Raw genomic sequence first — 144,179 nt, forward strand, 5'->3', positions numbered from 1 at the left:
ATATTTAGATTTTTTACACTCTCAGATTCCAGATTTTCAAATAGTTGTATCTCGACCAAATATTGTCATATCAAACAAACCATACATCAATGGAAAGCTTATTTATTCCGCTTTCAGATGATGTATAAATATTAACTTTAAAAAAATTACCCTTATGCCTGGTTTTGTGGTCCAGGGTCAAATACAGATTTGAGGAGGCTTATATTTAATATTTATAAAATATAAAAAATCTTACTGACCCCATATTTTGGATCTATTATGAAGCTTTTTATTTTTATTCAGCTCTTATCATTTTAATTGTTGTAAAACACAACAGAAATGGTGATCTTGTGATTTGCTTGCTAAATTTAATGCAGTGTTTTATTTAATATATAAGTGACTTTTTGCATTTCTGTGTGAGAAGTGTTTTAAATGCAGATGTAAATTCAAACCATCATAGCATCCGGATATGAAATGCATGTTAATTCCAGGTTAAAGGTGGGCCATAAAGACTTGACAGCTGGGTATTTTAACTTTTAACTCTTTTAACCTAGAATGCCCTAGAAACCATATAGCAACGCTCTGGCAAACACCTTAGCATCAAGTGCCAGCTTTTATAGGGTAGGCATCACGTTTTTTTCTCTCCAATAAAATATGTAAATCTAGTTCATTTATTCACAGTTGATTATGTACTATAATTAGCATTGCACCCAGCAAAAAATGTCCCATTAAACATTGCGTCCCAGCAAGTAAAAAAAAAAAAAAAACAGGAAGGAACACGGTTCCTAAAAATGATTCCATCCATCTGTTCGCTCTCCTCTTTTATACTGTGATATATTTTATCCCTGCCTATTTACTTTATGTCCATACATTTCAAGAATAAAGAGTTCACATGACTCTCAAATGAGATTTGCTCATTAGGAGTTACAGCAGACTAGTGCCCCCAGGACTAAAACTGCTCATTTAGTTTCATCTCTATCATTTCTCTCTCTCTGTCCTTTAATTGCTGTCTCTTCCAAGGTCTTCTCTCTGTGTCTGCTCCCCTGACTCTAATTGTACGGATATTTCTGGCTACGGATTAGCACCGAGTCTGTGGTAGCCTTGGCTGCTAGATTCCAAATGATTAAATAATTACCAGAATCGTGTCTGTCTTTTATGGAAGCTTGTTTCCACAATGGGATAAAAAAGGTAGTTTTTATCTCCCATGTTTATATCTCTCAATTCTAACTCAGATATAAACTCAGAATTGTGATATAAACTCTTTTTTAAGAATTTTTTAGATAAAAAAAAACGATTTTTAAAAGATTTTAAGAAGAGCTTGAATTTCAAAATATACACTCGCAATTTTAAAAAAAGTCTGAATTGGAAGATATAACCTTGCAACTGAAAGAAAAATAGTCAGAATTTCGATAAAAAAAATAAAAAAATTGTTATTATTATTATTTACAGTTTTAAGTCTTATATATATATATTAAAAAAAAGTTGTTAAAACGTTGCAATGACATTTATTTATTTATTTATTTATTTCTGCGACAGTCTTCCATAGTCTGTTGATGCAGATCCAGTACTCAGATCTATTTTATAGACTTATCTGAAGTAGATAGTTGGAGTAACTTATGTAAGCATTTTGCAGGAAAGGTTGTTTTCTATATTCATGCATTTTCAAAATGTGTATAACTCCTGATACTTTAAAACCCAGCAGCTAAAGAAAAGTCTACATCCTGCCAGTACTGTTTGTTCCCTCCACGTCTTTGGAGTCATCTCTACACTCCTTGAACTAATATGCTTAAAAGTACAGCCACTTCTGAAGCGATGGATCCTTCACAGACCATTGCGCATCAAGAGTGCCAGGTTAGCTTTAATAAATCCTGTGTACATAAAATACAATATTTTTCTGCTTTTTTATTTTTTTATCTTTTCACCCTTCTAAATAAAGCACAGTGCGATGACCCAATGTTCAAGTATTTTAACACTTAAGCAGTACTTGAAAATACATGAATGTCATTGTGTTAGATAACGCATATCTGCAAACAAATGATGCTAGAATTTCACTGAGCCATTTTTGCAATGACTTACGTGATGTCAAGGCGATTTTATCACTTTTATGTGCCACAAGCATTTAAAAAACAGGAAGTTTTCCAGTCTTCCAGAGGTGTAAAATGATTCATTTTATTTTATTTTATTTTAGTTCTATCAAATCAATGTGTTACTTTAATATATTAATTAAATATTTAATTTAATGCAATTATTTTTTTAACACATATAATGATCTTTATATTTTGTAATACAAAATGTTTTTTTTTTTGGTGGTTTGTACATCTAATTTTACATCTGTCCTTTAATACATGATAGAAAACTGTTTTAGGAATCAACATATCTTTATAATGCAATGCTTAATATTTTTTCCTCACACTTTCTCATTTGGGAGTCCCTGGCATCAAAAAGTTTGAAAACCCTACTAATGTACTTACTAACATAGCTAAATAAGATATCTTTTTGGTCCTTCCTTACATTGTGTGTTTAATAATTTAAAGTGCTATTTTAAGGTTTGTGTATTAGTTTCTTCATTACATTGTGTGTTTTAAGGAAGTTATTTGTAAACTATATTTAGGAAGAGATTTGGTTACAATAGCTTCCTAAATTGCTTCTCTGTTCTAAGAGTGAAAATGTTCAGATATTTTATTCTACCCTGCCATAAACAAAAGGAAATGCTGACTCCATTGAGTGCTATTAATTGCCTTCCTATTCGTTCTGCTGATCTCCCGAAGATTAGATTGTAGCACTTTGTCAGATGGCCGTGTTGTTAATTATCATTCCATTGCAATTTCGGTGAAGGAAATTATATTTCTGAGAGATTCACCTGAAATACAATAAGAGCTCTGGGCATATTGTGCATTAGAAGTGAAACGTATTAACCTGTTTAGGCCTGTTTAGACACGCTACGGCAGTTGATTTTTTAAGAAAAAAAAATCTATAATTTTTAAAGAAGATTATTATAAAGATGATTGAGATGTTGATGTTTTTACACATGAAGTGCAGCCTCAAACACTAAACAGCTGTCTTGTAGCATTTTTTTTCTTCTTCAGGTTGGAAACCACAGGACATCACTCAGCCCAGTTATTTCCAAAACACCTCTGACATGTTTGGAAAGTGTTTAGAGATCATGAACTTACAAGTGCATGAACTCTTTGTGTGTTTTACCCCCAGTTGGTTCAGAGCCACCAGGGAAATTACGAGAAACACACCTGCTGAGAACCTCAGCTGAAGATGAAACTGACTCAGATACAGTACTTGTATCTAAGGTAGGTTTTTCAGAGTGTCTTATATGCTGTTGGCCTGTTTCTCCCACAGAGCTTCATATGGCTTGGAATATATAGTGCACAAGTGGTATGGACTACTTCTGTGGTGCTTTTTATTTTTACAGACATTTTTCAGCTTGACAGCCACACTGATGGTTCAGCCCGGTCTCATGAAAATGCGTATAAATAGCACGCCAAAATAAAAATGAAAACTCGTGGTATTGATACGAAAAAATTGACTTTGGTGTATATATGACACGCGTGATTTTGCATGCATATAATATGCAGTTTTCGCATGCATATGATATAAAATTTGTTGGAGTGCATGATACGCATCTACCCCACAACCCTAACCCTACCCATCGCGTAGCATATACACGCTAAAAAGTCAATTTTTGCGTATCAATAACACGAGTTTTCATTTCTATTTGGCGCACTATTTATACGCACATTCATGAGATCGGGTAGGATGGTTCCATGAAGAACCTTTAACATCCATGGAAACTTTCCACACACAAAAATAAAGTTTCTTTTTGGTTCCCCAAAGAACCTTTCAGTGAACCATTTTTTCTTAGTGTAAAGAACATTTTAAACATCTAAAGAACTGCTCTCCACCTTTTTCTAGAATGGAAATATTCAGGGAAGTTAAGGTTCTTCATGAAACCATAGATACCAATAAAGAACCTTTACACCCTTCAAAATAAGGGTTCTTTATTTTCATTGATTCCATGAAGAACCTTTAACACAGAACCTTTCTATTGCACAAAAGGTTCTTTAGATTGTTAAAATGTTCTTAAATGATATTCTTTTAAGAACTGTTCAATGGAAAGTTCTTTGGGGAATCAATCTATACTTTTGGAACCTTTATAATTTGGTCACTATGAACTTCGATGCTCCTTATGTGTAGAAGAAAGAAGGTCATACAGGTTTGAAACTGCGTGAGGGTTCTTGATTTTTGTAGTAATTTAATCAGAAAGTTTTAGATCACCTCATTGTTCCTGAAACTCGTTTCATTCATCCCTATTTCTCACTTTTTTTCCACCATCAATCTTTTTTCTCTCTCTCTCTCTCTCTGTTCTAAGTAAGCTAAATGTTTCAGCAGCTACCGTCTCTGTGGCAGGTTAAATTAGGCAGAAATGATCACTCGTGGGAGCTGAGGGGATGCGGCAGGATGTGTAAAGCAGACGGAGGAAGAATCCCAGTACCTGGAAACACATACCCGGTTCTCTAGAAAGACAGCTGACGTAGGTATTAATTGTAGTACTAAAAACACCTCCATTATATAGTGTTTGTGTTTGGCTGTGTGCCGCAGATTAATGTCTTGCAGTCAAGTGAACCATGCCGTGCATTGATTAGTTCCCAGAGAACATGTTTCCAGCCTGCAGGCCTCCAGTTAAATGCTGATCATTAAAGCTACTACAAAGGTTAGAACCATTAGCAGGGCCACATGCAATATTGCACAAGTCTCTGAGTGGACTAATCAGTTACTGGTTTAATCAGGTTTTCTTTTCTAATGCATTGAGTAAGTCACTAGATATTTCGGATGTTCAGACGTAGAAGGTGTCATTGAGTGCAAAATGCTTGTTGTGTTTGAACTTGAAGGGAATCAGTGAGTGGAGTCTGTAGTTTATGCATGTTTATGGGAATTCACTGAATGAATTCACTGCAGAATGAAGATAGAATTATAGTAAATAATAGAGAAAATATTAATCCCAGCTAACAAAAATAGATCTTTTGGTAATGTTCCCTTTAAGCTAGATTGTTTTAGTACAAAGACACCATAAAATCCGAGTATTTAATTCAGGAAACAGCATGACTTTATAATACATTGCTTAATATTTTTTTTTCACACTTTCTCACTAGGGAAGCCCTGGCATCAAAAAGTTTGAAAACCCTACTAATGTACTTACTAACATAACTAAATAAGTAATATAAAGTGCTATTTTATGCTTTAGATATCTTTTTGCTCCTTCCTTACATTGTGTGTTTTAAGAAAGTTATTTGTAAACTCGTTTTCGTCCTTATTTTTGGAAGAGAGTAGCTTCTCTGTTCAAAGAGTGAAAATATTCAGAAATGTTATTCTACCCTCTATTCAGAAATGCTGACTCCACTGAGTGCTATTAATTGCATTATTAATGTTCCCATTATAAGCTATAAAACATTGTATCTGAATGTTGTCTGATTGTTCAAAATGTCCAGTTTTAAAAAAAAAATTCGCCTGCATAATGCGAATTGTAAGAGAACGTTACATTTTATAATTTTGCGTAAATTATTTATAAATGATGTATTTGTGATTTTTAATTTAATGACATTTTGAGAACATTTAGTAAAATTCAGATAACTTATTACACAAATAACAGAGCGTTCTACGTTCTACGTTTCTGGAAAGAAGTTTGAGGGAACCTTGCCAGTTAGCCAAATCCGGAGAACACTCCCTGTTGGCTGGGATTAGATTTATTATGCAACGTGATCATGGATAAAGGTATATTTTAATTAATACATTTAAAATAATAACTGAATCTATGAAGCCGGTATGACTAAAATGTGAAGTATATGAATGAAAACACCATGGTGCATTTTCAGGTTCAAATCGGAAAGTTTACGTACATTTTATTGTGTGCATGACCAACACTCACGACCGATTTGTGCGTATTTTATGAGGTGTCTAATTCGTACCAAATTGCACGACCTCACTTGTACGATTTTGTACGTTTTCTGTGAGGGGTAGGTTTGGGGGCGGGGTTAGGGGGGTCATTCGTACGAATTTGCCACCTTATAAAATGCGTACAATTTTTTACAAAATGTACGAATTCATATGAGCCAGGTCGTACGAATTTGTATGAATTGGCCACCTCGTAAAGTATGCGAATTGCCATGAGATCAGGTTGCCGTTTCAAAAATTTTAACTTATCAAGAGTGACATTAAATTAACTACATATTTTTACTTTTTGTAATTTCTGTTATTTAATAGAACCTTCTGAGCGAGATACGATATTTCTGTCTGGCGCAAGCTGGATGCAGTACTTCCATTTGTGAATTATTCTGTGTTTTATCGCAAATCTTTTAAGCGAACAACTCGTAGACGAAAACTGAGTTTAAAGCATTTAATTGTCTTTGTTGTAATTCGCAGGATGTTTAAACCCATTTTCTGGCGTCTCAGTAGATTTTTAATCACTCAAATTAATTTTATAGACTTGTTTTGGACGTAAATGAGGAGTGTTTTTCGAATCGTTTTAACAAATGATTCAGTGAGAGAATTGTGGCATAAAAAAAATTACTGAGAAAATTCACTTGTCGCCACCTACTGGTGAAATAAAGGAACCTGCTAAAAGGGTCAGTGAACAAATGTTTTTGCTGAAATGATTCAGAAGAATTCAATCCTGTGAATTCATTTTATCCTGTTTTGTCAAAAAAAAAAAAAGTCTGAACATTTGGCTCTCCAAATAATGAGTACATTATAACTTCTGGAAAATAACTTCATTATTAGTCTGGAAATTAAAGATATCAATTTGTTTGAACTCCATTGTTGGATACAGTATTCCATACAGTAATCTCTTTATTGTACTGCATATTTTGGAAAAAGTAGAAGGTCATGCGGTTCATTCTATTCAAACAAAAAAGAGTTTTTGGTAAGATTTGTACAGAAGTAAGCTATTTTGACAGCCTGTATGTTATGTTTGTGTATGGAGTCTATAGGTTATGCTGTCTGTTGATAGCATGTGTGGGTGTTTGCTGTTTCTGTCTTAGCGATATTGTGATATTTCAGAAAAGTCAGTAAGCCGTGGAGAGGAGAATGTACCCCACGAGCAAGTCAATATTCTGAGAAATGGAGCTAATTTCTTCCTGCAGTTCGAATCACTTTAGCACAGTCCGACTAATGAGGATAATGAGCTCTCACTGCAGTTGTGGCTCCTAGATAGGCTGCATTCATGCACATCTGCCTGGAGACACTCAATAAGACATTATGAATCAATGTTTTCGAAAATCTCATATATAATGTTATTTAAAAGAACACAAAGTGCTTTAATTAAAAGGACTTTGTAATTATGGCAACATTTACAGCCTATTTAAATCTATCACTTTACAAAATGGAAGGCTTTCATAAAAATACCCTGGAAATGATTTTTCAACATCTTTAAAAGCTTATTGTGTTAATTACTTTATTCAGAATTATTAGTTTTGAGTGTGTGTGTGTGAATATTTTTATATTTTTATGTATTTATTTGAGAAAATGCTTTATTCATATTTGATACATTATAAAACTTTTAAAAAGTCTAGTTAGTTTTTTTTGCTGTAATCTGTTTGTTTTAGAGTTTTCTAGTTTCTGTGTATTGTTTTGTGTGTGTGTGTGTGTGTGTGTGTGTGTGTGTGTGCAAATGTATTTGATACAATTTATTTGAGCAAATGTTGTTTTAAATTTTTTTATACATTCTCATATAAAATAGTTTTTAATTTTTAATTTAGTTTTTATTTCTGTTTGTTTTTATTTAGTTCAGTTATAGTTAGTTTTTACGTTTTAATCTGTTTTAGCTTTGTTTCAGTTTTCGGTATATTTCGTTTTTTTGTGTGTGCGTGAATATTTTTAAACAAATATTTTCAAGTTTTTTTTTTTTACATTTTATACTTTCTGAATTTATAATTATTTATACTTTCTGAGTTTTTATTTCCATTTTATTTGTCAATTTGTTTTTGTATTTAAAAATTAGTGTTAAAAAGTTTAGTTCAGAGTTTATTTTTTTAATTAATTTCCTTTTTTTGGTAAATATTTTTGTTGGAATTTTTTGGGAAAATGTTTTCTACTTATATTTTATACATTCTCATATAAAATATTTTATAGTTTTGAGTCAATTTTTTTATGTGCATTTTATTTGTCAATTGTCTTTTTAGTTTTTATTTAAGTAAACAAAATATATATTTTTTAGTTTTTTTAGAGACAGTGATGTTTGGACTTGGAATGATCCGTAATGAATCAACCACAAAAGAATGAAAATGAGGATGCATGATGATGGTACAGGTAGATGAACACAAAAATGCTCAGGGGAAATATGTTCAAATGAGTTTATTGATCAATGAAATGGATCTTCAACAGATACATCACAAATACAGGGCTACAGACAGAATGAAAAAAGTATAAACATATTTTTCAGACTTCGTTTGTTTCCTTCATTTGGAATCGTTTAACATAATCAGGATGGCAAGACGATACACATGACAATGAGGATGATTGAGATTAGCACAGATGCTAATGAGTTGGAGGAACTGAGGCGTTAGTCTGGAGAATAAATGATACCATGTTGCAAAGCAAACAGAAAACCACATCTTTGCTAAAGTTACAGAAACTGTAAACATGAATCAGGGTCTAGCACCAACATGTAGCCGATGGGCGGCACGACCTTTGACACCTGACTTAGCTGAAGCTTAAGGCCTTCACAGAACACACAGGAAATATACGCGAGCCTTTAACACACTATACTACCAATCCATGCACCATCACGACTAGTGCTACATGAGCGCGAATACAATACTCCTGCATCGACCATCAAATCAAGTGTAAACCCATAATGTCTAAAATAATAACAGCACCAAAAGATTACAGGATGGCGCTCACCAGTGTAAGTCCAGTTAGCACCACAAGTTCTGCCGGCTCGACAGAAAACGTTCAGAGAGAGACCAGACTCACTGTTCAAACACAACGACAGATTAGCTTCTTAGTGAATTAACACACGCATCGCACGCTCCTCTGTTTATGATCAACTAGTCAGATAGACATCCAAAAATTAGTTCAAATAGTAGATTTTCTTTATTCTTTTTTTATGCTTAAATATTTTTGTTGCAGTTTAAAGGGGATGAATTTAGAGACACAACTTCACAGTGAACGTTTTAGATTTTCAGCATAAAACACTCTCTCTGAGGAATTGTATTTAGTTGCATTTATTCCACCACTGATTCCATTGAAAGACAAATTAACCACTTTTAAGAAGATTATAGTCAGATGAATATATTATTTTAATAATTTTATAAAAAAAAAAAATATATTATTTTTATAGTTTATGTACACTACCATTTAAAAGTGTGGGGTTTGTTTTATTTATTTATTATTTATGAGATATTAGTTTATATCTCATAATCTGGAATTTGTTTCTAGCAATTTTGAGAAAAAAGTCTAAATTGTGATGTAACTCTAATTCCAATTTTTCTCTCAATTTTGAGTTTAAATCTCACAATTCTGACTTTTTTTCTCAGAATCTTAAGTTCACATTTCACAATTCGTTTTTTTGTTTTTGTTTTTTTTGCGCCACACTAAAAAAATTTTAAAAATGTAATTGCGACTTTTTATCTCACAATTCAGACTTTTCAGAGAAAGTCAGAATTACACGCTAAAAAGTTGCAGTTACCTTTATATATATATTTTTTTCGGTGGCAGAAACTGCCTTCCATATTAATTTGATCAAAAGTGACAGTAAAGACAATGTCACAACGGTTTTCTTTTTCACATAGATGTTCTTTTGAACTTCCTTTTCGCTGAAGAATTCAGAAATAAATCTCATGTTTTCAGCAACTGTTTTAAGCATTGGTAATAAGAAATGTTTCTTGAGCAGCAGCAAATCACCATATCAGAAAGATTTCTGAAGGATCATGTGACACTGAAGACTGGAGTAATGATACTGAAAACTTAGCTTTGCATCACAGGAATAAATTACATTTTAATATATATTTAAATAGAAAACAGTTATTTTAAAATGTAGTTAAATGTATAAATGGAGCCTTGGTGAGCAGAAGAAACATCACAAAAAAGTCTTACCAACCCAAGACTTTAGAATAGTAGTGTACATGCAAAATCAGATAATTTTGGCCTTACATTTGATCTTAACTAGTTGACTAGTCATTCAGACGACCCACCGAGTACTTGAATTTGAAAATATGTAGTTTCGCACATCCCTCTTATCAACATTGCCAGTCGGTTTAGAGTGATTAACATTTAAAAAACAGTCACAGACAGTAATTCGCATCATTTACCGCTTTAATCTCTCATCTCAGCCGTTATGCTTGCAGTAACCATGGCCGCAGTCATTTTGCTGAGCTAGATTTGAATTGGAACCTAGATGACAGTTGGATGCCTGACCTGACCTCATCCGCCATGCCAGCGCTCTGACGGCCAATCAGAATATGCAGGGGCCGCAGCTGTCTCTGTTTACTTTTGGACTTGGCGCGTTCTAAATGCCTCTGCCCACCGCCGTCTCATATTTTATGCTCTGATTCTTATCATACTAGCTAAATATAACCACAGGATACACACCACCTTTATGATACTCGATGTTCTGGATTATTTAATGATTGCCGTTTCCTCTCAGCTGTTCAAAGCTGACTTTTGTTTGATCGGCTGGGATTCTGGGAAACGTTCAGATGCACTCATGCGAATGCGCACATACACACATATACACAGTGAGAAAGAGAGAGGATAGAACACTTACAAAATGTACTGTACAGGGTACATCAGAGGGAAATACTATGGTAGGCTTTTGAGATATACCATGGTACTGGAACTCATATGACTTTGTATTTACATGATATTTCCAAGAATATGGTACGTGTCCTTAATACACTGGTACAGAATACCATTGTATTGCCATGATAAAAAAGTCAAAAATACTATGATAATACCATGGTATGTGTTAAAAATACCATAGTAGTACCACGGTTAAATGATACCATGTATAAAATATCATGGAAATAATGGTAAATTGTGTAAAATAGGATGGTAGTGCTATGGTACATTTTCAGTTTACCAGTACCATGGTAAAATGTCCAAAATACCAAAGTAGTATCGTGGTATCGTGATCAAATGTCATGGTAATATGTCAAAAATGCCACAGTAGATTCCATAGTACCATGGTGCCATGTTCAAAATACCATAGTAGTATCATGGTACTTACTATGTTCAAATGTCACGGCAAAATGTCCAAAATACCATATTACCCCAGTTCCATGTTCAGAACACCATGGTAGTACCATGGTAAAATGTCAAAAATACCATTGTAAATAACATAATAGTATCATGGTACCATGTTCAAATACCATTGTAGTACTATGATAAAATGTCCAAAATACCATGGTACATTTTTTTGTAAGTGAAAGAAAGGCAGAAAAGGACTGTGGCAGTACCATGGTAATACCATAGTGTTTTGATATTTTGTGTGGTACTAAATGATTACCGTACTAAAATACTATGGTATTACCATGGTATTTGTGTTAGTTGAAAGAGTAGATGTTTATATTTTCCCAGACTGAATATGTATGTATAGTATGTGAACAAAGCGCTAAAAGGCATTTTAATCATATACTGATTAATTTATTAAGTCTGTCAGGACGGTTCGTCCCAAACCGAGTCATGAAGTACATGAATTTGAAGAATGTCCCATTTTTTTTCCTTTTTTTCTTAAAACAATGAAAAAGGAAAGAAAAAAGAAAAATCTAGCATCAATACAGACACACATTCAAACACTGCTTGCCAGAAACACGCATATGGTTTCCTTTAGATCACGTACGTTTTTTTTTTTTTTCCGCATCTAAAGGAAACGTGCCGGATGACAGCTTAGCACTTTAAGTACCACTTTAAAGTTGAGGTTGAGATAATTTGATTTCAAATGTACCAAAAAAAAAAGAAAAACAAACATAAAAAATGCTAATGCAAGCAAATAACTGTATGTTCAAACATCTGTTCGATGCAAAGGACCGATCTAGAGTCAGACTGCAAGACATGAACTGAACCGAAAGTTCTGACTCCGTAAAAAAAAAAAATCAGATCCTTTCGCAGAAATGTCAGATCACAAGCAATGGTGAAACATTACATGATATATCCTTTATTTTCTTCTTGGTTGATAATAAAGACACAGGACTGGATGTGAAGGCTTGCATACACTTTGAATCAAGCGCTGTCCTGAGTTGCTCTGGTGGTTCTGGTTCAAACGTCAAGGTTCTCGGATCCCATCCAGACCTAAAAACAAGGCAGTCCGAAGGAGATGACATGCTCTGTCTCGAACAGCAACCTTTCGGAAAAAGGGAAGAAACAAATTCTCAAATCTCTGTCCGTGTAAACACGACAAAACGAGTGAGCGTTAAGCACGATAAACGGTTTAAGCACTTCTTTTGCGTTGCAATTCTACCGTCGGACGGAAAAAATGCGATAAAGTATTTGTCGTTGCAGTGGCTTGGTCTTCCCTCTGTTTTGACTGATATGTTAGGCAGAGGTTAAGGAGTCCCGCCCCGTTCCAGTGCGGCCCCTGGCAAAAATGAGGTCTCAAATCGATCTCAAAGGGAGCAAAGCAATGCACTGCTGTTCCGACAGGACAAACGAAGCGGTGCTTATAAACAAACGAATAAACGAAAACAAAAGCAACAACAGAATCCATATTTAAGGCTATTAAAAATATTGCAGAATATTTTGGCCCCTGTTTTTGAGACAGACTGCCACAACAGTCAAAACTTCCCCCACTACATATCACTGCAAAATATTTAGAGCAGGGAGGGAAAAATAATAATAATAATAATAATAATAATAATAATAAAAAATTAAAAAGAAGAAAAAAGATCCTCTTTGGAGTCTTTATTTGGTTTGGGGTGCTTTAAAGGGAATCGTAAATAATTCTGTTTGAAAATAAATAGATCGGAGTCAAGCGAAAATTCGGAAAGTAAAAAAACTGCGACTCCAGCGACATTTTCGTTAATTTTTTCATGTTTTCAGCGTGCACTTGTAAAACCTAAAGGTATAGCGATCAGCGATTTCCACGTCGAACAGTGGCACTGGACTGCGCAATGCACCATGGGATCCTTGCAATCCCGCAAGCCTCCCGCAAGACCTACAGCGGGTGCACCGGGGCTAATGGGACAAGATAAGGGAGTTTTGGAGGGAAATGCACCCCTCGTCTCCTAGAGGGGGGAGTCAAAGCAAAGGCCCTCGCTGTTCTCCATGAGCGAGACGCAGGTCGAGAGCCAAAGTCCGCAAGTTTAGGGTGTTTACGCCACCGTGTCTTGTGGCCGTGTGACTCACACCCACTCCTGCATGGAGCGTTTGCAGTACAGTATGTGTCGGGGCGTCCCCTTCCTCTTGAACTGAAAGACGGTGTAGATCAACACCAGCAGGCAGAGAGCCAGGACGCAGGGAATAACGATGGCGATGGCTTTGACCGTGCTGGCTTCGTTGTCCAGTTTGATCACCACGTCCTCGTCCTCCGTCGGCTGCATGTCAGGGTCGATGGGCCTGAGGTCGCATCCCATGAAGTCTTTGAGGATTGAGCGAGGGTAGCCGGGCTCCACCCGCAGCCTGTGGTTGTTGAACTTCCAGTACTCTTTGTCCTTGTAGAAGTAAGTGAAACCTGCAAAGCATGGACACGGGAGACATTTGTAAGTTGTTTTTATATTTATATTGGATATTTAATTGTGCATGTGCGTTTCCACCTATATTTACATTTCTGATTTCTTTTGCGGTCATCTAACAGTGACCTCAAAGTGAATATCGATTTTTCATTCTGTACATTATAATATAGTAATGCCTAAATTCACTTATAGCATTTAAATTGATTCAGGGTTATTAACTACAATTAAAACCATAAATTAAACTTTTGTTAATTGAAATGTCTGAAATATAATCATTTTAAAAAAGTAAAACATAATTTATATCAGCTACAGTTTAGCTATCAAGGCAACATTTTTTCACATATTAAAGTAACTAAAATTAAAACTAAAATAAAAATATAAAACTATACAGACATATTTTCAAAGCTAATAAAAATGAAAAAGCACAATCACACAATTACTAAAACTAACTAAAATTAAAACGAGAACAGAAAATATAAAAACAAATATTAATTAAAATATTAAAAATATATTATAAAATAAAAAAATGTATTATAACCTTTTATTTAAAAATATCCCAATTATATTTTATAATTATAATTTTATGAAATATAAAATACATAAATATTTGTTTTTTTATGTAAAATCTAAAAATATATATTTTTCATATTTAGTATATATGTATATACTAAATATATGTAAAAATGTATTTAAAATGTGTTTTTTTTTTCAATTACCAAAAAAATTCAATTACCAATTTGTTTATTTATTTTTTTGTAGTTCAAAGTGTCATCAGACCTGTCATCTATTTTTGGGTTGCTCAGGCCAACTGGCATTGACATTGAGCCATGGTGCACATGTGGGTGATGCAAGTTCCAATCTGAGATTAATCCTGATCTCACATCTCACTGCTAATTTCCTGTCACTCCACTAAATCTGTTGAACAAAGATTCTAAATCCTGGAAATAAAAATGTTCCAGACTGGAAGAGGGGCTCAGTGTGATCTAAAAAGTGTGATTTGAAAGGCTTAACATAAGACCACGGGTTATTGTAACATTGATACTTGCAGGACTAGAGCGCAGGAAAAAAAATATGCTATCCTTTCCCATCTCCCCATGATCGGCTGGCCATGATGACACATAATTAGGGTCAATTTTCTCAACTCTGTCTCACCCAGAGAGGCCTTTTGGGTAACGTGCAGAGACAGGGCTGAAAGAAAGCCCACAATCACTTTCAAAGTGTGGTTAGCCAAACAATTTCCCTGGAATATCAATCCACCCTTCACGCTCAGATGAGCGCCTGCGTCCACGGGCAAACCTGGCAGCGATCTGGGTACAGATGGCATGTGCGTGGCTGTCGACCTGCGTGCCTGCAGCTACGGACTGAACTCATGCAAGACGTCCCCACCCCGAGAGCTCCTGCCAGAGACGTTCACACTCGTCCCGAAACACACAACCTTTCAGAACTGTGCTCTTGAGCAGAATGAAAATAGGCCAGTGTAAACGAGAATGACACTGCTTCTTAATGCACAGAAAAGATTTGGGGTCAAATGCAAGATAATTTTAGGCGCTGCATGGTCTGTTTGTAATTTAAATTAGTTCACTAATGAGTCTTTATTTAAGTTTTGTATATGTTTAGAATCTTTATTGTTTTGTCCCTTTTTCTGAAGTGCTTTTTATGTTGGATCTGAATTGGGTTCCAAATTCCTTCTCTGCCATTGTTGCCTTTTTTATTCAGAATGTGGTAGAGAAACAGGAAATTATGGGAAGATGGTGAGGACATGAGGTTTGGAAATGTTGCAAGCGGGATACAAACTCATGTCGCCTGCATGAGCACCACAGCACTAACAACTAGCTGAAAAAATCCTACTGAAAATATCAAGTTATGATCTTATTAAGAAGTTAGTTGTCTTAAAATGAATGTTTTGCTACCATAAAAGTAGTCTTTGTGACTTATATGTGACTGACAATATTTCAAGTTTTTATATGCATTCAATTTGAAAGCCAAGGCAAAAGGGACGTTAACTATCGGTGTGTTCCTCACACAAAGCTACTGTATGATTTCAAAAGACTTGGAATATGGTACATGGGTCATATAGATCATTTTTGCAGAAATTTTGTCATTTTTGCAGTTCAAAAGCATCCCGGATAGAAGAAAGAAACTCTTATGGATTTGAAACGACATGAGTGTGAGTAGATAATTAAAATTTTGATTACATTTTCAAGTATAAGGCATAAAAGCCTTGTTATAATGGCCAACAACTTAAACTAGATTGGATGATTGCATAATAATAAAAAATGACAATAAATTATATTAAAAATATTACAGTACAGTATTTGTCAGTTTACGTTAAAAATAATTTATATTCTGAATGAACAATGGAAAGATTTATATAAGAAAATGTAAAAAAAATTATTAGAATAAAATTACCGTTAGCTTTGTCCACAAATGCTCCTTGTGGAGAATCTGGAACACCCTTCCATACAGTGATGGACTTGGGATAACCAGGATCTATCATCTTCAAGTCTTCATTATATCTCCAATACCTGCATATAGATAAATAGAGAAAGTTAAAACACACACATGGCCGAGTGCACATACACACACACACACACACACACACACACGCGCATTCTTTGCATATACCTATCTCCTTTGAAGAAGTAGGTCTTGGCCACGTCCTCCCACCAGACGGCTGTCTCTATAGTCTGCGCCGGCATGCCGTTTCCAAACATTGAGATGTCCTGCGGGTAGCCAGGCTGTAGCATTGTGTCCTTGAACACCCAGAACTGCTTGCCTTGAAAAAGCACAAGAACAAAGGAGAAATCAGGAGATTACAGTATTCAGCCCAGGGTAGATTTTGAGAACGGTCATTCAGCTCAGTCAAAGAAGAAAAATGTAAATCATGGTTTCTATAAATTCTTTATGACTTGCCGATTTGTTCAAGTGTGGCTCCACATACCGCTGAGAGGTTTGCTGATTTTGGACAATTTATTGATTATATATTGTGATGATTTGAATGTGATTTTTCGGCTATTACATTCCCTGAAGTCTGTGTTGGCATAGTGATTTGATTGATTGATTGATTGATTGATTGATTGATTGATTGATTGAAAACTTTATTAATCCCGATAGGGAAACTGGTTTGCCACCAACCATACAGCCAACAAACACAATACACAACTTACAGACAGATAAATAATTCTGCATTAGGAGACTAATAAAACCTGATTAGGAGACACAATTGAAGAAGGATTACATTTCACAGTTCTTTCTGTGACTTCTGAGTAAAAGAGTGTTGACAAAAATGCTTTAATATTGTGTTGGTGTTAATTTAGTGAATAATGGTGAGGAAAATATGCCTTGATTGATTGTACTGTATTTTGTTGCATACTTTAAAGTGAAGTGACACACTGCCAAGTATGGTGACCCATACTCGTAATTCGTGCTCTGCATTTAACCCATCCAACGTGCACACACACAGCAGTGAACACACACACACCGTGAACACACACCCGGAGCAGTGGGCAACCATTTATGTTGCGGCGCCCGGGGAGCAGTTGGGAGTTCGGTACCTTGCTCAAGGGCACCTCAGTCGTGGTATTGAGGGTGGAGAGAGCGCTGGACATTCACTCACCCCACCTACAATCCCTGCCGGCCCGAGACTCGAACCCGCAACCTTTGGATTACGAGTCTGGCTCTCTAACCATTAGGCCACAACTCCCCCCCTTTATGAATCATAATGGCTGTTTGGTTGAAATATTTTAATCCATTTAACAGCAAATACATAAATACATGAAGATTATAAAATAAAACAAAGATTTAAAAAATCCATTGAGAGCATTACAGTAAACATTTATTTATTTATTTTTATTTATTTATTTATTTATTTCTAAAATTAAATGCACTATTAGCTTAATACATAAATACTTTATATTATAATATATAATACTTATATTAAAATAATAAAAATAATGATTATAAAAATACAAATATATATAAATTATTTTATAATATAAAATAATAATTAGAAATAATCATATAAATTATTATAAATGTTATAAATAAAATACATTTATACATATTACAGTAAATAGTCTTACAGCAAATACATGTATATATATTTTATTTAAAGTATTTACTTGTAAATACATAATAAAATATTAAAATATTATAAAATATTTTTTAAATGATATATATATATATAACAAATAATTTATTTATTTTTTATTTCTTTAATTTTAAATGAATAGCAGCAGACAAATTGTGTATCAATATAGTTTTAAATTTTATTATTATTATTATATTTGCAATGCAGTAATGATTACTAAATATTATAATTAATTAATGTCCTTAATGGACAATGGACATATACAGTAAAGAAAAAAATACAATAAAATAAATATATATATGATATATAAATATATCATAAAATATAATATATATAGCCCTACTTCCACCGTATGCACATTTATCCAATGGAAAAACTAACCATAATCACATTTCCTGTTTCTACCAGTGAAATTTGCCTCAAATCACTGATAATCTGACACTGAGGTTATTGATACGGAATCCCCAATATTTACATCATTTCCAGATAAATGTCTGTTTCAGCAAAACCAAACATTCAATTTCACAGTTCAGGCACTTCCTGTTTGCCTTTAATTACCGTGAGAAGGCCTTTGGCCCGCGTGTCTGCCACTGTTACTCAGACCTGACATGTTAATGCCTTCACTTTAAAATGTCAGTGTACTTTAGGAGAGCAGGGGTGCAGCGGGCCGGGTTAAGGGCTGTCGTGGTTTGTTTGGAGTCCAAGGGGTCAGAGGAGGACAGGTACGTCATTCTTCCTCTGGAGGAGGAAATGCCTGTCACGTCACCTGCGTCTTTCTCATGGCCCTCTCAGTGGGGTCAGGTCTCTCTGTGCCAAACGCGGGGCCAAAGAGTGCGAGAGAGATCGGTTCAGACCCCTGGAGCATAGTGTGTGTTTGCTCATTTATGTCTGTTTTGTCAGTGATTGTGCGAGTATGTTAGTGAAAGTGAAATTGCAGGATGGTTTTATTGCAAATGTTGGCTGGAGGTCAACGTTATCCAGAGCAACACATTTAAACGTCCAGATTTGGCCATGCTTTCTGACCTACTTAACTGCTCAGAGGTCAGTGTAAGCGGTCCTCACTCTGTGCTGCTTTCCACCGGCAATGAGTGTGAAAAAAAAGTGTTTATTTGCCTCCACATGGACCACACACACTGTGTACGAGCCCATGGGAAGAAATCACAAATGTGATGAGTTTATAAGCTCAATCATAATGAGCTCAGTGTGATTTCAAACATTTCTCATCAAAAACACATTATATGAGTTATTTTAATCACATTCATTCATTATTTTACTTTGTGTTTCATATAATATATTTTTATTTATATAATTTATTTTAGCATATTTATTCATGATACCTAATAATTATTATTTTTATTTTGAGATTATGTATAGAATTTAATAATAATAATAATTATTATTATTATTATTGTCGTTGTTGTTGTTATATCGTTAAAATATAATAATCATTTATGTTTATTTATTGATATTATTTATAATATGACAATATAAAAATTATGTACAAAAAATATATATATACTTATCATTACTCTTTTGTTGATTTTGATTGCTTCCATTGTCCTCATTTGTAAGTCACTTTGGATAAAAGCGCCTGCCAAATGACTAAATGTAAATGTGATTAGCAATAAATACATTAATCATTTTAATTTGATAATATTTGTTGTACAACATTTTTATATGATTATTTCCTTTCAAGTTTGGGTGAAATATGACCCATGTTCTTTGGGAGATTTGGGAGATTCACCATCTTCGAGGCTCTCACACACATGCATTCTCTCACAGTCACTAGATGAACTCCTAACAGTGTTATATTAAGCTGCAAACTGCCGCCCGCTCCAGTAAAGCAGTGTAGATAAACCTGTGAGAGCCCTACAGCAGTTGACCTCTCTGTAGAAGCAAGGTGAAGTCTCATCTTCACGCTGTTCCCTCACTACCTCTGAACTCAACTCTCCTCAAACTGTGCCGAGGGACGTCGAGCTGATGTGTAGAAATCTTACCTTTGAAGAACACAAATTTGCCCTTGCTGTTCTCATAGACGGCATCGATCTTGGGTGGCAGACCTCTCCAGAAGACATTGATGAGCATGGGGTAACCGGGCATCACAGCGTTATCTCTGACCCTCCAAAACCAGTGGTCCTTCATAGAGAGAAGATACAGACAAAACAAAAATGGCACGTCAGACGTATCCCATAACGCTTTGCATGTTGTTTTTTGTAGCACATAGTGGTCAATACAGAGCTGTAGAAGTTTAGTCTTATAAACAGCAGCTATTCTGTTGTTTACAAGTCATTTTTAGGCCAAAAAAGTATATTTTATAAATAACTCAAACCGGAATAGTTTGCGTTGTGGCATCCTGGCCTTCACCTACTATTCGGCCACAGCTGCTTTCACTTCCAGCTCTGGAAAATCCCACATCACACATCTACAGCTTTGACGCCACTGCTTTGATGTCTCCAAAGCTCGTTTAAACATTGGTGGCAAAACAGACAATCTCTCTGTCATCGCTCTGTGGTGGCCGTAACAATCGTTCCCTCCTGGGAAGCTGTTGCTTATGAGTCCAGAAATCAAAATTTATAAAATTGATTTATAAAATAGACACTGTGGGCAATTTGATGTATTTCTTTCTCTCTTTCATGGTTCTCGGCAGATGCAGGAGGCTTTTAGTCGTAGTGAAGAGCAAAGGATGCACATTAAGTGTGTAATTGATGTTCATCTGTGTTTTTATCATTCTTGTGCTGCTGGAGAGGATGATGGGAAATCAAACCTGTCCCCTCATAAACTGGATAAACGAGTAACATTTTCTGCCAAGCTTTATCTCCATTCGTTCCGAACCTGTATGGCTTTTTTCTTCATTGAACATAAAGTACTATTTTTGCAATGCTGCAATGATAATGGATCTCATGTGTGTGCATATAACAATTTAAATAGTATAAATATTATTTATAATAAATTATACTATATTTATTAATATACAAGTAATAATATATATTACATTTAAATTTGAATAAGTTCAATATAATTGAAAAAAGTGCAATATTTAATATATTCATTCCATTATGACTTTTTTCCATATGCTGAGCATAAAATGTTAAAAAATAACGTTGCTAAATATTTAATAGTAGTAATGAAAATGGATCAGTAGCAAAATAATATTTAAATAGAATGTTATAGTATTTATACTAATTGAATTAATATATATTAATAAGATTTATAATATGTGGTCATTAATTTATATTTATACTATTTTATAAAATATTATTCAATAATTAAAATAAATTATGTAATAATAATAATAATAATTATAAAAAATAATTAATTAAATACTATAACGTTTGTGCATAATTATTAGTAAATGAGACTTTGGGAAGTAAAATAAATTTAACGTCAGAAAAAAACTTTTAATGAGATTCTCAGAATGGTTCTCATGTTTGTACATAATTTAAATAATATGTTATGTAATTAATATATCATATTAATTATTATAATATATGTAATATTACATGATTTACTTTAAATATATTATGTACATTTATTTATGTAATAATTATTATTAAAATATGCAGTGCTGTCAAAGTGAATAATTGCATCCAAAATAAAAGTTTGTTTACATAATATATGTGTGTATACTGATACATATTTCTATTTAAGAAATGGTGTGTGTGTATATGTGTGTGTGTGTGTGTGTGTGTGTGTGTGTGTGTGTGTATGCACCGTAAGTCTGTTTCACCAGGACTGAATCTCTCAGAATGCAATATAACAGCAAGTTTGAGCATAACATATGGCTCAAAAATGACAACTCCATTATTCTTCAAGCACACATTTGCTTCTCCTGACTAATCTTATGTAGCAAATTGAAGAATGTAATTTGACCATCAGTATCTCTAAAACTGAAGACGTCTTTCATTTTATCCTGCAGTAAGGCGCTCAGATGACACTTCTTCAGCCTGCTACTTGCAGTATTTTGTGCTCAATTATAGAGACGTCACTCCTCAGATTTTGCACCACTACTTTGATTCCTCTTGTTCCTCACTGTAGCTAAAAATGTATTAAACAGAGCACATGGTATTTCGTTTATCAGTAGTGTTTACTAAATCCGACATCAATAATATTTGTGTTAGTTTGTATAACTAAATAAAGTTTGTATAACTTGTCCCACACTCACTTAAATAATACCTCAAATTTGATTGGGTCCTGTGAGCAGCCACCTAGCAACATACTAACAACCACTCAGAACACCTCAGCAACTGCATAACAATGCAAAAACAACACTCCAGAATTATAGCTGTTTTTCTTAGCTTTTATACACACTCCTACTCCTCCTCATTCTTCTCTTACCAGCCTCTGCTATCCCAAAACCAGAGAAAGACAAACACATTTGCCTGCTACTCTGTAATCACAGGGAAGCCTACAGATACAACAGTGACCTATGCCCAACTAGCAAACGCCTGGTCCCTAGACACACCACATTCATCTGCATTTCATTAGTGTCTGGCTATGAGACAAGACAACACTGTTGTGTCTGAATGAGTGAGAAATGACCGCCTCAGCATAGCTTCAGGTCACCGGATGCCCATTTTCCACAAGTTGATATGATTCTTTAGGGTCTTAATGAAAAGTCTATAACATACTTTGGTTAAAATTTCTCAATGGTAGTGTAAAAAACACCTTCTATACCCTGTCAAAATCAGCTCTGTTTTTAGCAAGCCATTCTAGTCCATGTTGCTTTAAATGCTAATGATCTCTGCTGACCCTGCCCCTCTCTTTCGTGGGGTGATGAGCAGTACTGTTTAATTTAGCGGCAAAACTGACTAACTAGCACATTATTAGGAAAAGCGATTTGCAAAGATTCATAAAAACCCTTATACTCACTTCTTCTGTAGATGAAACTGGATCACGAATGATTCACACAAACATAGACACATTTATGTAGATCGGGGATCGGCGCATTCACTTCAAAAACGAAAGTAACGTTAATCCTCTGCGTCTTCAGCAGCTCAGATGTCAGGCGTAAATGACGACTGCTTTATTCATTATTACATCTTTATCTGAGACATTCTTGTCTTCCCCTGCACCGGAGTAGGACAGCTCACAGCTCACTCGGGGTAGGTCTAAGGTAAGACGGTCTTGTCAATCAACTATCGTGGGAATGGTCTGCGCAGAACTACGTCATTCTGACAGAAACCTCAGAACAGCCTGATTTGAGAGAGGGGTTTTTAAAACAGGGATAAAAAAAAGAAAAAACACTGGGTGGATTTTTATCATTATAGGATGGATGTGTACACACACTTCCAACACACATTTATGTTCAAACAACTTGTAAAGTAAATTTTGCATCCGATGACCACTTCTGAAAATTCAGCTTTTCATCGCAGATATAAATTTTATTTTGAAAAATATTGGATTTTTTTTTTTACTTTAAATTGTAATAATATTTAACTTTTTAAAAATTAATTTTACAGTATTTTGGATTAAATAAATGTGCAGAAGAGACTTTTTATAATTAACAAAAATTTTACTGTATATGCAATTAAGGGCTGTCTGAATTATTTGCTAGTTCTTGTTACTCAATAGCAGTCAAATAAATTAAATAGCTAATATCTCCACAAGACCTTAAAATGTAGGCTATTTCTATTACATAGGTGGTGGTGGTGGTACAAATTTTGGAGCTTAAAAAATGGGTCACAGAGCAAAAATTTATTCTGCTTCATTCTGTAAGAAAGAGTGTCTTATGTGACCCTTTGTACCGCATTTTTGGAACAGTCACTCTCAGAGAGACCATTATCTGGTACAAGTTGGACTGTCTTCAATTTAAAATATTTCTAATTTAGCTATGAAACACAGAAGAGTGAAATGTTAAATATAATGTTATAGTACAGGAAGCAGCGGTAGGATTAAAGTAATTGAAGCTCATGCTGTTCACTTATTAGGATCAGAGCTTCAGAACTTCTTCTGATGCCATTTAAAGAGCTTATAAAAAGCATCTATATGTGGTTGTTTAAAATGTAATATTTCTTGTTTAAATATAAATGGGCATGTGTATATATATTTATTTAAGGGTCATTAATTGTTAATGGAATCATTAAGGAAAAAGAGCAATGAAAATGGAAGTAAAATCTCTACGTTTCTCATATTTCCTGGCCCTACAGCTACATATCGATTCATTCAGATGTCAGAAAACAATGAAAAATGATTGGATTTCATTAATTTGTTTGATTTTGCAGGACAAAGCAGTAAGTTACGAGAGCTCAGATGCATGCAGAGGTTTAGTCTGTATCACACTGTATCAGCCAGCCAGTACTGAACTCAGAGATGTGTGCGGGGAGATGCACTGGAAAGATGAAAGCACCGCGAGCAGTGTGGTGCTGGGCAGGTTGAGAACTCACTGCTGGGAGATCGGCCTCTATCGCTCTGTTTCACAGTCTACAGATCCCTCACTGGACTGTGAAACTCTCCTCACAGGACTGGACGGAAGAGATCTGTCACCGCGCACAGACATAAACCGCATCAAACAGCAGCGCTCAGGAGACGGCCAGTCAGTTGAGTGAGTGAGACACACTCTCCTACACTTCAGACACACACATACTTAATACAGAGAGAAGGAGGATGGAACTGTCTGTTTATATTACTGGAAAAATGATAGAACAAAGAGTGCTTTTATTTACAACTGAAGAAAATGTACCTACAGGGTTTAGAGAATTTTCATTTGAGAGTTAAAAAACTAAAATTATTTTTACATTGAAAATTATTTACATTGCATTTTTATTATAAATACAATATTTAATAAATATTAAGCATTTACATATTTGTATATATTTATTCATAGATTTATCATACATTATACAATATATATACAACTGTAAAATATTACATTTATATTATCATTTATCTTATATAATATTTATATTATGTGTTATGAATTATTTATATTGCATATTTAATAAATAATATAAAATATAATTTTTAGTGCTGTCAAACAATTAATGGCAATTAATCACATCCAAAATAAAAGTTTTAGTTTACATACTATATGTGTGTACTGTGTATATTTATTATGTACTGTATATATAAATACACACACACACACACACACACACATGCATGTATACATTTAAGAAAAATATGTCATGTTTATATATTAAATATATTTATATATAATATAAATTATAGGAATATAAATTTATACATATAAGTACATGTAAATATTTACTGTATGTGTGTGTATTTATATATACATAATAAATATATAGAGTGCACATACATATATTATGAAAACAAAAAAATATTTTGGATGTGATTAATTATTTGACAGCACTAATTTTTTTATATATTAATTTATTCATACATTTATCATGTATTGTAAAGTATATAATCTAGTTGATATGTAGGTCAGTTATATATTTAATGGTACAGAAACTAAACAAATGTTTGGTATTTTCAGATATTTAATTGCCACAATAGTAAATTTGTGTCATTATCATTTGGCTTGTCTCAGCAAATAATGATATGCAAATAAATGTGATTATTAATCAGCAGATCATGTAATTAATTGGATTATTTTCCACATGATTGACAGCCCTAGTAATTATATTGTCAAGTGGCTGGAAGATTCTGTTCTCATATCAAACTTTCCTTAATGACCACGTGTCCCTCTGTGTAATTGGTTGTCTGTAGATGAATATATTATCTTTCAGTCAATAAGTTGCATAAACATAGCCACTATGTCAACTTCTCAGATTTAAAATAGACCAGTCTACATCTCTATGTAACTGACTTAAAGTTATGACCAGTCTTCAAGAAAAAATTTGATGACTAACATGTATAAACAGTCATAGGTTTTCCGTCCATAACCATGAGCCGCCAATATGAGGATCTGACACTGATATTACTGTGGATACGCTTCTGAGCTCAAATGGCAGACTTTAAGCATTTTACTGCACAGAAATATGTTTGTGTTATTGTCTAGCTGTGATGATAGAGTACTCCAGTTTACAGAGAGCGGGTAAGTGAGGAAATGTAACAGCATTCATGATAGATTTTGTTTTCTCAGAGGCATCTGCTGTGAAACTGGGAGAGGAGACCAAGTGACAAGATTAGAGCCCAACAAAACCCCCCTTCATGTGGAATAAATCTACACGTCAGCATGAGTTTGGCGAATTCAGAAAAAAAGACACTTTCTGTAAAGTCTGACAAATGAATTCCATCTATTTTTACACAGAGAAAGATATACAGAAAACACTGCCTGTGTGTAAAGTAAAAGCACAATAAATCTGTGCTGTAGCCTTCAGAGATGTAAGCTCTGCTTCACATGCACACACAGATCACAACTACTGGACCCGGTCTTTATTTATATCTGAACAAATATATCCATAAGTGAGCAAACTATACTTTCAGAGAGAATCAACTTTTTAAAAAGAGTTTCCATTGTTAATTTGTTGATGTTTTCTCAACAGCAAACCTCTGGTGAGAAAATCATTTTTAGCTTTTTTCCAATTGGTGCACTTGCCATATGTAATGTTTTTATTTGTATTTATATATTTATTTATTGAGTCATGGATTTTGGAGTCATCACCTCTTTGAAAATCTGAAATAATAATAATAATTTCTCATAGATTATATTTTATTTATATTGTCGTATATATAGATTAAAATAATGCAAATATAGTTAAATGTATTTGTCATTTATATTTACCATTCAAAAGTTTAGGGCTGGTTAGATTATTTCAATATTATTTAGTTTCAATATTTTTGAAAGAAGTCTCTTAATCTCATCAAGACTGCATTTACTTGATTAAGAAGTATCAGTAAAAAAGTAAAATACAGTAAATAAATAGTAATATTATTGCATATTATTGCATATTAAAATAACTGTTTTGTATTTGTATATATTTTAAAATGTAATTTATTCCTGTAATGCAAAGCTGAATTTTCAGCATCATTACTCCAGTATTCAGTGTCACATGATCCTTATAAATTATTCTAATATGCTGATTTGCTGCTCAAGAAACATTGCTTATTATTATCATTGTTTAAAACAGTTGTGCGACTTAATCCTTTTTTTAAGGATTCTTGGACCTTTTTTTGAATAGAAAGTTCAAAACAACAGTATTTGTTTGATTTTATTTTGTTCCCAAGTTAAATGTTTTTACTGTAACTTTTGACCAATTTAATGTGTCCTTGCTGAATAAAATACATTTCTTAAAAAACAATATATATATAAAAAAATAATAATAATTAAAAAAAAATAATAATATATATATATATACACACACACACACACACACACACACACACACTTTCTCTCACTGGTGAGGTTGAAGCTTTCATTAGCAGGGTCAGAGCTCCATAATCCTCACCCTGCCATCCCTACAGTGATTGCAAACGCTCAGCTATCCTGATACATTCAACTATCACACTGGAGGGTTACGGACTCATTGAAGGCAGCTCTCAGGTTCAGCGAGCAAAGAAAAGCTCATTGGCTCTGACTATTAGGTCACTTTCCTTCAGTACAAGCGCTGAGAGAACAAAGAGAAAACACCCACACAAAGGGAGGTGTAACGCTGGATGAAATGCTTCCTGCGGCTGCCACATGTGTGTGTTTGTCAGCTGAAGCTGCCAGCACTCTAAACACAGCGTTGAAGTGGCAGTTACGAGACCATAAGCTTGAAATGAGCTCGTTTCATATTATAATTAAGACATATGAATCTGTTTGTTTTGTGTATTTCTGACAGGCACTGAATGTCTCATACCTTGAAGACAAACATCTCCCTCCTGAGGATGGCTAGCGTGTTGAAGCCGCCGTCACAGATGTCTGGCTTGGTGTTGGGGTGCATTGGTTTGTCGCCGGTCGGTATTCGCGGGGGTCGCGTCTGCCTGTCGTTTTTGCGTGGATCTGCGGGAGGGTGCGAGCGGGCCGGTGGGACTGTCGGTAGAGGTCTCGTGGGATGGGAAAGTTTATCTGGAGGTCCTGAAGAGAAGGAAACAGAGAGAGAGAGAGACAAGTTTTCCAGTTTTAGTGATTTTTATCATAATTAAGGGTGGTTGTAGTTAAAAACCTCCTCTTAAATGGCAAAATCTTGTCTCGTAATACATACAGTCTAAATTCAATATTAATGTGCCATTAGAGTTGCAATAGTAAACAGCCTACAGTTAAGCTAATGCACTACTTTGTGGAATAATATATTTTTAGAAATAATACATTAATGATTCTATAATTATTGTGTTTTATCATGATGCTGTTTTATTATATTTTATAAAAGCAAGCTTGAAGGGGTTTTAGAGGTTAAATGCATTGTGTACAAATGCCCCTAACCCATTGTACTATGTTTGTTTGTTATATTTCTGTTGACACTTTTACAAAGACATATAAAGAAACAAATCAATAAGTATTTAAATTAAATAAATAATAAAAATAATTAATAATATAATTTAAAAATGTTATTATTATAAATTGTATATTATAAAAATAATTAATATTATTTATATATTTTAATTTAATTTAATTTTGTAGTATATACAGTGCCCTCCAAAAGTACTGGAACAGTAAAGACAAAATTGCTCTGTTGGCTGTGGAGTCAAGACATTTACAAACATGATTAAAAGATTAATATGAGACAAAAATACAGAATGTCACATTTTATTATTAGGTGATTCAACACATAGACGTTTTACCAAATAAAAATAACAGCACTTTTAGAGTTTCATCCCTCTATCTGATGTGAGCATAAGTATTGGAGCAGTTGCCTCACAGGTCTTTCTAAGTGATCAGCTGTGTCCTGTTGCATTCATTCTTCAGATATTAAAAGCAGGGAATGTGTCGTATCAGTTATATCCATTACTTCTGTATTCTGAATCTTGCATTCAATGATGACACACACATCAGGATGAAGATGAGGGAGCTGACTCTGAGAGAAAAGCAAGCAATTTGGATGCTAAAAGAAAAGAGGAAGTCAGTTAGAGCTCTAGCAAAAACAAAGGGCATGGAGAAATCAAGAGTTTGGAAACCAGCAGCGACACCAACAACCAACAACGACCTGATCAGCTGAGAAAACAACAGTAGTTGATGACAGACAAATCATAAAACCTGTGAAAATGAACCCTAAAAGACATGTCTGTAAAATCACCAACAACTTCCAGAAAGCTGGGGTGATGCTCTGACAATCTACTGTCCTCAGGAGACTTTGACACAGAATTACAGATGCTGCACAGCAAGATGCAAACCTCTGACCAGCACCAAAAATAGAAAGTCAAGATTAGAGTTTGCAAAAAAGCACAAAGTTGAGCCAGAAGAGTTTTGGAACTGTGTTTATGGACCGATGAGACAAAGATTAACCTTTATCTAAGTGATGGGAAGCAAAAATGTGGAGAAAAAAAGGGAATTGCAATGATCCCAAGCATACATCCTCATCTGTAAAAAGATTATATTTTACATCTAAATTATAAATTATTTATATTGTACATTTAATATATATTTATTTATTTAATCATACATCGTATAACATTTATTACATATATATATATATATATATGTCACGGTCCTACTCGCCCCGCTCCGAGCGGGATTCAAACCGCGGTCTCCGGCGTGGCAGGCGGGCGCTCTAACGAGGAGGCTAAAGGTCACGGCCTCTAGCGTCAGTAGCTAGAGAGCCACTTGAGGTCAGGGAGTGAGGTTTAACCTGCACAGCACTTACCCGCTGGCCTCTGCTACACTCACCCCCCTAAACCTCACTCCCATCTGGGTCACGGCACCAATGTTGCGGTCCTACTCGCCCCGCGACGAGTATGGGAGGTGGGCGCTCTAACAAGGAGGCTAAAGGCCACGGCCTCTAGCGTCAGTAGCTAGAGAGCCATTTGAGGTCGGGGAGTGAGGTTTAACCTGCACAGCACTTACCTCAGCAACATATATATATATATATATATATGTTAGTTTTGAAAATGAAGGTAAAAGAAGCTAGACAGTCTTCTGGACTGGGGTATAAAAAAGTGCTATCATGTGCTCTCGCATCAATTACAGTCCAGCATACACCTCGATTATCTGTGGACTCATTATCACAGTACAGCAGACGGCTGACCCGCGCTGAAGAGTTCAAGCTGTTAGCACAATGAACTAAGACGTCAGATTTTTGGAAGAGCTGACAAAACGCTACGAGCCTGCAGATCAAGAGGTCAAGAAATCCTCTGTGAGAATGAAAGAATAGGTGATTAAAAGGAGAAAATAATGAATGATTTTAAGTATGAATCAGGCAGGAGGGTGGCCTGACAGGATTAGCCCTCTGGAGATGCGAGCAGCCCACAGAACCACAGAGATGAGTGACTGTCTGAAATCAAATCTCCTGAAATAGAGCGAGGATTACAGCCCTTCACGTTACATAACACAGGGCCAACGAAACAGAGATCTGCTCTGGTGAGAGTGATGGATATTGAGAGAACGTGGTTGGGATTGTGTGCTTGATACATAAGATGTATGAGTATCTCCATCCTCATCGGTCTCATCCTGTGTCAGGAGGAGGAAAAGGAAGACCAAAGGGACGGATGGGGTCCAGGAAAGAGGATCTTAACATCTCAGGAACGTGCATTTTAATGTTTTTCTGGATGGGGGTGAAGGAGCAGAGGGAAACATAAAGCAGTAGATTTTTGTATTTTATAAGAAAAGCATGAATGGTTGCCAGGATGTTGCTATGTGGATGCTAAGGGAGTTCTGATTTGAGCTACACACTGAGGTTTAATATTTAGTGTTACACTGTTAAAAGAAATGGTGTAGGATTTCCTTTTAAACATTTTCCTAGACAATTTCACAAATAGCTACTAAAAAACGACAAGTAACTATGCAAACTTGTTTCCGCAATGGAATAAAAAAAAAGGAATAAGGTAACTGCAACTTTTTAAAATGTATTTTATCTTGCATTTTTATCTAGAGTTTATACACTCACCTAAAGGATTATTAGGAACACCTGTTCAATTTCTCATTAATGCAATTATCTAATCAACCAATCACATGGCAGTTGCTTCAATGCATTTAGGGGTGTGGTCCTGGTCAAGACAATCTCCTGAATTCCAAACTGAATGTCAGAATGGGAAAGAAAGGTGATTTAAGCAATTTTGAGCGTGGCATTGGTGCCAGACGGGCCGGTCTGAGTATTTCACAATCTGCTCAGTTACTGGGATTTTCACGCACAACCATTTCTAGGGTTTACAAAGAATGGTGTGAAAAGGGAAAAACATCCAGTATGCGGCAGTCCTGTGGGCGAAAATGCCTTGTTGATGCTAGAGGTCAGAGGAGAGTGGGCCGACTGATTCAAGCTGATAGAAGAGCAACTTTGACTGAAATAACCACTCGTTACAACCGAGGTATGCAGCAAAGCATTTGTGAAGCCACAACACGCACAACCTTGAGGCGGATGGGCTACAACAGCAGAAGACCCCACCGGGTACCACTCATCTCCACTACAAATAGGAAAAAGAGGCTACAATTTGCACGAGCTCACCAAAATTGGACGGTTGAAGACTGGAAAAATGTTGCCTGGTCTGATGAGTCTCGATTTCTGTTGAGACATTCAGATGGTAGAGTCAGAATTTGGCGTAAACAGAATGAGAACATGGATCCATCATGCCTTGTTACCACTGTGCAGGCTGGTGGTGGTGGTGTAATGGTGTGGGGGATGTTTTCTTGGCACACTTTAGGCCCCTTAGTGCCAATTGGGCATCGTTTAAATGCCACGGCCTACCTGAGCATTGTTTCTGACCATGTCCATCCCTTTATGACCACCATGTACCCATCCTCTGATGGCTACTTCCAGCAGGATAATGCACCATGTCACAAAGCTCGAATCATTTCAAATTGGTTTCTTGAACATGACAATGAGTTTACTGTACTAAAATGGCCCCCACAGTCACCAGATCTCAACCCAATAGAGCATCTTGGGGATGTGGTGAAACGGGAGCTTCGTGCCCTGGATGTGCATCCCACAAATCTCCATCAACTGCAAGATGCTATCAATATGGGCCAACATTTCTAAAGAATGCTTTCAGCACCTTGTTGAATCAATGCCACGTAGAATTAAGGCAGTTCTGAAGGCAAAAGGGGGTCAAACACAGTATTAGTATGGTGTTCCTAATAATCCTTTAGGTGAGTGTATCTCAAAATTGACTTTTGTCTCACAATTCTAAAAAAATTTTTTTATTTTTAATAGGTTGCCACTTACAGATTCTCGGTCGCACAACTAAACAATGCTATGTTCACACTTGGCATCTTTTTTTAAGCTGCAGGCGTCTGTTTTACATTATAATCCTATGGAGTAAACCGCGTTTTCAAAAAAGTCCTGAGCACTTTTAAAATGCCACCGCCAGCCTTTTTCTGCAGCTCAGAGGTTTTTTTTTCAAGTTGAAAAAATTTAAACTTTTCTGAAAAAAATGCCATACGTCAAGCGCCTTTTTGACAGCTGACCAGTGACAATCAAGTGGCGAGTCATTTCCATAACAACAAAAACACAAAGAAAAAAGGAGACAGATTGTACTAGTTTCAGAGCACAAGGCGTTGTATGCCCTGGACTAAATTGTTGGAAGCACCTTAGAGTTTCCTTCCCCATATAATGTCGCACTCCCGCAAACGTCGTTGTGAATCGACACTCTCCCCATTAACTTCAAAAGCCGACATTTCTGCAGCTAGGCTACCGTTGCAACTGTGCAAATGTTGTTATAGCAACAAAAGACGCCCTCGGCTGCTATTTGTAACCAAAACGCTGGCAGCTTTTTATTTTACTAAAAAAGCGCTCGTCAACTTTTTCTAGTCAAAAAAGACGCCAAGTGTGAACACACCTGTGTGTGAAGACTGTCTTCACTTCCAGGTCAAGACGCTATCAATCAAAAACTCACCAGCCAATGAGAACCCACCGCTGCTAGCCCCGTCCCATGAGGAATTTATGCCAGAATGGCGAACAAAAACTTGTGTAGCGTAAATGAAGACTTGCAAAGCGTTAGCAAAGCATGCAGCTTATTTAAATACGAAGTCAAACATTTTACCTGCGATTTTCAATTTTTTTTTGCAGTTCCAAAGATAATTTATTTACAATTAATTAGATTTTCATTAGTTTCTTGAGAAGTTACAGTCAGAATTAAATACCAAAATCTGATTCCATAAATTCTGAGAAAAAAACAAACAAACTCCAAATTGTGACATGTAAACTGGTCAAATTCTGAGAAAAAAGTCTCAGTTGTCAGATGTAAACGCAGAATTGTGAGATAAAAAGTTGAATTTACATATTTTTATTCTGTGGTGGAAAAAAACTTTCATGAGCAACATGTGAAATTAAACAAAACAAAAGACTGAAATAGCATTTTATTGTAAAACGTACTCCAATAATTTTACTTACTTTGAAAAAAAAACTTTTTTTTTTTTCAGTGTAGAAAAAGTATGTTATGAATTGAGTTTGTTCTGTGTGAATCTTACCGTAGATCTTCTGGATGCCCTGCAGATCGTCATGTGGCAGTCTGAAGTTCTCTGTGTCCATGTACTGGTAGAAGGGGGCCATGATGGCGGTGGGGTCATTGGAGTGCTCCAGGCCTAGTGCGTGACCAAGCTCATGTACCGCCACCAGGAAGAGGTCGTTCCCTGTACACACAAAACACACACATATCACTGAAGCATACTGCAGCACACATAAACCCATTTAAATCACTGTAAATGATTACGATGAACGTATCTTGGTTAAGATGCCGTTAAAACTCTCTGATGTCCCTTTATTGAGTTGTTGAACAAAAACATGATGTGTTAACCATGCATGGTCTGATTCCCGAATTAAAAACATACAGAGTGAGTCCTGTAGTACAATTCTAAAATGATCAACTCTAACGAGTGATTTTTTTTTTTCAAAGTCGGTACCAAATTGAACCAAAACAAACTAATGACTTCTATGGGCTGGTTCTTTTTTAGTGAATCAAAATGAATGACTCTTATGAGCTGATTGTTTTTAGTGAGTCAAAAATATACAGAAACCCTTTGTGGTCTGATTCCCAAATTCTTAGCCATTAATGTCTTTTAGATCAAAACTAACAAATGATTTTCATGAGCAGTTTTTTTTTCTTTTTTCTTTTCAGGACCCAATCAACTACCTACATTTTTCTTCTTGCAGAATATCCTGTTTCATATATCAGATTACATAGTATGGTTTGTGAACATAATTTCATGTTCACTTTTTAAACAGTATTATTTCTTTTGAGCAGGAATAATAGGGATCCAATTATATTTTGTTATAATACATACTGAATCGTGAGACATACAGTATATATATACCCAGCCAGAGCTAGTTCACACATGAGCTCTAAAAGAAAAAAATTCCACTAAATTTACAGCAAATGTGTCAGAGCGCATAATGATATGTCAAAATCAAAGCTGCTGTCTGCCTGTGTGCGTGTGGTTGTTTGTGTGCATAATTGTTATCCATCTCTGTTTCCACTCCAGAATAACTCATCTGGAGTAACCACAGCTACTGCTGGGATTCATTACAGTATGAACCCTGTCACTACACACCCTCACATCAAACATCCACGCAGAGCATCCTCTGTGCACAAATGGAAAACCCCACCCTGCTCGCCCTGTGATGGTTTGGAGCGGGACTTTACGCCACAGGCCAGAAAACAGTCCAAACACCAAAGTAAGGCAGATGTTATGCGACGGTAAACGACAACCGCAGAGGACAGAGCAGCCATGACGGCCACATCAGCAGCTACAGACCGACATCTGTCTTTTCTCTTCTCCTTCAGTTGTGACTTGCTTTGTTTCTCTATCTTTCCCTCTTTTATCTGCTGACACCAATGAATCGGACACATTTTTTATTCAGTCAACTTGTGTTTTATTTAAACTGCTCGGCGCAGGAGACACAGATCAATTGACGCGTTTTGCATTCCTGGATATTTCAGTCTATTTCTGCACATGGAACATCGCCTTGGAGAATTTGCCGGCATCAAAGCTGACGGCTGCGAAACGCTCCAAAACACACAACTGACCAAACGCTACTGAGCGAACAAAACACACGAGACCAGTTTCAGTTCTGTTATCAGAGAAAAATATTAGTTTGGTAGGGTATTAGAAGGAAACAAACTGTATGTACAGCACACAACACAAGCGATAATAAGAATTTACGAGTAACGGGACAGCGGGAGTGCGAGATCTAAAGAGACTTTGTAGTAAGATAGAAAGTGGGCTGCATTGCAACTGTCTGAAATTAGAGAGATCACTAGTAGTATTTTTCAAAACTTTTCTGCATAAATCATCCCTCGCTGTTTACGCCATGGCCGTAAATGACACTGAAATCCTAGACTTAAATATAAGCAGGATCTAAGCAATCTACAGCCATCTGAATTTTTTTGTGAACTGTCCTGTCACTTTAAGGCAGGGTGTAACCACCCAGCAACCACATAGCAACATGCTAGCATCCACATAGGCATGGCCACCCCAAAGCAGGCAAAACACCATTTATATTTTGTGATCAAATTTAACAATGTAGTTCATATATGCTCTCTCCACAGAAAAAAAAAAAAAGGATAAAACCAGTGCGCGATAGAGAGATGATCAATCTGTGAATCAAAAACAGTGTATTTAGAGCAAGAGCAGTATAGTTAAATTCCCAAATGAATGACTCTGGTTTGAATATCTGCCACACGGATATGTTTTCAACGTTTATTTACACTTTGATTTGAACGAAAACAGTGTATCTGTGTGGTGCGGCTGACACAGAACAGCATACGCTATTCTGCGTCCAAAATGGCGCTACAGTGACATGGAGGAGATGAATTGTTGAATAAAGTCGTTATTTTTGTTTTCTTTGCGTACAAAAAGTATTCTCATAGCTTCGTAAAATTACAGTGACGTATTTTGACGTAACATCGTTTTTGATGATGTCTTTCATAGTTTTCCGGGCCTTGACATTGTTATTTACTTGGGTCAATGGGACAGTCACAAGCCTCCTGGTTTTCACCCAAAATATCTTAAATTGTGTTCCGAAGAAAAAGTTTTTAAGGTTTGGATCGACATGGTGGTAAGTGATTAATGACAAAAATTTCATTTTGGGGTGGAGCAACCCTTTAAGGCTGGGTATAAACACCCACGAGCCACATAGAAACATTATAAAAAGCACTTAGATCTTAGCAAACATTTAGCCTTGACCACCACAAAATGGGCAAAAGGCCACTTATTATTATTTTTTTTTTTACATTTTATGAATATATATATTTCATTTTTGCACTCTCCACCGAAAAAAAAGAGCATAAAACCAGTGATGTGTAGAGTACGTGTTCTATCAGCTGATTCGTGCTCAGGCCCAGCACTGCGGTTCTCCCAAGATGCTCCTGCTTAAATTAAATCCGGAACAGCTGTGTTTGAACCATCATGACTCTTGCGTAAGACCCAAGACCCTGATTAATTAGCAGGCAGCTGAAAGGCAAGTTCATAGATCAAAAAGAGGAGAATAAAAGCAAAGTGATGGGAAACAAAAATGAGAAATGGACATGAAAAGACTTTGCTCAATTTGTCAAGTCCATAGACCTCAATCTGGGAATTACCTTATCTTCACACATGCTAAAAATGTAAATCTGCAAATGCCCAATAAAACATGGTAATACCACAGTACTTTGATATTTACCTTGGTATTGAATGATATTACCTTGTTGAAATCGTAAATGTCCAAAAAACATAATACTATGGTACCTTGAGATATACTGTACTGTAGTACTAAAGAATAATCATATTTATATACAATGGTATTTACACAGAGGTTCAAAGTTCTTAAAAGAATAATATGATTTTACCATGGTAAACGTCCAATAAAACATGGTAATACCATGGTATTTTAATGTATAACTTTGTACTAAATGATTACCATATTTATATACACTAGTATTTACATGGAACTCCAAGGTCTTTAAAGAAATATGATTTTCATATTTGGTACTTTGATATATACCATGGCACTGAATAAATTTCATGGTTTTTCCATGGAAAATCTCCAAAAAATATGGTAGTACCATGGTGTTTGGATATATGCCTTGATTACATTGGTATTTAAATACCATTGTATGTATATGGTACTCAAAGGAACTTAAAAGAATACTGTGGTATTACTATGGTAAATGTCCAATAAAACATGGTGACGCTATATGGTACATTGATATATACCAAGATACAGAAGGATTTCCATAATAATATATCATGGCACTCTAAGGTGCGGTAAAAATACTTAAAAGATTACTATGATTTTACCACGGTAAATGCTTGCAGAAAGCACAAAGGTATTTTTTGGACATTTAGCATAACTGGACCATGCTATTCTTGGACGTACCTTGGAGTATCATGTAAAAACCATGGTACTTGCATTTCAGTACTTAGGCAAGTTTCCAAGTACCATAGTATTACCATCTCTGCACCATGGTAAAATGAAAATGCAAAAATGCACTAGCATAGTGGATTTTTGTAAGCTAATGAACAAAAATACATTGCATTATCAATGCCATTGTAATACCACGTTACACATTTTTGTGTGGGATAGAAACACAAATGTGTCCCATCATGCAGGAGAGACTAAGTAAAATGTTCCTCTCTCTCACATTCACATACACCTTCTTTCTAATGTCAGTTTCGCTTGTAGTCAAATGAGTGATGCCTTTTTAATCCGCATGATAAACTTCCTACTCACACACACACACACACACATGACTCCAGAGACCTGGGCTCTGATTACAGATGATGAATCCATCCGCTTAATTCCAAACACGAGATGGGAAATGTCAAAGTGGATCATCCCACACCGCTGAATGATTGACAAGCGTTTCTGCCACGTACACTGCCAGGAAATGATTTTCATAACAGCGAACGGCTTGATGAACTTTCAGGGATTCATTAGCCTTCAAAGAATATGACATCACTCAGTGTTTCTCAAGGGAACGGCGAGCAATTCGGAAGGCAAGAACGTGTAAATGCGCGTGAACATTTGTGACGCGGAGCCACCAGGCGTCTTCTAAACACAAAGACATCAGTCAGGATACCCTCGGGGCACGTTACACCCTTTTTATATCCCATTCGGATTTCCTCTCTGCTGGAGGACAAACGTCCTGTTCAACTAAAGATGGAAGCACTGGTATAAGAGGACAATAACTCTATTTGATTAAATTACCTTCGTTATACTGTCTTCCTCTTTATAGTCTGGCTAGTACAATGCTAAATCTGTTTCTGCACTGGTGTAAAGCTATCGGTGGCCCACACTTACAGCCTTGTGAACAGGATTTCAGAGAAAATAGTAAACGCCGGAGGCATAACAGGTCTCTTTGAGAGAAATGCTTTTCCCGTCTTTTAAAGTGAACTATGTTCGATTTTCCCCTACAAATTCTTCCTTCTGCGCATAAGCTTCTTAGGTAGTATCTATTTATATTATCACCATCACATGGAGATCATGAACAAAACTGTGTGTAACAGTTATACAGGTGTGAATGTTTGACTAGTTTCAGCCAGTGCGCCAGTTTGTTGTGTTGCTGTTGGCTTTAGCAAATTCAGCCTTTCTACTAGGCTACATAAGGAAATTAAGTATATTTTTGACACTATGTGTAGCAGAAAGGCTAAATTATTGTACAAAATAGCACAAACCAGTGGTTCTCAACCATATACCCAGTTAACAGGGAACGGTATACACTATGCACCTATATTTACACTTACTATACACAATGTACTCATCCACTATGTACTCAGCTGTGTAGTGTATGAATTTTATAAGGTTGTTTTGTCATTTATTATAGGCATCTGACAGCCCCTCCCCTCTGCTACATAATTAAAGCTGTGATAGAGTGCATGAAGTGTCCAACATTTCACACTTCCATTTTTTTTTTTTTGGTAAATTAACTGCATCATCCGGGTATTTCAATTTCTGTTTGGAATTTTCAGTGTTAACCCACTACTCGCACTATTTATACTACAAAATGGCATAGAATGTCCATTCAAATTTATCTTGTCTTACATAATGTTCTAAAATATTAGCACAAAAACTTTTATACATGATTCATGAAACGTGTTTTTTATCTGAAACGTTTTAGTTGGATGTTCGTCTGACATCTTTTAAATGTTACTACTTGTTTTAGAATGTTGAAAGAACATTCAAAAGTAACATTCTGATAATCTTTGTGTCATGTTCCCTTAAACTTTGCATAGCTATTTACAAAACTGAATTTTTGTATGTTTAGAGAACTAATGTTATCAAATGAATGGGAACAATTTTGAATAGCAACACGTTCTTATTTTGTTAACCGGTTGGCACCTTCAAGGGAGCCTAAAAATGACTAAACAATATTTAATATAATAATATATTATTAATATATTAAAATAATTATACATATATTTAAAAAATAAGGGGAAAAAATTCCACCTCAATAAGTATTGCTTTTAATGAAAGAACATTGTTGGAGAAACTTCTGAAATCACAAAAAGAAACGTGGTTAATTACATAACTTGTAGAGAGAAATGCTTATAAGCCAGCTGGGCTTCCTGCATGTTTTAACATTTAAAAATGTAAAAAATAAATAAATAAGAGTATTAGTATTGCATATTTACATTATTAATATATTATTTTATTAATTGTATTATTTTATTTATTAATTATAATATTCGTTTTTTATACAAAATGTTACTTTATAATTATTTTATTTTGCTGTGAAATATTTCAATAGTAATATATCTTGTTTTCTTGAATAATTTTACAAGTAATACTTATGATATATTTATAGCTATTATATTATATTATACATTTATGGTTAATTACATATATAGAAACTCTCATTTTATGTAAAAAAAAAAAGTCAAAAACAAGCAGTTATGTCATTAATGTTAAGAATCACTGGCATAGACCAGTGCAGCACTCTCTTTATTTTTTTCCCCAGCCTATAACTGGTCCATTCTGATCAGTGATGAGAAAAGTAGCATTCAGCAATGCTTGCTATGTGCTACTTTAGCAGCTGTGTGGAAAATAATTTACACCTAAATAATTCAATTGAGAAAACACCGAATTGAAAACACTCAGCAACTATAAAGGCGTTCCACTAACTGAGACTCAATCAAACAATAATGCATACAGAAACACAATAGCAACACTAGACTTAGCTTGGCAGGTGCCATATTAGCATTTGATTTGCAGGTGTTCTATTAACAACAAAGAGTCTCATTTCTTACACACCTGACTCTGAAAATGTTTGCTAAACGAGTTTAAGCAGCTTATAAAGTAAGAAATTTGACTAATTGCTGTATTGTATTAGTTTAAAAGTACATCGCTAACTGTTTGTTTACATCTTGCGCATCTCACACAAACTTTTGAAAGGTTTTCACCTGTTCCGTTGCTCAGAAACAGTTTCATGCTAATCATTATTTTGTTGCTCTAGCTCTCTTCTTTACACCCTGCTAGCACAAGTCATTACACCCTGCTAGCAAACCCTACAAATAGACCAGCTTAATGCTATTCTCTGCTAGCCCAATCCATTAGAGTTTGCTAGCAAACCCTCGCATAACATTGCTATCGCACCTCACAAACAAACCCTCGCTGATTCAAAAAAATGTCGCTAAGAACACAATGCTAACAGTGGAAAAATCATTACGGTGGACCATAAAAACAGTAGGCCTAGTATTAGCACAGCTCATAAAGCACACGCAGTTGAACTGCAAATCAGATGAATCCCATGTGAAACGCTAATTATGGATGAGAAACATTATTAGTATTCATTTCAACATGAGTGGTGATTAAAAACATGGGAAAGTTGAGAACAAGAGAGCTTTTGTTAGACCTTCGAGAAGGCCATCGCTGAGTAATTGGATCAGGAATGGAGAACGAGGGAGCGAGAGAGACAGAGAGCGCTGAATACTCGGATTCCTGGTGTTCTTCTGTTACCCGTGGCTGATTCCAGGAGAGATCAGGTTCAGGTTCATTCTTGGGTGTGAAGAAATGAGCCGTTGCCCGCGAACAGATGAAGCATTGTGGAGAGAACAGCTGCTCGGCCATCTCTCTTTCTCTCGCCGGCTCTCTTTTCTCTTCATCTGTCCAAACCCCCCTCTCTTCCTCTTGTTCAGCTCTCACGTCTAGACTTACGGCCTTTACTTTGGCTCTACCGCTGCTTTTCCTGTTTCAAATTCAGATCTCTATCCTAACCAATAAATATGCTGCCCTTGAACACAAACCATCTTAAAAACGCGGTGCTGTTGTAGAATATTTATGCTTGCTCATGGCTAAAGATTTGTTAAAAAATATTTAGAGTAGTTATAAAACTGAAATCACAATCATGCAATTATCAAATCGCAAACACTGTTATGTCATTAAATAAATATATGCCCTGCATGTTCTTTTGGATATTATAATCTGATTATGGCAACTCAAAATGTGCCAACCATCTTCGCAAACTTGTAGACAGAAATGCTTATAAGCCAACTGGGCTTCCTACATGTTTTAACCTTTAAAAATGTAAAATAAATAAGACATCCATAAATATTAGTATTGCATATTTAAATTATTAATATAATATAATTTTTATTAATTGTATTATTTTATTAATAGTATTACTAATAATAATAATAATAATAGTTTTTTAAATACATAATTTGCAAAAAATATTTTATTTTGTGGTGAAATATTGCAATATAATATATATTGCTTTATTTGATAATATTACTAATAATAACAATTATTATATAATTATAATTTTTATATAATAGGTTAGTTATTATAGTTTTTGCCAAATTGCAAAGCACTACAGACAACCTTTTTAATCGCAATCACAATTTTTGTTTTTGTAGCTTGAGTACATCTGTGCGGTTACATTTCTAAGCGATCAGATGTAAGATTTTGAACTATATAACAAATTGAATGGACTTTATTTACGCTTGTCACAGCCTTTTTATGTTAGCGTCAAATTCCATACAGCAGTATTTCCAGTACAGCTTAATGAGAATCCATATTTATGAGCTCACTTTGCACTAAATTCACATAAGTTGCTGTAAAACTGCTTTATAAGAAAGAAGACAGAATCTAAGTCGGCATTTTGAGTTATAAAAACACGCTGCTCTGAATCCAGTGGAAGTGGATTTGAGATAGACACTCCCAAGAGAGAGGAGAGATTAAGGACAGTATTTAAACACACACACACACACACACGTCAAGTTATCCAAGCCTTACTCACAATGCTGTGTGAGGCAAATTTTGAATGGAAAGTGAGGGACAAAGTGAGAGATGCAGAGAGAGAGGCAGGCTGTGCCGGCGGAAGGTGCTGCTGCTACCCACATGGAATGCTAATGCTCCAGTCGGTGGGTGAGAGCCTATTTTGAGAGCAGGTCTGGTGTGTACCAGCATGAGTCGCTCTCCTTACACATACAGGATATGGATCACATACATTACAGTCTGTAGGCCATTCAAATCACATATCACATATTATTCATAAATGCTAATTCTGACATATACTGTATTATATTATGTGTGTATTGTGGATAGTCTCTTTAGCTGCTGTTCGTGATTGTGATGTGATGACATCATAGACCGGTCACATGACACTTCAGAAATTATATCGTTATGAGGTTGCAAGTGGTAAAAAAAACAAAAAAAACATTCACGTTTTTGTTGAACTGTGAAAGTGCCGAATGCTCTCGTCAATATTATTTGATGCAATTTGTTTATTCTTCAATGTTTTTAGAAGTGAATTAATGTAGTGACTACATTTTGATGTCATCAGGAACAAAGCTGCACATGCATCCGTTTTGCCGTTATTAGAGTTGCCATAGAAATGAATAATTTCAGAGTCTGAGGATGTGAAAAGAGTCTCAGAGTTGTCATCTCATAATTACAGTAATTCTGACACAACATGAATGGAGCAGTTTGAAGACAACATTAAACTGCATTTGCATTTAACTTCTGTAATGTGTTGTATTCATCAGAATTTGACTAGATTGTGAATCTTTGGCAAAGATTTGTTGATTTTATTTTATTGTTTTACTGCCACCATGGTGATAATAATGTTGATTCTATCTATGTTTTTCTATCAGAAAAAAAAAAGAATAATAATATATATATATCTACATATAAAATCTTTTTTGCTGATATATCAGATAAATGTATATATTTTTCTTTTTTTTTTTGTATATGAAAATAAAAATAGATAAATGTGACCCTGGAGCACAAAACCAGTCATATGTAGCACAGGTATATTTGTAGCACTAGCCAAAAATACATTGTATGGGTCAAAATTATCAATTTTTATTTCATGCCAAAAATCATTAGGATATTAAGATCATGTTCCATGAAGAGATTTTGTAAATTTCCTACCGTAAATATATAAAAACGTAATTTTTGATTGGTAATAAGCATTGCTATGGACTTTGTTTGGACAGCTTTAAAGGTGATTTTCTCAATATTTAGATTTTTTTGCACCCAATGATTCCAGATTTTCAAATAGTTATATCTCGGCCAAATGTTGTCCTATCATAACAAACCATACATCAATGGTAAGCTTATTTATTCAGCTTTCAGATGATGTATAAATATGGTTTTGTGGTCCAGGGTCACAAATATATTAAACACGAGAATTCAAAAGTGTGGGGTCTGTAAGATTTTAAAGTCATCTTATGTTTTTGATTTATTGCTTTTAAATTACTTGATGAAAAAAAAAAAAAAAAAAAAAAAATATATATATATATATATATATATATATATATATATATATTATCGTGAAATATTATTGAAATTTAAAATTACTGATTTCTATTTGAATATATTTTAAATTTAATTTATTCCAGCCAAAAATCATTGTAATATTCAGATTTTTTTTATTATTATCAATGTTGAAAACAGTTGTGCTGCTTAATAATTTTGAGGAATCTATCCATCCATCCATCCATCTTATGATTACTGAGTCAACACTGATTGGTCGATTTTGAAAATATGTCATTTTGCACATCTCTAATCCATATTTCTACACACACACTGCTCTTTCTCTGTGCTGACAGCCAACTGACCCATGTGGATTTGCAACACAAAAGTTCCTCTTCAGATTTATTTTATCATCCACCCGTATCTTGCCAGTTATTCTCTTCCAGCAGAGCTTGTTCTTTTCAGATGTTCCTAAATGTGTTCATCAGAAACGTAGGTGAAATTTCTCAATTGATTCCTGATTCACGAAACATTCAGGGCATTCCTCACTCTCGATTGTTTTTCTTACCCGTCAAACCCCGTCTCACCCTGATCTGGGTGAGGGAGAGAAAATATCACTCTGGAATTTTAATTTCCTGCATGAGTGCAGCCACATGAATGTTCCACTGTAGCCGATGTTGTCGAATCAACATAAGAGTGCGAGAAACTTCAAAATCTGTCTGAATCCGTGTTTGTCTGTGCGTACCCCTCCACGGGGACATTTTGGTGAAAAACAAAACATGCTTATCTTTTCAAGATTATAATGTATGGTATAGTGCTTGTATGAGTAGCTGGAAATATGACAGGTTTTCTTGTTGCAGACAGGTTCTTGTTTGCTGAAGGCAGATCTGAATTTTGCAATCTTGATGACATGGCATGGGTTTTATAACAACGATCTGGTTTGTATGTAGTTATAAATTATTTTATTTTTTTATTAGGGATGTCAATTTAAGTGTTAACATACTGTAATAGTTTTATTTCTTTTTAAATAAATATTTTAAAATTGAAAATATAATGCCTCACATACCTGAATCGTAATGTATGTGCGTCTGATAAAAGTCCAATATGAACTTGAAAAAAATATACTCTATTAAAATCACAAAAATGTAGCTTTTTAAAGCAATGTTTTGGTCGGTTAACCTTATTTTAAATTAAATTAACTATAATTTAAATGGTAAATAAATGCATATTATGTTTATATTACATTTATTTATTACATTTAAATATTTAACATATTTACAGAATTTGAGTCAGAAATAAAAAGTGCAATACAAATAAAATGTTTCCTATATTAAATATATTTCATCTAAGAGTATATTAAAAAGCAAATATTTCATATAATATTATAATTAAACATAAATCATATCATTCATTATAATTCATATAATATTTTTGCTTTAATGCTATGACAATATAAAAGGCAGTTATTTATCTGTAAATGATCACACTTAATATATTTTTATTTTGAGTGTATTAATATTCAGTTTTATTTCATTATTATTATTTTATTTATTTTTATTGAAATGACAAAAATACACATTCTTCACAAATGTCTTCACAAATGTATGTTTGAGGAAGGGGGATCCTACTATTTGGGAGTCTTTCGCATTAAAAAGTAAAAAAATAAATAATAATAATTAAGTAATAATAATATTGACACTTAAGTTTGGATGTTTAAATTTTTTTTTTGGAATGGTCTTGAATAGATTTAGAGGTAGTTGTGGCATCTACTCGCACAGGCTAATAGGACCATGTTAGCTAAACCTTGACTATTGGTTTGAGCCTACAACCTTTTGGTTCATCTTCAACCACCTCACCATGATGACCATAGCAGCAGGAAAGAAGCTACACAGTGTAGCTGCAGTTGGTTTTCTTGCTCTATTCTGTGTATTTCACCTTTATCATCCCAGACAATCTCTCTTTCGCCCAGCCTAGAACGAGACCAGGAGATTGTTCTTGCTGTGAGGTCTAACTGCTCTCCTTCACACACACACACACACACACACACACACACACACACACACACACACACACAGACACAGACAGGCAGACAGTTCCACAGCCCAGCCAAAATGTTCTGTGTCTGTTTCTCAAACCAAGCAGGGTGATAAAAGTGAAAGAGAAGGTTAGAATTTGAAAATAGCCAGAATTTTTTTTTTTTCTGTGTAGTTTGTCCCCCTAACCCAGACTAAACATCTTATGAGCTGTGTTCACCTTATTATTCTCCCAGAATCCTTGTCACTTACTGCTTTTACACACTGGCTGACCTACTTACAGCTGAACTCCGTGACAAGACAGAGAGACAGAGGAGAGGTAGAGAGGATGTCCACAACCAGAGAGTGGAAGTGTCGGCCCACGTGATGCTTCAGAGAGCTGTATTCCCTCAACAAAACAAACACAACACTGCACCCGGCAACGGATCGCCACCTCCCCGGCAACAGGCAGGGGACTGATTTGACAGAGTGTTGTCTCCTGTTGACTGTGTGCTTTGTGAGTGTATGCAAGTAGGCCTATTATAGGATAGATGGTAGAAATGTGGTGAATGAGATAGAGAGATACCTAAAGGTTACCTGTAATAGCAGGATAGGAAGTGTAGAAAACATAGTAATGAGTGCAGGGGAAATGGAGGATGAGAGGGCAGATTTGAAGGAGACAATATAGAGGTATGGAGGCCTTTTTTCTGCCTTGGAGTAAAAATAAATAAATTTGCAACTGTATTTATTTTATTTTTTTTGTAACTGTGACTTTATATCTCACAAATGACAATTTATATCTGACTTTTGAATCTGACTGTATCTCACAATTGCATAAAATATTTTAGATATTAAAATGTGACTATATCTCACAACTGCACCTTTACATCTCACAATATTTTATATCTCAAACTCTGACTTTATATCTCATCAGTTTCTCATAATGTCAACTCTCACAATTGACTTTTTATATCACTATATATTTTATATCTTAAAATCTGACTTTATATCTCACAATTGCATTTTTTTAAATCACAAAAAAAATATATATTTTAAACCATGACTTTATATAGGCCTACCACTATTGCAACTTTACATCTCACAATGATATTGTCAACTTTTGAGTTTATCTGTCAATTGTGACTTTGTATCTCATAATTTCAACTTTACATATCACAACTGTGACTTTTTAAAAATGTTTTAAAATATGATTTTATATCTCACAGTTTCAACTTTATATCTCACAATATTTTATATCTTAAAAATGGAACTTAATATCTCCTAATTGTGACTAGTTTCTTGTTTCAACTTTATATCTCACAATTTTTTTCTCCCTAAAGTCAAAGGTTGCAGCTTTCGGGGGTTATTTTCAGATGGGGATTTAGGCTTGTTAGATTTTGGCTCCCAAAATCTTCAGATTAGCTGGTGAAACAGTTTTTATCCCATACAACAATTAACACAGTCAGCCCACACACAAGCTTATTTTGGCATATCTTGTAAACTGACTTGCGCACATTGGGCTTTGTTTGTCAGACAGTTTTTCTTGTTTTCTAGAGATCTGGCAACACTGGACAGAGACAAGCTGGTCTTGCAGAGACAGACTTTGGCATAATGTCTGATCTACACTGCAGCTTATTCTGGTCAAGAACTGGCCACCAAGACAGAATGAGACCATCTGACCGGCATGCCAGTATGTAAAGCGGCCACAGTTTGTATTTGTTTGTACACACTGTTTAAATCTGAAATCAGTGCAAAAACAATAATAGGTCAGTGGGTAAAAACTTAAATTATGATGCGACAGAAAAATAGCAGAACATTTATCTATAAGTCATAAGTACTGATTATTTCACAGACAGAAAACCAAACAAAATATATAGTTATGCTGTTGAATATCTAGCTTGCTTGATACAAAGTTCCTCAAACAAGCTCCCTAGAACCAGTTTCCCCTCTCAAAATATCAATTGCTTTAAATTTAAAGGAATATAAGTTAAAATTGACCAAATACATATACTCTACATGTAAGACTCCATCATTTTCTAGAGCAGTCCAGAAAAGCAGAGCTCATATGAAGTTATATGCTTTAATTTTTTTTTTTTTTTTTTTTTAAAGTCGTGACGTATTGTCAAGTATGGTGACCCATACTCGAAATTGGTGCTCTGCCTTTAACCCATCCAAGTGCACACACACAGCAGTGAGTAGTGAACAAATCCACACACACACCACACACACACACACACCGTGAACACACACCCGGAGCAGTGGGCAGCCATGCTGCGGCGCCCGGGGAGCAGTTGGAGTTCGGTGTCGGGCTCAAGGGCACCTCAGTCGTGGTATTGAGGGTGGAGAGAGCGCTGGACATTCCCTCCCCCCACCTACAATCCCTGCCGGCCGGGGGCTCGAACTCGCAACCTTTCAATTACGAGTCCGACTCTCTAACCATTAGGCCACGACTTCCCTAATGAAGAGTGTGCTGAGATTTACTCTCCAATAAAGCTGGGTTTATACGCGACCAATATAACCAGGTTTACGTACCATCATGGTTAGGGTTCCCCAGAGTCCAGGGCTCATCCGAATCGAAGTGTGTGTCTCCTCCAATCCCCGGACCGGGAAAGTAGGCATGTGCAAGGAAACCTCCTTCTCCGTCGAAGGGGGAGCTATCGCCGTGGAAACCTGAGGCGAAAATGATAGTAATATCCACATCTTTCTTGTTGCGCTCCAGGTCGCTGTAGGGCACTGCCTCGAAACGCAGCGGCGTGACATTCTGCCACACGTCGAACGCCCGGCGAATGGCGTTGTGGGTCTCCTCCGCTCCCACCTTAGGCGTGACGTTTTTTATGCTGGAAAAAGGATAAGAGGATTTTACATATAATTATCAAATAAACAACTAAATATGAAACGCACAGGACGTTTGATCGCAATATAGTTTGCTATTCGCATAGTTTTGATCAATACATTTTGGTGTTGAATAAAATGATATTTATATTTCTCATTTTTTTATAATTATCTGTGAGGCAGTGTTGTTAAATATAATTTTGCTAATTTAAATAAAGCTAAAGTATAGTATATAAGTATAATAAATAAAAAAGTAAGTTATAAAAGGAATAATAAATTAGTAATAAATAAGTAATTACTATATTATTAAGTAATATTACCATAATTTTAGTAATAACTATTGCTAAAATTACTAGTTACTCTTTATTTTAAGCTGTCCTTGTTACAGTGTTATTATATATTTAAGTACGGAGTAATATTTATTAACCACATGTACTTACTATATGGTTAGGGTTAGGATTAGGGTTTGGTTTAGGGTTACTTGCATGTAATTATGCATAATTAATTGTTAATATAATAGTAATTACATGTAACGTGTCATAAGGACGCCTTAAAATAAAGTTTTAACAAATAACTAAAACTGAAATATAAATAAAGCTAAATAGAAATATTTACAAATGAATAAAAATGACAAAAGCAGATGAAATGACTAAAACTTAAATTAAAATGGAAATAAAACAAAGTATAAAATTTGAACTAATTCAAAATATTAATAAATACTGTAATGATATACTAAAGTACTGCATGGTCACATTTGAATTTGACCAAAATGCATCTTATAAGGCAGCTTAACATAGCTGGTACTTTGGAACAATTTTTACTTTGAAAATGACTTAAAATGCTGTCTACATAGACAGCTCACTGGGTTTTGGAACAGAGCGAGTGTATCTCACTCCATGAAATCTTGCAGAAAGAAAGAGAGACAGACAAAGAGTAAATTAGGAGGAAGCGCTGCTTCTCCTGCTCCTCTGCTGGAGGTGCTACAGGTGAAGCAGGGTTTATTTTCTCACTGAGGATTACCAACATCTTACTGCACTACAAAAGCTGCCTGATGTGGGCATATTTTCAAACCTCATATTTTTTTAATGATGTGTATGATATGTTTCAAATGTGTTTTTAAGCTCTTTACCAAACCACATTTTCTATTGCCTCTGGCCTGAGTTTGTGAAGGTTGAAGGATGCAACTTTGAGCTGCTCTGTCTTATGGAGCTACTTCTAATGTAGTAATGTGTTGGTGTCAGTGTTGAAGAAGCTACTTTAAGACTGTACACTACCTAGGATACAAGCTACACATAGTTCAACCACAGTCAAGCTAATGTTTTGAAAAAGTTGGCTACCTGCAAGTCATCTAGCCACAACTTAAAGGGGCAAAATCTTTTGAAATGAACAGGTATGGAAAGTACTTGCAGATACTCAAATCAAGTGAATAATTTGTTTTTGAAAAGCTTAATTTGCATAAACATTCCAAAAGAAATGATTCACTGGAATTAATCAGATCCTCCTTGCTTCATTTGCAGAGTTGTTTTTGTTCAAACTAAAAATACTCAATTGTTTTCAGAAATTTTGGAACAAAATACCAATAAATAAATAACTTCACCTTTAAAAAAAACTTCACTGAAATTATTGTCTTGGCAATGGCAACTGAAATAAAATAATTTGAAGTTGATGCACTAAAATGACTAAAACTGAAATAAAAATAAGTCTATATAAAAATATTTTAAAATAAAAACTAATAAAAATGACAAAATCACATAAGAAAATTGCTAAAACTTAAATGAAAATGAAAACAAAACTGGAAATATAAATAAAAGCACATTCAAAATATTAATTCTCTCTATATATAATGTTAATTTTATAATGTTTTTTTACGAGAGATCATGTGATTTTAAGCTACACATGAAAACTTCCTTGCAAATAAAGCATTGCTTCATGTTAAAAACTGGTAACAGTCTAGAAATATGACACTTTTTAAAATATTACTAACTCAACTGATTGTAAATATATCTATTGATTTTCACTTTTACTTGACAAAATTTACAAAAGAACACAGTTGTGAATAAATCATTCTTTTGAGGCAGTTTAATTGAATCATTTACTGGTTTACAGTTTATCTGAATGATTCATTCACAAACCAATCTGAAACAAAAGCAGTTGGTCAAAACTCTGAGTCACTTTCTGATTCATCTTCTTACACAGACTCTAATGCTTAAGTACATCAAATATCATTTACTTTGGAACTTCTATCTGATATGTTTCCCACGGGTTACTTTAACATTTACTCGAGGTACCTTCATGAGGGTATCTTTTCTTGTACATGTACTTAAGCATGACTATCAGGTACTACAGTATAGTGCTTGTGTCTATAGTGTATTAGCCAAAACTCTCATACAACTCAGTAGCAGCTGTTTTCTCAAATGTGCTGAGGAATTTAAACTGTATTAAAGCTGTGCCTCTTAAAATATTTACAAGACATGATATCTCATGGAAACCTAAGCTCTCTATCTCTATTTCTCTCTCTCATTCCCTCCAGGTGGTGCAGGATGGGGTTTGGATATCATCCGCATACAGTTGTTCTGTCTGTGAGCGCAAACTATTAGATCAACATCTGGCTTCCACTGTTCATGTATTTTTCTTGTCTTTCTCAGCTGTACTTCCCAGAAATCTTAATCCTGTCTTTGAACTTCATGACCCTTCAGATATTTATTTTCCTCTTTAGGCTTAGCTTTTCAGCTCAGCTGCTGTGAAGGCTGCTTGTTAGAGCCGTGTGAGGTGTTTTACAAACCTTCCTTCCGTGTTTCTCATCTACGACATACAGAATTGATTCAGTAAAAAAAAAAGAAGCATAAATTTGCATCAAGTCTGGATGCCAGAAAGCACTTGGTTGATGACCAGAGCCAGTGGAAATCGTTTCCACCATCTAACCGCGTTAAATCACCGCGACAGGTAGGGGTTAAGTGTTTGTCAAGAGGGCACAATGGTTATAATTCATAGATCATGTCTTTTGGGGTTTGAACCTGTAACTGTTTGGCTATCAGCCCAGCACTTTAACCACAACGCTACACCACCACCACCAGAAGGAAATCGTTCCATGGAAAATCCAACAGCAGGGATATTGTTCACTAAACTAAACAGGGTTGTGTTCCTTTCAGAATTAAATTGAGGGTATGTTCACATGACAGTTACGTACTAAAAACAGATTTTTTTTTCCTTTGTGTTTTTAAAAAGTTTCACGTATAGATGGCCAAGTTGTCAAACTGATTCCCGTTCACATGAATCCGCAAAAACGACCAAACATGCTGACCAGACCAGTAGTTGCCACTTTGTAAAGAAATACTACACGCCTGCGCACATAGCTACTAAACACATTATATGCACAAATTTGACGAATTTTGCATTTTTAGTTAACACGGAGATGGTAACGGTATCGTTTTCAAGAGTTTGCATTTTCAGGCCCATAAAATGTAGTTGTCGTGTAAATGAATGGCCAAAACACGTAAGAAGTTTTCCATTTTTAGTTGAAAACGGAGTTGTGTAAACACCCTCAGAATACTTTTTAAATTCCTGAATTTGAATTCGATTTGAATTGAGGTAGCAAATAGCAAGTAGAATTAAAATGAATCGAACGTTTGTTTGTTTAAAAGTTTTGAAAGTCATCGCTAAAATTATAAATATAAATAATCTATAAATTAAAAAAAATATTTAAATAAATAAGTATATTTCGAAAATTTACAACTTCATTAAATCGTGTAGTTTTTATATAAAATGTTAAAATAATATTAATAGATAGATTAAAAATGTATATTTGTTTAAAAATATGCTGGGCTAGTTTACTTCCAATGAAAGAATGAAAAATGTATGCATTTAGCAGACACTTTTATCCAAAGTGACTTTCAAAAGAAAACTATTTTCTAAAATAATCATCATTTTGCCACAAACGCTTTCCACAGAGCTCGTACTGCACCCTGAGCATCCTTTAAGCCACTAAATTGTGAATTCAGATGAGAAAATTTTCTTTTCAAAAACACAAGACGGCCCAAACTGGCTTCTGCCGAATCAATATAGTTAACAACAGTGCCCATTACATATGCTGTTAAATAAACAATTGTGGTATTTTACCATCTAAACCCATGTAAATACAAGGGCTCACACAAAAGATACACAACACCTTGCTTTGTTCTTTCAAGTCCTTTGCTCGCGATATTAAAACTATGTCAGTTACGTGAATGACTGCGTGTGTGTGACTGGTTATGAGAACACAGACTGCTTTGAGACCAACTTAATTAGCCCAGACTAACACACACATACACACATACAGTGATGCTATTTGTGTTTGTTATAGCATAAGGATGAGGAGAGGGCTCTGTATGTATGTGTGTGTGTGTGTGTGTGTGTGTGTGTAAGTTCAGATGGTATGATCCAGGGTTGGGGGAAGGTGAAGGGTGGTACAGTCTGGATCAAGACAGAGAGCAGGGAGTGCTGGGGGGAACATCTGCCTACCCATCTGCTCAGCCTGGCTACACACACACACACACACTCCTGCCTAAAGCCACCATTCCATTACATAATAATAATCTCTCTCTATCGCTCTCTTTCTTTCTCTGTTTCTCAGTAGGCTGTATTGTTTGACTTATGTCATATCAAAAGATACACTGGTCTTTTGTAATTTCGTTTTGTCCATCAGCTTGCAAAAACACTTTTACTGTACATTAACACAATCAGAGCAGGCCAGAGAGTTTAAAAGCAGAAATGTGAAGCTTGAGTTTTTTGTTAAACCACTTACATGAATTATTCAGTAAGAATATTTGTTATTTGAGCTGTTCAGCTGTCTAAATCATCCATCTGAGGTGTATAAACTTCTGCTTATGTTTTACAGTGGTGTGAGTTTATCTGTCACAGCCGTCACACAAACCCACCGACACAATACTGTCAAGCAGATTATTTTGAGGCAAATGTAACAGTTATATTTGAATATAGGTCATACATACATACATAAACTGTGGGATTATCAAAGAAATATTGCATTTATAGAGAGCATCATGTTAGCATAATACATGTCACAACAATATAAATCACTTGTCGCTGAGGTTATTTAAGAACAATAACTCATTGTAAGAATGAGGTCAAAAAAGATGCTGTAGATGCCAAAAATTGTTTTCAAATTTATAATAATCAGAAATGTATCTTCAGTGATTTCTGAAGGATCATGTGACACTGAAGACTGGAGTAACGACACTGAAAATTCAGCTTTGCATCACAGGAATAAATTACATTTATTCCTATTCCTATTTATTAAAATAGAAAACATTGTAATAATATGTCACAATATTACTGCTTTTACTGCATTTTAACAAAATAAAAGCATCTTTAGTGAACATAAGATACTTAGGGAAAACACGAAAAACGTGTGAGGCGTAGTACCGTATATAAGAGTTGAAGTAATTTGAAAAATAATTTGGCTTGAATAATTTGGCTGAATTTAGAGCAACTAGATCCTTTAATCTAGTCATTCCAATAAAGGTTTGTAAAGACAGAGGGAAAGAGGCCAGCTGGGACAGGGGAAGAGATGAGAATGTTGGACGGAGTGGTTTAGGACGAGTGAAGGGAGTTTGGCAGGCAGACAGTGAGGTGAGGGAGAAGAATCTGACAGTCTAATTATCTCAGCACTGCTGCTGGCACTGCAAAAATCATTTCCTTAATCAGTATTAGTATCATCTTCCAAGTAAATATATTTAAACTTCCTTAAAACAAGACACATTTATAGTTGAGAAACAAAACTGCATTAAATATTAAAACTTGTTTTCAGAGAATATATTTTGAATTAAGTGTGTTTTTCTTGATTCAAACATAAACCTCATAAAGTATTTATGCTTAAACTTTCTCTGAAATCAAGCCTTAGTATTTTATGCAATTTTGCTTCTAAACAAAATGTGTCTTGTTTTGAGGATGTTTACATATTTTACGGGGAATTTGTTTTTTTTTTTTTCAGAAATCTCATGTCTATCTCAATCTAAATGCATTTCATAACACACACACATACAAACAAAGTAAGTGTGTTTTTGTAACTAACCTGTATGTGATATGTTTATGTTGCCATTTCTGCCCTGTGAGGGCGTAACGTCTTTTTCGGACGCTAAATTTCGAGGCACCGCCGAACTGGTCTGGCACCCCACATCGTGGCTTCTTCATCCAGCTGAGAGAGAAAAATAAGTAGATTCATTAATATTTCATTGCTTCACACTCGTGACATTCAGCCCAGAACACTAAAATGCTCAAAGATTAATTGGCATTCTAGAATAACCTCTCAAAATACACAAGGTTTCCAAAATATAAAGCATATTTACATCATATCAACCTCATATATAAATAAACTGTATTTAATAGTATTAGGACCACCATGTTTTTCAATGGCAGATGCCAAGACAAACATCTAGGCCAAATATCAGCCAATTAATTAACTGTATGCTTACTGTATTAATAAAACTGATCCTTCTCAATCCCCTTCCATTAAAGTTCACACAGAGAAAGAGAAGCCAAGAACAGTTTGGTTTTGAAAGCAAAAAACAAATCACAAGAGAAAAGTCAGCCTCACCTTATGGTGATATCACTATGCCGAAGCAAAAAGGAAACAAAAAGATCAAATAAGAGTTATGACATCACCAGGATCCTAGCAGCCAGATGTTGTACATCAATATTTCCCAACCGTTTTTGACATTTGCAGCCCTTATCAGACAGGTTTGAGTGTCTTGCAATAATGCCAAGCTAGAAAAATGTCTTAAATAAAGTTTCCAAGAGGTTGTTTTAGCATAGAAGAACCATATTTGGTTACCCAAAGAACAGTTCTTAAAATAAAATTCAAAAATATATGTTTTGATTTAAAAATGTAAAAGAATAATTTTTCTCCACTATAAAGAACCTTTTTTTCCATGGATGTTAAAAGTTCTTCATGGAACCATAGATGCCAATAAAGAACCTTTATTTTTTATTGTGCGGTTGGGAATCACTGCTGTACACCATATTCAGTATGCACAGACATACATTTATCATATTGTGTTTTAGATTTTGAGCAGTTTGTAAAGGCAGTTCTGAAATAAAATCAGGCAATTCCCCATCCATTACCCTTCTGAAATCAGTTTTCAAGCTAGTCCGGGGTGGTTTATGCTTATCTCGCTGGTGTTTAGCAATTTACATTCATACATTTCATAGATGTTTTAGCCCAAAACGACTTTGCACTCAAGATATAAACTATAGTCAGGTTAGACGCCATATTGAATTTAATGCGGATGAAGACTGCGAGCCTGCGAGGGATAGATTTTACATTGGCACACGTTGTATAGAGGCCCCAGATCACTTAATTTTCACCACTTTCAAAACTGCTTTATGGGGTTTTTAACTATAGAAAGTTTTTCATCCACTGAACAGTCGGTATGTTGTTAAATCCACTGACTGCACAGTACTTCTATCCCTCACAGCCTCATTTTCATTCCTGTCAAAAATTAAATATGACACTAATTTAGCCCATGACTTTGGCATTACTAGTGCTGTTGTCGGTAGAGACAGTCCATGATGGGGAACTAAACATGCTGTCTCTGAAAAGAACAACATCATGTTAAACTTCTGACCCAGAATCAGTCAATATTGGATTGAGAAACCGTGTGAGAGTGTAACTGCTACTCACTCAATGGTGTTCTTATCCAGTTCACCGGTGATGTTAAGGCCGTAGAGACGCTGCATGGCAGCGATAGCAGACTGCATGGTCTGTTCTGACCGCAGGACGGACATTCTGGGGTCTGTGGGAGGGAGGTAGCCATACCTCTGCAGCCAAGCCTGAGAGTGAGAGAGACTCTTGTTTAATCATTACACGTTACTTCTGTGGGAACATATATATTGTTTACAAATATGAAATTATATATAAGTGTAAGGAGTTAAAAATTAATAAATAATGCAAAAATATAAATACATGTAAATAAATTTGAATACATTTTTTATCAATATATTTTTAAAATGAGATTTTATGTATATATTATTAATTTATTTTTTAATTATATATATTTATATATTTCAGATTTTATATATTTAAGTAATTCTTAGTCCACAACTTACTTAAATATGCAATTTATGATTAGTAAAAAATAAAAATATAAACAAATATCTTTTGCACACACACACACACACACACACACACACACACACACACACACACACACACATATACAGTATATATACATTACTTGTTTACACAAAAATATTTCACAGCAGAATTAAACAATCCACCAATCAAAATTATGGAATAATAAGCCTTGCAATAGCATTATTTTCATTTGTACACCACTAAACTGAAAACACTTGAAATTGTAAACATTTTGATAATATAATATAAAAGTAAATAATAGAATTGAATTATTATTTTTTCTTAACATAGCTAAAATAACTCAGTTTCTTGAGAATGCATATGAAATTGAGAGAAAAACAACTAATAGGCTTAAGCAAATATCTAGACATAACCAGACAGAATTGTATTCTCTTAGAATAGCTAAATTAACCCATACTGACAGAGTTTTCTGTAGAAACATGGCCACTGCTACCGTTACTGCCATTAGCAGATTAAAAAGAAGGTTGAGTTTGTTTTGAAGTGGTTTTCTCATTAATGCCAGAGAGAAGCGGTAGGAAGTGCTTACACGGATCCTCTGCTGACCCATCTGCTGCCTTCAGCCAACAGCCAAATGCATCACAACTCTACAACACTCATCATGACACTGAGAGAGTGTGTGTGAGTGTGTGTGTGTATCATCATCTCTCCTCTAGCTATAAGAACATCCCTGTCCTAACGTGCCCTTTTCTAAAATCACTGTGGCTGTGCTAAAGAGAAGTCCACTAGATAAACAAACACAAACTCACACAAAGAGAGGTCAAATCACTGCTGTACGTGAAACTCATCTGGGCCTTAAAAAGATATTGGGAGTCTCACAGAAATTGTCAAGAAAATCATATTTCACCCCAAAAACACAAGAAAAAGAAATCTGAAAGTTGCAATTATTTGGGTCCAAGGGCACACGACCAAAAATGGTCCTGTAGATGTAGTTTGGTTTCAAATTTCAGCTTCTTTGATCTTGACTTTGTAAACTGCTGAATTTTGATTGGCTGTTGATGGTCATTTTAGTTGCTTTGTCCAATTAATAATGCTAGGATTTAAAAGTATCAAAGAATTAACATGATAAACTTCAACTTCTTCAATCAAATGGTGTTTTCTTAGCTAAAGGGAACGTTCTCAGAATATTTACTTTAGTAATGTGGTGCATAAACCGTCCATAATTCTTTCGTTGTCAGACAGTTTGAATAGTAACTGAAATGCTCTTTTAAATTCTGATTTATAATCCAGATGTTGTCTGACAAAATCTCTATATACATAAGACATTGCTTGTCGCTAGGCACTTGGAAAAGTCGCCTGGAAGTCGTTATCTAGCATTAAGTGGCATAACTGTTGCACTGATGGGAGGAAGTGCAGCACGCAGAGTGGCTGATAGCCGCCTTCTAAGTTATGAGCCATTTGCTGATGGATTAAGTAGCTTCGGGAGCTGTTGGAGGCTTCAGTTGCTGTGGAGGCAGTCGATGCTCTGAGACGCGCATTTAGGACAGCGCATAACTTAAGCATTGACTGTTCAGCCTGAGAAAACGCAATTCCGGATTTGTGTGTTTAGATCATTGAGACAGTCATTGTCAGATTTCATTGGCGATTTTAATGATGATGTTTAGCCAGAGACTTGGTGATAAACTTTGATGGAGTGGTGTTTCCCCGTTCAAGGATAGAGGAGCTGCGCTGCCTAACTGAGAGGCATTTCAAAGACTGATTCACGTGAAGTGACTCGCCTAGAAGGGACTTTGATGACACGGACATTTCACCGGTTCATTTCAACTGTGCTATAGTCTGATTTCAATTTATTAAGAGGTTCCACATTAACACAGATATTTAGCCTTTCATTCTTCACACCATTTCTCTAGGGCCGCAGGTTGGCGTAGCTACATTGAAATTATTCTAAACTCACTCATTTAACAATAGTGTGATAATGCTATTCATGCTAGCACAACATCATCTTCAGTCCCTCTATGCCTAAGCTAAGGAGACAATGTTGCCTAGCTTCAAGCAGCTAACTTTGTACTTCATTTTGTTTGGGGGAATATTACTCAAGCATTATTTCTTCCTCTCATGGAGTTATTCAACATTATGTCTGATATACATCAATTCTAGTTTATCCTCAACAGTTGTCTTATCAGAGATCAGCTTCCTGATCATAATTGAAATACACTTTCTTCACCAGGTGAGACGAGAGTATTCGCTAAGAGACAATCAGCCTGAACACAGAGGGCGGGAAGCTGAACAGAGAAGACCAATCGATGTCCACTGATGGTTCGAGGACATCTGATTGAGGAATCGCAGTAGTTCATCAACCTTGTGAGTATAGTGGGCACTGATGGAGGGACATAGGCTGAATCAACAGCCGAATAAAGAAGATCAATGGAGACATAGAGGCTTTCCAAGAAGACCTGGAACACATTGGCATCCAGTGGGAAGATGTGGATAATATGACCATGGAATGTCTTGTTGCCCATCGTGCCAACACGTGACCTGATCTGTTAATGGTGAAATCTCTGCAGAGTAAGAAGTTACTCTGTTTAAATATTAAGGCATACCACCTCTCCTAACCATCCAGAGAGTGCACTCCCTGAATGATCTTAGAACTGAACTTACTATGTCTTTGTATTGGGGGGTTCAAACCTCAGTGAGATAGCTCAGAACTGAACCCTTCAGAGCGAAGCCTGCCACCAAACATAAAGTTCAGGACCTGTACAATATTCTGACATCGAACAGAGTGGTCCTGACTGAAATGTTATTTCAGTAACATTAATAGAATGTTAATTCAAAGTTCTCTGGTCTTTATTAACGTTCTCAAAATATTAGCAACTAAACTTAAAAAAAAAATTAAGTTGAAACCAAATTAATGTATTTATTTATTTACAGTGTGTTTTTGTTAGCTGGGATATTGCTTTTTAGTAATTTGACAAAATACAAAGTAGTATAATATAGTTTAATTTAAATTTTAATGAAATACAACTGGGTTCTTGTTCCATCCTCGCTTGGACATCTAATTAATTATATTTGCATACAGAAAATTAAGCTTTTTTTTTGCATTGTGAATCATTTTCAGCAATAAGAATGATATTTATTTTGCATTACTGTAATGAGGATGACATTTATGCAATGTATTATTTTCATATGCTAAAGAAAATTTATGTTTGGGGTGAAATATGAGCAAAACATTTCTATGCGGGATTCACCATTGTTGTTTTTTAAAGGTCCTGCAGCTGGCAAACTTAAATTGATGACATACTAAACCAAAATGCATAACATGATTTACCCAAGTACGACATGTTCCTGGATCAACATTGTTTATTTGTCCTGGGATAACTTTCCTAGCAAACAATCATAGGCCAAACCATGTCCCTAAGGTTAAACCTAATCCTAACCCACCCTTACAATAAATGGGAATGATTGCACTAAACTTAACCATGAGCTTTAAACAAATGTTGTTTGAGGTCGGCAAGAAAATTGATCCAGGAACACAGGCTACTCAGGTAAATCATGTTAAGGAGTTTAATACAGAAGTATGCACTTATACTTTAAAGTGCTGAAGATTGCTTAAGGCACAGATGTCCTTCAAAACAACAACACACAGCTGTTTTGGGTAATTTACCAGGAATGTTAAGTGTCAATCAAGCCCAATTAAAGACCAAATTCAGGTTGGTCTGTGAGGTAGGCCTACATAACAGAAAGCTTAATATATAACAGGTCACATGAATATATATCTGTCACATTCTCACAGCAATCAGAGGACTTGATTCACTTAGGCTGTGTTAAGCATCACAAGGATAATTAGTTGTGGTGTGAACATGTACATGTGATACCCAAATGTGTAAAAGCCCAAGTGTCTCTTATCTCAAAGTCAATGTTATTTTAGTAGTATTTCTAAACTATTTAAGTATTTATTTAGATTTTTAAAAATATTTTATTTACGCATATATTTATATTTTATAAATATATTTATATACATTTAATTTTTTATATATATATATATAAGTTTTCATTTTCATGTTTTGGTGATTTTGTTATGTGCTTTTGTCATATTTGTACATATACATTTTTATTTTAGTTTTTAGTAATTTTAGTTTTAGTAATATTGATACTTCAGCCTCAAATGATTGATTTCAGGTTAGCTTCAAGTTTAAGTTTTTCATCTAATATTTAGATTTCATTTTTTATATATATATTATATAAATTAGACTTTTATATTTGTATAAAAGTTTTCATTTTAGTTTTAGTTTACATTTTAGTAATTGTTATGTATTTTATGTCTTTTGTTTTTTATGTTTCTTATGTTATCTTTTTGTTATGTTTTTTGTGTGTTTATGTTTATTTATTTTTGTCATATTTCTATATATGTTTTTTTTTGTGGTACTAAAAATCTAATTATTTAAAAAAGCATCATATCTTAGATTTTTTTGTCTAATATTTAGAATTTTTATTTAGAATTATATTTATATTTATTATATAACTTACGATTTTTAATATGTATAAGTTTTAATTTTAGGTTTAGTTTACATTTTAGTATTTTGCTATTAGTATTTAGTTTTTTGTTTGTTTTTGTCATCTTTGTTCTTTATATATTTCTTTATAGAAATATTTATTTTGGTTTTAGTTTTAGTCATTTTGGTATTTCAACTTCAAATGATTTATTTCCAAAGTTTTTCATCCAATTTTTAAAATTGTATTTTTCAAAACGACTTCTAATAGTTTTCGTTTTAGTTTTCACTCTAAAGAAGTCAGAGATTTCAATATGAACTCAAACTTTTCTCATCAAATTCTTCCATGTCCAAATGATCAAATCTGCTATTCACATTCATTTTATAGTTGTTCGACAATGTCTCATTTTTTTCGCAAATTAATTTTAGTAGAATCATCTGACAATGTTCAAACTTGAATGGAGAACTCAGATTTACTGAGCTATGAAAGAGCAATATCTCATCTAGGGTCAGCTTAAATATGTATAACACATTTAGACCTGCCAACTAGGCGATTTAATTCAGAATTTCCTCACAGAATTCTTGCTGGTCGACCTTCAGCCCGGCTAATGGCACTTCTGGTCAGGAAAGTGCAGCGCTGTGCTAAAATATCCTGTATTTGCATTCACTCACAGCATGCTGTTAGCTAAACAGCGATCTGTTATCTTCAGATGTTTTCCCCTGCACAGAAATCATGCTTTTAACTGGCACAGGCGTTTGGCACTGAAAGTCAGACTTCATGAATAAAACCGAACCTAATTTGATGTTAGAACGGGATCCAAGGGTATCTATGGTGGTTCGGGTTTACAGACACATATGTGATGAGGTGTTGCATAATGCACAGACCTGAAGTGAGTGAGGAAACCAAACCAGAGCAGCAAATGTGTCACGTTTTTGTAGGCGGCATTGTGCAGAGGTGCTATTATTCCATTGCACAACTCAACACAGTTATTGCTGCCCAGCATCTACGCCCAGCTCTTCACATTCCTCTGTTTGTTTAGGGTGCTGAGGGACATTTTTTCCAGAAAAAAGAATGACAAACTATTTTCAAGCTTTGTTTCAAAACCTCAACCAAACCCCAAAGGTTGCAAAACACCTTAAATCCTGGCAAAAACCATGAGTATAGACAAACACAGTGAAGCTTAACTTATTCTGTGGGAGGTATGGTGTGTTATTGCATTAAGTACTGGCAAGGTTTTAGACACGCTGTATTAAACCAGTAACCTTAAAAGTGCCACTAATGGACCAAATGGAATTGCAATCTGTAGCAATCTGCAGTTTGTTTGAAAGGCCTGACTGGTTTAGCCATAACTTCATTGGCTTAACCAGTGTTGTGGGACTATTTGTTTGTCCAAACGTTGTTGAAATCATTATTTCTGCAATTCTGTTTAGTTCCAGCAGTCAAGCAGAAATTACAAACCACAGGACTTTTAATGGCTAAATAGCTCTATAAATACTAAATAATACTGTATAGATAATATGTTCCCAATTCTTGTGGTGTCCACAGACAAGTTTAGAGAAAAATTGTATATTAATAATAACAATTATACATTCATGTTTAAAGTTGAACTTAATGCCATTAAATTGAATGGAATTTGTTTATTTTACAGATTTCGACAATTATTTTTGCATTCTGCTTTCTAAAGACTTTTTATAGAGATTTACAAGATTAGAGAGAAATTGTGTATAATATAATTTATAATATAATATGTTTAAAGTTCAGTTCAATGCAGTTTAGTTTTATTTATTGTACCAATTTTAACAATTATTTTTGCATTCTGCTTTCTGTTTATAGAGACAAGATTAAAGAGAAATTGTATATAATATAATACGTTTAAAGTTCAATTTAATGCAGTTTAATTTAATTCCTTTTACAGATTTTGACCATTTTTTAAATGACATGTTTTGAGAAAAAAATTGTGCTATTATTATTATGAATAATAATAATAATAATAATGATGCATGTTTAAAGTTTAATGTTATTCAATTTAATTTAATTGATTTATCGGACAGATTTTGACAATTATTTTTGCATTCTGCTTTCTATAAACTGTTTTAGAGACAAGAAAAATTGTGTAATAATATAATATAATAATACATGTTTAAAGTTTAATTTAATGCAATTTAATTTAATTAATTTTACAGAATTTAACCAATTTTGACAGAATTATTTTGCATTCTTATTTTATCCTCTTGAGAGCCATCTTTTCAGTTGTCCTAAGATGAACTGCACCACTCTCATGCCTCAATACGAGATTTATAGTATGTTAGCTGGCATCCAAACGTTCACATATAATTAGCGAGGAACACGAGACGATAAAAAGAAGGATAATCCGAGGCGTTTGGCACTTTAGGTTCATATGCGTGTTCCCTGGTGTCTAAACTCATTTCTTCTTCCAGCTTTCCTGTGAGATATACCCTCTTTTATCTGCTGATGATAGACAGCTGAGCTCCACACAGCAGGTCAATGTTTTCTAGCACCTCTCTGTCAATCACTTCATATCAGAGCAGAAATGCATGTAATACAGTAAAGACAGATACATGCGTGTTATGTAAGTAGAGAAATGACCAGAAAAGGTCTCCTCTGAGCTATGGATTATGCAGTGTATGACTTAAACATTTGGCCGTATCTAGTCAACGTTAGTGTGCCTTTCAGACAGGGAAGAGGTTTTGTGAGGACTGAAGTTACCCCAGGGGACCTCTAGAGGGAGAGAGAGTGTTCTGAGGTGCTTTTGGATTTGGGAACACTTGGCATGTTTGGTGCAGCTTCAAGAAGATTGAGGCCATTAAAAACCACAACCAGGATACAAGATACGCTGGCTCCTTGGATGTGGACTGCATGCCAAATGAACAAAGGGCTTTGGGCCTACAGGTGTATTTTGGTTATTTACTTGGCAGATGCTGTTGTCAAAAGCACTTTATTGTACTTTTAAGTGTCTTGCTGAAAGACACTTTGGGCTACAAGCTTTAAGTTATAAGCCCAAATATATAACCATATTTAACCATTTAGTGTTTATTCCTTGTTTATTATTTTTTGCTGAAGACTGTTAGCTAACTGTTGTTTCTTTGTTAATGCATCTTCATTTTTGAAGCCCGTCAGTCATTCATGTATGATTATGGATGTGTTCCAAATAACAAACTAGTCAATGAGAAAGATATCTGTTAGCATTTCCATTAATCTCATTGACAGTCACACATCTACTGAGGGACTTTCTGGAAGTATGTGAGCTGCTATGGAAGACGTGAATCTTCATTGCTCATAGGTACATTTTTCATGAGCCAATCACATGAGCCATAAATGCGATATTAATAACATTCAGGAAAATGATGCCTGAAATTCCTTTTTTGTAGTATTGCACACTTAGCCTCAAAAATATTGATCACTTGGAAAATGTCTACTTTGTAATATAATGAAATATTATATATGCTATGTGATTATACATTGCTTACAAATGTTTTGTTTTGCCAGAGTGCACAACCTTTGGATTACGAGTCCGACTCTCTAACCATTAGGCCACGACTAAGTTAGTTTTTGTTTTAATTGAATTTTTAGTCATTTTTTGTTTTGTCCTTTTGTGCCATTATTATTATTATTATTAATATTTTTATTTATTTTTATTTAAATTTTAGTTTTAGTAATTTTAGTACTTTTTCTTTTACTTCAGTAAGTTGCCAAATCTAATTATTATTTTTATTATTCTATTTATTTATTTTATATTTTCTTAAGTTATTTTTTTTGGTATCTAATATTTATATTCTAAGAAAATAAAATATTTTAATTTGTAATTTTTATATTTTGCAAAAACTTTTCATATTTAATAGTTTTTTTTGTTTGTTATAAAGCTATAAAAATAACTCTGGAACATAGCCATTGCTGAACTCCAAAAAGGTCAACCAATGTCACTCAATATGATTTAGGCCAGGGCGGACCTGACGCCGTACTCTGTTTGCCAAACCACGCCACTGAACTTTCAGAGCTGATTCGCTTCATGGATCACTAGCTAATAAGCCAAACGAGGCCTAATTAGCCTTATAGAAACATCAAAGCTGAACCCTAAAGGCCGTCCGAACGCTTCATTAGCAATGAAACACCCTCACAGAGAAGATGTGACCATGGCAACACGTACAGATGGAGTATAGATCACAGATAAATAAGTGACTGTTGAGCTTGGCTAGTCAAAAATACTTTAAATTCCATCCTGTAAAATCCTTTGTTCATCTTTAGAAGTGAAATATCTGTTTTTTTTATATTAAAAAACAAAAAATATAAACATTTGTATCTGTGGTGCTTTCAACCTATTGTTTGTGATTGTGAGTTTGGGGTGGGGCTATACATTTGTCTGACCAATGACAGACAAGGGGTGTGTTCATGGAAACCTGTGTGAAAACAGTCACTATTTTGGCAAATCCAAGTGAGGCTAGAACTCATAACTTTTACAGATTTGATCATTATATGGGCTTTTGGAAAGCTTTGCGATGCTAATGCATTTTAATGTGTGATTTAACCTTCATCCCAGCATGCAATTTGAGTTGCCATAACTGTTTTGCTGCCTCCATATATCTGTACATAATATGTGTGTGTGTGTTTCTAAGCACATAGTGTAGCTTATATTAAAAACGGTCTTTTTCACACAATGGCGCTTAACTGCTGTCTGTTTTAGCTGAGCTGTGACACCAGACACATGGGATCTCTTGCGTCACTTGTGCTTAAGTGAGTGTAAGTGTGTGTGGGCAAGGGCTATCACTCTCTGGTATCGGTTTTCACACGCACTAAATTATTCATCCGGACACATACCAAAGCATCATATCGCACATGGGATCTCCATGGCTACCCCCTCCGTCTCATGCCCTCCATCAACCGCTGCCGACTGTTTTGGCCAAATGTCAGAGAATGTCACAGTTCTCTAACGCATCTAGCACACTTTTAACCTCTCAACCCAGTTCCAAACAAAACATTTTCATTAATTCGCAGTTCATTCCCTCCAGAGAGAGCTTTGTGTCTGTTGCTACAGTACATGTTCAAAATGGAGTACTAGCAGAATGCATGTTGCTCAGTATGCACTTGTACACAGCCTTGTATTTTGTAGTATGTGAAGCACATCTTATGGTATCCTAAAGTGTTGTTCATTATGTTGCATCTTTAATTTAGTGAGTGGCATCATTTTGCATCTTTAATCCACTGTCTTATGTTATGACTTCTGTTAAAGGTTTTTTATGCAACCATTTAGACAAAAAAGGTTCTTCTATGGCATTGTGAAGCACCTTAATTTTTAAGAGCGTACAACAACAAAAGTAATTTTCAAAGGTTATGTCAAAATTGCATTTTCATACAGTATGGTCAGTGTCTGTGCCATGTAGAAGTGAGCTCGGCATCAAGTCATCACTGGATTGAGCTGCAAGGACATTTTTCCAGGTCCCTGCAGTGTCAACAGAAAACCCCAAAGATCTCAAGAGAGCTGATAGTGTCATGTGCGTCTGTTCAACACCAGCAATCACCCGTGCCATTAAAGATTGAAGAGCAACAGTCTCTTTCGGCACACTAACATTACGCCAAGGAAAACAGCAAGAGACGACGCGAGACAAAAAAGAAAGAAAATAACGTCCGGGGAGTAAGAAAGCTAGAAATAGACATTGCATACAGACAGAACCACGCGTTTGGGTTGCTCTGGTGCGCTCGCTTCTCACAGGACAGATAAACAGACGGATGTGTCGTCCCCTCCACGGTGAAAATCTGCTCGCCGTACAGAGCCAATCTGACATCAGAGAGACCATGTGTGAACTCAACATGCCACATGAAGCACAGAGCACTACAATCTTGCCTGGAAATGCACACGATGACACAATGTACGAGCAGAATGCATGCATGCATTGACACTTGCACAAGCATGCAAACGTATGCATAGTATGACGTTGAAAGAATGCATAGTATGACGTTGTGCGCAAATGCAACAACCGTTAAAAAATAAGAGCTGAGGAAAAGCCAACAATCTACTCATGTCCTCAGTAGGCCTCAAGACAGGAAGTGGCACTCAGAAACACTGCAAAAGCATAAACACACGATGAAGGGAACAATCTAATAAACATTTGAGCTTCTGTTCATTCATGAGCCTTCAAAAGAGACTTTCATGTTGTACTCAGGAACAAAACCGACCTAGTCAAATGGCTCCATTATTCAAAGGGTTCTTGTGATGGAATCTGTCAGCCGGTGAGAAAGACAGAACTGAACTCATTCAGTTGTGCCATCACAGACTCTGTGCTCAGCAGGATGCAACCTCACTGCCTTTAGTACACATATAAAGTTAAAGCGAAGGACTTATGGGATGGGTTGAGCATTGTGTATTCTCTTTGAAGCTGTGTGTTGCGTTGAGTGCCGAGTGAGAGAGAAAAACCCAAAGCATGACAAAACCCAAAGCATGGCTCTGAATAATGTGATTTTGCATCTGATACTCAGAACAGATTAGCTAAATATAATATGACCTGTTCAACCCAAAACACTGGCATACAATTAGGGCTGGGGTGGTATTTTGAATATTTTTGAAATATCTGAGATGACGATTCTTCCTTACTCATAGGCATGCGAGCATTTTAACAGTGTTTTTGATTAAAAAATCATTAGTCAGATTTGTTTCGATTCATTTACATGAATCAGTTCAAATGGTTTGATCAACCCCAAAATGCTGCTGTACATTTAGGGCTGGGCAATATAATGAACAGTTATGAAATATTTGAGATGATGGTCCTTCCATGTCTTACAACTCTCAATTATGAGAGCTTTAAAACATTGTTAGTATCATTAATTTATCAAAGAAGCATTTAGAGTTTGTTCAGTGTGTCTGAATCAGTTTAAACTGTGCATTTATATGAATCAGTTCAACTCTAATTCAGTGATTCATTTGCATCATTGCTCAAAAGTGTTCATGGATGTCTCTTCATAGTATTTTTCCACTCTAAATGCTGGAATTCAGTTAGGGCTGGGCAATATATTAAATATTTATGACATATTTATTTAAGATGATTCCTTCCTTCTCCTACGATTCTCTTTGAATTTTCAAATTAGCATTAGAATTTGTTCAGTTCATATACATAAATCAGTTCAAACTGTCCATTTATATCAATCAATTCGGCTCTGATTCAATGAATCATTTGCATCATCACTCAAAAATGTTCATGGAAGTCTCAGCATAGTTTTATTATTCTCAGCATAAAAAAATGTTTTAGTAAAATAAATATTGCAGTTTATGGTATGTGATGTTATATTGGTAATGAAAGCTTAGTATTTTTAATAATTATAAATATAAAAACAGTATTGTTTAGGTATTTTATATTATATTTGGACTGTATTTGAACTTACTTGCCTATTTTGTCTAAAAGAAGTCTAAAAGTTAGTTTGGAGTAAGTGCAAAAGTATGTAGATCTATATTATAATATCATGGATTCTTTAGTTACGTCATCCAGTGTATGCACGTGTATTTTGGGGGTGATTCACTGTAGCCATGGTGGTAAAAATAACATTCGCTCTTGTTTTAATGTAAGATTAGCAAAATGATAGAAACTGCAATACAAAGATGGAGGCTGAACTCCATCTGACTCCTATTCACGCACACACATCATTTTATATGAAGTGACAAACATCATCCAAACATGTCATTCTGGAGAGAATACGCCTTTGTTGGAGAGATGCGACAGAGCTTTATCTGTTCACAGTGACGTTTTTCTGTAGACTGACAGCTCTGGCGCTATTTTACAGCTTGCTGCGTGCGTTTTCGCAAGACGTGACGACTTAAATCTATACAATGAATGAAATAACGCCTCCATAATCCAAACGATTTATATTAATACAACTTTTTCCATTTAATAAATCTTACTTTTTAATTAAAAAATAAATCAGTTGTGTCCCCGGGAGATAATTCCTCGGCTGGTTCTGGGAGGCCATTCTTCAACTGAAAGCCTCGTAAAGACCTCCAGAGAGCAATACGTATGGAGAGCGCGAAAACTGCCAAGAAAAGATTACATGTCCATTGTCAGCTCTAAATAATTTGGCTTTCTGAAAGACCAAATAGTTTGTCAATGGTTTCTTTTATAACACACCTCACTGCCTTCGCTGCACACTAGTTAAATCCCTCTTTTGTCTGTCTGTCACACACTATTAATAATGTCTCTCTCCAAAACACACACATGCACATGGAGACAGAAAGCGAGCGAGAGAGAGAGAGACCTTGTCTACTGTACAGAGAGTGTGTACATTGTACGTTTGAATAGATATTGAACCATAACACAATAAAACTTGTTTAATGTGTCTGGTAAAGCAGTGTTAATCATGTGGAACTGCAAGGACGGGAGGAAATTGAGGTGATGCTGTGGCCCAGTGACCAATCAGCTCCTGACCTCAGCAAAACCTGGACGGATTTAGGTTAAACTACTGATCTGTCATTTAGAAAGACAGAGACTTGTCTTATCCCTCCAAAGCCAATGTATTTGTGTGTACAGGAAGCTACCAATATAACCCTCTGCCACTGCCACACCAGCAGAGCATGTAAGCCAAACCGCACCAATAAACTTCAATGTTTTACATCAGTATCCTTTTATAACCTCAGACAAGTGGAAAATGCATTATGTCTGTCTCCTTAATGCTTTTTTACCCTGGCAGATTGAACGTTTGATTCATACAATGTTTCCTTAAAGGGACAGTTCACCTGAAATCAAAGTTCTGTCATCATTTACTTGCCCTCATGTCATTCCAAACCTGCATTCTTAAAAATGAGGGTATTTGCAGCAATGCCATAGAAGAACTGGTGTGAAGAACATTTTGTTAATCTAAAGAACTTTTTTCCCCTATAAAGAACCTTTTGTGGAATGGATGTTAAAAGTTCTTCATCAATGCCATTAAAGAGAATTAATTTTTTTAAGAGTGTGTATGACTTTTAGGAACACAAAACAAGATATTTTGAAGAACGTTGAGGTCCAAAAAGCATTGGAACCCATTGGCTATCATTGTATGGACAAATTTTGTGTACAGTCTATTGGTTTTAGTGAGTAAATGATGACCGAATTTTCATTTTTGAATAAACTATCCTTTTCACTCTTGAAATTAAATGTTCCAAAAGAGTGTTTTTGCAACAGTGTCATAGAAGAACCAAGTTTTCTTTCACTCTTAAAAATAAAGACTCTTTATCGGCATCTGTGGTGTCATGAAGAGCCTTTAACATCCATGGAAACTTTCCATTGCACACTGGTTCTTTATTGTGAAAAGGGGTTCTTCGGATTGTTGAAATGCTCAAATTGTTCTTTGAAGAACTGTTCCCTGAAAGGCCATGAAAGCCTGTTTTTTGGAACCTTTCTTTTTAAGAGTGTACGATCTTGAAAATAAATGTTCTTTGCTGGCATCAATCCATGGAACCTTTCCAAATCACAAAATGATCTTCATAGAGGAAAAGAAGGTTATTTAGATTATTAAATCTTTACTAAGAAAAAAAGATGTTTCTTTTAAGAATTGTTCACTAAAAGGTTGGGGAACTTAAAATGGTTCTTCTATGGCATCATTGCGAAAAACCCTCTTTTGGAAACTTTATTTTTAAGAGTGTCATATGAAGAATATTTTAATAATCTGAAGAACCTGTGCAATGGAAAGTTTCCATGAATATTAAAGCTTCTGCATGAAACCATTGATGCCACTGGTGCTTTCTTCTAAGTAGAAATCCAAATCAGTCCAGTGAAGAAGTTTGTATCAAGCTGATCTGATTCATACTCTGTATTCCGCTTTGCTTCTACAATGGGATGCTTAAATACATGGTGACTGAGGACTTTAAAGTACATGGTACTGTAAAATGTTATTGAATTGCTGCTGTCCTGAGAAAGCCTCTAATCTCAAAGGGTCTAAAATAGCAATCTTCTGAGAGACAGAAAGAATAACGGTTGTCAGGATGAAAATGTAGGGCGTCTCAAGCTATTGTTTGCTTTACCGCAGATTTTAGGCTCCTTAAAGACATAAAGGGCATCTGACACAACTGTCAAGCTCATAAACAGGCGGTCAGCCTCTGCAACAACGTCCAGCGCTAGAGAAGAGAAACTTGAACACACTTCACTATTCCAAACAACACAAACAGCTGTCTCATTTGAGCATAACTTCTGACCAACTAAATTCACAGCGGACTTTTATAATGTTGGCACGTTTCGAAGGCAAAAGCTTTCTTTGCTGCTTTGCATGAAATGCCGCTGCATTTCTAGTAAAAATGAAAAGCTGAACTGTAACAGCATGTTTACCGTAACAATATTGAGGCTGTAATGACAGGTTGACTTCTTTGGTTACTGGCCGGATATCAAGTCATGTCGAGTTGATTTATTCCACCCTTTGGTGAATCAGATTGTGCCAACAGAACAAGCCTCAGTGTATGTGTGTGTGTGTCCAAAACAGCAGGAAAAGAGAACATGCAAGCTTTTAGAGCGGAATAATGGAAGTGTGGACAAAACTCCTCTTTCCTCTGAATGAACACTTATTGTGATCGGAGGTGCAACTACACAAGCACTTCACCGTGTTTTTGAACAAATTATCTATAGACTGAAGTAGCAATATCATGTTATGCATTACAATAGTGATAATACAAACAAAAGTGTATTTGCTTCACAACACAAGCTGCATGCTGCTTTTTATTTACTAAGCAACTGCACTGTCACTTGAACACTAATTCCGACTGTGATCCCTTGTGTGATACATTTGCATTTTTAACATTGATTTCATTAATAAGTTGCTGTATAAATCATAAACCTTCGGTCTTAACAGTAAACATTCACCAACAAGTCTCAGAAATAACGATGCAAGCCATTCATCTGCATTGTTGTCATTTGATAAACTTTAATTTTCGTGTTATAAAGACGTGCAAAGCTTGAATCGGTGAACTGCATTAGTAGTTTGCATGCAAAATGGCTCAATCCAAGCAGGGTTTGTTATGTATATAGAGATGTGAAGGACATCATCATCATCTCTTCTGTGGATCTCTTACCTCCACACTGAATTGCTGCTCCTCACCGTCCACAGCACATACAATCCACAGCAAGAACTGCGCGCACAAGCAATTCAACCCTCTTCTATTATGCAGTGTTAACAAAACCATCATGACCCGTATTTATTCGTTTTGGCTGCTTTTATTAATAGTCAATAAAAAAGCAAAGAACAAAAGAAGGAATAAATCCCCCTGGTCTCAGTGGGTTGGAAACATTAGAGGCAGACAAACAGTCGTCACGTCGAGAGATATAATAATAATGATATCATATCACTCCGGGAGACACTGATCGCGTTGTTTGCTCCTTCAGAGTTCGTCTCTTCTTTGTCTCCCGGAGGCGCAGATGCGATGATGATGCTCAGATAAGTCACATTTAGTTGTGCTGCTCCTCTTCTGCTCAGCGCGATGGACTGCGAGTTTTCAACCATACCTCTCCCCTCTGCGCATGCGCACTGGGCTCCGCTCGAATCCCACCTCAGCGGAGAACCCACGGAGAGCAACGTCACGGAATCCTGGATCAGAAACCCAACACCAAACTGGAGTAAATCAACAGATACTGTACTATAATAATAATAAATATTATTATTATTATTAGTAGTAGTAGCAGTAGTAGTAGTAGTAGTAATAATAATTATTGTTATTATTATTATTATTATTAATAATAATAATAATAATTATAATTATTAATAGTAATAATAATAATTATTGTTATTATTAATAATAATAGTAATAATAATAATAATTATTATTAAAACTAAATTAATATTAATATTTAATTGCCTTTATTAAATTTGACATAGGTTAACCTATTTATATTACTACATTTCAAAATCTACCAACATTTATACAGTACGTTTCGGTAAATATAAATTATACACACATTTACATATTAAAAAAAAAAAAATACACATTTAATAAGAAATTATATATATATATATATATATATATATATATATATATATATATATATATATATATATATATATATATATATACGTGTGTGTGTGTGTGTGTGTGTGTGTGTGTATGTGTGTGTGTGTGTGTGTGTTTATAAAACATCACTACGTAAAATTGTGATTTAGTCTTGATTCTTTTGTATTAAGGTTAGTTTTAATATATATTTAGTAAACTAATTTAACAATATTTAGTCAAATAAAATTAATATATCTTAATTAGTTTAAATAATATCTATATGTGTGTGTGTGTGTGTGTGTGTGTGTAATTTATAACACATTAATAAATAATATTTTTATTTAATTTTTGTACTTTTGTATTAATGTTAATTTTAATAATAATATTTACTAAGATAGTTCAGTAATATTTAGTAAGTAATAAAATAAATATATTTATATTCATTTAAATAATAATAATAAAAAAAGATAATATTTAGATGTATTCTTTGTTCTATTGTTTTACATCTAGTTCGGTGCCTTTTAACATGCAGTGTACCGTTCATGTCCACTAGAGGGCATCTCTCATGTTCTCTTACTCTATAAAAAGACGGGACAGTACAAATTCCTCACTTTTTATATACATAAAAGTCTTCCCATGCAGCTGTTTTTTTTGTTGTTGTTGTTTTTTTCAGTGTGCATCTGTCAAACTACAACCGTTGATCTCACACGTCACTGACTGCAGCAAAGATGGAGGGTTTCCACTGACCAATAGCAGCTTTCCTTCAAAACATACTCACCTCAAATCATGCAGCTTATCGAAAAAGGTGTGATATATATATAAATCCACTTAGAACAGCTTAGCATTTAACATTTGAACAGCAGAAGTACAAAAACAGCATGTATTTGGGTTAAAAGTGGTCAGCATTGTGTTTTTTGCTGCTTTTGACATGATGATTGCTCTGTTTTCAAATCCACAAACTCTGCCAGCTGGATCTATGTATCTGTCACATTTCAGCCACATGAATGGAGATCAGCCAGTGAAGATGAACATGATGTGCTCATCAAAGTGGTCCTGCAAAAGGTCCTTTGAGGTAAACTGGAAAAAACACCCAGCAAGCACAACCGTGCTGTATAAAGATTTATTTTAAGTTGTTAAAAGGTTGTCATAATGTTTTGTTATATACTTTTTAATTAATTTTTACTTTCATTTTATTTTAGTACCTCAACTTTAGCTTGTTTCATTTCAGTTATATTACATATGTGCTTTAAGTTTTTTAACATTATAAGTATATTTTATTATTTCGTACAATTTAACATTTTTGTTTATTATTTCAAGGACCCTGTGTTATGTTAGTATTATTTATATGCTATTATAGCATTTATTAATATTTTGAATTAGCTTTTATTTTGATATTTTCTTATATACTTATATGCTTTTGTAATTTTGTATTTCAATTGAAAACATTCTATTAAAAATATCTATTTCAGTTTTAGCTTTAGTCATTTTACTATACTTAAACTTTTATTTTAGTTAAATCGTTTTTATTTATTTATATTTTGTTTTAATATATACATTTGGTTTTGTTTCAACTATTTCAATTATTGAAAGTGATAGTAGTTTTTAATTAGATTTTTATTTTGTTAATAGCAACTACAACACTGATAATGTTCTAATGTGACCTGGTTGTATTATGTTATTTTCCCTTCGTAACAGTGAAACATACAGACTACGACCTACTGTAAATATAACATCTCACAAACATTGCCGTTTAGTCGGTTTTTAAGAACGTGTTATACTAACATTTTAAAAGCACTTAAAGAAATCTGAGCAGGTAGCTATTTTCAAAATGTTTCTTCAGTTGTTTTATTGGTTATGTTTAAATTTAGCTGTAGAATGTTTAGAAGGCTTTAAAAATAGAATGTTTTAAAAATGTTCTGCAACGTTACTGTACATGATTGCAACCTAAATGCAAAGCTGTTGAAATGTTTTATGCTTGTTGGGCAGTTGTGTTGGAGAAATTTCAGTTCTGGCGTTTGTCGTTGACACGTAATAATGATGACATCCTAAACTAGAGCACTCACACATTTCAGCAACCATCTGTGCCTCTTTCTCTGGCCATCTCTCATTCTCTTTTTGCTGCTTCTGTTTGTAGTCTCTCTCGCGTTCTTGAGAGATAGAAGACTTTGTGATTCCTCTGTTCCAGCACTGGGTAGTGGGTACTGCTAACTTTCCCTCTCAATATCACTTCTACTGCTGTAACTGTATCTGCTCCCCCCATTCAGAAAGCTCCTCTTTGGCTGCCTGCTTCAAAACCTTTCTTCTGCTTCCTTCATGGACCAGCCAAAAACACTCTGAACAGATTCAGGCTTCACATTTGTGGGTTAAGCATTTGGCCATTTCTCCTGGCGACCCATCACGCATCACTTTCTCCCTCTCTCTCCATCCTATTCTTCATTTCCCTCTCCTTTCCAACTCTTTTCTCCTCAGTACATCTCTTGTCATCTCCATTTACACTACATTTTCTTAGAGGTAGATTTTTACTGGAGCTGTAGACATTACAAACAGTGTCTAGAGTCAGAATATATGTTGTTGTTTGCTTTATGTCCAAATTATTGTACATAAATCATATCACTAACCTCTAATCCATTTGTGTACAGTTCAAAGAACTGTAAGTTAAATGATAATAATAAATTAATAATAAAAAAATTATACGATAATTATAATTTTCTAAGTAATTTATTGTAATTAATAATTATTATTATAATTTATTGTATAATTTATTAAAATGATATAGACTGGGTCTGTAAGATACTAGCATTTCTAAATAATACAGTAAGTGATATTGTGAGATATTGTTACAATTTAAAATAGCCGTTTTCTATTCTAATATATTTTCAAATGTAATTTATTCCTGTAGTGCCAAAGCTGAATTTTCAGCATCATTACTCCAGTCTTCAGTGTCACATGATCCTTCAGAAATCATTCTAATATGCTATTTTATTGTACTGTATATTAAGTAATAAAGTGTAAATAATTAAATAATAAATTTTTATATAATTGCGTAAAATGTATAATTATACAATTACATAATTACACATTTTCTGCATATATATATATATATATACAGTGGTGTGAAAAAGTGTTGGCCCCCTTCCTGATTTTTTTATTTTTTTGCATGTTTGTCACACTTTAATGTTTCAGATCATCAAACAAATTTAAATATTCATCAATGATAACACAAGTAAACACAACATGCAGTTTTTAAATGAAGGGTTTTTTTATGAAGGGAAAACTAAATCCAAACCCACATGGCCCTGTGTGTGTGTGTGTGTGAATGTAAGCAATTAAATAATTAAAATGTAATTAAAATGTTCAATAAAAATTGCAATTTAAATATGTATGCATTATCTATATTTGCATAGGTATGTATGCATAGATTCTGATAAATGCTATTTTTTCTCCCGTTTCATCATCCTCTAGGCAAATCATAAGTCTAAATAATAGCACAACTGTTCTCTATACAAGCCACATAATTAGATTTTCTATCCACAAACGTGAGAGACTATTTGTATGCTAAAGTTTAATATTTGGCTTTGGAGTTTTGAAGAATCCCTAGGATGAAGCAGCACCAAAACCTGCTTTTTTTTGTTTTTGTTTGATGATGACAGGCAGGCTTACGTTTAGAAGCATGCAATTTCGACAGAGCCTTATGCAGATCCAGCAATGGCACAGACTCGCTGACAGTTATAAAATGCAGTCAGACCACAGGGTCAGATTGAGGTCAGACCTTACAGACGCTTAAGAAAGCCAGAACTCGCTCACGGCTCCATTGCGGGTGCCTTAAACATCAGTGTTCCGATAATGTCCCTCTTAAAATCACAATACAGCCTCTGATTTAAATTGCCTGGTTTTAATGGAAAAAAAAGACATATTTTTCCCCCACGAAAGTCTGGTTTTAAGTCCAGCTGTGGTGATACGATGACTCTAGAGGACAGATGGAGCATAAAAATAACCTAATACCAGTGAACATGTGCACAATGGCACCACAAACACGATATTAACATAATGTGATTAAACATACAAGTGGGGTCTATAGGGTGTCTGTCATTGGTGTTGTTTGTGCGCCATGCATCCATGTGTCGCTATGTATGTGTCAGCGGGAGAGTGTGGTTTGTTGTCATGACCGCAGACGTCAAAAGACGGATGGCCAGAGTTCCAGAAACTGACACTGACTCGGTCGTTCTGCTGCTTGTGGACGTCGTCCAGGTTCCTGAACCATCTGTGAGGGGGGAAGAAGGCCTCCTGTTGGGGCAAGTGAGGGTAATGAGACGCATTGTCCCCGGAGCCTGTCAGGGCCCTGCTGGAAGTGCCAGGGTGGGTTTGGCCAAAATATCAAGTGTGTGCCATCATTCTAAATGTTAAATGCGTAGTCAGAGCCGTTGAAAACAGGACACAAGATGACACATATTTTCCTGCTGTGGCCCAGGGGAATGATTCTGTCCGTGTCAGATAAAAGATAAAGTTCACTCTCATCCACTACTAGAACAACAGTGAGCTTTATTGTTGAGTTTTGGATTGGAATGAAAGCATTTTAACTTGATTCAAAGTAAAGTTGGCAGCCGTAACAATTACACCAAACTCAGTTTGCAAATGTAGATATCTTGTAATATATTGCAATCTGTTTTTAGATTGCAATATATTTCCATCACCCTGTTGTTTTGTGCACATTTTAAAGTATCGCATCAGAAATTAGCAGTGCTGGGAAGTAACTGATTACATGTAATCTGGGTTACATAATCAGATAAAAAAAAAAGAAGTACTTGCAATTAGATTATATTATAATGTGCTCATAATCAGGTTACTTTTTATAATTACATTATTACATATTATTTACACATGAATTGCAGTAAATTATTCATATGTATTGACTTGCCCTAGCTCTTCTTTTTTTCGTTTTCCAGTTTTAGGGAACTGCACACAGCAGCCACTAATCAGGTGACTGTATTAACACAGAAAATGGAAAGGCCACACAATTAGCTTAATTTGGCATTTTGATTTAATCAATTATTAGCTTTTCATCACCTTACGAACCCCAGTATGCACAATCGTGATGTAATGTAATGTTTAATGCACTTTTTGATGTTGATAACAAATAATGGAAAATATTTTCTTAGATCAAAGAGTTAGAGAAAAGTTACAGTATCTAAAAGTAATCCAAAAGTACTCAGAACACATGACCTAATATGTGTAATCCAACAGATTATGTTAACTACAATTTCAATTATGAAATTTGTAGTCATGGAAACTGCAAATTTTGAAAAAAGGTTTTACTCTCGCTTGAGGTGGTTTTTGATTTGTGAGAAAAAGAGATAATTAAAATAATGTGAGCATTTGCTGAATAAATTCTGACGTTGCGAACATTAAAACAACGTAATAATCGGCTTTTTCTACCAATGGTGTCTTTCTGTGCATTTTTTTGTTGTTGTTGTTTACTGTTGGTTACTAGGTTACCAATACCACGGTCATCCGCTTAATTTATGTTACGGGGCTGACGAGACGTGAGACGTGCGGATCCATATGCAAAGCTTTATTATTAAACATGGTCAGAAACAGGCAGGGTCAGACAGTGGCAAACAGGTATGGCAAGGGCAAGACACAGCAATCCGTGGAACAAGCGTGGGTCAACGATCGGCGAACAGTATCCAAAGGGGCAAGGCAGAGAGATAATCCAGAGTCGAGAGCAATAAGTCCAAACGGGGAGCGAACAGAGTCCAAACGGCAGAGGCAAAGGGTAAATCCAGGAAACAAGAGCAGGGTCAAACACGGCAGGAAAACAAGGCAAGACTAAGGCTAAGACAATGACTATGGCTCTGTAGAGTTGCTATCGCTATGCGAGTGATAAACGCTAACAATACAGGAACACAACAGAAATACGGAATGGCACGGTAAAGCAGCTAGCGCTAAGTGAGCACTAAACGCAGATCAATACTCGGCCCTGAGCAAGAGCAAGTCCCAGGCTTATATGGTGTGTGGTGGTGATTGAAATGATGATCAGGTGTGGGCGAGATAGAGAACAGCTGTGCGTGTCGTCAGTGCAATGTATTGTGGGAACTGTAGTCCAGTGTGCTGTACGAGTCCATGTGGTGAGTGAGTGACATCTGGTGGCGAGTTAATGGAAGAGCATGGCCAGGATTCGTGACAATTTATATTTGTGTTTTTTTTTATTTTTTTTTATTGCGAACTTTGAAAATATTCACTTCATGTTTGGATGAAAACCCTGCTATTGACGCAACCAATGGTGTTTGGGGACATGATGATCATCCGTTTTGCATTTGCTTGCAAGTATTGCAAGGGAATGCAGAAGCATTGAAATACATTGTCATTGAATACTCACATCTTATTTTATAGCCATCACCAGTTTACCATTTGCCCACAAATGTTTTGCCAGTGAATACAGAAGCACTGAAATTTTTAAATTGTCACCCCCCACCCCCTTCCATCACATATTATTTCCATTTTGCCTTTACTTACACATGTTTTACAAGCAAAAGCCAAAAATGTGCAAGAATTCAAAATTATTACAAGAATTCAAAATGATTATTTCTATCACCAGTTTTGCATTTGCTCGCAAATGTTTTGCAAGAGAACACACAAAAAAATAAACATTGAACCATATTGTCTTTTTATCTTCCCATCTTATATTAATTTCCATCTCCACTTTTGATTTTGTTTACAAAAGTATTTAAAGTGAATACAAACATGTGCAAGAGAATGCAAGCTTTGCCAGCGAATGCAAAAGCAGTGATATATATTGTTTTCCTCCCATTTTTTTTCTCTCCCATCACCATGTCCCCTTTGGTCCTGCGTAGCTGTGTCTGAAAGACATGGGGAAACCTGTTTGTATTTTTTTTTTATATATATTTCTGTTTGTTGTTGCTAATGATGCAGAAATGATAAACTGCACCTTTAAACTTGCAGTTTCAGTAGAAAAAGAATGTTTTTTGTGGACAAATTAGCTTTATCTCATCTTAAATATATATTTTTCAAGTGGAAAACATACTTAGTGCAACCTTTGAAGTGTTAAAATGATTTGGCCATTTCCACTAAATTGCTGAGTGATTAGAGATTAAATATGGTCTGCAGACCAATAGCCTGGCAATGTTTGCAGATTCAGGCTTTTAATAAGTGGAGTGACTACACACATACTGAACTGAAATAACCAGTCTTGTAAATCACAAGTCACCATTTAATGGCAGCCAGTGTGATTATACATTAGCGTCATAGCTCATGAAATCTGATTTGAGCGCAGAGGAAATCAAGGCAGAGAAGGTGTGCTAGACAGTCTGACCCGCGTGTTTGTGGAATCAGTCCACGCTGATCAATAATTCAGTCAGAGTTTAATATTTGCATTCAAAATCCATCAGAATCCACTAGGATTATTATAAGAACTGTGTTAGCAGTGCTTAAGAAAATTAACAGTCTCAAAGTCAAAATATATACAGTAGTTGCAGGAAAAAGATTTCTGCATGAATTTGATCTGATTTTCACAGCAGTTGAACAGCACACAAATACATTTTCATGCTTTACTATTAAATGTATTGAATGAAAAAACCTGGAAGGGTGAACTGGATTGGATTCAATAAAATACTGTATTGTTGTTCACATACTTTTCATGCAGTTAAAAAAAGGGAATCATGTTGACCTAGTTCTGGTTTTGTGAGTTTGAGCATTGGTGTCCAGCACAGATCGCTACTGAGATCTAAACTTTAACTTGGAGCCAATTACTCCCACACTTATGCTGTTGTTTTTTCAAGACTGTATTGATGTATTGTTTGTCTTGTGCAATGGGGAAATAAAGAAGTCTACTGTTGTACATGATCAAATGAACAGAACAGGATTATGCCTGATAAATCTGACTCTACTGTATATGAATCATCAAGTAATGAGAAATTAGAATTCACATGAACTGTAAGGAGACCTAATTATTTATTATTGTTTAATAATGAATAATTTGTATTATTTAGCTTTATTTTTAATTTTATTATTTATTTAATTTTGCTTCCTGAAGACTGGTCGGAAAGTATAATATTAAGATAATTATTTTCTTTTAATTCTGTTGAGAGGTAATATTCTTACATTTGAACAAAAGTAAAAAAAAGAGCATATTTAAGCATTTATAATATTTGTCATAGTATTTTTATATATATATATATATATATTGTATATGTTTTTCTTGTCATTATTTTATTTTATTTAAATTTTTTTTTTTTTTTTTTTTTTTGAGGGTCCGTGGCATCAGAAAGTTTGAAAACCCCAATCGGAGAAATCATTTTCTATGGGTTCTCATTGTCATTTTGCCACTGGTTTGTCCATGACTTCATGGTACCAAATATCTTTCTAACTTGATTTTGTTTTTTGTCCCAAAAGACCACAGACACCAAGAAAGATCTGCTATTACATCCAGGCCATCTTTCTCCCATGAGAAATGGAATAATTTGGGTTTTGGCCTGATTACGGCCTGGAAGCAGCATGACTGAGCCATGTGACCTGAGGGATGCCGGTTCCCGTGTGCGCATACGAGCAAGATATTTGGGGAGGTATTTCAGCTCTCTTCCATAAACACAGACAGGTTGCATTTCAAGAGGCAAACCTGTCTCTGCTGGAGATTTCCACAGCGCAGGACTATTTAATGCCATATGTGTGGTGATGATTACAACATCAGTGATATAACGACAAATCCTGGCACACAATGTCACATGAGATTTTTAATAAAGAGATTCAACACAATGTCAGGTAGACTGACAATTTCTCATGTGGGGAGGGGGGGGGGGGCTTAAGGATTTCTACTTTATAAGTGTAAATCTATACAATTTATTAATCATAATATTTGTTGGACAAAACAAGGATGCAATGTTTTTATTTTACTTGTTTCAATTCAGGGGTTACATTGTGACAACATGCCCCATTGGTACTCACTAGAGTAAAAAGTGTGATAACAAGCCTCAAGTTCCCCTATTAGAACCAAAAATGACAATGGGTTCATTAAAAATAATGTATGACAGGTCCATTAATGTGCACAGTCTACCCACTAATGGTGACCCTGAGGATTCTGGGACACAGCCAGATGAAAGAGAATATTAAGCTCTTGTTGCTCTCATGATTGAATCTCAAATGAGATTTGGAGAACCCCCGGTGATAAATTCTGCCCTTTAATATCGTCATCTACCATGTGACAGGAAACGTGAGAGAGCTGATTGGAGATCTCCATTGCCATGACAACTCACTCTAATCTGGTTGTGAGTGGTGAGCAAGAGGTAATAATTGGATTGTTCGGAGTGAGGGGGAAATATGATATCGCTCACCCCTCTATCTTCTGTGTTCCCTGAGGAACTTCCATTGTGAGTCACATAACCACATGTTTTGCCATGTGGACTGTGTTGTATGGACTTTCTGCCACGGGATAAGTGTTGTAAGACATAGAAGATTGGATTTACTCTTTTATGCTCCAAAAGATGTTATAGTTTAGTTAACCTAAAAATTACCCAGTTGGCAAGGTTCGGCTGCTTTGCATGACCCAGTTAGCCCCTGTTGGTAGATGCCATAACTACACCATCTGGTACAACAAGCATGTATATTTTGACTAAACTTTTTTTTTGCGTGCAACATTTAGCATATATCACTAATACCTTTTTTGACGTTCGATTCTCGTACATGCCAAGTTCTGTCATGAAACTCTAGATGGTGTAAGCTGATGGGTCCTTACTGCAAACTGGTGATATTCACAGTGTTAAACTACTTGGCACAAGCTGATTGGTTCATGATGCATACACAGCCACTGAGCTTACTGCTTTACATCTAAATGGCTGCTTAGCAGTTGTTAGAGCATTTTCGCATTTCCTCTGAAATCCCTCACCTTCCCCAGCTCCACCTGTATATGTAATTTATGCAGCAGCTGCATGTATTGAATACTCACAGAACCATATCAGTGTATATTGGCACTAGCAAGTTCCTGTACTTGCTTTGCAGCAGCAGCAATAATCTACAACAACAGCAATAACTAACAGCAGCAGCAATTCAGCAGCGTATAGCAGATTTATTCCGCCAAGACCAGTGTAGTCTGATTCCTCAGCGAATAACTATTATTAAACAAATTATCCTATTATTAGACTTGATATTTCAGGAATCAAATGATCAAATGTTGTAGTTAAATTATTAAGTTATTAACTCATTGTCCATTTGAGAGCATTATGAGTTTTCTGTTTTCACCTTTTTTTGTTTAGTATACTATACATTTATTATTGAAATGATTAATTCCTTAAAAGTACCAGAAGAATCATTAATGGAATGGTTAAGGAATCAAAATCGTTAAATTCTTTTTTCAGTTCATCTCCTCATATTCTTTGTTTGTTTACTGTTTGTTTTGCTCCACTTTTCAAGTCTTCCCATGAGACATAATGCTGATTTTGGATGTGAGATTGTCACGTCACTCTGTTATTGTTATTGTTGTTGTTGTTGTTGTTGTGTGTGTGTGTGCTATCAGATGTCTAAGTATTACTCAGAAATTAATCAGAAATGGCACACATCTACTCCCACTGCAGTCTGTACTCAGTCCACTGCTGCTCTCCTAATACATCTCCTGCTAAAAGCTCCACCCACACTGAGACTTTGCCGTCCAGATGGAGTTTTAGTTCAGCACAAACCACACAAGGAAAACTCAGTGCTTCTTGCGCCTGTCAGGAGAGAGCTGTTTCTGGAAAAAAAACAATGTTTTCATAACATCATATATAAATTTTAATCAGTACTTGTAGGGTTAAAGGTCAGCCTGACTTTGAGTGATCCGAGTAAATTTTGTGACCGTGTAGGAGTGTATGAATGAATAAAATATGAGAGAATGGGAGGAAGTGTTACTTTTTGTTTTTGTTTTGCTGGCCGATGCAACAAAGGGGGTCAAAGTTTGGCTAGTCTCAGCCTCAGATGCCACACCTACGGACCGCCCACAGTCCTGTACCTGATCATCTGATGCATATTACACACAAAAGTGGCAGGTTCTGTCTGAAATCACCAGTTACTATTTGATTGGCTGGTTTTACACAATTTCCACAAATAAATGTAAAGTATTTTTTTTTAAATGTATTATTATTATTCTGCCTGAGAATCAAGTTGTTTAACAAGTTTAAAACTAGTGCTTTTGAAGATGAAATAATCTATATACTGTATGTAATAAAAAATAGAAATTTTCATAACATCAAATCTCTAGATATTCAGATAATCAGAAGTTATCGCTTATGTGCTCTTAACCCTCTGATGGTTTTGCTACTTTGGTCATTTTTGACAAAAAAAAAAAATATATTTTTTTTAATGTTATTATTATTTTGTTTTATATTTTATTATTATTATAAGTTTTATGTGTTGTTATTTTTATTTATTTATTTATTTATTTTATTTTTGTTCAGAGTGGATTGAAACTTGGTGACTTTTGTAACACTTGCTACATATATATTGTATTAATTTATTTTGATTTATATTAATTATTAATTTATATAATATATTAAATATTATATATTATATATATATTCTTCACTATATATTGAAGTTGAAGTTGAAGTCTTTTTTTCTACCTGCAACTAGTACTTTAAGATGTATAAATCTAATGAGTAACATAAAATAATATGAATATAAATAAATAAATAAAATAAATTCTGTCAGCAAAAATTAATTGGGATTAATGTCAAGATTTCTGACTAGATTAGAAAGCAGAACGGAACAGTAATAATGTAATTTAACATTTTATTTTATATATTTTAAAATGTTTTTTTTATTATTATTAAATTGCATTTTTATTTATTTATTGTTTGTTTGTATTTTTTCTCTATTTTATTTTTTTCGGAGACCCACTAGCATTCGCTTGCGGCGGACCTCAGTTTAAATAAAACCCCTGTATTAAAGATTGCAAATCAGTAACTTATGAGGGTCCATATCAGTAATGCTGTTATGTTTCCTATAGTCTGTAGTCAGCAAAGCAGCTTACTAGGTTTTGGAACAGCGCCTATCTTCTATCTTCTGTGGCAGGTGGGCGGGGCAAAATGGGTGGAGTCAGACTGCATCTGTAATGAGCTCTGGTGCTGGTTTGGTGCCCAGTGGAACTGGCAGGATTTGAGAGCATCAATGCCAGCACGTTTCGCAGCAGTCTGGATTACTTACACAACAGGAGATCGCACATACACACTTGAGATACACCACACACATACTGTATATAAGCACACCCAGAGACAAACCTCAGATAAACCTAAACAAACACGGCCCAAAAATTAGAACTGACAGCTCGGCTTAGCCCAAAAAGACTGAGAACATGGATATTTGGGTAAATACAGCTGTGCACTTTTAGCTCAATATTCCGCCCTGTCATTCAGCGAAATATGACCGTTGGTGGATCAAAGTCTTGGCCATAATGAAGGAAAAAGAAACAAGGTGGATTCGCAAAATCTCTTTTGTTTTACGAAACACCAAAATCAGAACAGAATCGTAACCTGATGGACCACACGGCTCAGCTCAGATTGATGTTACAAATACTGTCTGCTGCTGAAGAAACGAACACATGTATGATCACTTCTTCAAAGGGCACTTGAAAAGCCATTGTCTGAAGCAAATGCATTATTTGCAGGACTCATGTTCCCTTGGTAAAAGAAAGCAGTGCATTTTTATTAAAAGTAATAAACACACAATAAAAACTCAGAATTTAGAGAAATAGTTTATGAAACTGAGATAATCACAGCGATGCCCTGACATTTCATCTGCTCACTACATTGGTTTGGTTTGGTCTTAAAATGTAGCAGACTTATAGGTCTCAACAAAGCTGAATATAAAGGAACCGTTCACACAAGAGAAGATATTTTGATGAATGTTGGTAACCAAACAGGTGGTAGATGGCTGGTAGCCATTGATATATTGTATGGAAAAAATTACTAGAAGTCAATGGCTACCAGTAAATGTTTGGTTAAAAATATATATATATATTTTTGTGCTCAAGGTTTGAAACAACTTGAGGGGGAGTAAATGATGGCAGAATTGGGTGAAATATCTATTTTATTATATAAAATGATAGATGAGAAGAGGTGAAATGTGGCTAAAATAAAGCTTTGACCAGAATACTCTTTTGTTGACAGTGTTGTGTTGCAAGATAACAGTGAATAAGGCATCAAAAAGTTTACTTTCGCTTAATGTCTTTTTATATTTTTTATCTTACTTTTGATTTATCCAGGCTCTTATTTCTGCATCACAAACCTGAAACCTCTTCTCATATCCGTTAAGGACTCTAGACGGTGATCTGGTGATCATAAAGCTTAGATGCTTTCATGGAAATACAACCATTTAATCGAGCAGTTACTGTCCTGCACCCCTAGCAATTTCTGCAGAGACAGTAAGTGCTGCACAATCTTTCATCATTAATAAAAATACCCTGACTATCCTGCTGATGTTTTGCTCTGAGAGAATGTGAAGATTTATGGATGCTGACTCAATTTGCAATAAAAAAGAAATCTTAAACCATTGCCTTCAGTGCTAGTCTGATAGAAGGAAATAAATGCGTATTGTACCCTCTGAAAGCAGGCATGCCAGCACAGTGAGTTGGGAAAAATAAGGTGAACCTTTAACAAGTGAGGTTTGCATTTTACCTGAAGGGTGAAGTAAAGGTGGCTTAGAGGAGCTTTTCTGTGCGTGCAGGTGCAGTAAGATGGTGAAGGTGTCAGGTGTTGTGGTCCGGTGTAAAGTGTAACGCGAATTCCTTGAAATTCCTAGAGCAGGTGGGGAGGATGAAAGAGAAATATTAGTGGTTTCCTCTCAAGGTTATTTATCTGGGTAGCTAGTGCTGTTTTCCACCGACTCCACCATTGTTGGACATCATGTGGCTTCAGACGTGCAGTATGTGGTTTGCTGGCCCTGCCTGCTAAACATGGAGTTTATTTGGAGTTCCTTTATGTGCACATGAGATAAGATAAAAAAAATAGTTTTGTAGTCTTTATGCCATACCTTGAAATTACATACAGTAAAATTATAATTGGGCAAATAAACAATTAATATCAAAATAGTATTTAAAACGGTTGGCTGATAACAATATACAGTATATCACAATGTACCAGTGTTGTTTTGGTATCATTTACATATGATTTATTCTTAAAGTTAATAGTAATTTTTTGTGATTTATAAAATTTCAGTTAGTTGTCAAAGCAACATTTAAAATGTTCATTAATTAAAATTTTTCTTATTTCAAATTTATTTAAATTAACAAAATGTTTAAATTAGCAAAAAAGTGATAGCATGTTTTATTTTATTTTTATTAGAACAGTCATTCATATCACAATGAAACCTAATCGATAAATAAATGGTAAAACTTTACGATAGCAGTTAATCAGTTGGTTAACATTATCTTATGTATCAGGATCTAACAATAAAGTGAAGTGAAGTGAAGTGAAGTGACATTCAGCCAAGTATGGTGACCCATACTCGGAATTCGTGCTCTGCATTTAACCCATCCAACGTGCACACACACAGCAGTGAACACACACACACCGTGAACATACACCCGGAGCAGTGGGCAGCCATTTATGCTGCGGCGCCCGGGGAGCAGTTGGGGGTTCGGTGCCTTGCTCAAGGGCACCCCTCAGTCGTGGTATTGAGGGTGGAGAGAGCGCTGGACATTCACTCCCCCCACCTACAATTCCTGCCGGCCGGAGACTCGAACCCGCAACCTTCAACATTTTAAAAAGTATTTATTATTTTCTTTCATTTCTTTCAGGTGAGTTTTTGAAAGAGGGCACAAAACATGCATGAATGCTACTATCTTGAATCATTTGCTCCATGCAGCAAGACAAAGTTAATCTTTCTCAATCAAAGGTTTGGGCTGCGATTTATGACAGAGATGACACACATGTGCTGCTCTCATTAGCACATATTATACCTGCTAATGAAGCAAGACCTTAGAAGATGTTGCAGTGGTTCTTCCTGTCTAAACCCCGCACATATGTACTTGGCCAATTTACAGTCAACAGATGAATAATTAGTGCTGTTTTACACGCTGACTTAGCAAATAAGGTGATGTTAACTGCATATTTTTTGTCATTTAGTTGATGCTTTTATCCAAAGCATTTATAGGGTATTCAAAGTATGCATTTGGCATGTGAATTGAACCCATGACTTGCCATTGTTATTGCCAGTGTACACACACACACACACACACACACACATATACATATATATATATATATATATATATGGTTTCAGCTTTAGTTATATATAATGGCCACTTTGTTATCCCAAAGCCTTCAAAAAAGGTAAATAGTGGGGCAATCATGGACTGTGGATGCTTAACAGGGAGTCTTGGCTGCTTCCCAATAGATTAATTTATCAGAATGACCAATAGTACTGCAATAAAGCCCTCCAGACAAGAACAGACTTAGAGTTAGCATTTTCATGCAATGCTCAATGCTGCATTGGGAACTCGATTACCAGATACTTTTAATGCAGATTAAAAAAGCCCATTCAGGCCCGTCCTCGCTAGATTATTGACTGCTAATGATCAGTCATCAACTTTCAATGAAGCCAGTAGGGTTTGTGCCGGTAGATAGCTGGGCTCAGACTCAAAGACAGTTTGGATAGATTCCATCAGGAGTGCTGAACATGTAATATCCATTTCGAAACACTTCATTCCTGGAATGGAACAGAGTAGCCTTGTTCTTCCCTTGTTCTTCCTATTGGGTGTTTTCAAGACTTCGGAAGCCTTTTATAAAACTAGCTCTAAAGGAAGAAATTGCGCACATTTACTTTTGGTAATTTTGTACTGTTCATTTCAGACTCATTATGCTATAGTTAGCACTAATAACCTGATTTAATCGTAAGTTAAAACGTACAAACACAGCATTGCAGCTAATCGACCTAAATGGAAGGCGAAAGTCCATCAGGAATCATTTGTTAAAGTCTATCATAGACGTTTCTGAGTGCTGGCATCTGCTCAATCCTGGAACTTTAGTCCAGATCGATCCATCTCGTTCTGCGGATCTTTCATCAACGGCTGAACTCTGTCTCTTTTTCTGCCTCTCCTCTGATCCTCTCCACCTCTTTCTATCATTCTCCGACCATCTGTAGCTCCTGGCACAACTCTGCATGTTAATAAATAGAATTAAGACCATTTCTACATTACTGTGACTTAAAGGAATAGTTCACCTAAAATTTTAATTTTGTCATTATTTACTAACCTCCAAACCCACATGGTTTTCTTTCTATGCAATTATTAATAATTTATTGGTTGCTCTTTTACATGCAATTACAATAAATGGTAATGGGCACTTTTAAGATTGAAAAACTGTGCAAAAGCACCTTTAGCTTTGTGTGACAAACAGAACAAACTTTAAGTTGCAGTTCTGATCGGTATACTGTTAATCATGGCAAAGTTATCATTAGCTGCGTTTCCATTATCCTTCAAATTGCGCTAATTGAAATTGCGAATTGAAAATATGCCCAATGTAAACACTTAAATTTTACAAAAACTCCCATAGGCTATATCGCAAAAAAGTTTTAATGCTCACATGAGGTGGTTTTTCAAGCAATTTGAAAAAGGAATATTTTGCAAAACAGCAATGGAATTTTTTTTTTTCCGCATTGACAGGTCACCTGGCATATGTAAAAGTCATGATTATTCTTTAATGTACTATAACCTCCAAGAAACACCTCATACGTGACTGCTTTTAAGTATAAGGGGCTCTGTCTGTTACTTCGCTAAAGATACACGCCTACATCTGCTTTGATTAAAAATAATGGCTAGTGCGCTGGCTGCGATATATGGAAACCTACCAACATCTGCTGCCATGACTTATCACGAGAAGAAAACACACTGGTCCCATAACATCGGTTAATAGAAAAACCTCAGAATTTTGCTGTAGTTTTTTATCAACAGTTATAAAATATCGCAAAAGTTTTCACAAATCTGTAATGGAAACACAGCTACTGAGTCACTGAGTTAAGCTCGAACCAGTCTGGTTTGTGAACAAATCATTTGGAATGGTTTTGTGAACCTGATTAATTGAAAATATACAAGTTCAAAAGATGATTTGTTCACAAATGGGCAGCTTTTATGATACTTCAATACTGCTTTTTTTATTTTAGAAGTTATTAAAGCTGCACGATTTGAGGAAAAACTCTAATTGCAATTTTTCTGATTAAAAAGTGACTATATTTTCTGATTAAAAAGATTTAGCTTATTAATAGTGCTTAATGAAAATGTTAATAAAATAAGAAATGTTGCTATTGTGATTATTCAATGTAAAAAAACAAAAAGATCAAAAAAATTAATAATGGTAATTTTATTTTACCCTACAGCTGTAAAATTACAATGGTTATATTTATAATTGTTTTAATTTCTTGATTTTCAAACCATCAAGCTTTTATTATAGTGTCTGAATTTCTTATAGTGTCTTCTCTTTTTCTGACAACAGCTGGTTTATAAACACTGACTTCTCGTTACAAGTTTGGGAAGATGGTTGGTACACATAAGGCCATATCACAATTTCTATTTTATTTCAATTAATTGTACAACCACAAAAGTTACATATAGCTTTTGAAGATTAGGAATAAGGCTCAGTAGATATTGCCAAAATAATGTAGTTTCACTTCAGAAGAAAGGGAGTCCACCTGTGGAGCGGAATGTTGACTTTCACATGTTCACATGATTTTACGGCTGGAAATGTTTTTTTGAAAAAGTGCTGAGTGCATGTTTATAGAGCGTATTGCGTATTTTGTCACCTGTGTTTCATTAGTCTATGTGTACATATGTATGTATGTATCTGTGGGCGACTGGGGCGAACAGGAGGTTGAGGCATAAATTCCAAGGGCACCCGACAGTGACATGCAGAAGAAAACATCTCAGAGGCGATGGACTTTTTTTTTTTTCTCCGTTTTTCACTGGCATGCAACGCTAAGCACGAACGGGATGGAAATCAACCCCCACCATCTTCAATGAAAAGGTTATGAAGGATTTGGCTGGCTTGAGGTCGCAAACACACCGGTGTTTGAGGAGGAACCAGGTTGTATCTTCTGGAAACTCATTTCCCTGAGCCAAGACACACCCAGTCAGCAGAGCAAAATATATTCTGGCTTCCTTCCAATATAGCTATTATCCTCTATTAGCAAAACAAGAGCATTTCTGCTGAACAATACTCCAGTTCTGCAGTTATTTTTCATACTTATTCACAGACCAAAAGGCTTTCTTTAATTACTTTGGAGGAAAAACCTATAGTGAAAGCAGACACTCGGTCCGAAGGGGCCTCTGGCAGGTGTTTCAGTTTAAAACTTCAGACAGAACAATAGTATAGGATGTTTACCCAGACAAAAGGATCTAGCATGAGGAATGGCATTTCCTTTGCTTTTCAAGGCTGGAATCAATTTAACTGCAAGTACATAGACACAACCCACACCCCCAGCACAGCTCCCCCTGTTGGCTCTGAGGAAATCCCAGCTGGCCTGTTTCCTCCACCTTTGCCCTGTATTCTAGGAATCCCACAGAAGTCCTATCCCAGCTGGTGTGTCCCTTGAGAGGAGATTTTCATTTCCTCCTCCGTTTGCTGTCACAGGAGCATTTGGTCAGTGCTGTATGATTCGCAAGGTCAGCTGTCAATGGACCAACACCTTACAGTTCCAATGAGACTCTGCATCTTCCTGATTAAAGCCACAGCTCTGCCATCAATTATTTACCAAACCCATTCAACTTCATTTCAGTTCTTTTCCATACAATGAAAATGAATTGGGTGCTGTTGAGCTCCAAAAAGCACTATTGTTATGTACGATGTGCTCCATTCCAAGACTCTTAAATTTAATTTGCGTGCATATACGTTAAAATGCAATGGCCTCCTTTCAGTTTAGTTTAGTTTCTGTTAGTTTTCACTCTTGGACTGTTGGTTTTAGTTACAGGGTTTTTTTTTGTAGTTTCAGTTTATTCAGTTGATTTTAAAGGGATAGTTCACCCAAAAATGAAAATTACCCCATGATTAGCCATTCTAGGTGTACATGGCTTTCTTCTTTCAGACGAATGCAATCGGAGTTGTATTAAAAAAAAAATGTCCTGGCTCTTCCAAGCTTTGTAATGGCAGTGGGTAGTGGTCCAGGTTTTGAAGCAAAATAAGTGTGTCCATCCATCATAAAAAGTACTCCACACGGCTTCGGGGGGTGAATAACTACGACTACGCTAACTAACTATGCTAACTGTTGTACGAGCATTCACGAGAGAGTTGCATCCAGCGGATGAGGTAGTCAGACGTGGTGACGAACGCGGAAGTGATGAACGTGAAAGCGCAGAGGAGAGGATTTGTAAAGAAAATTGTCGGAGGATTTCAACATAAGCCAAGAGGAGACTGGTTTTCCTTTTCTGTAAACAAAACTTGGTTCTCAAAAGAACAGCATATTCTCACCGGAGTTTACGCTACACCTACATCCGCTGGAACCCCACTCTCTTGTGAACACGCGCACAACAGTTAGTTGTATTTTTGTTCATACAATGGAAGTAAATAGGAACCGAAACAGGTCAGACAGGATTGGTATGACATGATGGTGAGTAAATAACAGAAATTAATATTTTAAGTGAACTATCCCTTTAATGATAGCGGTTCCTCAAGTTTGAAACTATTAGAATATATTATATTCAAAACTTTGAGGTCAGTTTTTTGTATAATTTTATTCAGCAATAATGGATTAAATAAAAGACATTTATAATTTTACAAAATATTTATGTTTATTTAAATTTTGTTCTTTCTATTCATCAAAGAGTCCTCATCAAAAAAATAAAATAAAAGATTGCAGTTCATACAAATATTAAGCAGCACCATTTTCAGCACTGATAATATTACTAAATGTTTCTTGAGCAGCAAATAAACATATTAGAATGATTTCTGAAGAATCATGTGACACTGGAAACTGGAGTAATGATGCTGAAAATTCTGCTTTTCCTTCACAGGAATAAATTACATTTTAAAATGTGTTAAAATAGTATTATATTTCTATTGTATTTTTGACCAAATAAATGCCAACCTTGTGAGTTTTCAGAATATAAAATTTTTTTGTACCAATGATATTTCACCCTTATGACCCTCAGCACAATGCTACAGAAAGCGGCGGATGCGCTTGTTGGTTTATCATGTCACACATCTGGTCAGGACACGGTCTAAACCTGCACAGGAAATGGAGCAAATAGAAGACAGGAGGACTGGCTAGTATAACAATCACGATGACATCAAGAGTCTAATGAGCAACAGAAGGACCATGTGTTGTTTTCTTAAGAGGAACATGATATCTGAAACCCAGTCCTGGCCATTTGTCAGAGCAGAACTGGTGCATGTTAGAGATCCATGTGTTTCTAACTCCTGCTGAAACACAGACCTTTAGCTGAGCCCTTCTGATCGGACCACGTCTACACACGAGGTGGCCCATGTCCATGAACATATTCTTAATATGCATATTATCACATTTACATTTATCTGTGTGTGTGTGTGTGTGTGTGTGTGTGTGTGTGCATGTGTCAGTGACGACTGAAGCTTGTCAAAAGTAGGGAAGCAAAATCTCTATTTTATTATTTTATTTTGATGTCTGCAGTGTTGCTCAAGCTTTCTCTTTTGCACTCTTGAAGCAATCCCACCGTCACATGTGAGGATTTCTTTGGCTTTACTCCACACCAACTCGTCTTTCTCCTCTTTTTTTTCTCCATTCTTCAATTTTCTTTCCCCTTCTTGTACTCCTCATTCCTTTTATGCTCTTTGTTTCTGAGTTCACTCTTTCTGTACTTCTCTCTCACACTCATCTTCTCCTCTATCTTTGTTTTTGTACTGACTGTCTCTTCATCTCAGCCTCTAGCTGTCCTCTTTCTTTTCATCTGTCTCAATTTCTATCAGCCAAAGATCTCTCTCTAAATTGGTAATCTTTCTCTGTCTCTCTCTCACAGGAGATAGCTGGCATCTTTACCTCTTTCTCTCTATGTGATCAATGGCTGGTGATGTTCTGGCTGTTTATCCCTCTGATGCATTTAATTTCACCGGGTTTTTTCTTTGTCTGGGCCTCCGTTATCCCTTCATCCTTTTTGCTCAATTTTCTAGTACTTTTGTTGGCATGATTGTATTATTATTATTACATGGCACCTATTATGCTTTTTTGATTTCACCATTCCTTTAGTGTGTAATATACACTATTGTGTAAATATGCACACTGTTTGTGCATGTAAACAGTCTGTGAAGTTACAAAGCCTGCAAGAAACGAGGGAGTTATTCCTTCCAGCACAAAACACATGACTGAAATGCCTCGTTTGTAGTCCTGCATTTATTTCCGTGATTAGCTACGTCCCCATGTTACATATCTGCATAATGACTGCTTAGTAAAACTGGCTGCACACTAGATGATTTTCAAAAAACGATTTTAAAGGGGTCATATGATGTGATTTCAAGTTGTCCTTTCCCTTTCGAGTGTTACAAGCTGATTGTGCATAGATGAGATCCCTAGAGTTGCAAAGGCTAAAGACTCAAAACCAAAGAGATATTCTTTATAAAAGTTAAGACTCTACCACGCCCCCCTAAAACGGCTCATTCAAACACGCCCCCACATGTCTACGTCACGATGTGGAAATAATTGCGTAGTGCCGCCCAAATGTTCACGCAAAGAAAGAAGGCGTGGTTTCAGTAACCGCAGTAGTGTTGATGCAGCTTGGGACAGGGAGACGCTGTGTGTTTCTATGCGAAAGAAAAAACACTTTATTTGGCCTTCCGAAAGTAGATGTGACTCTGTTCCCCTTTAGGGCTTGAACTGATGGTAAAACTAAGGACATTATTAACTGTCTTTATATTTACTTTGAAAGCTGAAGTTTGCGATTATTTTAAGGGGTGTTACATTTCCAAAGCGTGCTTGTGGTGTTCGGCCAATCACAATGCACTGGGCCAGTTGGCCAATCAGAGCAGACCGTGCTTGTTAGAAGGAGAAGCTTTGTAGAAAGCGATGTGTTTGAGAGAGGCGGGGCATAGAGGAACTACAATAATGTACAGTATTTGAAAAATAATGTGTTTTTTAAACATTAAAGCATGTCAACATATTCCGTTACACCAAATACACAAAATAATGATCTTTGAAATCGCATCATATGACCCCTTTAAAACCATGGGAGACCACATTCAACCGATTTTTAGCCTTATACTCTTCTGAACGTGCACACTAGATGATTCGACCATACCGCGAGACCACACACTTGTTGATTGTAGGAACACTTTTCACAGTGACACATGATCTCACGGAGACTCGCAAGATCAAATGTGACTAGAGAAGAAAAACAAATGGAAGACAATCAACGTTGTCAGCTGGCTCTCCTGGAGTGCGTTCTGTTTCACAGTGAAAAACAAAGCATATGGGAATATGGGTGATGTTCTTTCTCAATACTCTGCTTTCGTGGCTGCCAAGTTTCAGATATAGAAGCACGCAACATCCGGTAAGTGACACTTGCTCGCTCTCATTGGCTGTCATGGATATTACATCAAGAGTCCTAAATATCAAACATGTTTGATATTTACGATTTGAGTTCGGGGACGGTCCATCTCGATCGGGAGCAGTAAAATAATCGTAATGACACCACACAATAGAGGATTTTTTGGACAAAAATTGTTTGCGACAAGCCTCGAATCGCTTGTAAATGAGCATAATATGCACAGTAAAAAAAAAAAAAAAAGGTTGAGCCAACTTAACATTTTAAGGCAACCAGCTTCAGCAGATTTTTGAGTTTTCTCAACTTATTTTTTTAGCATATTTCTCAATTTTTTGTTGTATAAACTTAAAACAAGAAATTGAGAAAACTCAAAAATCTGCTGAAGCTGGTTGCCTTAAAATTTTAAGCTGGCTCAACTTTTCTTTCTTTTTTTTTACAGTGTGGGCACTTAAAATATTTAATGTCAAATAAAGCATCTATAAAAAAATATCAGTAATAATAATAATAAAATAATAATTATGTAATATAAATAATACAATATAAATAATAATAAAATAATAAAAATAATAAAACAAATTATAATATAATAATAAAAATAATCAAATCAAATAAAATCCAAATGATTGTTTTATTGTTAATTATTTCATAATTTGATTATAGTGACCAATACCATTTTGTTTCCAAGGGTTGCTTGGAAAGTTATTTTCATTTTAATATTTTTGGTTTTGCTCTGCTTGATTTTTAATTTATTATATTTTTATTTTTTATTGTTTTTTAAATTTATCTATTAGTAGTGTTTAATTGTTTTATTAAATTAATATTTTGTTATATATATCTACAATATATTATAGTAATATTGTTTTAATTAATTGTATTTTTAATTAAAGAAAATTATTAAATAATTGTTTCATTTTGCTTGATTTTTATTTTATTTTTGGTGGCACTTATTTATTTTTTATATATATAAAATATTTGTATAATTTAGGCCTATATTTTCTAAAATATATATGTTTTATTATATTTTCTGAGGCACTTTTTTATTAAATATTTGATATTTTTATTTATTTATTTAATTAATATTTTATTTGGCCGGATAATTTATTTATTTAGCACCTTATTTTACCCTGTAACTTTGTTTGTGTTCTGGATGCTTTAGAATTAAATATAAGTAACACAACAATGCTCTTTTGATTTGTCATAAACTAGTGATCTGGCAAGAACAGATGCATGTTTTCCCTCTAGTGGCACTTCTCCTGTTCTCTCTCTCTCTCTCTCTCTCTATTTTTTATCATGCTATTTTTTCTCATAGTCGAGGTTTAAGAGCAGTAACTCCCATGAGCACGCTTGCCGCACAAACATTATGACTGATATCCTTTCCTCTGTTCCACGTCGTCAAAGCCTGTACTATCCAAGCACGAGGTCCACACAAACACTGCAACATGTCCAGCCACACAGCTCTCATTCAAACCCTTTTCAATCCGTCACACTGTTGAAGTCTGCATGAGGGTTTTGTGTTCTCAGGGTTATGGCACACAGGCTCCATTTAGACCCGCTGAGACTCGTGTCAGTAAACTTCACCAACCTGGAGAGAGCAATTCTGTCTGGTTCTGTGGGGACCAGGAGCCCTGACAGGGGGAATCAAAGTTTATTTCACATGCAGAACTGGGTTGGGTGGACCAGACTTAGCAGGAAGCCAATCAGCCCTGCTTGATATTGGATTTATTTACACAATGGGCAAACGGAGGGATGGAGTTAAAGAAATGTGAGAGGTGGAAGAAAGGAAAAGTAAGAGCACATGCTTTTAGTTTGGGCCAGATTTGATCTGAATAGTGCCTAGAACACCTTAAAGGGATAGTTCAAACAAAAATGCAAACATTCTTTTGAGAATCTTTGAAGATTCGTGTTCCATGAATTCCGTAAGTCTTGCAGGTTTGGAATGACATGAGGGTGAATAAATGATGACAGAATTTAAAGGAGACATATTATGCCCCTTTTTACAATATGTAATATAAGTCTCTGGTGTCCCCAGAATGTGTCTGTGAAGTTTCAGCTCAAAATACCCCACAGATCATGTATTATATCATTTTGCAAATGCCTATTTTCAGTGGAAGCAGAAAAACTCTGATTTTCGTGACTGTCTTTAAATCCAAATGAGCTGCTGCTCCCGCCCCCTTTCCAGAATAGAGCTGCGCCATTTCAGCTCGTACCTGCTAAAAACATCTGTTTTGGTTCTGATTATCACGTTTAATGCATTTAAGTCATGCATTTTAAACCATATGAATTTAAACTTCTGATATATGGTTTTCTGAGTGCACACATCCGAAGCACATGGACAGAAAGAGGCTGTCACGGCATGTGAGTAAACTAAGTTCTCATTCACACAGAAGTTTACATTAAAACACACGCGAGTTACAAAAACAGTCAGTTATGTCTGTGAAGGTAAACAGCTGGGAAATAAATTGCATGTTTTAGATCTGTGAGGCAGCAGCGTACAGTAAATAAATCAATAAATCCACTGCTCTCTTGTCTCCTCTGAGACTGGGACTAATAGTGTTCCGTGCTCGTTTGTGCAGCCAAAGGCAGAACAGTTAGCATCTTTGCTCAAACTTTCACCATGGCATTAGAACTGGTACACCGTTGTCGTTGCGAAATCAAAATGACGGCGCCGTGTATAAAACTTACAGATAAAGGGGCGGTAATATTATAATGAGTTCCCTTTGCCACGTCACCAAGGGAGCGAAATCAGACACGCTCGTTTTTTCAGAAGCTTGCAAGTTACTGGGTTAATCTTTTTCATGTTTCCTTGGTTGGTAGATGCACTGGGGACCTGATTATAGCACTTAAAACCTGGAAAAGTCATATTTTCATGATATGTCACCTTTAATTTTTTTTTGGTGAACTGTCTCTTTAAGACAAAAGTAAAGCCACACAAACTGCAGCATGTACTCAGTCAAATCAAAATGAACCACTATCAGAAGAAGTTTATTTACACACGGCTCCAGATAAACCACAGGGCATTCTGTCTGCTACCTCGCTGAGCCCTGGAGGAATTCAATTATATCGTACTTCGCCGTACAGCACATTCTGAGTCAACTACAGGAGCGGGAACTGCGGCATCATTGAATTCGATTTGAGTATGCTGACTGCATTTCTTATTTACTGAATGTTATTGATAAGGAGAAAAGAAGTATGTTCGGGGAAGATGACCCAGCTTCAGGCTTCAACCATCTGCCACCTATTTTGACATATGTCACATGTAAACCAGAGCATCATTTCTTTATCAAGAGCTTTCGATGCCCTAAACTACTAACCTCAACTTGTTATGAACAATGCAGGCCTTAATACAGTTTCATAAGCAGACATGACACAAATTATGACATTGTCTTTTTTTCCTTATGCATAGCTGCCTTCCCCCGTTAATTTTTTTATATATATTATGATTTTATGAAAAAAAGTACTAAATAATATTTATTTATTCATATTTTATGAAAAACAAATTTTAATTAATTTTACTAAAATACCGAATTAAGTTATAAACATTAAATACAAAAATAAATTTTGCTTTATAAAATATTACTTTGGATGAAATATTTACATTATTTCAAAAATATAAAATAATATTACTCGCATTTTAAGTATTATTCATATTTTATGAAATTAAATATTATTTTATTAAAAATTATAATATTTGTTTATAAAAAATAAATATGAGAAAATTAATATAACAATATTACTTTGTATAAAATATTTCAAATATTTAAAAAGTAATATTTTTATTTGTTATTTTATTTGTCATTACATGTTGTTCTAAAATAATATATTTAATTAAATGTATTTATTTGTATTTTATTAAATTATTTTTTTTTATAAAAAATAACATTGTATTAAAAATGTGATTTATATATATTTAAAAATATTACTTTGTATAAAACATTTTCATGATTTAAAAAGCAATATGCTCATTTTATTTTTATTTTATTTTATTTGTCATATAGTGATCTCTATTTTGTTTGTAGCTTTACTATAATCAATTTTGCGTCCAATTACAAGAACTTTTCACATTGGCAAGCAGTTTTAATATACAGCTATGTGGGCGTCAGTAATAGACATCAAGAATTCATGGATTATTAGGAAATAGACAGCTGTGATGAATCGCTTCTTGCTTTATTGCGTTGCCATGTGGTGTAACTGCCATTAAAACAAATAAATAATAGTTGCACATTTAGGTTTCCTTTTCAAATACTCACAAATTTCTTTTAGTGATTAAACAATAGTAACAATTTTCATAATTTCATAAGGTTTCCATATTGTTGAGAAGCTTTTCTTTCTAACCAGTGAAAGTCACCGTGTGCTTTGTTTTGTATTAATGAGACCTTTATTGCTTTAGGAACATTGTACCAAGTTACACTTGGTTTATTTCAATGCCTTTTAGCTAAAACGTTTCTGACTTTGGCACTGGTTTCTCTGTACTCAGACTCTCTCTCTCTGAACATCATCCAGAGACGCTGCATTAAGGGTTTGTTCCTGTAAGACGCTCAAGGTCTCTAAATCAGACCTCTCACTCACTGTTCCTGCGCTAACGGACAGCCGAGCCAAGACTCTCTTTGGCAGCATCCTCGGGTTTTTTTCTCCATTACTTTAATTGCCTTTAACCTATAATCAATGTTCATACAGTGAGGGAAAGAACTAAGCATTTCTGTGTCAGTCACTTTGCTTAAATTTAGTCCCAGCCGCTTTGACATGCACAGTAGCTTTCTCTGCTTGTCTTTCAAAAGTTTCTTAACACTTTACACTGCAGTGTCCTTGTTCAGTTACTGTATATCTGCTTAAAATGTATCAGACATTAGCTGGGAGTGAGTGTGTTAATGTCAGTCTTTTAGATGTTATTTACAGGGCTGGGGAAGCAACTTTGAATCCTGCCAAGATAAGTAATAATGTAAAGTAGTTTAACTACAGATACACCACCGTTCAAAAGTTTGAGGTCAAGATTTTTTTCTTTTTTGAAAATGTATTCAGAAAGAATGCATTAAATGGGTCAAAGTAACAGTAAAACATTTATATTATTACAAAATATTTATATTTTAAATGAATGCTCTTCTATTCAACAAAGAATTCTGAACAAAATGCATCCTAAAAATAAGAAATGTTTCTTTAGCAGCAAGCCAACATATGTGACCCGGCACCACAAAAACAGTCATAAGGGTCAATTTTTTGAAATTGAGATTTTGGCCGAGATAGAATTATTTGAAAATGTGTAATCTGAGGGTACAAAAAAGTCACCTTTAAAGTTGTCCAAATGAAGTTCTTAGCAATGCATATTACTAATCAAAAATTAAGTTTTGATATATTTATGGTTGGAACATTTCAAAATATCTTCATGGAACATGATCTTTATTTAATATCCTAATGATTTTTTGGCATAAAGGAAAAATCGATAATTTTGACCCATACAATATAATGTTGGCTATTGCTACAAATATACCTGTGCTACTTATGACTGGCTTTGTGGTCCAGGGTCACATATAAGAATGATTTCTGAAAGATCATGTGACACTGAAGACTAAAGATGCTGAAAATTCAGCTTTGCATCATGTAAAATCAGGTATTTTAAAATGTCAAAATTGTTCACAAGATTACTGTTTTTACGGTGGGTGACAGCCTTCAACTTGAATACACCCTAATTGAGTCAAAAACATATTAACAACAGGGGAATCTATGAATCATATTGACGGAAGCAATATGAAACAAATGGTTCACTAGAATGATTCAGACCAATGCTTCATATGAGAGAGAGGATCATTTAGAACAAAAGATTCACTAGAGTGAATCTGAAGTTCAGTGCTACATTAAAGGCAGAGGACTGTTTAGAATGATTTGTTCAATAACAAATGATTCATTATAATGAATCAGACATTAAAATTTTACATATTAGCTTATTTTATTTCAGTAAAACAGTGTGAATTAAAATGACATTAATTAGTGACATTAGCGACATTAATGTGACATTAGTGTTTAGTGGAAAAGTTAAAGTACTCCCATTAATATATAGAAGTTTGTAGAATTGCTACTTTTAGTTAGTTATTTCCCAACACTGATTATAGATTCTAACAGACAGAAAGCATTGAGTCCTCACTCCTGCATAGTCAAGAGAAGAAGAAACCAATGGAACAGAGAGAGAGTGTGTTATGAGCTCAGAGTTAAAGACGAAATGCTCACGCAGTGCCGTCCATCTGGTCTGCTTGGTCAGTACCGGTTTGTTGCCCAATGGAGGTGAGAAAACATAGTCTGTATCTTTCCAAAGAGTCAGCAAACATGCATTCACACACAAACATGCGCACACACTTGCATCTGAGGTAAGGTAATATATTTTTAAACAAGATGTCTAAAACTCAGTACCTAATAGTGATTCCAGTGACCTTTGAAACTGAGCATCAATCTGAGGCCGCTAGCTCGTGTAATGCCAAGCGGTGGTGAGTAAAACCTCAGCTCAGGTTCTTTTGTTGACTTTTGGTAGGTCATAGAACCACAAAAAAGAAATCATCTCATCGTAACTGTCATTTTGTACAGATGCATAATCGGTGTTGAGCAGTAATTAACTAATAGTACTGATATTACCAACTTACAAAACAGTGAATTCCCAGCAACCTTTTCTAACAAATGCAGCATTGCATAACAGAATGCTTTATTGGCTTTTATGTCACTTTAAATTAAACAAACAACTTCATAGCAGAGCAAACTGAATAATTAAATGCGCTCTGCTGAAATACCTTCTTTTCTCATATGTTGCATTAGTTCCAGTTCATAACTGAGAATTAGTTTGCCCAAAACAGATTTTCTCATAGTGTTGAAATTCCATATTAATTTCGTTAATCAACTTGTTCGGATGGCAAATTAACCTTTTCAGAAAATGATTCACTGTTTCTTTTGAGTGGTCTTTTTTTTTTAATCAGTTTGTATGTATGTATATATATATATATATATATATATATATATATATATATATATATATATATATACAGTATATCAGAATCAGAATCAGAATGAGCTTTATTGGCCAAGTATGTTTACACATACAAGGAATTTGTTGTAGTGACAGAAGCTCCACAGTGCAACAGAGAGACAGCAACAGGACAGGACACAGATAATAAAGAATAACAACAAATAACCAAATAGGCTATGTACAAAGCAGCAAAAACACAATATATAATATAGACAACTATGTATGTACAGGTCAAGTATGTGCAAATTAGAAATGAGAAAATAAAAATAAAATAAGTGAGTGTGGTGAATGGATAATGTATTATAGTTGTGTGTTCCACGTTTATTGTTGAGTGTTCATGAGATGGATTGCCTGAGGGAAGAAACTGTTCCTGTGTCTGGTCGTTCTGGTGCTCAGAGCTCTGTAGCGTCGACCAGACGGTAACAGTTCAAAGAGGGAGTGTACTGATGAAAGGGGTCCAGAGTGATTTTACCAGCCCTTTTGCTCACTCTGGATAAGTACAGGATTCAATGATGACGGAGTAGAACTGTTTCAGCAGCTCCTGTGGCAGGTTGAACTTCCTCAGTTGGCGAAGAAAGTACAGCCTCTGCTGGGCCTTTTTCACAATAGAGTCAATGTGATTGTCCCACTTCAGGTCCTGACAGATGGTGGTGCCCAGGAATCTGAATGACTCCACTGCAGTCACAGTGCTGTTCATGATGGTGAGTGGGGGGAGAGCAGGTGGGTTTCTCCTGAAGTCCATGATCATCTCCACAGTTTTGAGCGTATTAAGCTCCGGGTTGTTAAGACTGCACCAGACAGTCAGCTCCTTAACCTCCTGTCTGTAAGCAGACTCGTCACCGTCCTGGATGAGGCCGATCAGTGTTGTGTTGTCTGCAAACTTCAGGAGCTTGACAGAGGGGTCTTTAGATGTGCAGTCATTGGTGTAGAGGGAGAAGAGCAGTGGGGAGAGTACGCAGCCCTGAGGAGCTCCAGTGCTGATGGTACGAGTGCTGGATGTGAATTTACCAAGCTTTACTAACTGAGTATTTGTGTGTGTATATATACACACACACACACTGAGTTATTTTTTGCAGCTTTATCGGCCTTGAATGGTCAAATACACACACTTGTTTGTGTCAAAATGCCCGTCTTTGCAAGTATGCTCATAAACACACTAGGGTCTTAAGTGAAAGCAAATAGATGAGAAAGAAAACACACCTGTAACAGTATATTGGAGCCGGGCAGCACTTAAAGTGACATCTCCCACTAAATCACTTTTGTAACTTTATCAGACAAAATATATTTCATTTACACAGTGAAGAATATGCAGTGTTTTTATACATTTGATTACTTTATACAATGTATGTAGCATTGCTCATTTATTTTTTCTACTGTAGTTTTTTTTTTCCTATATCTTGTAATTCGTTTCTTATTATTATTATTTAATCACTGACTGTTTACTTGTTTTCACTGAGTGTTGTGGCTTTTAAAAAAGTGCGTGTGTGTGTGTGTGTGTGTGTGTGTGTGTGTGTGTGTGTGTGTGTGTGTGTGTGTGTGTGTGTGAATGAGAGAGGTTTGTATTTTCCATTGATTTTTCCTAAGGCTCTACTGACCCATTTTATATCAAATTTAGCATCGAACTATTTATATAGTCTTACATAAGCATTTAGTCTTAGAGGTAAAAGGATCTGACAGTGCTGTGGGACTGATAAGCTTAAGAGAGATTCCAGCAACCTTCTATTGTAATTATGTAGAGTGTGATAACTCACAGGCACTGAGACAAAAGCTTTCATGGGCAGAAAATTAACAGCAAATGTATGCAAATCAAACTTTAATTCATTCCCAGCTGCTAAAAGGCCAAAGCTAAGGACATAAATCAAAACTGAAACCAACAAAATGGCCTTAAACTCATGCATGGATACAAAAGCAGTAAATTACCCAGGATGCTCTGTGGGAATGATGCAGTGCCCAGTGTGTCACTCGATTGCTCAACTAGAATAATGCCTTCTAACGCCTTCTAACGCTCACTCTCGATATCTGTCTCTGTCTTTCCCTACGCTCTTGTTTTGGCTGTGTGAAAATCATTTGTGGTACAGAAAAAAAAAATGCTCAGTTTACAGGAATTATTCTAGACACTTTATATAAACAGTGAGGAATAAATTTACAAAACAGTGGCACAGCTTTTGCACTCACTATGAGTGTAATGTTTTCATGTGCGTATGTGTGTGGTGTTTTGTAAGACTGATTATAACGGGATAAAGGATTAGAACATTTATCAGTGAAAAATAATCTAGTCATGCTGAAGCAAGCACAGCATTCCTCTAACATTTCTCAATGTTGTTTTGGTTGCAGTTAGGTTGTTGCAGAAAATAGTTTTAAAGTGTTCTGAAAACCAGTTAAAACAAGTATTCATTTACATATGTAGAATATGTAGAATTACCAAAAAGCCTTAAAAAATAAATAGTTCCCCCCAAAATAATCATATGCTGATAAAAACATCTCAATAATCCACAAGAAACACTACTCCAGTCCATCAGTTAATGTCATGTGAAGTGAAAAGCTGTGAGTTTGTAAGAAACAAATACTTTAATAATGTGTTTGAACTTGAAGCCATGACATCTGACCAAAATATGAGTCCATAATCCAAAATGGGCTTTTTTTCCGCTGAAAAAGTCCATCCCCTGTTGACCTCTAACATCAAAAACCAATGACATATTTGTTTAAACCTATTTGTTTTGAACTGTTTTTGCTTGTAAACAGTGCTTGATCTGTGCATTTTCTTCTCCCGATTCAGACGAGATGACTTTTCACTGGAGAAAGCAACATGGATGAAACACTGGTTTGAAGTTAAAAATGTTTTAATGATGGATTTGTTACTTGCAAACACACAGCTTTTCACTTCACAAGCCATTAATTGATGGACTGGAGTGGTGTGGATTACTTGTGGATTATTGTGATGCTTATATCAGATACTTAGACTCTCATTCTGACGGCACCCATTCACTGTAGAGGATCCTTTGTGAGCAAGTGACGTAATGCTAAATTTCTCCAAATCTGTTCTGATGAAGAAACAAACTGATCTACATCTTAGATGGCCAAAAGGTGAGTACATTTAAAGCAGTTTTTTCATTTTTGGGGGAACTATTTCCAAGTGTATATTTGTCTTAATATTGTACAAACAAAACAAAATGTTGTGAAAGGACTGCTATAATATCTGGAAAGGGAAAGCTCTAAGAATGTATGTAAGATGTAAGACTTTTTGACAATAAAACATTCCACATTCAGTTTTAGTCAGAGAAATAAGATTACTGCTTGAGTCATAGAGATGAAAAATCATGTTGTCATGTCTGCCTTTGTTATTTAATGCACAATATATCAGTTCTTGCACAGGGGCCTATGTCACTCACGGGCCGTTCAGACAGAGTGAGATTCTGTTAAAGTGTTTGTGTGTATGTGCGTGTCTGAGAGGGAGAAAGAAAAAAGTTGGAGACGGCAAGCACCGGAGTCTGCGTGTGTGTATCTTTATCACCTGCACTTTGCAAATGAAGTTGGCTCGGCTGCATGGCTTTAGGCTTGAATCTAATTTATGAGCTCTGCAGCAACATTTGCATTAAGAATATCAGACTCACCATTTGCTGACACTCATCACACTGGCCACTGGGCACAAGAGCCAATGTCTCCAACAGCAGTGTGTCTGGGATGCTAAACTGTTGGCTTAGTTAAAAGTGTGTGTGTGGCTGTGTTCAGAATGTAATGTACTTTTTGCATGCTGCTTACTGTGCGGTGTATATACCGTATAAAGCCTATGGTTGTATTTAGAAAAAATATATATACTATATATATATATATATTTCTCGCAAAGAAATAGTTTGCAGTAATATGGTTTAATCTAATCTAATTTTATGGGGGAAAAAATACACACTGGAAAATTACATTTACATTTAGTCATTTGGCAGACGCTTTTATCCAAATAACAGGTCAAGTGCACTGCATTGTGGGATAGTGAAATACTAGCATAACGTTTATATATTGTTTACATACTGTGTATGTATTGTATATGGCCTACTCTTTAAAAAATAGTATGTGATGTTTTATGTAATAGTATGTAACTATAAACATTTAAACAGTTGTTACATGACTTCATTATGTTGTATGTTTTACTTTGGCGAGTAGCAACGAGTAATTATGAATATGTTATTTTACATTTTATATCCCAGTGTGTGTTGAAAAAAACACTTCTGCAGTTTGAATCAAGAAAATGGAAAATGGTAAAAACTGCTTTTTTTAATGAATCAGTTCTACATTATTTGCAACACTGGAAATAAAAGGTTAAGTCGAGCACATTTCATTAGTTACAGCAATATGAAATTCTGGTTAATAAACTCTCTAATAAACAATTTTATGTATATAGAATTTTTTTTTAAACACATCCTTTACATAAATACGTAATTCATAATCTTTTATAGAAGCTTCCATACAGATTAGTTTTATACTCTGTTTTCTATATTTTTCTGTATCTTTTTATACCCATAAAAAGGTTATTGCAACTTTTTAGTTCCCAGTTGTGACCCATTTTTTTTTTTTATTTTTTTTTTAAATTCTAGCATTTCTGAGATATAAACTCAGAATTGTGAAATGTTAACTTGCAATTATGAGAAGAAAAGTCCAAATTGTAAGATATAAACTCGATATATAAAAACGTTAGAATTGTGAGGTATAATCTTGGAATTGCAACGGGGGAAAAGGTAAAAAAAAAAAAACAAATCACAATTTTAATTCAAGTTTTTTTTGTTTGTTTTTTTCTTGCAATTTTGAGTTTATTGAATATGTCATAATTAAGATTTTTCTGAGTTAACATTTAACAGTTCTGACTTTCCTTTCTTCTGACAATTACAATTCTAAGTTTATATCTCGCAGTCATTAATTTTCTTTCATTTTTTTCAGAATTTTCTGACTTATAATAATTATGAGGAAAAAAAATCTGAATTGCGAGATATAATCTATATAATCCTTTTTTTTCCATTCCATAGCAGAAAAAAGATTCCATAAAATTGTGTGTGTGTGTGTGTGTGTGTGTCTGTATCGAAACCACAAATTATATTGTTTGACTGTCTCCATTTATGATGTGCCGACTGCATTTTGGTAGATTTGGTGCATTTTGGAGATTTCGGTAACTGTTTTAGATACAGTGTGCTTTGATAAACCTCTTTAAGGGGCGGGTTTACCTGATTTCCCAGATTATAGGTGCTGATTGTGTGGAGTGGAATTATCTCCTGGCCGGAGCTGTCAAAACAATGCTGTTATTGACTGTTGATGAAAATGAGCCCACCATCTGTGAGAGGAATTATTCCCTCACAAAAATTCACTCCAGATTTGGGAAATAAGCATCTCCAGCCAGGCAGTACATTCTGATACCCCATGCATTTCTGCCTCCATTTCAAACGGAGCATAGCACGAACACCTCTTTGAGCATTTTAATGTAAACCGCTGATAGGTGGCAGGAAACACGATGAAGGAGGAGCATAATGGATAAGAGCTGGAAAAGAGGTGGATGAAAGATAGATAGAGGGAAAGAGAGAAGTGGCCGGTGGGACTGATGGTAAAGTAATGGCTCGATGTGATGTTCCATTAGCAAAAGCAACAGTGACACTCTTAATACAGCCATCAATCAAAAGCAACGGCACATCGTAAGGTCAAAATCTCCTCTGCTCATAGCATAACAGAGATGAAATGACAGATCATCTTTGAGTCACTTATGGCATGTCTCAAAAAGCATATAAAATAGTGAAGACCGACTAAAAAAATAACAGAATAAATAAAATAAAAAATAAAATGGTGTATTAAAAACATACACTACTATTGAAATGTTTGGGGTCATTAACTCTTTTCCTGCTAGTGTTTTTTTTTTGTTTTTTTTTTAAGTTGATCATTTTCACAACATTTAAACATTTAAATAAAAAAGATTTTATATATATATATATGTGTGTGTGTGTGTGTGTGTGTATATGTATATATATTAAAATATATTAAATAAATAAATAAATAAAACTTTTTAAACCAAAAGCTGAGAAATTGCGTTTTTGTCAAAGACAATGTCGAGATTTAAATTGATGATCTAAACATAGATGGAGTAGATCTCTTCCATTAACACTTCCAAAGCTTGAACAGTCATACAAGTCGACATTTCATTTAGTAACGATGTAGTGACCAGCTGGTATAAAAGCACGTGCGATGCAGCCGGCATCAGCTTTTTGTCATTCAGCAAAAGCGCTCTGTGTGTGTTGTCCAAACTTTCGGTTTTGTGAATCTTATTTAGTGTTGTCTGTCCTGCCACTTTATAAGCTCCACATAATGTCGACTTTATCTTTTTGCATACGAAAAAAAAGAGAAAGCAGAATGTCAAAGAGATATTTAGTCGATCGCTCTAAGAAAGAGGGCGAGAGCAGCTCACGTTTCAGATCGTGTTCCTCCATGCGGACGCTACATGGTCCCAGGTGATACAGGTGACGGCCGAGTCCCTATCTCCTTCCCCACCTATCAGATTCGGCGGCTGCTTTCTGGGATCGGAGGCCAGCTCGGCGGTTACTTCTCCCCGGGGAACTGACTCAATCCGCCCCCTGTCTCGCCCCAGTATGAAGAGCTGTTGGAGGTGATGACTCGTGCTGTGGCCAAACTAAACATCAGTTGGCCGGCCGAGGAGCAAGCTGAGCCGCAGACTAGCAAACTTGATGAAAGCTTTCTGCGAGTGAAGCAATCACCTCCGACACGGAGCCTGCCGTTCTTCCCCGATCTCCACACCGAGGTGTCGAGATCATGGGCAAGCCCATTCTCGGCCCGCCTCTTCGTCCCCTCCTCTGATTACTACGGAAATGTGGGAGGATTGAAGCAGCGCGGTTACAGAGCGATGCCTCAGGTAGAACAGACGCTCGCGAGCTATCTGTCCCCCATTGTCTCTGAAGGCTCCGTCCTTGCCCTCCAGGCCGCTATGAACAACTTCAGCACTTGTGGGCAAGGGGTACGTGGCAGCGGGTCAGGTCGGTTTTGCAGGCATACCAAGCTGACCTGCTGAAAGAAATGGATGAGCGCGAGGCCATGAGCTCCGGGTACATCTTGGAGCTCAGGAGATCCGCTGATTTGGCTCTCCGTGCCACCAAGGAGACCGCCCGTGCTATCGACAGACGCCGGAGGCCTGTAGACAAGCGGGGACGTTCCAGCGGTTCTTGCTTCGTCGCCCTCCAGCTCAGGCGGCTGCTGGACAGGAGCAGCCCCAACCGCGTGCCAGCTCCTCGTACAGGGAGGCACAGAGACAGAGACCCCGGGGCCTTCTAAGCCGAAGATGGACCTGCGGGCCTTACTTCAGGCCAAGAAGGCTTCAAAGAAGCCCTGACACCCATGGTCCAGGGCTTATGAGGGTAGCCCCCGCTGGAGGGGAACGGTTTTAACCGTGGTTACCGGTGCCCGTTCCTCGCCAGTGCCCTCAGGAGGTTGGTCTGCCAACCCTGGTGCTCCAGGGCGCAGCGATCTCCAGCGAGCATGCATCTCAGTTTCTTCCGCCCGGACGTGCGGGACTGAGATGCTCGCCACCCTTTCGGGGGACTCTACCAGAGGCCAGTCTCGAGAGACTGGTTCCCTTAGTAGACGATTTAGCAGCATGGAAACTTCTGCCAAATGTGTCACGATGGGTCCTGCAGACTGTAGAGAGTGGCTACACAATCCAGTTCAGTTCTCCACCACCTCGATTCAACGGGGTTATTCCCACTCTGGTGGGCCCCCGAGCAGGCTCTGGTAATGGAACAAGAAGTAGACACTCTCTTGAGGAAGGAGGCCATCGAGGTGGTCCCTCTCCACGAAAGGGAGTCCGGGTTCTACAGCCGGTACTTCATAGTTCCAAAGAAGGATGGAGGGGTTTGCAATAGATTTTAGATCGGTGTCAGCTGAACCGCTCAGTCATGCGACTGAAGTTCAAGATGCTGACACTCAAACAGGTCATGTCTCAGATCAGGTCTGAGGACTGGTTTGTCACGATCGATCTAAAGGACGCATACTTCCATGTTTCCATCCTTACCACTCACAGGAAGTTCCTGAGGTTTGCTTTCGGGTGCAAAGCTTACCAGTATCGGGTTCTTCCGTTCGGCCTAGGACTCTCACCCCGCACTTTCACGAAGTGAAAAGTGCATCCACATACTCAATTACATCGACGATTGGTTGACTCTCGCTCAATCAGAGCAGATGGTGGTTCGTCATCGAGATGTCGTTCTTGCCCACATGAAAGTGCTGGGGTTAAGACTGAACGCCAGGAAAAGTGTGCTTTCTCCGGCTCAGAGAACCACTTATCTGGGCGTGGTGTGGGATTCGCTCACGATGCAGGCTCGTATGACACCTGCTCTGATCGAGTCGATCCTCACTGCGATCGCGAGGGTGAAAGAAGGCCGGTCACTCACTGTGAAGCAGTTTCAGAGGCTGCTGGGTCTGCTTCCATCTCACATGGCATATCAACCACCTAGAGATGTTGGCCATGCTGCGTGCACTGAAGTATTTCCTCCCAGACCTGAGAGATCACCATGTGTTGGTGCGCACTGACAACACATCGGTGGTCGCTTATATCAACCACCAAGGAGGTCTGCGCTCACGCACCCTGTACAGGCTGGCGAGCCAGATCCTCGTGTGGGCCCAAGGAAGACTCCGCTCATTGAGAGCGGTATATGTCCCTGGTCAGTCTACTTCTGGTAGCACCATTCTGGCCGGGCCGAGTATGGTTCTCGGACCTGATTTCTCTCCTCGACGGCTCTCCCGTCAGGAGGGATCTCCTCTCACAGGCAGGGGTCTTTCACCCCCGCCCGGAGTTATGGAAGCTGTGGGTATGGCCTCTGAGGAGGCGCAACTTCCGGTCTCTCAACCGAGGTTGTTGAGACCATACTCCAATCCAGAGCTCCCTCAACGAGGAAACCGTACATCCTGAAGTGGAGACTCTTCACTTCATGGTGCGGAGACCGCCAACTCAATCCAGTCAACTGACCGATTGGTACAGTGCTGGAGTTCCTGCAGGCCTGACTCTCCGCAGGGTTGACCCACTCCACCTTGAAGGTTTATGTGGCGGCAATATCGGCCTACCACGCCTCCCTTGGTGGACAGTCAGTGGGCAGAAACCCCCTGATTACACATTTCCTCCACGGTACGCTGAGGCTGAGGCCTCCAGTATGGTCCCGTGTGCCACCTTGGGACCTGGCGGTGGTGCTCGAGGCTTTCTGTAGGCCTCCCTTCGAGCCTATTGAGTAGATTTCTGATCGCCATCTCACTCTACAGACTACATTTCTGTTGGCGATATCTTCTCTAAAGAGAGTGGGGGATCTTCAGGCCCTCTCAGTGGCCCCTACTCATTTGGACTTTGCACCCGGCATGTCCAAAGCCTTTCTATACCCTAGAACAGGGATCCCTGCCAGCGTTTTGCTTCATTCCTTGAAGCTGATGCTGGTTGCATCGCACATGCTTTTATACCAGCTGGTCATTACGTCACCCCGCCCGTGATGTCTCACCCATCATTTGGACTGATTACACACGATATTCAGAGCCGCTCATGCTGGAGACGTTCCCCAAAGCGTCTTACCGGACGCAGTGTCTCGATCCATCGAGGAACCAGGGTTACATATGTAACCTGAGGCGTTTTGCTGCTTCTTCGTATCGTTTTGATCCAGACTTTCAGTACTCTTTCAGAAGATTCATAATAATTCTGTAAATGGCCTGGAAATATTTAAGTTTTTGTTGTTGTTGTTGTTTTCTTTTCTTTTTTTAAAGATATATAAAGATCATATGGAAGCTTGTTTTTTGCCACAGAATTAAAAATAATCAAATATATATCAGATATAAACTCACAATTACAAGAGTCAGAGTTGCAAGATGTAAACTTGCAATTGCGAATTATAAAGTCAGAATTGCAGCAATATAAATATTTGCAATTGCGAGATTATACTGTATCTCACAATTCTGACTTTGTTTCTCATAATTTTAAGGCATAAACTTGTAATTGCAAGTTATAAAATCTAATTCTGAGGAAAAAGGTTAGCTTACTATTCTGACATTTTCTTACAATTGTTCATATCACACAATTCTGACGTTATAACTCACAGTTCCCCCTTCACCGGGAGTTTAATTGACAGGCGATCTGACCATTCATAACATCAAAACTGCTATTTTGTCTAACAAACAAACCAAACAGGAGAGTAGATTAACGTCGGTGGATTTGAACTTAAAAAATGGTGTGTATAGACATCTTTCCGCAGTTGAAACAAGATACCCTCTGATGTTCATTCATGTTTATTTTGTCCTATAACTAGTAAAGAGGTTGAACCGAGATGCTACAGTGATCTGTCACAACACATTAAAGAGCCACAATATGGTATTTATTGTTTGAATTTCTTAAAATGACAAAATTAAAAAATGTAGACTTTTTCATATCGTGGTGAAGAGTAGATTGTATTAGTTTTCAATTGAATCTGCTTGTTTGATACATTTCTTGTTGTTTTTTTGTTGGTCACAAAGCCCCCAGTGGTGTCAGACTTTAATAAAACAAAACAAAACAAAAACATTTGCACTTATTAGCTGAGGATCAGAGAGGCAGACCTGACATCAGTTCTGATAAACAGATGATCCGAGTCATCGTGCATCTGTATCTGAATGAGGTCACTTCTGGGACCTGCTGCCAGACATAAGCTGGGATGAAATATCATCATACCTGTTATTGTTTGTCCTGAAATAAGCATGATCTAACTGTTAGGGCATAGCAGAGAGGGATCTGTCCCTGCTATATTGTCAGCCAACTCTGACCTTTACTGCATCAGTATTACCAAATATCAGCATGGCGATTGTTGCTAGGGTGATGACACAGGACTGACCCGCCTCCTTCTGCTTTAATGAGGCGCTGGATATTTCACCGCTAGAATAAATCAGCCTGCCTCAATGACATGCATAGCTAACACACAGATGAATCTCACATAACCTGACAAGAACATTTCCATCTCACATTTCAGCATAATATCAAAAGAAGGAAAGTAAAATGATGCCTATTTTTAGGGAAATTCATGTTTTTTGTTTGTTTGTTTTTTTACATTATTTTCATGACGATTGATTGCTTGATTGCAGTATATGTTTCACTACCGTCATGCCATTTACCCTGATGTAAATATTTTGTGGCCATTTATTTATTAATTGTTTGTTTGTTTGTAGTATTTGTTTCACTGCCTTTATGCCATTTACTCAGATTCAAAGGTTTTAACCCATTGCAGTGTTTTTTATTTGTTTTCTATATTTGTTTTCTTTTTCTTTCTTATAATTATAAATACTCCCTTGTCCATTGCTGCTTTATTTATTTGTTACACTGATTTAATAACATTTATTAGTCAGGGATGCACTAATATGAATTTATTTATTTGGGTTTTATTTTAATTTCATTTATTTATTTATTTATTTATTTATTTATTCTTTGTTGAGGATGCAACAATATTAAAATTCTGACCAATACTGATACCGGCCGATATTATAAATTGAAAATATAATAATTTGATACTATTTTTTCTAAATAAAATAAATTAATAAATACAAAAAACACTAAACATTACAATACATTTGAACTAATTTGAGTAAATTTAGCCATCCCATCGTTACAATGCACAATATGAAAATGTGATCTTCATTTTTAAATTACAGTAATCATTGTTAAATTATTGGGAGTGTTAGATGACTACAAAGGTAACCTGAGTTAAAAATAGGGGAAATGTAATATTGTGCACCACTAATAATTGTATCACAATAATTTTATTTTGTTGTTGTATCAAGATGATCATTCAGCTTATACTTTTCCATAAACACAGACATACAGTGGTTTGCTGTTTATCAGCAAATTTTCCCAAAGCTGAAATTTTCCTGCAATTGACCTTAATTGCCAAGCATAAATCCCCCAGCATGCACTTGATTTAAATCTATGTGGCTCCTTTTTCATATCCCCTCCTGACAGAGATGGAAACAGTTCAATTTGTTTCTCAATGTCACTCATGCAATCAATCTCAGTTGTCAATCAAACTGTAGAAAGGTACCTGTGAGCGTGTGACAAATGTTTGTTTTTTACGCAGTAACGGAAATAGAGATGAGGTCAAATTTCTCAGCTAGTGATTGACAACTCCTGTATCAGTGCCTCCTCTCATGTGTTAGAGTGACGGTGGCTGATTCATCTCACTCACACTGCACCTCAGAGCTGATGTGATCAGCGTCGCAGGGAACTGTGGCTGTGACTCACAGGGCTAAAGGTCTGTTATCCTGAATCCCCTGCTGATTGCCTGGAACCAAAGTCATCACTAAATGACGCAAATCATCATACATAAACACTGAGATGGCAATAAGACTCAAATATCAGCATGCCTCAGTCATTCTGCTCATCAGGAATAACAGCACTCCAATAAAATCTACCAGACGTTCATGAAATAGTAAATCAACTCATGCTGAGAAACAGGAGAGGAACATTGCTATTAAACATTTACAGTTAATTTCAATGGAGGTAGCAATCATTAATTGACCTTTGAAGCAGAAATGATGCCAGTGATATATAGCATTAAATTTGGCAAGCTGATCAGATGAATAAATATTGAAAAACCTAATGATGATAGATTTTTGACAGCTGTGTAAGCTATTATAGTTTATTTTTCTTTCTGGCTCTTGCACAAATTACAGTTTTTCCACATTTGCTAAGAGACTAAACCCAATTCTCAGAACCAAATTCTCAATAGCCTAAACCAATCTGTCAAATAAATCACTCTTTCTGCAAAATCTTAAACAAGTTCAGGCAGTTTAGACAACACTTTGTAACACCCTGACAAGAGCCTAGAATGCCTTATGCTGGGTACACACTAAAAGATTTTTTAAAATCTTCAAAATGTGAGAGACCACAAACATGAGGACAAAAAAATCCTAGATTTAACCGTTTTGCTCCTATAGTGTGTGGCGTCCTCGGGGTTCCGCCCCATACATCAGGATTTCTGATTCGCGATCGGGGCGCGCATTCAGTCACTCTTAACACACCACACACCACAGGAAAATCTGATAAGATAGTCTTTAGAACCACCAAGATAATCGGGACATTACCTAGGATTGTCAGAGGGGGAGTAATCAGCCCAAAATCATGGGCCCGATTATCTTGTAGTGTGTACCCAGCATTAGCAACCACATATTAGCACCCTGACAACCATCCATAACACCTTAACACCTGCATACTGAAGCAACACCTTGACAACCACCCACAATACCTTAGCAATTGCATAACATCACCTGATAACCACATAGAAGACCATAGCAACACATTGACTACTGCACAGATCACCTTAGCAATCACATAGCAACACCCTAACACCTGTCCAGAACACCTTAGAAACCACATACTGTAGCAACACATATTTTACAACCATCCCCAATACCTTAATAAATGCCCAGAACACCTTAGCAACTGCATAGCAACACATTATCCACCTCATCTTAGCAACCACATATTGTAGCAACATCTAGACAACTACTCACAACACCTTAGCAACGGTATAGCATCACCCTGACAACCACCCACAACACCTTAGCAACTGCATAGCATCACCTGAATCCACATGGAAGACCAAAGCAACATCTTGACAAACGCCCAGAACACCTTAGCAACTGCTTAGCAACACCTTGACAACCACCCACATTACCTTGTGCAACTCCATAGTGTCTCCCTGACAACCACGACAACACTTTAACAACGATCCAGAACACTTTAGCAACTGCATAGGAACACCCTGACAACCACCCATAGCATCACCTACAACCTACGACACCTTAGCAACAGCATATTGTAGCAACACCTTGACAACTACTCACAAAACCTTAGCGACTGAATAGCATAACCCTGACAACCACCTAGAACACCTTAGCAACCACTCACAACACCTGACATCTTAGTAACACCCTGACAATTGTCCTGGGGTGTGTTTCCCAAAAGCAAATATGGTCGCAAATTCCAATGAACTCTGTTGCGACCACAGTTGCTTTTGGGAAATGCACCCCTAGAACACAACTGAATAGAAACCCCCTGCATTGTGGTTGTGTGATTTGCTTACATTTTCTTCAGCTGTATGGGCGCTATTTAAAGTAGCAGTATTTGTGTTTGTGACACTGTACAGCAGAATCTTGTTCAGTTTGTCCGTGTTCCAGGAGAGCAGCTGTGCTGAGATGTGAAACAGGATTGCGTAACACTCAGCCGTGTAAAGATGGCTTGCACATTGACCTTTTGCATTTTTCACATGGTTCTGAGTGAATGTGGGTGGGACGGTGGAGAGAGAGAGGCATTTCTAAATGTGACTGTGATCCATGATGCGGGGACGGCTCCCACACCATCGCTGGGGAATACAGACGCTTCCATCTCCACGTATGCGGGTGGGTGTGATGTAGTTAGTGGGACAGGGGACCCGAGGATGCCAGTCTCCAGAGAGTGTACTCTACCAATAGCCTGTAAAACACACACTGACGAGACAGTAAATGCCAACTTACACAGTCAACCAGTACTTGTGATAAACACACACCACGCACCTCTCAAATTAGCAGGGACAGAACAAACAATGTAACAGAGCAGAAAAACAAAAGGGAAGAAAGGAACTTGTGGCTCTTTGTCTTTTTGCCAAATATGTTCTGTCAAAGACTTAAGGATGCTGCATTATATATTCTAAGAACTGTGATTTATTAAACATTTATGGGTTTGGAGAGACATAATAAGCTTTGCTGCAAAAACTAGTAAGCTGTCTCACCTCCTACATAGGCAGCTACCTTCTATGCTGTACATGAGTAACAGTAGTGTTCTACTTAGGGTGTTTTGACTCACAATAAATGTCAACAGAACTTAACGTAACCATGTTGCCAAAATAAAACTATATTGTACTAATATAAGTAATTTGTATTGCTTATTAGTGCAATGTGGTTAATAAAGATTTAATCAATATTTAACCGCACCTTTTTTATATAAATATTTTCTGGTATTGAATGAAATATAATTTTTATTTAATTATCAATTTTAAAATACGATGCAGATCAGCTTATAGCCAATTAAATTCACATTCATCACACATCCATCCGTCCATCCATTTTTCAATTCCATCCTTCTATCCATTTTTCATTTCCACCCATTCATCCATTTTTGAATTCCATCTATCCATCCATTCATCCATCCATCCATCCATCCATCCATCCATCAAACAACCATCCGTTTTTCAGTCCCATCCATTCATCAACCATCCATCCATTTTTATTTTCATCCATTTTTCAGTTCCATCCATCCATTCATTTTTCAATTTCATGCATCCATTCATCCATTTTTCAGTTCCATCCATCTATCTATGCATTTTTCAATTCCATCCATCCATCAACCATCCATCCATTTTTCAGTTCTATCCATCCATCCATCCATCCATCCATTCATCCATTTTTCGATTCCATCCATCCATCCATCCATCCATTTTTATTGTTATATCTTTCATTATAATTTACAATTGATTTAAATCTGTGTGTGTGTGTGTGTGTGTGTGTGTGTGTGTGTGTAGTTAACAAAAATATATAATTACATCAAATTATTGTTATATATAATTCATATCTTATTAGATATATTTATGTATATGTTTTATTAAATATTTTAAATTTAAGCAGTCTTTCTGTGAGGTTATTTTGTTTATGTCCCTGCTAATTTGAGATGTGCATGGTACATCGGTTTATAAACTATAACTACATATAACTATAATTTAACGATAATTTATGACTCACCTTGTCGGGCATATTGGATTATTTTTTTTCACTGAGCTCTCCTATTGAAGGTAATTTAACCTCTAAACATAATAAAACAAAACAAAAACAATTACTGTTGGTTTAACATATGAAGCACATCATGCAGTTTGGGGCCAGAATGAGCTGCAAACTGAACCAAACTTCCAGTCAGTATTCAAAAGCCAGACTACACAAGACTACACAAGAGAGATATTCAGATTGCATCACTGTCTGGATTCTCTTCTAACTGTGCTTTTGAACTGGACTGAACTCACACCTTTACATTATCAATTATAGAGTGAAATGGAAAAGGATCCTTGTCATTATATATTATAAAGATAGTAAAGAGCAGAGTGGGAGAGAGTGATTTAGCCAGAAATAAAGAGAGAGAGGGAGTGATATATCCTGAAATAAAGAGGATGGAGTGAGATATCTTAAAATAAAAAGAGAGAGGAAGGAATATATCTCAAACTAAAACAACCCGGTCATTTGCGTTATGAAAATATTGATCATTAAGCTCTGCCAGGTAATTTGACGAGAATGGCTTCCTAAAGTCAGCCTTTCTCTCAGACAAACGGAACGTGAGGGAGGAAAAGACCGACTGTGAATGATGAAGGGGAAATTTGTCTGTGTGTCTGCTGTGGAATCTGTTTTAACCACGGAGATATGATGATGTTTGTCTTTGGGTGCATGTCTCTGCTAATGGAGAGAGAACTGAACTGCCCTGAGGATGGACAGTTTTGTGGAGTGTTTCTAAAAATAAAAAAGTAAATCAAATTAAATACTAAAACAAAAAACTTTCACAGGAAATCAGCCAGAAATCAGTGTTCCTTGCAAAGGAAATCTTTGTGATGACAGTAAATAACAAAGCAACTGATGAAAAACCATGCATGTTACCATGAATAGTCAGTTAGAGATCCATCCACTGATCACATCATCTTTTTGTCAATTCCATCCCTCCGTCCATTCATCCTGTTTTAATTCAATCCATCCATCCATCCATCCATCTGTCAATTCCATCTATCTGTCCGTCACATCATTCATTTTTCAATTCCATCCATCCATACATTTTTCAATTCCATTCATCCATTTTTCAATTTCGTCTATCCATCCATCCATTTTTCAATTTCAATTTTTCAGTTCCATTCATCCATACATTTTTCAATCCCATACATTTTTCAGTTTCATCCATCCATCCATCCATTTTTCAGTTTCATCCATCCATCCATCCATTTTTCAATTCCATCCATCCATTGTTTGTGTGTGTGCAAATTGTATGTATGTGTATATATATTTGCATGTATGTTTATAAATGTATATGTGCACATGTATACTTTAGTTTACTTTAGTCCACCTTTAAAAACAATAGAAGTGCGAGTACAAGTCTGTGTGTGTTTAAAAGAATGTAACTCATCACTTACAATATGTAGGTTCTTGCGGTCGGGACGTCTCTCCAGAGAATCCGAAGGCACTCAGTCTAATAAACCAGAGACTAGATATTTGGCTTGCAGGCTAGATTGTCTGGGTTGTACCTTACATCAAAGTCCAGCAATCGGTGTGTGTGTGTGTGTGTGTTTAAGTCTGTATATACTCACTAAAAATGTCTAAAATGAAAAAGTCCCTCTTTGTTTTACTCTGATTACTCTTTATTTTAAGACAAACTGCAGGTGGGGAAGTAGGGATGTCAATTACACAATCCAAAATTGCAGCATTTCTGCCATCAAATCATGTTGGAATAATCATATTTATGAGATGAGAGCACATGAACACCATCACAACGTTATCATTTTCTTTGCGCGCCAACTAAAGTGTAATGGTGGAAGTGTTATTGGTTAAACAAAGTTTTAATTATGGATTTTGGCCGTCAAGTTAAGTTTGTATATGTTTTATGTGCTGTTGATGAAGAATAGTGCAAAAATCTACCAGAAAAAAAACAAGTCATAACGTCATAGAAAATGCAACAATTGCGCATCTAAATAACATATTTTGTTCTTCATTTAGAGAGGGTTTATGTAAAAAGCATGCTGTCTGTGCTGCATACAAAATCATTTTAAATCACAATTGCAAATTTTGCGTCATTTCTGTTTTGAAGGCAGTTTGTCAAAAACATTTTGACTGGTAAAGCTGTTATTGTTGTTTATCAGTATCATTGGTCATTCACTATGGCTTGTGACCCTTCCTTTGCAGAAGTTCATGCTGTGGCAATTCATTACCATTTCTGGTGGTTTCAGGACGCTCTGATATCTGAACATTTGGCCTCTCTTGTGCTGTTCAGAAGTATGTCATACAGAACTGTGAATGATTCACATTGAAAACACAGATGGTGCCTACTGGGTCTTTTTTTATGCTTCCCAACAACACACAGTCCAAGTCTCCTTATATGACTGTGATATTTTTCGTCGGTGCCAGCAAAAGAACCAAACAACACATTTCCAGTGCCAGTTTTGACCGGTTTTGGGACGGTCCGCGCAGTGTACGGGCCAGAAAGGAACTGCTATTTCAGAGCTGCACTGAATATATGAGAGGAAGCGGCAAGATAAATCAAGACAGAACTCCATCCTCTTTCCAGTGAAAATCCCCTTTCTAACGCCAGAGATACGTGGGTTAGCCACTATAAAATTGTGAATTGTATTTGTTTTAATTGTATTCTTTTAAATTATAATGTGTAATTCTGTAAATTTTTCAAACATATGTATAATACTTTATATGAAATATGACGTCATTATATATACTATTAAATGATTTATTATATACATTTAAATGAAAATAAATTATATTTTTTATTATTTATAATTATATTTAATATGTGTGCAACTGGGTAAAATGTATATATTTTATTAAATTTATATTTATATGGGTTAATATTAATATTATTTTTCACTGTCTGTGTGCCTTTGGTTACAAAAACTATAAAAATGTGTTGCAGAGGGTTCCAGAGCGTCATTCTGCGTCAAAAACTTTTTTTTTTCTTTATAATAATGTTTACTCATAAATTGTGGAAGTTCTCTCTGATTCACTTCTTTTCTAATTCACTGTGCCGCATTTTCTCCAAATGCTGTGATGAATTTGCTCTGGATTTAATTGGAGAGTATATGTTGTTCCGTACATTGACTGTTTTTCTCGGTTGAGCTGTGTTGAGATCTGCTGCTGGTCCTGCTGGGTCTTGTTTCGGTGTTCAATGTTGCTGTATATTTTGTGAATTAATATGCCCTGATTCTTTGCTCTACTGAACTGTGTTGTGCTGCCATATGCTACAAACACGAACATGTATGAAAACTACTACAGACACAGGCAGCAGGTTCTCATAAGTGAACCTTGTAAGTAAATGATTTGGAACGTTCTGCAAACTCAGCAACCCTAGTAGTGCACTTCACAGGAGACTCGATTTACAATGGATTCCAGTAGTGTCAGACATTGGCATTTTGCTAAAGTTTTTAATGACACACTCTAATAAACATAAAAATACATAAGCATTTATTTTAGCAATACTTTCAGTATTGATTAGAACGAATGGTGTCTTTATTTATTACAACCATTTCATATAATATTTTATATATAAACAATATTTTCTTTTAAAGAATTTTAAAGTAATTTTCTAAATTATATCATGCATGTTTTTATATTAGACATTTTCTTTTAAAAGTATTGAAACAATAGAATATAACAAATTTTAACTATAAAATATATATTTTAAAGTATATGTAATAATAATACATTTTTAGTTATTTACTATATATATATTGAATAAGTTTGAAAACAATTTTCAAATTTTCAAACATTAAATATATTTAATATTTTACATATTAAATATATTATATTTTATAATATATATTTTATGAAATTATTTAAATTACAAATCATTAAAAAATTTTCATATGTATAGATTAACAAAACATTTTAATAGTATTATATACTAGCAATACTTTTAAATAATTTGACATTTTAATTATTTAAAATGTTTAATAATTTATAAAACAATAATTTTATGTTATTAATTTATATTATCGTATTTATAAATAAATAAGATTGTATCAATAATATTTTTCTAAGTATTTCCAGCAGTTACTGCAAAGCATATTTTATATTATCCAGCTAGATGATGTTCTCATATTCATTTGCATCAGCAGAACTCTACAAACAGCAGTTTTCAGAATATGCATGTTTGTGATGCATTAAAACATGTACATGATGAATTAATATAATATTTGGAATATTATTTAAACGGAATCCCACATTGGAAGAACTGTAGGACTTAAAGGCATTTTTATTCCATGTCAGTTAATTTCACTGAAGTTTATAAATAGTTTTTTGAAATGCCCATTTCAGGTGCATTTTGTCCCAAGTCCTTTTAGTTCCCCCAGTCTGTGGTGTGTCCGGTGTCTAAACTCCGAAATCCATCGAGTTATTGGCAGTTCTTTTAAAAGCTTGCTGTGTGCATAAAATCTTCTGCACATACAGTAATAAAGCATTTGACCCAACATTTGTCTGGCTCAGAAAGGGCAGCTAAACGTCTCTGTCTGCAGAGAAAATACAAATGTAACTGCTCTTTTAGTAAACCTGCACATCCCTCTGTCCTGTCAGATACAATCCCCACTAAATGATAACCCATCATGCTTTGCATTCTCAGCCCTGATTGGAGGGTCGATTACAGATTTAGGCAGAGGTGCAGGAAAGCAGCAGGAAACATGAATTAGCTGAGCGACTGGGCTCTATATCTCCTGCTGTCCGGCAGTGTGTGATGCTCTCCAACGGGACGCACCGCTGCTCTTCTGCTCGATAGAGCAACTGCTGAGACACCAGGCTCTTGCTGGAGATCGATGCTAGCTGGACTGTTCTGCTCACACAGGACTTTACATCCCATCTAACTTCGAGGATGTGTTCCAATCGGATCAAGTGGCACATTTTATCAAAATCCACAAAGGGAGGATGATTCTTTTGCTCTGTGACTAAGAGATAAACTTTAGATGGACGCTAATGTTTGCTGTCCACTCCAGAGAGACTCTCATAATCACATAAAACATTTAGCGATAACCAAGCCGTCTTATCAGTGTGTTACCGGACAACCCTCTCAGCATAGGATGCTGTTATACGATACGAGAGCAATATCAGACCATGTCAGACTGTACGTTTGCTGTTGCAATTTCCCCTGTGTCGCATCCGGACGTATACTGTATATCGGTACTGAAATCAAAGACACTTGACAAAACCTAATATTGATTTCACTTCTCCACTTTTCAGGACAGAAAAATGTATTGGCTATATCTGGAGTGAAATGCTACTCTTACAAAGTAGTATATATACTGTGTCATGGCTATAATTAAAAAAGTAGTACCAGTACGTGAAATAGTGCACTATATTTACCGGTAAATGTTTAATGAGCGAATAATGGTAATGGGGAAGTCGTGGCCTAATGGTTAGAGAGTCGGACTCGTAATCCAAAGGTTGTGGGTTCGAGTCTCGGGCCGGCAGGGATTGTAGGTGGGGGGAGTGAATGTTTCCACCCTCAATACCACGACTGAGGTGCACCGAACCCCCAACTGCTCCCCGGGTGTGTGTTCACGGTGTGTGTGTGTGTTCACTGCTGTGTGTGTGCACGATGGATGGGTTAAATGCAGAGCACGAATTCCGAGTATGGGTCACCATACTTGGCAGTATGTCACTTCATACTTCATATGTCACTTAATCTCATTCTGTTGCATGTTCAGTTTAGCAAGTGACATAAAGTAATCATATTAGAAATAAACATGCTTTATTTTATTCTGTATTATTTTATGTATTTTTTATTTATTTTTTTATTTAATTTCATTTCATGCATGGAATAATGCCAGCATTTTAACAAGTGGCGGCCAGTAATCATATTGGAAATATGGAATAATGTCTGCATTTTTGCTAACTGTTTTTAAAGAATATTTGGCAGTACAAAATGTTAACAGATATTGCATGTTTAATTTAGCAAGTGGCATCCAGTCGTCATACTGGAAATTAACGTGCTTATTTTTCATTTGATTGTATTTTAGTTTATTATATTTGAAATATAAATATATAAATACAAGCTCAAAGAAAGAGATGTTTAATTGTCTATTACTTCAGGGTCAATCATCACACTGGAAATGGAAGCACATTGCATTGTGGGTGTCACGATACGCTGGAGCCGGGAACGAGGAGACGACAGTCTTTATTAATCCAATAACTAGGAACACAGGGAATGTAGGAGACATAGAGCACAGACACTGGACAATGGAAAACACAGGGCTTAAATACACAGGGACTAAACAAGATAATTAATTAAACACAGCTGGTAACTAATGGAACTAAATGGGGACCAAACGAGAACAGGAAACAGGAAGGACCAAATAAGGGCTTAAGGAAACATGAGGGAGGAAAAACACAGGACATGGGGACACAAGTCTGACAGTAGTAGGATACAGTAGTAGGCTACACTCTTAAAAATAAAGGTGTTTCACAATGCCATAGAACATGGCTGTCCAAACTCGGTCCTGGAAGGCCGGTGTCCTGCAGAGTTTAGCTCCAACCCTAATCAAACACATCAGAACAAGCTAATCAAGGTCTTCACGATCATTAGAAAGCTACAGGGAGGTGTGTTTGATTAGGGTTGGAGCTAAACTCTGCAGGACAGTGGCCCTCCAGGACCGAAGTTGCCCATCCCTGGTCTAAATGGTTCCATAAAAATCCTTTGACAAGAACCTTTAAGATGGTTCTTTAGATTATAAAAAGGTAAGAAAGAGATGTTTTTTTAAAGAACCTTTGACTGAACGGTTCTTTGTGGAACCAAAAATGGTTCTTCTATGGCAGGGGTCACCAAGTTCAGTCCTGGAGGGCCGGTGTCCTGCATAGTTTAGCTCCAACCCTAATTAAACACACCTGAAGCAGCTAATCAAAGTCTTACTAGGTAGAGTTGAAACTTCCAGGCAGGTGTGTTGAGGCAAGTTGGAGCTAAACTCTGTAGGACACCGGCCCTCCAGGATCAAGTTTGATGACCCCTGTTCAATGGCATCGCTGTGAAGATCTTTTTGAAGCAGCTTTATTTTTAAGAGTTTACTGTAATGTGCTTTAGTTGTGTATCACATACTACTATGGCAAAAACACTGAAAATTGGTATACTTTGCACAGTAAACATACTGCAAACTTCACAAATATAGTACAAGCGGTATGCCATTCTGATCAAAGGTTATGTTCAAAATACTACCATACTGTTCTTACTGTTCCTGCAGTATATACTGTAGTATGCATACTGTTTTCTAAAAGCATTAAATACCAGCATGAACTACAAAATGTACATTTTACAATGCATTTTACATTTAGAATTTCTATGATAAACATTGGTATTTTAGTATTGCTTATATACCATATATTACATATACAAATTTTGAATAGCTTTAGATTTTAGTTTTAGTATTTATTTGTGCTTTTGTCATTTTGATCATATTTATTTGATTTGATATTTTCTGCTTATTTTTAGCTTAACATCAACATTTCTATTTTTGTTTTTTCATCTATTATTTGCATTTTAATTATATTTGTATTTAAATTATGTAGTAATTAAAACGATTGAATATTTTAATATATTTTTAATGAAACCACTGATAATAACTGGATGTCACTTATCAACATAATGCCTGCGGTTCCACTTCCTATTTTTAAAGAATAGTTGGCCGTCTTTATTCAGGGCCGTTTCCACCATAGACGCTGCGAGAGACACTCAAATGAGCAGGTTAATGATCTGGACTAGAGTATAAGGCTGGCTTTGCTCTTTGTTTGGGCTGACAGTGGCAAGATTTCAGCTTTGACTGTAAAATGACCTGGGGAAACAGTACATGAACAAACTCGACCTTAAAGAAGCGGAAGCTGGACAGGACGCATCTTACTGCGTGGGAAAAGAAATCCCACAGTTCTCCAGGAGGAATGATGAGTTAAACTGTTTGAAGTTAGGCAGAGATACAGCCGATTGGCTCGGTAAAAGGATTCTCTCCATCTGGTTCAGCGATGAAGCCAAAAGCAGCTTTGTCAGATGAAGAGATGAAAGCTTATAATTTTTGATAGATGGTTCGCGTTTAAAGCCTCCGGAATAACATGACCAGCCTGAAAGGGTCGTCAATGGGTCTTGTAAAGCACTAGTGGCCATTGTAAATCATCTGTGAGCCTGAAAGAGCTCATGAGTGCACTTTGTCTAGTGTGAGAGCAACATCAAATAGGGTTTTTCGCCTGGTCTGATCACATCTGCTACGGTTTCCGCCCGCTCTATCCGACAAATAAACTGAGCCAAGATTTGATGGAGCATTTTGCCCCCGAAACGTCTAACGAGGGCCATTCAGAATTGAAGAATTACCTCTGTTCATGAATGTGAATGTGAATATCCAACAAGATGCTAAATTGGAATTTAATTTGGAAATATATGAAGAGGATTTTTCCAAATTAAAATTAAAAGTACAGCAGTCGCACAATAGAGACTATTGTCACCAGGTCACTTTATGGTTGTTCACTAGTGGACAACTACTGCTAGATACACGTGTTTGATAGAGTTGCCAAAATCATATAACAAATTATGTACTGTGTATTGCTTTTCTGGCTATAATTGTTTTAATATATATATATATATATATATATATATATATATATATATATATATATGAGTGTGTGTGTGTGTGTGTGCGCGCGTGGAAATTTCTTTGTGACATTACAAAATTATCACACACACAAACATACACATGCACACAAAATTATATTATATTATATTATATTATATTAATCATGTCCTTGATATATACAGTGGTGGGCAAAATTATTATAACACTAGTATTTTCATCAGCTAAAAATGGTTTTAAGTCAGTTATTTCTATCTTTTGCTGTAAAGTGTCAGTAGGAAATATCAGTTTACATTTCCAAACATTAATTTTGCCATTAATTGTAATAATCCAGTGAGACTTTTGTTTGCATAAAGAGTCTGACGGCAGCCAGTGCTCCACACAGAGATCTGATCTCATCATCATCCAGTCTGTCTGGAATGACATGAAGAAACTAAGAAAGACTAAATCCATAAGAATGTGGCAACGTCTCCAAGATGCTTCAAGAAACCTACCTGCAGAACAAATATCTCACTGGATTATTACAATTAATGGCAAATTTAATGTTTGGAAATGTAAACTGATATTTCCCACTGACACTACAATTACAATAATTATATATTTTACATCACTAATACATTATATAAATATACAGTGCCGTGAAAAGGTTTTTTCCCCTTCCTGTTTTTATTTAGTTTATTTTATTTTTTGCATATTTGTCACACTTAAAAGATTCAGATAATCAAACTAATTTTTATATTACACAAAGATAATGCAAGCAAATACAAAATGCAGTTTTTAAATGATTATTTCATTTATTAAGGGAAAAAAGCTATCAAAACCTACCTGGCGATACGTGAAAAATGAATTGCCTCCTCCTGTTAAATCATGAAAGAACTGTGATTAACCACACTATTTTAGAAAGCTGAGTTAAATTTCACTAGCCAAACCCAGGCCTGATTACTGCCAGACCTGTTGAATCAAGAAATCACTTAAATAGAACCTGTTTGACAAAGTGAAGCATGCTAAAAGAGCAACACATCATGCCGCAATCTAAAGAAATTGAAGAAGAAATGAGAAACAAAATAGTTAACATGTATCAGTCTGGAAAGGGTTATAAAGCCATTTCTACAGTATTGGGACTCCAGCGAACCACGGTCAGAGCCATTATCCACAAATGGAGAAAACTTGGAACAGTGACTGGTGAACCTTCCCAGGAGTGGCCAGCCTACCAAAATTACTCCAAGAGCACAATAACGACTAATCCAGGAGGTCATAAAATAACCCACAACAACATCTAAAGAACTGCAGGCCTCACTTGCCTCAATTAAGGTCAGTGTTCATGATTCAACAATAAGAAACTGGGCAAAAACGGCATTCATGGGAGAGTTCCAAGGCAAAAGCCACTGCTGACCAAAAAGAACACAAAGGCTTGTCTCACATTTGCCAAAAAATATTTTGATTATCCCTAAGACTTTTGGGCAAATATTCTGTGGACTGATGAGACAAACGTTTTTGGAAGGTGTGTGTCCCGTGACATCTGGCGTAAAAACAACACAGCATTTCATAAAAAGAATATCATACCAACAGTCAAACATGGTGGTGGTAGTGTGATGGTCTGGGGCTGCTTTGCAGCTTCAGGACCTGGACGACTTGCCGTAATTGATGGAACCATGAATTCTGCACTCTATCAGAAAATCCTGAAGGAGAATGTCCGGCCATCAGTTTGTGACCTCAAGCTCAAGCGCACTTGGGTTATGCAGCAGGACAATGATCCCAAACACACCAGCTAGGCCACCTCCGAATGGCTCAAGAAAAATAAAATTAAGGTTTTGGAGTGGCCAAGTCAAAGTCCGGACTTAAATCCGATTGAGATGCTGTCACATGACCTTAAACAGTCCATTCATGCTCCAATGTGGATGAATTAAAACAATTCTGCAAAGAATGGTGGGCCAAAATTCCTCCACAGCGATGTGAAAGAGTCATTGCCAGTTATTGCAAATGCTTGATTGCAGTTGTTGCTGCAAAAGGTGGCACAACCAGTTATTAGATTTAGGGGGCAATTACTTTTTCACGTAGTGTCAGGCAGGTTTGGACAGCTTTTTTCCCTTAATAAATTATATAATTATTTCAAAACTGCATTTTGTATTTACTCGGGTTATCTCTGTGTAATATTAAATTTAGTTTGATGATCTGAATCATTCACGTGTGATAAATATGCAAAATGCAACAAAAAAAATTAAAACAGGAAGGGGGCAAAAAACTTCATTTCTATAGTGTACAAAAATTTATTATTAATGTTACATTTAATGAAAATTATCTGTGTATATTAATTTGTAACAATTATAATTCTACTTCCTCAAATTCTGTTTGCTGAATCAATTCAAATTCAGCAATTCACCCACTTCTAAATGGCACTCAGGCCTGCAAGCTACAATATATTACATGCAACATTTCTGTTGCCACAATCTCTTATCTTGCCGTCTATAAAGACCCGAGTTGTATTTTCAATTTCCCATCAATCCCGTCTGCAGTCTTCATTTTCCGGCCTCCATATGTCAAATGAGAGTCAGGCTAGTCCTTCACTCAAAGAGAAACACAACCTGCCATTCTTATCACTGTGGCAACATACCAAGCAGATTCCAGGCCTGCATGACTTCCATCAGCTTAGATCTCCGCCATTCTCAGGTTCAAGATCTGATAGTGAAATATCTCAATCCTTCTCAAACACAACACATTTGAGGACATTTCATCTGGATTGTGACAAAAGTAATAGGGGAAATTATATTTAATTGCTTTTGAGTTATTTGGAAGATACGCACATTGTTCTTTGGCTGACCTGAATGTTCGTCTTTGGTTGAACAGAAGCATCGGGCCGGGTCGTCAGGCAGACCAACCTGTTCGTCTCAGAGAGCTGGATTCTGATTGGATGACGGGGTGGATGCAGGTGATTGATTAGCCGGATTGTGTTGATGAAAGGTGCACTGCAGCTGCGTGATTTATGCAGGGATTATCTCTATCTGTCACAGCCTTACGTGGAAAACTAATCGCACATGTGGATATCGATCCTGTCACCTTTCTGCTGGGACACGTGGAGGACAGACAGGCGGTCTGTTACCCTCATGTGCGGTGAATTCATCAGTGAGTCTCTTTATGATGATGTCCTTACAAAAAATACACCATGACTACCAAAGTTTATGACAAAACACCATAATTGCTACTAGGATTTTGATAATTGATTGTCAAATTTCTTCAGTTAATCCGATTAATAATATAATAAATATATTATTATTATTAGTGTGTGTGTGTGTGAGAATTTTAATAATATATATATATATAAATTATAGTAATGATATTGTATTAGAAATATATATATATAATATTGTTAACAATATAATAATATAATAAAATATAATATAATGAGATATTAGAAAAATTATCTGTATATATTATAATTATTAATAATAATATTATATTATATATTATGTTACATTATATTATAATTATATGTACACACACACATACAGAAAGCAAACTGCAGGATATAATATTATAATAATATAATATTAATATTGGTATATTCCAAAATATTACTATATTAGAATATTATATGTTATTGTATGTATATGTTGTAACATATGTGATATATATTAATATATTATTTCAATATTATGTTTATATTATAATACAAATTATTCACACAAAGCAAACAGCAGCTTTAAAGCCTCAGAAATATGTAGAATATATTTTTTGTTAATATTTACATTCTCGCTCATGTTTGCTTTTTTTTTGACATGTAATTAAAGAATATAGATGGAGGACATATTTGCCCGAGACCGAATTGATATTGATCAAGAACATAACTGCATTGTCTTCAGTAAATACACGTAAATGTCATTCTATATTTGTCACGCGCTATATAGGTACTCGGTATTAGCATGCTAATAACCTTCTTTAACGCAATCCTCGCAGATGGACGTAAGAGGGAAAACAGAAACAGCCTGGACAGGAAGACAGGATGGAGGAAGAGCAAATGAAGAACATTCTGTTTGCTTTCTGTGAAAGGGCACAATAATCTTAATCAAATCTTAATGAGAGAAGCTGGCAGTCCAGTCAGACCCACTCATTCCCCGGCAGGCTGCGCGTCTCAGCTGTCCCTCCCACGCCGCGGGTCACTCGATCAGCAAAGCCCCTCTCAAAACATTCTGTGAGCTTTACAGTTTACATCTGATTCCATGCAGCAGCTTTGTTATTGACTAATCAATGCACTTAATTTGCTGTTGCCTGCTCTATTCTGTTGTGCTCTATTCTATTCTATTCTATTCTGTTCTTTTTAATATTTTTTTTAAGAAAATTCTTTAAGATTTTAAATAAATTAATAGTTTTATTCATTGAGGATCCATTAAGTTGATCAGAAATGACAGTATTGACATTTATTGTGTTACCACAAAAATATTAAAAAGCTCTGTTTTCAAAATTGATAATAGGGCTATAAGAAATGTTTCTTGAGCAGTAAATACTCATATTAGAATGATTTATTAAAGATCATGTGACACTGAAGACTGGAGTTATTAAGCTGACAATTCTGCTTTGATCGCAGGAATAAATTACATTTTAAAATGCATTAAAATAGAAAACACCACTAGAAAACAAATTAATAAAATAATAATATATTACTATATAATAGCAATTACTATAATGTTTTTTTTTTTTTTTTACATGGGGTACTTTTTTTTCAAAATATTTAAAAATCTTACTGATCCCTGAATTTTTAAACAGCACTGAATATAATACAGTGCTTCTCCAGCTTTCAATTCAACTATATTATTTCAACATATGTGACATAAATTAAGGATAATTTGAAAGAAGAAGTACAATTATGCTTAAATTATGTTGAAATATTATTTAATTGAATTTAATATAATTATTTTCTTTAAATCTTGCAAAGCACCTAGAATCCTTCATGGACCACCAGTTTGAGATACAATGATATAATATATAAATTGATCAGTCCTGCTCCATTCTATTCTGCTGTCTTTTCAATTGCACTTCATTCTGTTTCTGCGTGTGTAGTTAATATATTCCAATTACTTTCTTTCCTGTTCTTTTATTGAGTTCTATTTCCCCCTTCTCTTCTATTCTGTTCTTCTCTGCTCTTTACTTTTCTCTCCTGCTGTTCTTTTTATTTCATCTGTTCTAATCTATGCACTCTGTTCTGATTCTAATTTGTTTCGTTTTATCCTCTCTGAGATGAATCCTAACCGTTTTCTAAGTGTCGTTTTGCTATGTTCTTCTCTGATGAATCTCATAGACTCTTTTTTTTCTCTCTGTGCTGTTTTGCAGCCTCAGGCCCCAGCTACGCTCTGATTGGTTTTATTGGCAGTGGTTCAACACTTGGATGTCGGCTTCCTGGTGGCTTTCATAATGAAGATGGTTCTGCACATAAATGATAGTGGAGCAATTTCCTTTTCATTTAACTGGGAGGAAAGCAGAGTGCCTCCATAAGTGTATCATTCCATGTCAGAATGACCAGCACTTGTATATTCATCACAACATCCCCTTTTGAGGTTAAAACAGAACAAGGCTGAACAGAGCGAACACTCTCAAAAGTGTAATATAACTCCAGAAAGAAAGAAAGAAAGAAAGAAAGAAAAACAAGATGTTAGGAGATATTTTTCACAGTAGAATTGAACAGCTTTTTGTTAGTTAAAATGATTGTTCACCCCAAAATGAAAGTTCTGTCATCATTTACTCATCTTCATGTCTTTCCAAATCAGTATGACTTTCTTTCTTCTGCTTTTTTGTCATTTTTACAGCTTGACAGCTTCTGTCGACATTCACTTGCATTGTAAGGGAAGAAAGGACATTGTGCTTGACATCTCCAATTGTGTTTTACAGAAGAAGGAAAATCATAGGGTTTGGAACGACATGAGGGTGAGTAAATGATCATTTAGGTTTACATTTTCATTTTTAGGTTTACATTTATTTAAAGCAAGGTGCACCTTAAAGGAAGTTCACCCAAAAAGGAAAAATGCTAAAAGGTTACTCAGCCTCAGGCCATCCAAGACATAGATGAGTTTGTTTCTTCATCGAGAAAATTAGCATTATATCACTTAATCACCAATGGATCCTCTGCAGTGAATGGGTGCCGTCAGAATGAGAGTCCCAACAGCTGATAAAAACATCACAATAATCCACAAGTAATCCACACGACTCCAGTCCGTCAGTTATTTTGTTTTGTCCATCAGTTATTAAGGCTTTTTAAAATTAAACTGTTGATTCTGGCCAAACCACGAGTCCATAATCCATCATAACACTTCCTCAAGTGAAAACGTCCATTCCCTGTTGTCCCCTCACCTCAAAATCCAACTGATATATTTGGTTAGAAATGTTTTGGACTATTTTCTCTTGTAAACGGAGTCATGTGGATTACTTGTAGATTATTGAGGTGGTTTATCAGCTGTTTGGACTCTCATTCTGACGGCACCCATTCACTGCAGAGCATCCATTGATGAGCAAGTAATGTAATGCTAAATTCCTCCAAATCTGTTCTGATGAAGAAACAAATTAATCTACATCTTGGATGGCTTGAGGGTGAGTATACTTTCAAATTTTCGTTTTTGAGTGAAATATTCCTTTAATAAGAAGTAGTATGTGTGACTTTTTCCCTGTCATACCATCAGTTACTATTGTACCACAGGAACCACAGGCAGATCTTCACTCATGTAGAGTGGAAGCCATTTTCATATTTTAATACGAAGATTATGCAATCAGTGAGAGGAGGAAGAGTCGTTCAGGTCTTCTAGTGAGAGGAATAGAAAAGGCAATCGATAGGAGAGAGAAAGGGAGGGATTGAATGCAAAATGAAAAATTGAGAGAATACTTATTCAACACCTACAATCGAGAATCACTGAAACCAGCGCTCTTTCCAAATCAGCAAAAACCCTAATCACTTTGGACAGAAGTTTGGATGAGCAAAGAACAGAGGAACATTGATTATAGTTGACCCAGAAATCATTTTATCATCATTTATTCACATTCGTGTCATTTCAAACTTCTTTCTTTATTCTGTGAAACTCAAGAGAAGATCTTTAGAAGAATGTCCACGCTGCTCTTTTTCATATGAAATAGTGGGCTGCCATGACTTAAACAGGTAAAAAATTACCATAAAAGTAGTTCATATGAACTGTGTAATAATAATAATAATTATAATTAGCATTATGGTTATTATGTAATATAATTAATATTTTATTCCTTTTTTTTCTTTTTTTGTAGAGGTGCATTTCTATACACTACTGTTTGGAGTCTTTTTTGTAAAAATTTTGTAATATTTTATATAAGTCTCTTATACTCACATATTTTATGATCAAAAATATAGTAAAAACAGTAATATTGTGAAATATTATTCCAAATGAAAAGAACTGTTTTCTATATTAATATACTCCTGTGATGCAAAGCTGAATTTTTTTAATCATATACTTCAGTGTCACATGATCCTTCAGAAATCCTTCTAATATACTGATTTGCACAAGAAACTTTTTTTTTATTATTATAAATGTTGAAAAAAAGTTGTGCTGCTTAATATTTTTAAGGATAAAATTTTTGTAACATTTTAAATATTTCTACTTTCACTTTTGATCATTTTAATTGGTCCTTGCTGAAAAAAAAAAAATTGTAACAACCCCAAACGCAGTGTATACATTTTTTTCATGTCCTCTATTTGTTTTATTAACCAGGTTGTTTTAGATGGCTTCATTGTGTCTGTTATGCAACGAAAGCGTAATGATCCTCCCGAACACCACTGAGGAACCCACCATAAAATATTAAGAAGCAAATGAGGCAGGGTTTTATTTATGAGCCCACGCTGGCCACACACTCTCCTAAACTGCAGTTTTTACTCTCCCCTGCAATTAACGCAGCTGTTTTGATGAACGACATCAGTGTGAAGTAGATGTAAGTTTGTGGGGCCATTATGGTTCGGGGTGATAACCTGTACGGGAGTATAATAAGCAGACAATTTCTCCTTGTTTGTTGATCGTTAGTGGTAATTAAGACTAATCACTGTCTTTCAAACTTAGCAGGAAGCGCATTTGTAGTCATGGTGACTGTTAAGATCTCAGCATGACGTGAAAAGTGTCTCTATCTGGGATTTGCAGTGATTTCTGGGAGATTTCCTAGTAAATGCTTGGCAGTGACACTTATAGGGGCTCAAGGTCCGGTCCAAATAAAACACCTTCGTAACATTTCATCGAAACCGGGTCGGCGCTTCGGCTCCCTTCAGTGATAATGGCTTAATAAAAGATTTAACAGGCTTTAGCATTGCAGTCCTGCGGCCATAGAGACAGACTCTCTGCTCATCTCATCACACTAATTGATATTATTATGTGTCCAGAGCTTCAGGAGATCTTTAAGGGTTCAGATACGCCTGCTGAGATCTAAACTGAACATTTGGGGGGATGAAGAGATTACATTTTATCTCATGACGAACTGGTGGTGGGCAGCACTAGACACCCACAGCTCGGTGAGTTTACCCATAATGCTCTGTTTGAGAGGGAGAGGTGCACCATCTGCTGGTAAATGTGTTTATTGTGGTGCTAAATGTGTGGGAGTGAAAACTGTAGGTAATGAGGTGAAAAGTCAGAATGATTTTAGAAGCCCACCACAATTCCAGCAGGACTGACGTGGGATGATACTATAATTCAATGCCTTTTGTGCCAAAATATGTCATAAAACATTTTATTCTACTTTTCTTTTTTTGCTGTTGTGTCTTTTTGTAGTAAATATCTTCAACCGAGTGAACATGAAGACCAGTTTGCTACATAACATTCTGAGGGAAGATTTTCGACTATGTAAGTTTATGTAATATACTGCAGTCAAAATAAAATAATTAATATTTTTGTAAAGCAAGTTTTTTGGTTTTTCTAAATTGTTTTTAACCTTCAACCTTCTATGCATACTAAAAAATGTACTACAATGTCTTTTTGGACATGATACCATGACAATATCATCCCTGTTTAGTCATGTAATGTGGTATTACCATGGTATTTTTCAAAAGTACATTACCAAAATATCTGAAAGTATTTAATACTTCTTTTCAGCAAGGATGCATTAAATTAATCAAAAATGATAGTAAAGACTTGTGCATTGTTACAAAAAAAAGTATTTTAAATATACTAAAAAAAAATGGTGCTATATAGCACTAAAAGTGGTTCTTGGCTCGTAATCATAGGGGAACCACTTTTGGTGCTATATAGCATAGCACCATATCTTTAAAGGGGCTATACAGCACCTTTGTGAAATGGTGCTATGTAGAACCATAAGAGGTGCCATATTGCATTGTATTTCTTCAACAAAAATGAACAACAGTTGTTCTTTGGCTCGTAAAGAACCTTTAAAGGGGCTTAACAGGTTCTTTGTAAGGCTGTGGTGCTATATAGCACCTTAATCACCCAAAATAAGCACTGAAGAACCGCCGAAGAACCATACAGGAGCTTAACAGGTGCAGTATAAGCGATGCTATGTAGCACCTCAGTCATGCCAAAGAACTGCTGAAGAACCACTGAAGCACCAAGACTTGTTAAAAGTGGGTTCCCTATGATTATGAGCTAAATAACCACTTTTATTGCTATAAAGCACCATTTTTTTAGAGTGTATATAATAAATAAATGAAAAAAATGTCACAGAAAAAAAAGTGATAATATCAAATGTTCTTTGAGCAGCAAATCTGCGCATTAGAATGATTTCTGAAAAATGACTCTTAAGACTGGAGTAATGATGCTGAAAATTCAGCTTTGCATCACAGGAGTAAATTATATTTTAAAATATATTCAAATAGAAAACAGTTATTTTAAATTGTAATAATATTTCACAATTTTACTGTATTTGTCATTAAATAAATGCAGCCTTGGTAAGTAAAAGTCTTCTTTAAAAATCATAAAAAAATCTTACCAACCCCGAACTAGGAGTACCATGATTTTATTATCTTAGTACTTGTTTGTATGGGAAGGTAAAATCAGAGAAAAATCAACTAAAAAATATATATATTTTTAAAGAATTAAGAATGTCTTGCAGAGATATTCTGTACATTTGTATTTATTGATACTCAATCCAAACATCAAGTGAGGCACAGGAGTTTGAGTGTTCACACTGCTACCAAACAACACACTGGAGGCAGATAGTGCTATGCAACAAGACAAGTGACACAAAACAGTTTCACAGTGTAGAAACGAGCTGTTTGTTGGCATGAGATGTTTAGCAGTGAGTCTGTGCAGGTCATTTCTAGTGACTGAACTTGCCATGGTTCTGTTTTGCCTGTACAGATGTTAAAACAGATTCGGCGTGACACTAACATGACATGCCAGTCTGTCATATGAACCATCAAATCTCACAGTGTTGTGAATGCAGTTAATCCAATGTTTAAAAAATGCTTAAATTATACTAAAGTCAACATGAAATGACATTCACATCCCACTTAACTTCTGTGATATAGTTCTCAGTGAAACAGGGCGGAACTTCAGGGAGTCCCATTGGGAAAGAGAAAAGAGGGTGTTTCTGTACCAGACTGAAGCCCGGGATATGAAAGTTAGGAGCATTTTGATCACAAAGGTAATGCTTTTATTTCCCAAAAACAATAGTTATGTGTTATTTTGGCCATAACCTTTGCACATTTCCTGTGTGGATAAAGTTACATGTTGATGAAAGATTGCAAAGACAATTTTTCATGTTGACGTAAAGACATGAGATTTAATCAAACTGCACATTTATGTGTGTGCAAATGTTTGGGGTCAATAAGATTTTACTTTTGAAAAAAATTATGTTATTCATGCATTAAAATGAGAGTAAAGACATTTATGATACAAAAGATTTATATTTCAAATCATTGCTGTTCTTTTGAACATTCCATTCATGAAAAAAACATCTAATTTCCACAAATTAACTATTTTCATTAATAATAAGAAGAAATGTTTATTGAGCAGCAAATTAGCATTTTAGAATGATTTCTGAAGGATCATATGACACTGAAGATTGGAGTAATGATTCAGCTTTGCATCACAGGAATAAATTACATTTTAAAATATATTTAAATATAAATCACTGATTTTAAATTGTAATAATATTTCACAATGGTACTGTTTTTGTAAATCACACAAAAGCAGCCTTGGTGAGAATTAAAACATTACCCATTCAAAAACATTAAAACATCTTACTGATCCAAAATTTTTGAACAGCAGAGTGTGCATAAATAACATTATTTTTAATAAGATTTGGTATACAATAAACACAGGTCATCCAGTCACATGACATCCTTCTTTGAAGGGGTCAATGAGGTCACATGACCATTGCAGTTCTAACTCAACTCCTATTCATTAAAGAAAACAGGACTGGAACCAAATACTAACTATGTCAGAGCCCACTCTGGAGCAGGGAAACGCGGAGGCGAGGAACTTCACCAACTTCAGAACTTTATTGATAACACTGGGATCACAGGAAACATGGAGGTGACGAGTCGAGATGACGATAATACCGGACACAGGGGCAGGGAAACACAGGGCCCCCCCCCAAAAAAAAAATTTCTTGGGGAAGTTCCCCCCTGGGAGCCACTGAGGAGCGGGCTTTGTGGGGCGCTCTTGCAGCGCGGACTCTGAGGGGCGCTCTTGCAGTGCGGAGCGGGACAGAACCAGCGGAGGCGCAGGAGGGCACGTGCGAGGAGCCGGCACTGGAGGGCGCGTGCGAGGAGCCGGCACTGGAGGGCGCGTGCGAGGAGCCGGCACTGGAGGGCGCGTGCGAGGAGCCGACACTGAAGGGCACGTGTGAGGAGCCGGCACTGGAGGGTGCTCTTGAAGCGCGGATTCGCAGGGGCGCATGGATGGCGCGGGTTCTCGGTGGCGCTCTGGAAGCGCGGATTCGCGGGGGCGCTCTGGAAGTGCGGATTCTCGGGGGTGCTCTGGAAGCGCGAACGGCGGCGGGCTCGGGGGAGTTGCGGACGATGACGGGCTGGTTCTAGCTCGGGCCCGGAAGTCTCCCAGACACCGGTATATCCCTTCTCTCCAGGTCAATCCAGTGGTGTCTGAGAGGTCCATGGGGTAGTTGTAACAGGCCCCGAGCCGGAACAGGTGGAGGATGGCCACGTCATGCAGACCCATCACCGCGGTGAGCCCGCAGAACTCCCCGGCGTACTCCACGAAAGGGATATTGCGCAGGATAAGGGCGCGGAGGCGGGCGGCGAACTCCATCGCCGTGGAGGGGGAAAAAACAGGAACAAACAAAAACTTTTCAAAACACGGAAAACAAAACGGGGGTGGAGAAGCGCCGCTTACTTTTAGGTCCGTTATTCTGTCAGAGCCCACTCTGGAGCAGGGAAACACGGAGGCGAGGAACTTCACCAACTTCAGAACTTTATTGATAACACTGGGATCACAGGAGACATGGAAGTGACGAGTCGAGATGACGATAATACTGGACACAGGGGCAGGGAAACACAGGGCTTAAGAACACAAGGAAATCACAGAGGAAGAACAGAAACAGGTGCAGAGAAATTAAACAGGGCTAGGGACTAATTAACTACTGATCACAGGAACAAGCAAGGTCAAATAGAGACACGAGAGGAGGGGAAAACAAGACACAGGACTGACAAACTACAAATAAATCTTTGAGTCGAATAAAGCAGCTGAAATGTCAACTTATAAATAGGCCATATGCTGGCCAGGCATTATGTGCATGATTAGAAACAAAAAGCTGACAGTTTACCGTTACTGTGATATTAAAAACTGCGGTGCAGTTACATGATGGTGACCCTCTCAGGTGAAACGTGGGCAGCTGGTCTCTCGTGGTTGGTGCGGCTCTGATTGGAGTCTAATCCACGCCTGATCCGCTTCAGCTTCCGGCTCACACAGGGAAGCAGCAACATCACTTTTCCAATTATCACCGTGACGGGCAGAACTAGGGCCAGGACAAAATTGGGTGGCATGTAGAAGCGATAAGACTCCTCCAGAAACGCCCGCTGCCAGCCGAAGAGCAGAGCGTGGAACGTGGAAATGAGCAGGGCGATGTAACCTAGAGTGGACTGACAGGATATAGACGCCCGTTTGACATCTGATTTGTCTGAGGACCAAAGAACACTGAAGCTGCAAGATTGGAGGATGGAGATTGTCTTACCTGGATAAAGCTAAACTCTCGCCAGTTGAGTGCGTTGTGCACCGATGGAATGGAAGTGACCGCTAATAGAGAGAGGAGCCCCAAACCCATGATGCCAAAGGAAACATACATCTCCACTCTCCAAACTTCCTCTTCATTCCATGAGTTCTCTATGTTGGCATGCACCTACAGAGAAAGAAAAAGTAAGACCTGTTTTTTTATTTAAATTTGTATTTTATTTGACTAAAGTATTTTACATTCATGCTACTATACTATATACTTTTACTAATATAAATATAAATGAAAATATGAAATTATTTAGATGTATATTAAACATCTATTCTACATACAGAATTATTTTAAATGCACACTTATTTATGAAATTTTATCAATTTTATAGGGTTTGGTGCATAACGAATATATAAAGCCTGGGAAACATCTATTCATTGTTATTATTATTGTTATTATAGCTACTACTGTGGATGATAGGTTGATATAATACTTATATAATCAAAAACATTTTTTATCAATGTAACAATTGTAACAATGATTAATAATAATAATAATCATGTTTCTTTTAATATCATTGTACCTCTATGTATTTATGTATTTATATGTTTTTTTTTTATTATTAACTATTATTGTTATTACTATTATTATTATTGTGGATGATAGGCTGATATAATGCTTATATAATCTAAATAAATCTGAATCTGAACTACAAAAACCGAAATTGCTAAAACATATATTATTAATAACCGGTAAAATAATAATAATAATAATGAAGTTTCTATTAATATATCTGTGTATGTATGTATTTATGTATTTATTTTATATTTTATTAACAATATTATTATTATGATTAATTGTTTTGCTGTTGTATCAGTATGTGTTTCTTTTTTTACATATGATGATTATTATCAGTTATTAATTATGTTTTGTATTAATACGCAATTAATCTCTATATGTATTTATTATGTAATTATGTATATACTTTTATGATTATTATGACAATATGATGACAATGTTTATTACAATTACAATTAATAATAAAATAATTGAAAAAATAATACAGTTTCTATTAATATCATTGTATCTTTATGTATTTATTTATTTATTATGTATTTATTTATTTATTACATATTTATTTATTTTATTAACTACTATTATTATTATTGTAACATTAGCCACACCCTCAAAATGTAAAGTCCAGAATAAAAGTTTGAACAAATCAAAACGAAAAACACTTCCACCGCAGTGGAACTTCTGGATGTCACTGGTGTAGAACACACACAGACCTGCTGATAGGCCATGTTGAGCATCAGGTATCTCTCTGAGCGTCTCATGGGCAGGCAGAGGCTGTACAGCACGTGAATGCAGCCAAAGAAGAAGCTCAGCAAGCCCAGCTGTTTGCGGCTCTCTAGCCAGCCCTCCAGCCAGGGTGGGAAGCGGCGGTACTTCGTCCCGTAGATGAGCTGGTACACAGCAGCAAGCTGTCCTGCTAAATACACCAGCGCTAGCAGAACTATAGCCACTACAGGCAGCGTCCTGTTCACTATTTCCAGAGGAATCTTGTAGAAAAAACTCTGTCTGGTCTTCGTGTAAGGATGGATAATGTCCCGCACAAAGGAGTAAGCGAAAAAGAAGATGGACAAGGCGACCGCGGTCAGAACAGGTCCTTTCCAGGCGGTGAAGAGATGCAGTGGCATATTCTCAATCTCTTTGGCAGAGGAGAGCGCACCCATGTCCACAGGGATGAAAGTGAGCTGTCGGGCCATTTCAATGAGCTGCTGTCGAGCGTCCACTGAATTACTGCAAATATAGACCTGTAGAAAGAGATTAAAAGCAATCAATAATCGCTCCTTTCAAAACCTTCATCATTCACAGCAGCAATTAGGCTGATATATTGGTGAGCAAATCATTGTTCCAGGTTAGATTGTAATTAGATTGTGAATGGCAGATTTTCGATGTGGTCTCAGACTTTGGATCCCACTATATATATGCATGATCGTTTACAGTAGGAGCAATTCCCTAGAACCCATAACTAGAGTGGAATTAATTCACTGAGTTTATAAGGTTTCAAAATTAGACGGTGAGATAAAAGCAAGTTTATGGCATGGCTGTAATGGATCTTTCATTGTGTTAATAAAATCTTTCCAAAGAGGACAGCTCATCTGTTCATCATTCTAACCAGCTGCTCACAGAAATGAAGGCATTTGCTTTCACTGCTAGCTGGAAGAGCCATGGGTCTCTGCTAATACAACCTCGTTATCATCTTCCTCATCAACATCTTCATTCCTATGATGACACTAGGTCCCTTCAGGAGTGTCATTAGCATACCGAGGCTATATTTTGTTTTTGATCCACAGAATTTAGCAAACACAGCAGGGTCTGTAATATTTTATTTTCCCTATACTGCAGTTATAGAGCAGTAAAACACTGTATATCTGTGTTCTTTGGTAAAACATTTCATTAAATGAAATAAAGTTATAGAGCAATAGATCTGTGTTGTTTTCAATATTTTAAATATTTTGTCATTAATTGAAATAAAGCTCAAATAAAATTTAAATATTAGATGAAAAACTAAAATTAAAATAAGAAATATTGCCTTGTCAAACAAAACAAATTTAAATACTACAACTTTTGAAAATAAAACTGAAATAATAAAGCTGAACAGAAATCGTATAAAAAAATAAGTAAAATTACAAAAGCACATAACAGAATTACTAAAACTAAAACTGAAAACATAAAAATGAAAGCCACTTCGAAATATTAATAAATAAGTTTAAGAACTAAAATTACAAAAAAAAAAAACTGAAATAAAAATAAAAATAAAGCTGAACAGAAATAATTTTTACAAAATAACTAAAATTACAAAAGCTGAACAGAAATATTTATAGTAATAATTAAAAAAGCACATAAAAGAACTAAAACTAAAATTGAAAAATCAAAACAAAAAAGCTACTTCAAAATATTAATAAATAAAGTTTCAGTACTGAAATTACTAAAAAATAAACCTGAAATAAAAATTAACGCTTACTAGAAATATTTAAAATAATAATAATAATAATTACAAAAGCACATAACAGAAGTACTAAAACAAAAAAATAAAAACTAAAAACATTTAAGCTACTTCAAAATATTAATAAATATGTTTAAGTACTACAATATTCAAAATAAAACTATAATAAACAGATTAAAGCGGAACAGAAATATTTATAATAATAATAATTACAATAGCACATTACAGAATTACTAAAACTAAAATTATAAAATGAAAACATAAAAAACTATTTCAAAATATTAATAAATACTATAGTACAGAAATAATACTTAAATACCACTGGTACTGTATAGACTGCGAATGAGTCCAGGTCGAGACACTGTGTCTGGGCTCAGATACACTTTGGACAGACTGTTCTGAAGCTCTGCCAAAAGATCTGAACAGAAACATTTTGAACTGTGTGTTTTAATTGGCCAAGTTTGCTAAGTGAGATTATTTGGCTCAGCATGTTTAAAACCTTTAGACTTGTGCAAGTACACTGAATTTTATACAACGTACCTGTCGACTGGAGTCACTGGGGCCTGACTGCATGGCCCAGGACGAGATCACATTGAAGCCTTTGACCACAATGGATTCTGGGAATAAGGAGGCCAGGTATTCGGCATTTGATTCTGGATACTGGTTGACCCGTCTGTTGTTGCTGACATCCACCAGTATTTTTCCAGCCAGCAGGTGTTTGATGTCCCAGAGGGAGGAATAGTGCTCTCGGCGAATGGCCAGGAACACGATGTTGGCCTTCCCCACTGCATCCTCGTGATGGGTCACGTCTACCACATGTGGGAACGACTCGGCCGCTCTCTTGGGCTGTCGGCTCCCCACCACCACGTGAAAGCCGCTGCGGAGCAGCCGCAGGGTCAGGCTTTTGGAGAAGTCTCCAGAACCGATGATGGCGACCGTGGGTTTGCCCGATCCCTCTTTGGACCCGTTCTTCAGCCCGTTTGGTAGGAAGCAGACTTTGGTGCTGGCCGGGCTGCTGCCCAGCAGGGAAATAGAGTCCATTTTCAGGCCCGAAGCACCTCGTACTGGCTCTTAAGACACTAATGGAATAATGCAAATGTTAAAATTGATCTCAGAATCAGATGCCTATTTTGTGCAGTTCAGTTAAAAGACAAAACTTTTTAAACTTGTCAAGAAGTAATATTTCACCCCACAATTAAAAGACAAAACTATTTTATATATTTTATTTTGTAATATTAAAAATATTTCGTAAGAAGCATTTCAAGGTCCTGGAGTGGCCTAGCCAGTCTCCAGATCTCAACCCCATAGAAAATCTTTGGAGGGAGTTGAAAGTCCGTTTTGCCCAGCAACAGCCCCAAAACATCACTGCTCTAGAGGAGATCTGCATGGAGGAATGGGCCAAAATACCAG

General features: G+C 35.9%; 2 protein-coding genes across 2 annotated transcripts; both read right to left on the minus strand.

Moving 5' to 3' along the window:
* Positions 1–13,009: 13,009 nt before the first annotated feature.
* LOC306863172 (matrix metalloproteinase-16-like) lies at positions 13,010–72,285 on the minus strand. The gene is made up of 10 exons (XM_079406383.1): positions 71,845–72,285; positions 55,911–56,059; positions 54,303–54,425; positions 47,936–48,240; positions 33,185–33,346; positions 27,489–27,706; positions 19,740–19,878; positions 16,278–16,428; positions 16,062–16,177; positions 13,010–13,651 (listed from the first exon to the last, which is right to left on the minus strand). Exons 1-10 carry the CDS (start codon positions 71,956–71,958, stop codon positions 13,323–13,325), a joined length of 1,806 nt encoding a protein of 601 aa, XP_079262509.1. The 5' UTR covers positions 71,959–72,285; the 3' UTR covers positions 13,010–13,322.
* A 67,106-nt stretch (positions 72,286–139,391) lies between these two features.
* LOC306863173 (metalloreductase STEAP2-like) lies at positions 139,392–143,831 on the minus strand (the record flags this gene model as incomplete). The annotated part of the gene is made up of 4 exons (XM_079406384.1): positions 143,310–143,831; positions 141,046–141,573; positions 139,769–139,933; positions 139,392–139,676 (listed from the first exon to the last, which is right to left on the minus strand). Exons 1-4 carry the CDS (start codon positions 143,808–143,810, stop codon positions 139,392–139,394), a joined length of 1,479 nt encoding a protein of 492 aa, XP_079262510.1. The 5' UTR covers positions 143,811–143,831.
* Positions 143,832–144,179: the final 348 nt, after the last annotated feature.

This window comes from Barbus barbus (assembly GCF_936440315.1).
Source record: "Barbus barbus genome assembly, chromosome: 44".
Taxonomy (NCBI): Eukaryota; Metazoa; Chordata; class Actinopteri; order Cypriniformes; family Cyprinidae; genus Barbus; species Barbus barbus.

Coding starts and splice junctions, on each gene's coding strand:
- LOC306863172 (XM_079406383.1), bottom strand. CDS start 71,958: ATGATGGTTTTGTTAACACTGCATAATAGAAGAGGGTTGAATTGCTTG. Junction 33,347..47,935: donor GGGGAACCCTAACCATGATG/GTACGTAAACCT, acceptor TTGTGTGTACAG/GGAACGACCTCTTCCTGGTG. Junction 27,707..33,184: donor GGGCATCCAGAAGATCTACG/GTAAGATTCACA, acceptor CCTTCTCTTCAG/GACCTCCAGATAAACTTTCC.